Source organism: Hetaerina americana, unplaced genomic scaffold (assembly GCF_022747635.1).
Source record: "Hetaerina americana unplaced genomic scaffold, ioHetAmer1.1.p SCAF_1, whole genome shotgun sequence".
In the NCBI taxonomy this organism is placed as follows: domain Eukaryota; kingdom Metazoa; phylum Arthropoda; class Insecta; order Odonata; family Calopterygidae; genus Hetaerina; species Hetaerina americana.
The window spans coordinates 95532048-95633659 of NW_027286069.1; the positions used below are offsets into that span (position 1 = coordinate 95532048).

General features: G+C 39.5%; 3 protein-coding genes across 3 annotated transcripts; 2 read left to right on the plus strand and 1 right to left on the minus strand.

Moving 5' to 3' along the window:
- The first annotated feature begins 6635 nt into the window (after nucleotides 1–6635).
- LOC139692019 (homeobox protein GBX-2-like) lies at nucleotides 6636–53867 on the plus strand. Its single transcript, XM_071590064.1, has 2 exons — nucleotides 6636–7167; nucleotides 52915–53867. The coding sequence occupies exons 1-2, from the start codon at nucleotides 6636–6638 to the stop codon at nucleotides 53865–53867; spliced, it is 1485 nt and encodes a 494-aa protein (XP_071446165.1).
- Nucleotides 53868–58264: 4397 nt separating this feature from the next.
- On the plus strand, nucleotides 58265–62513 carry LOC139692107 (venom allergen 5-like). Its single transcript, XM_071590182.1, has 6 exons — nucleotides 58265–58412; nucleotides 58545–58715; nucleotides 58905–58995; nucleotides 60647–60779; nucleotides 61829–62058; nucleotides 62380–62513. Exons 1-6 carry the CDS (start codon nucleotides 58302–58304, stop codon nucleotides 62511–62513), a joined length of 870 nt encoding a protein of 289 aa, XP_071446283.1. The 5' UTR covers nucleotides 58265–58301.
- A 16537-nt stretch (nucleotides 62514–79050) lies between these two features.
- On the minus strand, nucleotides 79051–91801 carry LOC139692195 (probable chitinase 2). The gene is made up of 7 exons (XM_071590295.1): nucleotides 91747–91801; nucleotides 89220–89432; nucleotides 88135–88235; nucleotides 87898–88029; nucleotides 81028–81155; nucleotides 79854–79965; nucleotides 79051–79104 (listed from the first exon to the last, which is right to left on the minus strand). The coding sequence occupies exons 1-7, from the start codon at nucleotides 91799–91801 to the stop codon at nucleotides 79051–79053; spliced, it is 795 nt and encodes a 264-aa protein (XP_071446396.1).
- Nucleotides 91802–101612: the final 9811 nt, after the last annotated feature.

Consider the following 101612-nt stretch of genomic DNA (forward strand, 5'->3'; position numbering starts at 1 on the left):
CATCAGGCAAATCTATTCAACTTCAAAAATGAGACGCATTATTGACCCAAAGGACAAACGATTTATTAAGCAACCACGATTTTGGCTACCGCCTAGTGAACACTGTAAAGAAAACCTTTCGGTATATAGGGATGAATGCGATTTAAGGCGGATGGACTTGTGTATCCCGGTGATGAATGCTGAATACCGTAAGGGTGTACATCAATGTACGTACAACGCTCCCAACAACCCCTGTGACAACCTACGCCCTTACTAAAAAATCCGAAAGGACTTTCCAAAAATTCACCTTTAAGGACAGGGTTAACAGATGCTTTGACATTGAGACCTAGGTAATCGAAATATAGAAGTAATTTTGTCCAAAATACGGAACAATATATGAATGAATATTCGTATATCTTCATATATACCTAGAATACGTACAAGAACGCATACTTTTCATCGCAAAAAAAAGTTGCCGATAGTAATCAAAATTCGAAACGGAAGTTTACAAACGCGATCGCTTTAAAAAAAGGAACTATCTCGGAGAAAACCGGAGAACTGGTACCCTACTTGTAGAGAAATTCTCCCTTCCTTCGGCGTGACCCTTTCACCCCACCCAGCCGCTCCTTTGACCCGTTTACTTGAAGGACACCGACGCCATCCACGCGGTCGGTCGCCCCCGTTGCTCTTTGCGAATCGAGCGTTTGACGAGACGGAGATGGCGGGCGGTGCGTGCGCGTGAGGGACAACCACCAGAGACTGTGCTCGCGACAATGTATACGTGAGTCAGGGGTCTCCCACCGCCCCTCTCCCCTCCCCCTTCACAGCAGTCCCGTCACTCTTGTCCGGGGCCCTGAGGGGCTCCCGTCCCACCCTCCCCGAGGGGGCGGGAAAGGGGACGAGGGTGGGGTGCTTTCCCGAGGGTTGAATGGGCTTATGTGTGGGCCATAACGGTCCCCCGACCCTCCGGCCCAGCATCTGCCTTTCAGGGTTCAGACCTCCTCCCTCCTTTCCGTGAATAGCCTCCGGGGGCGAGAGAGAGAGGAGGGGAGCGTGAGTGGAGGGTGCAAAGCCCCCGTGGACATTAGCTCGGGATAATCCTGTTATTTGTGCCATTGAGAAGCTATAATGTAGGTATATATATTTTTTGCTCATCGGTCGTTGTGTTTTCGTTTATTTAACGTAGTCGGAGGCAGTAGGTAGTATTTTTTTTATCGGCCTAGGGTTCTATTTGGAATAGTCCTTGCCTCCATCATTTGCACTTGGCTTGGTCATTTGTAGATTACGAAGGCGATGCGTGAGTGAGATATCACTTTGATTGTTGCGATTCAGTTTTGAGGTCGAGGGTTGGCAAACACAAAGGCGTCATGCCACAGACCAAGGAATTTTCGGCACGATTCACGGCACTTCTAGTTGCTATTTTTTCCGACCTTGGTGGAATCCTACGGGTACAATATAATAAATGCTACATCTGTGCACGGCGTTCGTCCTAATGCCCGTTTTAGCTTGAGTAAATGAGTTTTTGTGCGGATCATGTTTTATCTTTCCCTGGCCTATTTCTATGATTATTTGTTTTATTACGAATGAGCTATAATATTGAATCTGCTCCTTTTTTTAACGTACTATGCCTGCTTACAATTTTTATCTTCGGCGTGCAGCATAAATGCCCCGAACGATTTAGAATAGCCAGCAACAAAGTGATAATAACTCGAGAAAAATGAGCGATAAGAGTATTTATTATCTGTATGCCTTTATTCTACTCTTATTCACTTCACCGAATTTTGGTAGGAAAACGAGAGAGTCATAGCTCACGTGCAACGCTGAATTTTACCTAGGCTTTTAAAACAGTTATCTTTAGCTTCTTTTTGCACTGCTGTGTTCTATTTTAAATGTTGACTAAACACCCTTTATTTTAATTTTATTCATTTTACCTCATATATTTAGCGTGTATCCCATTGTCTGTCAAATTCTTCTTAATAGGCGTAATTTTGGTAAGTTTTGGTGCATAAATCGCAGTTATTTTGCCCACAATAATAATAATACTGAAATGATCAGATCCAAATGAATAAATAATTACTCAATCAGTTTTTGTAACCCTTTTAGATGGATTATATAATGAGTTAATCCAACGGGCTATAGAATGATCAAACAAGGAATGTACTTAACCATAACATTTTATTTGCAATCAAAAAGTATGAAGTGTTCAAACTCTTAAATGGAAAGTAATCATTGCAACAGGTTTCGAGCTAATCCATGGTGTGGTGGTAACCTATGTGCCTCAATTATCTAATTGAAGCCGAAACGGGACATACCACGGTTACTGGAAAAAAATGAATTCAACATTCGCATTAAAGTGAAAGTAGGAAAGGCTATAAGCTATTGAATAAACCATCCATCCATTATAATTCCTATTTACATGGTAGTTTATTAATAAATGACTACGCTTTAAATTAAAAGATTTAAATAACTTTAAAAATAAAACAAAAAATTAATTAAATAAATGTTCATTAAATTAGTCTTAATTTAACTGCAAGACCTTTTATTCTAGTAGGAAAATAAGTATAAAACCTTGTCCATGAAATAACTCACACCTTCCGTCAGAAGTTTCCGCTGCACACTTCAGAAACGTAAAGAATCTCATATCGTACATATCAATGTTTTGTAATCGAGTGATGTGTCCTTTGCGCCTTCTGGTATCTTCTTCTTTGACAGTGCTAGGTATTCAATCTCTCCTTAGATTGGAATTGCTACTTGATATATTATTCTCTTCTTATCATAATTCTGTTCACGTAGGATTTGTGTTTAGGAATAACTTGAAGTAAAAAAGGCGGCTGCGCCATTAAGTAATGAACATTTATTTTGCTAAGTAAATGAGGGATTTTCTATCAAATGTTTATGATAGCTCTGGTATAATTTTATTTTTTTCAATTTGAAATCTGTATAACACCAGCTGAATATATGATGCTGCGTCCTTTAGATAAAAAATTCTGCATTGGAGTTACGCTTAATACCCTATTATCCGATATTCACGATCCTTATTATCTAACTAGCTGCTAAGATGAAGAATCATCATCGTTATGTGTCCTCTCCATTACTCAGGATGACTTTAATGGACTTCCTTGATGTTCTGTAGTAACTCCTTAATGATGTAGCAGTCCCCTTAGGCGACCCATTCTCTGATGCTATACAGCCACTCTGTTCTTAGTCTGCCTCTCCTCATTCTGTCCATCCACCCAAAACTGAAATAATCTTCCTTTGGTACTCACTATGCATGTCCTGCATATTCTGTCTACTTTTCACTGACGCAATAAGTGTCTCTAAACTGCTAAAAAATTGTATTTATTTGGACCGTGTTTTTCAATGTAAAATAATATTTGAAGAATAATAATTAATTTGGCGAACAATTATTATGAATAAAATTGGTGGAAATTTTTCGATATGACCACAATTCCCAATGATTAATTTATTTGTCACTTGGATGATGCTGGACCCTTCTAATTTCACCTGTTTAATCTCGAAAAGGAATGTGGATGTTCCGTTGAATTTCAATCTTTTGGTTTTCCTTGAAGCACGTCGGCAATGATAAACAACCTTAGTTACCTTAAAGAGAAACTCGAATTTTATCAACAGTAGATACTAGCCTACTAATACATTGAAGACAGTCAAATGTTAAACGATAGTTTTTGCGTGATGAAGTCAGGAGAACAGCGAAACTTAGGACGAGTTCCTAGGGAATTAAAATTTTTCCCGATCCCATAATAACGCAAGTGCGCATAAATTCGGAACAGACTTGACTTCGAACTCCCCCCTAGGACGTTTAGCAGGCGGGCGTGCAAACGAACCCGAAGAATTGGGATGCGTTTGCGAATAAATGTCGCCCTCTCCTCCCCTTCCCAAACACCACCATTCGAGTCTCTCTCCCATCGCTCAAACCCTCATTTACTTCCCGTATCTTTAGTGCGCTCACTCGGATTACCAGCCACGTCGGTCTCCTGTTTCTCTTTCTCTTTTTTTCTCACCATGCGGCGGTGGCAGCATTAACGAACGGGAGGTTGTGGGGGGGGGGCAATACCACACCACAATTACGCGTCTACGCATATACCCGCTACGCTCGTATTTTTTATTTCCTCGTCCTCTCCTCTCGCCCCACTAATCTGGGAAAATCGCCCACGATAAATATTGCGAGGCATTAATCATCCGCACTTGTATTTATATATGATTTAGTTCCTCCGTGGACTATTAGACCGAGATGAGAGAGGGAGGGAAGTGGGGAGGAGGGAGGGTGGAAGGGGTGGTTAATAGGAGTCTCGGTGCGTCTGTGTGCGTGCTTGGTTTTGGGAGGGAGAGGGTCGGCGTAAGGGGGAGGGGGAGAGTGGGGGAAGGGCGATAAATTTTCCTTTTGTGCGCTCGGAGGAAGCATAAAAAGATTGTCCAACCGCTTCCCTCCCTGCCTTCCCTTTTCTTCCGTGTACCCGCGGATACATAGAGGAGGTATATCTTCCCTCCTCTCCCCATGCTATATGTATCTACGCTCCCTTTCGAAACCGCAGCCTCCTCCTCCACCATTCCCTCCTTCCTTCCTGATTTTCTCGGTCGCGACCCCCTCTCCCTTCTCCCATTTTCCCTCATCCCTCCCGTCCACTTCGGGCCACGCCCACCAATCCCTCCCCATCCACCCTCCTCGCGCGGATTCATCTCTCCGTGCTTTGGTAATTGTTCCACCTCACCCCGCCCCCCCAGAAATCTCGGCCCAAACGACCAACCAACCTCCCTTCCCTTGGGTCCCCTGGACCCACACTTTCCTTCCCCACCGATACACATAAAATATCAAAAACCTCTCGACGGGGTGAGGAAAATCTCCGCCGCGGCGAGGAGGATGCAATCGCACGCGGTGGGTAAGAGCAAACGTATGTACTCACTACTCTACCGAAAACGGCATCAAAAGAGCGCAGAAGTCCTCACTTGACAACGTCGCACCCTCACCTTCCCCACTCCCTATCCAATACACCCCTTTGCCACCCCCTCGGCGTTGATTCGAACACTAAGTGCCGGCAAATTACTCTTCTTCTTCATCTCCTCTGTCTCTCCCTGCTTCCCCCTCCAATCACACCCAAACCCTCTGTGGACCCCTATGATCCCACCCCCACCCCATCCTGCCACATCTCAATGGGCGGGGCGTGAGTGGTATAAGGACAAGCGGGGGTTGGAGGGGAGGCGGGGAGGTATCCGTGGGTGTAAACGGGAAGGCAAAAAGGGTGTCGGCGGTGGTGGAGTAGTCCGGATTAGGCTCTGGAGTGGAGGGAAGGGTTGAATGACAAGAGGGGGAAGGGCGAAACGAGGGGGAGAGGACCTCGTGCGGGGATGGCCATGTGAAGAGGGGTAGTAGACGTGATGCTGCATATAATTTTACCCCTCGTCCAATCCGGTGAAGTGGTACTAATGAGGCCGCCCCCCGGTTGGACGGGCGGATCCCCGGCGAGCCAATGGCAGCGCTCAATCGACCCGGCGAAGGCGGCGCGGCGGGCGGCGTTCGGACGGGGTGTGCCATCCCCTCCCGGGGAGCGCGCGTCTTTTTTTTCTCCCCCCCCTTCCATTCCAAATGCAATGGGGGAGGGGGATGGTAATACGCCCCCTTGACTTCACCTCCCCCCTTCCCCTATAACCAACCTCTCCCCTCCCCTTCCTGTTGACATCCAAATTCCCCCCTCTACCTTCCGGATCCTTGCCACGCCAAAGGGGTCCACCCTCCCACTCCCCCATCTCAACGCCCGAGGACTCCCTGAACATCCCCCGTCGACTCATTCGCACGGAACCGAAGTCGCCAAGAGGATCGGCGTGGAAGTGCGTGAATGGTGACCGTCTGTGTGAGATGCTGACGGCGGGGACAGTCGGAAGGTACAGGCAACTGGGGTTTCTTCCGCGAGGACGACACATGGGCCCTCCACAGTGAGATTTTTCCGATCGCCCTTGTCTTTATTTGGAAATACCAGCCACATCTTGGGAAGACAAGAGTTTCGAGACGGATCATTTTGAGAGATTTTCTTGCAGAAGAAACAATAAGTGCGTGAATTTTTACGGGACGGTGTCAAGAGAGAGAGAGAGAAAAGTCTTGCCTCCATAGTAGCTCCGTTCTGAACAAAAGAGAAGAATATTACATAAAGAACACGCCTACGGATTCCTCAGGACATACTTCTGATAATTTTGGTGAGGGCTGAGTTCCATTAAAATGGCTGGTGATGGATGGTGATGACTGGTTGTAGAAAAGTTCACCTCATGTTGGCATCCGCTTGTGATTTTACATTGATTTTTCCCCGGGGGTCACGCAGAGTGAAAGAAAATTTGATGTGTACTGAGATTAACTTACGCATCTGAAGAGAAGAGTTAGTGGCTCGAGTCCCATTTTCACCCGTACTTATCCGACACCATGCTGGTTGATTTGGCACCACGCTCCTTATCACCCGAGGAAATCTAATTGGGAATTTGATGATTCTCCACACTCTTGGGAAGTCTTCACCACTCGTTCTTAGACTCGGAAAGTTCCGCCCCGCCGGGCTTCTAAATCTCCAGGGGGCCGGTTCCCTCCGCGTGGACACCGCGGGCGCGGCAGTTGGGACGGCCGGGAGGGCCGCGAACGAGATTCCCACTACCCAGTCACGATGATGGAAGCCTACCACCACCTCCTCCTCCTGCCCCCGGGGCCGACGCCGCCACCGCCCCCGCCGCCCCCCACCCAGGCATCCACTGCCCCGCCTTCCTCCTTCTCCATCGAGGCCCTCATCTCATCGACGACCACCCACTCCCAGGGGCAGCACCACCACCACCATTCGAGGAACGTCCCGCTCGGCGGCAGCGCCAACGCCGTCCACCGGGTGCCGGACTACCCCCCGCCCGTTTCCTCGTCCTCCTCGCCCCCTTCCCCCGGGGACGAGGTGGCCCTCGGGGGTCTCCTGGCGGCCGCCGCCGCTTACGCCCCTTTGCCCCTCCTCTACCACTCATGGCTCCACAGGCACCACTTCCCACGGCCCCCGCTTGCGGACGGCCTTCCCGAGGGGGCCCACGCCCTTTACTCGCCGGGAAGGGGTCTGGAGGATGCGGCGGGAATGGTGCCATCTCTGCCCCACCTAGGCCTTCCCCCGCTCGCCGCGAGGGACTACGCCCCCACGGACCTCTCGACGAATGTTACAGCAGGTCAGTGGCGATCCCAACTGCACACTTCCCATACCCAAATAAAATAGGTGATCCTTCACCAGTCTTTGTTGCAGGAATAGCGTGTTTGAATAGGCATTAATTTAATACCATTCATTTGAATTAAAAACTAGGCGAATTATCTGGCACAGCATTGGGTTGCTTTCAAAAGAAGTTGATTTCTGCCAGTTATATTTCTTCTCCCAAATTATCATTCATTTTGGAATTGCTGGATTTTTGTATCATACCTAAGTCCTATGTTGTCAGCAAGCACAATACTATCAAGTAATAAGTTATAATATACCTAAAGTATATGCAATTTGTCCTAAAGAATAAATTTTACCTCAATATACGTACATAATGAATTTTACATTTATTCATTATTGAATAGGTATACTGATATGGTGGAACGTGATTTGATGATACCACATTTGTAGACCTGATGGATAATTCTTCGTTCCTTTATCCTTCTCTATCTCGAAAGCTTTCCGCATAATTTCTTCGTTAATCATTAACAACTTGAAAAATTTGAGCTATTATGTGAAACGAAATAAAAAGTATTTGAGGCTCCATATCATATGAGGCAAGTATCATATGTCTGTGTAGTTCAGTGTTACATATTTCCCATGTAAGCTAACCCGATAGGCGCTATTCTCAGTTAGTTCCGAGCATACTTAAATATTCTGCAATCAGGTAGTGGATTTCATCGAAAAAATACGAAGCAGAGAATTTATATTCAGGTTTAAATCTATTTGCTGCAAATCCTGCATAAAATTCTTGCTTAATATGATTTCAAGATAATTAAACGCAATCTTTAGCAATTTTATCGTGACGAGTAAATTGAGATTAAAGGTACTCTTCCGAGAGGAAAATGTAGGAGGCAGTGAGCACATATTTGGAAGAGACTCAAAATCCAGGTGTATGCAAATTTAAAGTCATTGCAACATTGGTGTTCATTAATGGTAGATATTTATCTTGATCTTAATTCGTAGAAGTTAATGTTTACGGTGAACACCAGAGAATGAGGACACCATTGTGATCTTCTCTCTTTAAAAAATTTAATTTCGCATATTAATTCATAAAATTTACAATGGTCAATAACTTCCATAGTGGTAGTTATAGTTCAAAGTCGGGAAATGTGAAAAAAGGATAATGAAATTGGAAGTCTCAGTGAAATAAGGAAATCTGGATCGCCCTGTCGTGAATCGTTTACTGCCGTTGCAGTCATACCCCAGGGATATATGTACCTTCCCGCTTTTCCAGGCAAGAGTAATTCTGGAGATGCCGATGATATAGATTAAGAAATTCCTCAGAAATAGCTGGTTTCTGATAATTACCAGGTAATATTAATCTTGAAAAAATTGCATAAAATGACAACTTAAGTGAAATCGCTTCATTTGGATAACAATGCCGTTGATATTTGAAAAAGTAACTTCATTTCTTTTCGCTTAGTTCATATACCTTTGGCTTTACCCTTATATTTCAACTTATATTAAATTGCAAAAAAGCTGTATATCTTCATCAATCGTTTAATAAGGAATTAGAATTAGTGATGATCTAATGAACTCTCTAAACATATGAAGATGCTTAAAATTTAGTGGCAAGTTTTGTAATCGAGGTCAGTCAGGTAAATACAGTAATAATTCAGTGAATTACATTATTAATTTAAGTTTAAGATGCAAGATTGGGATGGCGATAACCATGAAGTTGTAAAAACAATTATATAGTGGCAAGGTTTACATGGTAAGTGGGATTTTGACGAAATTTGGAGTGGTGAAGAAGATTGATTTTAACTGAATCATAATTCAACGTTATGAGGAAATTTAGGATAGTAAATGATGACCGTGGAATTGATTGTTTTGTTGGTACATGCTTACAACACTTCATCTTTAAAGTAAAAAAAAAGATGTCAGGGTGGAAGCTTCAATAGTTTAAGGTATGGAGAAGCACAGAGATAATACCCACCAGAGGCAAGCACAAACGATTAACATACTAGTTACTGGGAGAGGAGAGCAAGTAGCTAAGGAACTAACGAAGGGGAAGGAGGAAAAATTTAGTGGCTATAGGTTATTGAAATTTGTGACTGAGGAGAGTGCGTTAGGTCTCATACAAGATAGATCATTATAATTGGTATTTTAAACATAATGAAATGGTAAGGGACACAAGGATCTAAAACCGGGGATGGTGTATTGCTACAAGTATTTTGGTTGCACGAAAATACCTGAAAATCGACATCATATTTGGATTTATTTTTGGTTTGACCTAAATAACATACCAATGGCATACTACCAATGATAATATCACCTCATGTCGTCATATCTACGCCAGCAAAAACTGTAATTCAACCTTGGAAACTCTTTAATTCATTGGGATGCATGTAGTCTAAATCGTCGTATCATCGCTAGGGTGATTTTGTGACAGGCAAAAGGGTGACTAATAATAATCAAACGTCGTTTTCTGATTGAATTCAGAGCCCGACTGAGAAAAATCTACCGGAAATCGACATGTTGCCATAGGTAATGCGGGAGAAAAACTAGTTCATTGAAAAATTTAATTCGACGATAAAAAATGTCCATGGATCGAGATCCATTGCGTCTGCACTGTCTAATGGATCCGTCTATGTGCACTGAGGCGATGACTTCTCCGGTCATGATTTTTGTCTCTTTTTTATTGCCTTGGCTTGGTATTCTGAGGGAAAAGATCGTTTGAAATTGACTCCTAGGGACGCCCGCCTGCCTCTGGGGTGTCCACTTCGAGCGGGGGGTCCGCTCGTTGCGCCCGTGGAATTAATGCGGCGATATAAGTGCCCATTGTTCCGCGGCGGAGGACAGAGGCGGTAGAGGCCACCGGTGCGCGGGAGAGACCTATGCATGTCTGTGTGTGTGTATATATATATATGCATTTTTATGTGTCCGTTTTATGTCGACGAATGCGTATTTTAGGAACGCTGCCTCTCTTCGGTTGGTGGGTAATGTCGCGGGACGGTGCTGATTCCTCATTCCGCGGCCGTGCTCCCAACCTCGTGTGGGGTTTCTGCATCATCCCCTTCGCGCGCCATTCCCCCCCTCCCCTTCGGCATCTGACGAGCTGAGGCTATCCCAGCTGTCAGCATAAAGGGTGGGCGAGATGATGTGCTGCCATGCACCCGGCGGAATTAAACATTAGATCACTTGCCACCCCCGGCGCGATCTCTCGTTTCATAATTCATGACGGGTCGTCGCTGTTATTGACAGAATCACGGCCGTTGAGATCTTCCGCCGGCATTCCCTTTCTATCGGTCCGAATGCCTTGTGGCGGTCGGTCCCAATCACCTGTTATGGTCGACGATTTTAATCTAGCACTCCGTGAGTGAAAGGATGTAACAAGTGTAAAATCCACAAGTTCTTCTATTAAATCCATCATCCAGATCATAAAACCCCTTTCATTCTAAAACGAATTGGAATTTATTTACTTCCCGGTCATTCTAAATGAAAAACTTGGATAAATGGCATTCGCAGATAAAGTTTAAATCCACTCAGTTCGGTATAAAATCATGAAATTTAACCCGCTGCTGACAATTATGACAATAACTTCTTACCAACCAGTAGCCGTATCCTCGTTCCAAAATGCAATATACAGTGATATCAATGGTATCAAACCATAAGAATTACACTCTTTAAAAATTAACGTCTTTAAAAATTTCCCAGGAGACTCACGATTAACCTTACAATATAGCGCATGATGACCCCACTCATTATTTATCACTGGAACTCTGATTTTGAATTGAATTGCCTAAATTTCAAACGACGTTGGGGATGATAAAATACTTATCCTTAGCCTCCTCGTGTGGTATTAACGCCGTTTGCGAGCACTTCACGTATTTTCATTCAACAAAAAAAACTTATTTTAAATGTTATGTATATCGTATGCATTATATGGGTGTGATACACGTATATTTTAGCTGTTTTACGGAATGGATATTCATGACCGAAATCATTACTAATTTAAATCAGGGATTTATTTTTGGGGAGCACCAGGTATAGTACCTAAGGAACTATATGTTTTTAGGAACTAGCCATAAGCTACAATAACTATTAAATAAATGATGTCTAATGATTTTCCCCATTTTCTCCGGACATGGTTTTTGGTCTCTTTTTATTGCCTTGACTTGGCATTCTGAGGGAAAGGATCGTTTGGAAATGACACTTAGAGACGCCCGCCTGCCTCCGGGGGAGTTCACTTCGAAATACTATATATTCTTGCTTCTTGAATTCTTTGATTTTCGGCTCAATTTGATGGAACATCATGATGAAAAGTGAATAATAACAACTTTTTAAGTACCACTAATTTTTAATATAAAAAAGGACCGGTTTCGTTGATTAGTCGACATCCTGAGGTGCGTCATCACCTGATGATGTCGACTAATCAACCAAACCGGTCGTTTTTTTAAATTAAAATCAGTGGAACTTAAAAAGTTTTTATTATTCACTTTTCTACTTGCTTCTTATCGATGCGCTTGTTTCAGATTTACCTAAACAGTGAGACTTTTCAAATTAAGTGCTTAACTATATTAAAATTACGTCAAATGAGATAGGCATTTTCATTTTTATATAAATTAAATTAGTTTAAAAAGGTACCTGTGCAGTTTTCAAACCTATTTGTAAGTACATAGTAGTACTTGTAAACTAGAAATTGACTATGGCATTCAGAAATGAATTAGAACAATACCATTCCCAAAAATACAGTGGATTGGGACTCACTCTAATCACCCGCCGATTCTCACTCGGTCTGGTAAATTTAAGACAGAAATGCGATAGTATTTGGGGTGGCTTTAAAATATACATGCGGAAAGACCACCTCATTAATAAACTGTACATCAATCATATTAATTTAAGTATCAAGACTGGCGATGAGAAATTCTACTATTGCTAGTGGAATTCTGTCATTTTGGCCTTACCAAAACTTTTATATCTTTAAGCCGCATCGTGTTACGACATTCAACGTAGTAATAGCTAACAATCCTGGTTTTCGGTGCCACTTTTGTATATTAACACAAATTTATCAAATATTTATTAAAATATTTCGTGAAAAATGGGCTGTGCATGAAGTATCAACTTCTTCAGAAATTAAAATACAGAAGTCAAGTCCATGCGATGTATATTTTATGTTGAAACAGTTGAATGTTTTATATATAAAAATTTATTAACTTTTATTACAATTACAGCTAACAGATAAGGTATAAATTGCTGAAAATTAGTTGTGATGTAGATAGTGGAACATTCTCTGATGAAAATACATGAACAGTATTTTAGTGAACTTTTTAATGTAATTTTGCATCTTATATCATGATCCCTTGTATAATGATTCTACTGATTCCTTGCAGAAAATAATACATTTAATTTCGATCAGTTCTTAAGATACGTTAGGAGCGTATCATATTTAACATTCGACTAGATGATATTTTTTATGATGCGCAATATATCTTATGGTTTTCACGATATTGAATTATTTATATGTAAATTTACTTGTCCATTGCTTTCAAATAGGAGAAATCCTGCTAATCAGTTGTCAGTAACAACACTCAAACGTATATACTAATAATAGCCGTAATTAAATTAATTATACTCAGTTCCTGAATTTATAACGGTATGCACCTAAGAATACAAAATTTAATTTCGCACTCTTAGCTGCCCATGTATTTGTTAATTCAAATAGAAGATTGTGTGTAACGTCTTAGATTGGAGGCTACTTAACTGAACTACAATGGACGTAGATTAGTTTTACTTTTGTTTTTCTACAGTTTAATTTATATTTAGGTTGATTCTTATTATATTTTAAGTTGATTCTTAAATTGAAAAGTTTTATCGACATCTATGGATTCCTTTGGATTGTTTTACCTTTTGCTAAATGAATAATTCCTGATATATTATCGGTTCATATCTATATTAGTAAAGTAGGAAAGTTATCACAAATTTAATACAAGTAACATAAAGTGATGACATCATTTGAGCATTGCTGTTTCGGGTACTTCCACCAAACCACGAATTTCGGTTCTAATCGCGAATTTTACGAGGAAAGGAATAGTGTTGAAACTATACATGCCGGAGTTTATTTTTGCTGTTTTATATTTGTCGGGGTCTTTCTCACTTTGGTGAATGAATGAGTTCGTTTTTCTGGCGATCGTGGAATTTTTGCACCATAGAAGTTTGATTATTTTTTGTCACAACGGTCCCTTTGACAGAGTTCCTTATAATAATATCATTCTCCCGCCTTCCCAGGTAGACTCAAGTGCCCCATGAATTTCACATTTCTCTTCATGTAATTAAGGACCCTCATCGTAGTTTTCCACTAACCTCGTCGTAACATGAACTTTCTTGCAGTAACATTTTTTGACACATACAGCCGCTCTTCTTTGGACTTTAGTTAATGTTTTACTTAACAAATACTTATGAGCATACAGAATACTTGCCGCATATTCCAAATGAGACTTTAGCAACATGAAATAACATGTCTATTTCACTTTTATGATACTGTTCCTCCATCCATCAAGGTAATGAAACAAGTTTTATATATATGGACCTCACATTTTTCTAATGTCTTCTTCCCCCGATATTGTAGATGTAAGAGAGGCACCAAACTGTTTGGCTTGTTACTAATTGCTTCGTTTGATGCTGCAGATTTCCTTTCTTGAATTGTTGTATTTCTTTTTTTTGCACCAAAACTTTTACCAATATTATATAGAATATAATTATTAACTGCAATAGAGCCGCCCACCACCAGCCAAAACCTTTTTTGCCCTGCATAGTATTTGCACGTAGCCAATCTAGTATTGCTGTGTAAATACTAAAAATAAAATGCCATTGTCCATACCTAAGAAGTTTTTTTTTATTTTTCTTCTTCCTCATATTCAGTCGCCAGCAAATTGTTCAGCCTTGTAGTTTAATGAATTGGTTAGGTTTTTTCCAACGAGTGCGGTATATATGCACCTAGAAAGGTGGTTATCTTTTGCCAATCATTTACCTATTGTGCAAAATACTTTACTGCGGGTAAATAGTAATTTCAGGGCTATTTAAAGCGTAAAATTAACTGCCAAGGTGAACGAGTCATACGGAAACCTATTCAGAAACTACGTTGTAGCGCATTCCCTATGTAAGTAAGTGAAGGCAGTCACTAATATGTACGTTGCGGATTGAACAAGTAGGAAATTCATTTGGTGAGGTAGTTTACTCGGTAAAAATTTCATTTAGTTTTAAGGGAAGAGAATATTCGGAAAGATAACTTATAATAGTTGTATAGTATTGTCATTGTTTGTAGACAGATAATCGTTACTTAGGAGGAGTGTCGTAGTTTCTGAGAACTTCAAATTGACTACACATACATTTTGAGTTAATTTAAGCCAAGTGCCAAAATATCGTGTAAATTTGTCTTTCTTCCTGGGGAACTATTTAATAACCAATATAAGTTCTCCCCAGCCTAGGAGGCGCGATGGAGTCTCCCTTCACTGGAGAATGCGTGATGGATCCGTCGAAATGCAAAAGAGATATTTTCTAACCTTTGCTTTAGAAAATAAGGCTGCTTTGAAATTTTTTATACTTTCTTCGCGAAGCAAAGGCTTTTACGCTGTCTTAAAATGAGAATGGATGGGTAAAATATGCTTTAATTGACGACGACAAATATGTTCTAATAAGGGATATTGGCAGTTTCAAATAATTTATTGACCAGACTACTCTTTTTTACTCCATTACAATAATCAAATACGAATACAATAAAATATATAAATGTAATCTTTCATAAAGCTCTTCGACTTTTTTCATTGATTTTGGTGCTCCATTTCTATTCTGTCGTGGTGGAACCTTTCTCCTTGTTCTCTTGAGAAGTCATCCATATTGCTTCTTAAGCTTTCAATATGAGAAACCTGCATATGCGTTTTGAGATACGTTTGACGTACACCTTGATCAAAATTGTTAACTAGCTCCTTGACAAGGGCCTGATAGTCTTACGGCATGTGGTTTCCGAGGAAGCTAACTGTCACGGCGGTGAAATTTCTCCAGGCTACTTTATCTATCTCATTGACTTTTTCTATGAACTCTTCAGACTTTATGATGTTTTGATTCACACCCTACTCCTGTCGCTCCCACTGAAACAAAGTTCGCATGATCCAAAAGACACCAAGAAGTGCAATCAAAGTTCTTAGTTATGATACCGGGGAAACGAAGCACTCCTAAGGATATGTGGCGTGGTCAAAATGCTATATCATATGTGCGCAAAATTCACTTATCACATTTAAAATATTATTAAGCGGTAATATGGCGCTATAATTCATATTTATGATACATTAGCATTTAGAATACATTAATATTTTTTATTTTTAATCTATTTCGCTCATCTATTCGCATTTTAAGATTGTCTTTGCTTCACGGACAAGTACACAAGAGCACAAATAACAGCCATTTAAAAATTAATAAGGTTATAAAAGTATTTTAGTCACTCCACGATGATTCTATCATGCACTATCTTTCTCGGCCCCCAGCTTTCTCCCATTTGTCGATCTCAGTTTTTCTCGAGGACTTTAAATGGTCGTCTGGAGCAAATTTGGGTAAAAATTAGAAAAAAATAAAAGCATAAAACTCTAATGGGCTGACCTTAAAAGTATGTCAGGACAATGTTATTATTAATTTTATTTCATTTTAGTGCAGAAGGAACCAGTTACACGCTGGGAGAACGAGTCACAAACAATGTATTCTGACGGGTGGAATATATCACCACGTTCTTCCGGCCTGATACTTCTAACTCTGAAAAGATTTCCCCACCAATTTTAGCCGTAGGAGTAAATTGCGGCGGTACCAATCAGTATATTAAACTTATATACAGAGAGGAGCAGGCATATATTATTTTGAAGAATACCGATACGAATCTTTTTCAGCAGCTTGTCAATGAATTGTTGTGTATTGATCAATGTTTAAGTGTACTGTCTGGCAAAATATTTTAATTTGAAGCAGAAATGCAATTCATAGAATTTCACTTTGAGCCACCCATGCAGATTAAGAATGACAGGAATGCTCTTAACAATGAAACAGACTTCATTTATATACGCAGAGCATCCATAAGGATCAATTTTGGAGTATCGAGCGTCAAAAATATGCGCGCAGACCGCAGGAATGGAATCGTAAAATAGTTTTCGATTTTTTTCTGTCATTTTCCTTAATGAACCACTAGAATGTGCGTGATTTGAAACTATAGACGAATATGAGCAAAATGTTTTGTATAGCGTTGAATTTTAAGCGGTTTTAAGGTAAATCGGCAGCCATTGTATTTTGACCTAGTACATATTTGTATAGAACGAGTAAGTTTCACAGAGCCTTCGAGGTGAATTCGTGATTTCTGTAAAAACCAATGAATGGTGTTGGTAGTTACTGTGCACACAACTAGCCGCCATTGGAAGAAAAAAAGAAATGTGCAAATCATATTGTCGACACCATTTGTCAATTGACATCACTCTGAAATCGAAAAACAACCCAAAATGTTCTCGTTGCTGTTTTGCTGTGATGATTAGACCAAGCCGAAGTTGACATCACTTCTACGGTATCCTGCTGTACTCAGCATTTTAAAATATTGTTGCCAAATTAGATACGCATATAACTGCTACATTCAACCAGATAATCATAAGAGCAAACCTTGGTTTCTTTATATCAGGGAAGATTTTTTCTCAGCGTGTAATTTGCATTCGAGTAACCCAATCATACATGCATTCCCACGAGAGCTCCCTGCGGACGACGATCTGTCGGCTTAAAACCCCATATTTGCTCAGGGCTCCCGGAAATGGCTCGAGCGGATATTGCCGAGGGATCTCGAGTATGGGACGGAGGTAAACCATCCACGCTGCCCAATTTGCAGTTCCTCCCTGCACTTCAAAAAAAAATTCACAGTTTTCCGCCGATGTTCCCCGATGATACCGATGCTCCCCAGTCTTAGCCACCGCACATGCGCGGGACTTCAAAAGCACACCGCCACCTCGGTCCCGTCCCCTCCCATTCGCCCCGGGTGTAATTTCGGGGGTCACAGAGGGAGGGCCCTGGCCTGTGTGTGTGTGTGTGTTTGAGTGTGCGGGGGAGGGACTCAGGAGAGTGAATACGTGGGTGGGCCCGGCGGGTTGGGCCGGAGGAGGTCTGGCGATCGGGACGGTTGCCCGCGGGCGCGTAGACGGAATCGTGTGGGGCTCGAACCGGGGCGTAGACGGAAGACCCGCCGGCGCGGTCTGCGCTAAGGAAACGGCGATGCCGTAATATGAGACGCGCCCGCGTGTGTGTGTGTGTGTGTCGGAGGTGGGGAAGGCTGAGGAGTGTTACTTTTCCTTGCGGGCACAACCTCCACAAACAAGCGGGCGTGATGGGGCCGTAATTGAGGCGACCGCGGGCGGTTGTTGAGCAAACAGGGGGTGACAAAAGAGGCGGGCGGGGGTTCCTCCCCACCGGGCCAATACGCCCACCATGCCGCGGCCCCCCTCGTCCCCCCCCCCTCAGTTTTACCGTCCACCTGTCCAGACGGACGCGAGGGAAAGTGTGGGAAGTCACGGGGGCGATGATGCAAGTCCGAGGCGAGGGAGTTGCGGCTCTACGTGTGCTCCTGACTCCCTTTGTGACGCCCGAAAGAGGTTTCAACGCCCCCCGTCTTGATGGCTGTCCCTCCTTTTTCCTCGTCCAAATTGCCTCCCCCTTCTCTCCTCCTTCCCCCCCCACGTCCCTTCATATCCATTCCCTTCGGATTCCCCCGACCTGGAGGCTCCCGCATGATTTCTCGTCTCCGCTCTTCTTCCCCGACGACAGCCTCCCGCCAAGAGGAATGGGTCCGATTACCGGGGATGTTGTTATGCATCGACTCCCTTGTCGGAGTGCGAAAGCGACCGTATTTTTGTAAATCGTTTCCGTCCACCTGGAGGGTGGCCGGCGTCGTGGTTGTGAGACCGATGCCCAAGCTCCACCTCATTCATAGATACAGAGGGGTTTCTGGTAGCCTCCTGAAAACTCTGACCCTCCATAAACCATGGTGATTGCTTGACACGATTGACAAAGGCTAAAAAGATAAACGAGGGCATTGCGAAGTGTCCACGCAGCTAAATTCTCGCGTGCCGTATGGAATTCCTTGTGAGCCATATAATAGCTTACAGCGATTTGCCCACCAATGCTGGGATGAGATAGCTGTTGATCACTTAGCCAACGTTTTACGAAATCATACAATAAATACAAAATTTTGCATTGATCAGTTTTGTGTTCACTCAACGTTTCAGTTCACTCAGCGATTAGATAGGAAAACTGCAATACGTTTTTAATTCTTCCGCTGGATATTATATACCTGTATAATCTATTGAGCATGTACTTTTGGGGAACTGTAATACCTAAAGTTTAAAGTAGTTTATTTTATAAATTTAGCCAATTATTACATATATTTTTTTAAATGTGTTAATGCAATTTCCGAGATACGGTTTGTTGCGAATACTTCACAGTTAAGTCTATTTTTATATCCTCTCTTTGATTTAAGGTATTCTTTACATTACGGTATATGTACACAAGGCCCCCTTTATAGCAACGGAATTGCAAAAAATAAGATCCTTACTACCTTGAGCTATGGTTATCCTTGTCGCAAAAAGAAAAACACTGGTCAAATGCGACTCTTGATTGTATGTTTAAGGTTTGGTTGTGCTTGCAGAGAAATACACTTGCAAAAACTACCTATCAGAGGAATTATAAAGTGAAAAATGTATGCCCTATAGAAGGGTTAACTGATATGCCTTCGGGAATAATTGCAATCTTCCAGGTTCTTCGATTCTCCCGGGCTCAATAAAAGCATTATGATTATTTTAGCACTATCACAATCTTAATTTAATGAGGATAAGCCCTATTTCTTTAGTGAATATTCACTCGAGTGTAGTGTTGTAGTTTTGCCAAATTCCGAAATTTTACTTCCCTATTTAGTTCTTAAATCGTTTTCTTCATTTAAAAAGGAAGGTAAATTAAACAAAAAACCTCAAAAAAAGATTATTCACACAGTTATATGAAATAATGAGTTCTAATGTAACTACAAGTACTATTATCTTTAAATTATAATTTTAAAACAAACACACGAGATCCTTTGTCTCATTAATCCGCACTACTCGTTTTGAAATAGCGTGGCTTTAACCCGTAGTCGAAATAACTGTCATCTCATTGTACCATTGTCATTAATGAAGAAACGAATGAGTAACTGAATATTTGAAGGGACAAATACTGTAATGTGTGCCATAATACTTGAAAATAACGTGTTAAATTGAGTAAAGAATCGCAATGCACCTTGAGAATTTTCAGCATACTTGTACACCTCTTGTGACTACCTCTTTTTATGATGTATAGCGCATATGCACGGAATAATATTACTCGAGAAAAAATAATTAAGAGAAATTGCTATTGATTCAGTAGATATATTTTTGCAGGGTTGCTTTAATATTATAAGTTTGATGATAGAATAATACATTCCCTAAGAAGGATATACCTGCATATTCCAGGTTCTTTTGATGTTTCTAGATACTGAATGACTAAATTCTCATATAGAATTGGATGGTTGGAGTCATCACTCTGCGAAAGCGATTCATACTGGAAAATAAAACCGTATGTGGAAGAACAAAGTATTTTCTTTTCCATTCTAAAACTATGGGGGCAATTTTTTGCCAAGTTATGATAATAAAACAGTTTATTCTAGATATTCCTTGAATTTCTGCCTGTATAAGATAACCAAAGAAGAGATGAAAAAAAACAAAGCCCATAAAAGTAATGATATATAATAAAACAAGAAAGCTATAACAATTCTAACTGAATTCAAAGAAAGAACTCTTCAATCAATAAAGTAAATTAAATCATTTAATCAAAAATAAATTCCTCATCTGGAGGTAAGGTGCATATTCGGAACTCAAATTGATTATAGATTTGAATTGACCAAAGTATCAGATCCTCTTTAAATTATCAAAAATTTTATATAGACCTATTAAACCTCAATGAACGGTGGTTATAAGAAAATTAGTCGCACTAAACTTCGTCAATACTGCTAAGTTTAATAAAACTCTTAAGGTATGTAATAGCGTTTGAAATATTTATTTTGCCTAAATTATCTGAAAATTCCTTAAGGTATCAACTGAATTCTATATCAATATGTCATTCTACTTCTTAAGTTCAATTGATCATTTAAGTATCAACTTATAATAGGATAAGGGAAATAATTATCAGTACTTGTTGATCTAGAATCAGTTGTCAACGTTAAATGTTAGTAAAACACAAAGATTGTCCAGCACAACCATAGTTTAATGAAGAAAACTAATTCAAATAAATTTTACTCCTGATGAAACTTTACTCTAATTTAATCTATGCATCAGCGTATGCAAAAATACTCAGCGATTCCGTTTCACATTTTGTCTTGAGACGTTTAAAATATTTTTTCCCGAATTATACTGTAAGGGAAGGTTACACGAAAGATTTTTCTTGATGCAGCCCCAAAGATATATTGAAACTCTTTTCGCCCAAGGGCAGCCGGCGAGCACCACAAAGTACCCCCCGCCACACGCCCTTGCGGCGGCTTGCGGGATATTATGTAGATTATGTAGATGCAAAGTAACGTTCTCCGAAGGATGAGAAAACAGTACTCCAACCGAAAAAATACCTTTCCCATCAATCAAACAAATTCAGGTTGGTACACCAAAACTCCCCCAGAGAGGTCGTCCGGCTTGCACTTGTACTCATACCAAGAAGTATACCTTCCATTACCATCCCCAAATTCCTGAGGAAAAATAAAACGAAGTCAAGGGTGGGATTTCACCAGACTACATGTCATGTTCACGTCCCTTTCGCATTTGACGTCTTTAGAAACGCACGCAAATCCGGAAGCGACCGCGATTCACACTTCGCCAGGAGTGGCTCTGGAGTTCGGTGATCTACCGCCCTCCCCCTGCGGAAAATCCATCGTCCCGGGGAAACGGAAAATCTGAAAGTGAAACGTTGAAGGGTAAATGCGGCGTGGGGGAGGGGAGTCACGATGATGGGTAGGGTAGGGGAAGAAGGGGATGAACATATAAACACGAGTGGGTGAGGAACGTGTACACGGGTGGAGGAGGAAAGGGCTCTGAAGGGGACGGGTGAAGGTTTTGACGGATTAGCCGTCCCCCTATTTTGCGACCTCCTCCCCACTTCTCCTATCCCCCAGCCCTATTCCGTCTGCCCTCTCCAGTGTCGCCGTGCCCGGATCCCGGTACGGTATAACTTCTCAGAAACGGAATCGCAGGGCACCACGCAAAATTTCCGGAGACAGCAGATTTTACACTGTAGACACGTTGAAAATATAAAACTAGACCCCGGCATTTGGTTGGAAATTAAGAATCCAGGAGTGAGAATTAAATTAATAGTCTTTTTTTATTTTATTTCAAGTTTATGAGTCCAAATAAAGAAGTGAATAAATTCAAACGGCAGGCGTTGTTAAGCGGTATACAAAGCAGCATATAGGCAAAGGGAAGTATTTGCCTGATAACTGCCGTTAAAAGGTTTAAATTCTACTCATTCATGTAGGAAATGGTCCGGAGTAAACTTTCCAGGGGGATCGAGATGTTGCGATGGGTAACTTACCGCCTTCCCACCGTTGGGCCCGGGTCGAAGTCCCGGTGGCGGCAGATATTTTTCATTGGTATCCCTACTTGAGGTGATTTGTGGAGAGAACTTTGAGTGAGTACGACGTCCGTCGGATGGGACGTTAAAATGGGGACCTCTTGGCGCCTTTCGACAAGAGTAGGCTAATGCCGACGTCAGGTCTCTCTCCATCCTTCCTTTCCCATCCATCCCCAATGGCGTAAATGACCTTAGCTGTCGATCGCATCCCCTAAAACTACTACTGCTTCGGAAACTTTCCATCCGTCTGACACAGGTTTTCTGTTTCAGAGGGGTTTACTTGAGACTGGGGCGAACTTTTATCATGAATTTTTCCGGATTTGGATTTCCGAGTGTCCACCTCATGTACATTCCACCTTTGATTGGTTTTTATATTTGGTATTGGTATTTGCTTCGAAAATACTAAGAAGATAATACGTTTTTTAGTTGCATTTATATCGATACCCGATTAACGTGGATTATATGCGATCTTCGGTGGCGTGTACGAAAATTGGGGCATTAATCCCGTCCTGCCGGCTCTTGAACACTCAAGAATTCATACGGAGGAAAAAGGGGTTGCATTTCTCCGGTGAAGTGAGCGTCCTCGTAATGACAAAATGGATGGGAACCTACCTATTAATTATATCCCTGATATTCATTCCTCGCGGTTATTGTTGTGCCTTATGTATATGCCACACCGATATATCTTAATGTGAGCGTTCGTTGGCGATATGGTACTGGAAAAATTGCTTAGCCCTACTCCCGAGAGTGGGAATCAGGGCAAGTGGTCTGACCGTCCTTCAGCCCACCGTAATGCCACACCCACTCGCTTTCACCATTCACTCCCGCCTGCATGTTTATTTTCTGTAGCGCTTCATCTTCGCTCCACGGCGTCCCACCCTCCCTCGGGGTAGCATAGCGTTTTGTGGAAAATGAGTAAATCGGTGTGGTTAGTGAAGATAAATAGAGAAAATATCTTCCGGTGGTCTCTTTTCTGGGTGGCCGTCGGTTCTGTTTTGCAAGCGAGACTAGTGACTTGCAGCCATGTGTTGCGTGGAAACGTGTTAAGGCAAATTATTTATGTTCTTTGAGAGCTTGAAACTATGATGGAGTGAACTAACTTAGAGTGGACGCCGTGCTTAGACACGGACCGACGCTCTGGATCTTGCCCATAGATCCCGACCAGACACTTTGCTGGACCCCGTCACGTCCGTATTCAAAGAGTACGCGTGTAACACCCTTCCTTGTTTTTCTATATCCTTAATATATTTAACGTTGCTAAATATTATTCTACGTTCAATGGATACTCCAGCGCATCCGATTCAATGGCTTGATTTATTAATTGAAAAGCGTTCTTATCCTTTTCCTTCATTTATGCCGTACATTTCGCCAAATACTGTTCTCTATGACCATCAACAATTATTTTCAAGTTCATATCTACTTTCGTTTAATTAATGGCGTCAAGATTGGCTTGGAGAAAAAAGTGAAATAGATAGAAAAGATGCTTATAATACTGAATATATGAGCGTAGGTTCCCTAAAGTATGAATGATTAGCTTTGAGTTTTTCGAAAACTTTTTTGATAGCCACATAACGCATTTGGCTCCCCTGTGTGACTGGCGCATCTTGTCAAAATATCTATCTAGTCTATTCAAAGAGAGTAATTTACGCAGTATGTAGCCAAAGGAAGAACGCACCGCATCTTCCGCACACCGTCACATGTCCTCTCCCTTTCCTTGAGCGTATGGATTGCTGCATCTGCACAATGGAAGATGTCTATGCTGCAGGACTGCTTCATGAAATCACCGTAATATTTGTGGAAAAATGTAGTTGCTTTCCACTCACAGGCTAATAAATATTTTTACAAAGCACATTTTCCAAGGAATAGGATGTTAATAGTCGAAGAAATGGCCTTATTCAATTATTTACATTTGGTTAAATGAGTGTCGCATTTGATGGAACATGAAATCATACGTATAGAATTTTGTTGCTATAAATTATCCTAAAAAATAAAAAGGAACTAATCACACTACACGTGCTAGAGAAGTTTTGCTCAAATTCGGCCAGTGTTGGAACTGCCACAAAATGATTTCCATGCAACCAACAGAATGTGTTTCCCGAAGAGGGAACTCGTAATCCTCTTTGGATTTCTTGACCCATTTTCATGATTTCTTAAGTATCTCCCCTTAGGTAATACTTGCCTAAATGCATAAAATGTTTTGTTTTATCATTTAAGAAGTACCTCAAATTGATTTTGATTTTAAGTTAGGGATTCGAGTTTTTATATTGTTTTCAAATGAAAAATTAGTAAAATGCCAACTGCCACACCTGGCCAACGTTAATTTTATCTGAAAGCCATTATGGAAATATATTTAAATCATACGTGCGTAGTCAAAAATCCCTGAGTGTGTTCTTAATTCTTATTTAAAAAGAACGTGTCTCAAGAAGATGCGCGCCATAAACCGATGCAAATACTCATTATAGTAAGAGACAAAAATTATATGTATTATGACAGCATTAATAAAAATGGCATTATAATATGAAGCAAATTGTAATTATGCAATGGCAAGATTAATGATGATACTTAACATTAACCTTTAACTTCAGTAACATGTGATGTCATACCCGCGATGGCCGTGAAATGGCCATTCGGATCAATTTCATAGCTCACTAGAGAGTCATTTGCACAAGGAAAATTCGCATTAACACTTAAGTATTCCCTCCTCTCCCCCCAAGCCTCCGTGGCCTGTTCTCCAGCATCCTCCTCCGCCCAAATCATGGTCTTCCCCTTCCCCCTCACGGCACCCACCTTTCCCTCCTGCTCCCTCGCATATCCCCCTCCACCTCCCCCCGCCGCCCTCGGGTAGGAGTCAAACCGCCTCCCGGGAAAAACACCATCCATTCCTAACCATTCGCCCGGCGAACACATGACTGCACCACGGTGAAGTAGCAGGGGGCGAAAATGCGAGCAGTGCCACTGGAAGAGGGAGGGGAGACCGTCGGTCGGTACATTGGAGGGCGGTGGGAGGAGGGGTTTGAACGAGAAAGGGGTGGCGCGGATGACGGGCAGGGGGAGGGTTGCAAGAAGCCGGGAGGAGGTTTTGCCGAGCCGGGCGGAACGGATCATAAAGTGAAGGCTGAGTCGGCGCAAAGGCATATAAAGAGGGTGTGTGTGTGAGAGAGAGAGAGAGAGAGAAAGAGAGAAGGGGTATTTAGGACCGCAGGGGTGTCAGGAGTTTAGGCGAGGGGTGAAAGAGCAGGCAGACTTCCGACCGGGCCGGAAGGGTGGGGAGTGGGTTTTCGGGGGGCGTGGGAGAGGTGGTATATCGGATGGGAGGGAAGGAGGAGGAGCCCATTGCATTGTGTGCAGGTTTATCGCTCTCCTCCCTTTGCTCCTTCCCTTTTTTACACCCCTGTGGTGCTGACTTCTCGCCTCCAAAGGTGTTGAGGCTTAGAGATGAGGCCCTCGTTTGCACCGCTCGTCTCCCAGACCCAATTGGAGGCCCGCAATTACGCCTCCTCCTCTTTCCTCCCTCCTTCCTACTCTGTCCCCCCACTGACTGCACCGCTTCTCTTGCCAGAGGTTTGAATCTTTCCATTTGGGCGAAGGTCTTTACGGATCGCCTTCAAGGGGCCACAGGGGTGGTGATATGCTTCATTTAATGTTAAATTACTATCCAGATAGCGTTCGTTGTTTATTTTTAAAATAATTAATTGGGTAATTGGTTTGTAAGCATCATAATCCAGGTTGTTAATAGCGTGTTGATTAACGTCCACAGGGTCATATTATCCAATAACTCTCCACTCATCTGACTTGACCTCAACAGTTATACACTATTGGTGACCAATATATAAACAGTGTTAACGCGTTCACCTATTTAGTAAGAAAATGAAAACTAGAGCAGGCCATATTGAATAACAGTGACTATAAACCTAGCGAAAAAACGGCCTTAACTTCTCCCGGGAATACTTACTATATATAGGGGTCAACCTGGTCGCTAATTGTCAGTTTTAATCTAGAGAACTCTATTTAGGGATCAATTAATTTGAGTTTGACAAATTTTAAAACCAAAAAATAATTATTTTTTTTTCTTTTTGTTTGGGTTGAGAGGTGTCCAAAAACTAAATTTTAATAAGCGTATTAGGTTTCAGCGTAAGAAACAACCAGAAATATTTTGTATATTTCACTCGGATATTTACGCTTCTAAAACGAACTACACTTGTTCTGAAGGAATACAAGATCAGATGTAAGCAATACGAATCACAAATGTTTGTCTAGTCTGGGACGTTAAATTACTCAGTGAGATACGTAGTTCGGAATGAATTAGATTTTCAACTACTTTAAGTAACTTTTTGTAAGTCTTGAGATAATATTTAGTACCAATTTTTTTTACTCACTGTCAGAAAAATGAAATGTTCTCAAAGACAGCAAATCAAAAAAAATATAAAATACACGTAGGATACCACCGGAATTTTGGAATAGTTGCTACGATAGTTTGATAAGTTGACAATAATTCAACCTCGCACATTAAATCGGATGCGTTCGGCAGCTGATTTCAATAAACAAAGTAGGAAAAATAAAAATTCTTGATGTTTCTTCATTATATTGTATTTTCCCATTATCGTAAAGGCTTTAAAACAGAAGCAATTAGAGGAGTCGACATTTATGATGTAGCAGTTGTTTTTATTTTATTAGATACATGTAACTCCTCGTTATTCCCTTTTTAATTATGAGTAGTTTACAAGAGAATAATAACTCATCAAAGCTTGGGCAATGTTCAACTCTCTCTCAACTCGTAATCATATGTTATGTCTCTAATCGGGTGAATTCCGTAATTACTTCTATTTTAGACTTGTGCTGTAATTCTTGTTAAAGTTAGATAGAATAATCAAAAATTAATTTTAGCGTGGGAAATTTTATATGATATATTGAATAATGTTTTGGAAAAGTAGTGAAGGGCCTCAAAAATAGCTCAACATCGGACATAATATCCTCGTATACTGGTATAGAAATGTACCACATATAGCGCAAAATAATTCCAATGAATAAATCCAGGATTCAGGTCCAGGTTTCAGGTTTAGTAACTTTAGGATTGATCATCGGCGAATTGATATCTTAATTATTAAGGTACGAGACTCGTATATGACGCATATGGCACAGACTTCATAATATAAAATTTGAATGCATGTTTGTTCCTCTTTTTTCAGTAAAGATTCGTATTTCTGTTTTAGAACATAAGTAATTGATCTTGTTACTACTGTTATTCGTTAAATTTTAATTTTATTCACAATTAAATTACGATAATTCCGCCGGCTCCGATAAAACGGCACGAAATTTGCGTTCCACCTTAAAAGTTATGGTTACAGAATTCCGTATATGGCCAAGTAATTTGAATTAAAGCGATTCTTAGATTAAAAGTGATTTTCTTTTTGAAATATATTTCAATTTGACGAAGTGATTTTTTTAAATTTTATAAATAAGAAGTTAAGTTGGCAAAAATAAACTATTTCCCTAAAACATTCTAACCAAGATGATATACAGGCTTCATTTTTCAAAGAGTATTTCTGATCACTGGAACCTCCTAATATTTGAAGCTATTAAGTTGTGCCAAGGTTGTAATACCTTAAAAAGGATGAGATTATTAATCCTTCCACCCTTGGGTTGATTACTGCGGTATTTATACTGTGCGAAAGGGAAAAATGACGCGTAATGGAAATGTCCTTAAAAAGAATAATAAAAATTATCTTCCGATGTTAGAACTTGGGATGAGTGAGTTAAATTTAAGGTCTTTAAATTTGATTCAAACAGTTCGAATAACGATAAATATTTTATGAAAATTTATGCTGTTGTGATGTATTCTAAGATTAATGTGTGTGTATAATTCAAATAACTTTTCAGTACTCAGTAGATTTCAATATTCTATTATTTCTTGCATAGCTCTAATTTCATTTGCTTTCCTATCTGCTAAGATAGGAGGTGCGTTTAATTTCTAACATCACTCGATTATTTTCTTGGGACCGGAAAGGGATAGAATAATGCGGCTGAGCTCAGAATACTTGGGTACTGCTCATCACACCAGTAAGTTCATAGCAGGCATTCTTCACACTGAAATGAAAGGACGCAGGTTGAATACTTTAGAGGAGTTGGAAATTTGGCAATCCCTTCAGTCTGACAGGTTTGGAATGGTCAATGAAACATTATACCTCTACCGTTCCCCCTCTTAAAATTCTCAAAAGACCAATATCTTTCAGCACGAACCCCCCCCCCCCCCCACCAAGGCAGTAATGATCATGGACCATCCCTTAATAAAGGTCAAACCATTGTAGACAAACACCCCCCTAATTAACCATAGAACACAATGTGTTTTTTTCCGCCGCTATTTTTAAGAACGGTGGAGTGTTACATTGTGTTCTTCATTTAATGATCATTTAATTAATATAAACTTTCACACATTTGAGCCAGTAACCATCCAATTCATACCCTCCTCCTCCTCTAGACCACTAATAGGTTGCTGTACCTAAACTCAACTTACCCCCTTTCCCTTACCCCCCCTACCATACCCCCTCTCCCTTAATCCCCCTACCATACCCCCTCTCCTCTACCTTACTCCCCTCTTGGGGCCAGACTGCATGAGTGGAAAAAATGTTGATGTATGTTACCTGATGATGATCCGCAGCATCGAAACCATGGTCGTGAAAAATTAAATCTTTATTATGGAAGTGTAAAGTTTCTTTTTTTACCCTCATAATGATGGAATTCCACAAAGTTAAACCTGAAACTGCTTTGTTTGGGTAGTGCTTGTAAATAAAAGCAACAGACAGTTGCACAATCAAGTGCATGACGTTTATGTAGCTTTCGGTAGAGTGAGAATTGTTTTCAACCCATACAATGACGTCGTTTAGTGTACAAAAACAGCGTGTAGCCATCCGTTTTCTCCACGTGCATGGGTTGTAACGCATTCAGTGAATCGCCATTTGAGTGAGACATTTGATAATGATGTTTTGGATATGAAAAATATTACGTATGTGGGTGCCAAAGTTCAAAGGTTGAGCATCGTAACGTGACAACGAGCCCAATCCATTGATTTGGACATAAAATAAAATGTCCCAAACGAGGGGACAGCTTCCCCTTGGAAGGAGTAGGCCACGCTCACATAGTCGACTTTAATTCCCTAAGCTAGTTGTGATAGACTACAAGAGAAAATCGTGACTTCCATCAACTAGTTATTCATAAATTCCAAGTATTTGCAGTTTATGCATTAAGGTTTATAGTTATCAATGTTATGGATTATTTCAATTTCGTTGTTATATTATTATACTCTGTAGTTATCGAGAACTGTAATGAACTTCAAGTCAAAATGGTGAGTTCTTACGATATTACGATCATTACGATAGGCCCTGATAAAAGAAGAAGATTCAAACCAATGGAAATGTGACACTAGGGAAGTATGATGAATATAAAATGTATGGGCCGAGAAAAAGGAAGTTGGATGAAGAGATAAATCTAAGGAACGAGCTTAAACGGTGATGAAAACAAATTGGACACCTAAGCAGGTACAGAAGACCATAATTGAAGGAACCCTAGAAGGAATGGCCTACAGATGAAGATCAAAGATGTATTACACGGAACAGTTGGTAGATTGCCTGACCGGTTCTACCAAGGGGAGAGTGAAGAATTAAATAATAGGAACACTTCGAAAGCTGCTGAAAATCAATCCTTGCACTGATAAACAAAAATGATCTCAAATAGCACGAAATAGTGATATATTTGTTACGAAGTTTTAGTATACTTCGTAGTAGTATTAGACAATCTACGTAAAACTAATGATATATTAATGACTAGTAATCATTTAAACGTCTCTTTGATATCTTTGGCGGCCGATTTACTACTTTCGACGCTATGAAGGTTAATCTTTTTCGAATCAGAAAGTCAATTTGAAGATCTGTAGAAATTCAAACCTTAAAAAAAACAGAAAGATAGAATTATTTTCATTCCATGATTTAAGTAATGATTTTTGAACGCTAGTTTGTTTCTGTTTGTAGTCTGTTTCTCCTGATGGCAAATTAGCGTCAGTTAGCGCACCCTTTCGACCAAAATTAGCTGGGTTTACGCCGCTGAATTAAAACAATGATTTCAAAGATTTTGATAATCAAAAAGGAAAAAAATGTTACCATGCAGTTATTGCTTACTAGAATGTGATGGGTTTTCAACATCGATGGCCATTCTGCAATTTCGGCTGTCGTACGACTAGTTGTTGACGGCCTCATCATTACATTCCATCTTTCTATCTTTTCATTTTTTATTCCTCTCAGTGATATAGTTTCTCCCATCCTTCGTCCTCTTCTCCTCCTCTGGGGTCCATTTCCCCCAACTTGCTCCACACCCCTTTCTCGCCAATTCTCCGGAATCCTCCCCGCACTATTATTGCCTATGGACGCTCCCCGACGAGGGGAGGCCTCTTGCAGGCTTTTTTTATCCGCCGTCGCCGTCTTAGTCAGCGCCAAAGGGTCGTGATTGTCCCATTGCAATTGCACCGACCCCACTTGGGAACTCCGTGGGAAGCAAGGGCTATTCATCGGGAACCGTGCTCATTGCGTGCCGAATCAACACCCAAAACCTAACGGCGACACCTTTTGCGAGAGTGACTGATGGTCACAACATATAAGGGGGAGGATTATAATTGACGGTTACGGATGTGGTTGCGGGGTCTGTCCTATTTTTCTCCAGTTTCAGTGGCAGAGAAATACAGACGGGGAATGAACGAATGAATTGTAGTACAGCGTAAAGTAAAATATACAATGCCATGAAGTCGTAAAATTCACTAGGGAAAACCAAAAGTTACCGGGCTGATTAGTTTATCCTTCTTTTTTCAGAATTAAATAATGAACTTTTATTGCTGCAAAGTACTGAGGTTTCAATGCTGCATATTCCTTGAATACAAACGAATCCTCAACTAATGCTTGTTATATATTTGTGCATATTATACAGGCATATAAGGCAATGCCTTAAGTGTAATTCACCAAATTCGCCAATGATAGCATTGATTTATGGCGAATTCAAGAATATCGTAATCTCGATTGATAAATTGATTTCATATTATAGCTAATATTTTAAGGCTCCTTATAACGGTGTTTAGAAGTATAATTTTCTGCATGAAATTTAAAATTCAAGTGCTCCTCAGCAATTGAATTTTAAATTGAGTTTTGCATAGTTGCTTTTCATTAATGACTCAAAAATATTTCACACGGTTCTTAAATTCTCTCATTCTCTGGGACAAGAATTGTAGAGTTCCAGTTAAAATGATGAAGCATGAATTTCATATTACGAAGGGACGAAGTTTCCGCGGAAGTTAAGCCTCATTTCGATGATATGGGCCACTTTCATCCAGTATGGGATCTTCATCATCAGTGCTTCAATCCTAATATTTCTTTACTGCAGCCCTCCATTCTTCTCTATCCAGTGTCAATTCTCTCAACCCCTGATGTCTCCTCTGTTTTACCTTCTGCTTAATATGTCCCATGTATTTGTATCTTGGTCTAATTCGCTGGATCTTCCCTCCAATTTTTCCATAAGTTATATTTTTAACTAATCCATTGTGCCTCAAGGTTTGCTCAATCCAGTCAATTCTCCGTATTATTCTTTCCTCCTTATACTCTTCTGTATACTTTATCATTCCTGTGTGTCCATTTAACCTTCAACATTTTCCTCCAAGTCCATTTTTCAAAAGTCTATTCTTTGGTGTTTTACTTTTCCCATATTCCTTCTCTCTGATGCGTAGAGTGTTTCATGCGAACGTTTTCACGAACTGCTTCTTTGATTGCAAAGTCAGATCTTTGGACATAGTGCTCGCCCCTTAATCATGAACGCCCTCTTAGTTTGAGCTGTTCTTCCCTTGTTGACTGTTGAACTTCTTTCATTCCAAGTTAAACTGCCGCCCAGATAGATCAAGAATGCCACTTGCTCAGGTTGCATTCCTCAAATTTTGATATCTGCCTCCAGCTTCTATCTTTTACAAAAAGAATTTCAGTCTTCTTCTTGTTGATGCTCGTACCATATTCCCGAAATATTTGGTCCACAGAATTCAAACTTGCTCGCAGGTCCATTCGCGTTTCTACTACTATTGCGATGCCATTTGAAAACCAAAACATGTTAATTCTTCGCCATTTATCATTACTCCCTAAATGCCCAATTCTTGTGCATCATTTACTGCCTCTTCTAGGTATAATAGTGCTGGCTAGGTTTCTATCCTTTTCGTTTTTTTCTATACCCTTTCCGTTTTTTACATACATATACATGGTTGTTACCTGATTCTTTCATGGGCAATGGATTCTGTCTATGTAGGCCATTCGAAGCTCTTGCAGTATCTTGAACATTTTATTCCATTTCATTTTGTCCAAGGTTTTCTCCAAGTTCACGAATGGTGCATAATATGATTGTTTCTATATATAATTAATTTTTTCGGCCAGTTTCCTCAACCTGAGTATTGCCTCTCTGTCCCCCGACTTTTAGTTTTCCTCAATAGTTTTCCGTCGTGGTAGCTATCTCTGATTATTCCAAAGGCTATCTTTTGCTTTTACCCCAAGTGTCTTGACTAATTTTCCGTAGGTTTTGTCAACTCCTGGTGCCCTTCAGGTCATTCACAGATCTGTCGAATTCGCTTCTAAGTATTTACGAACCCCGTTCGTCTTTTTCTATCTCGATTTCTTTCTAATTAAGTCACCTTCAAATGGTTTGGTTCCTTGGTAGAATCCTTTAATGTATTTCTTCCGTTATATACCAATGCCCTCATCTTATTTGTATTTCCATTAGTATCTCGGACGTTGTGGAATTTTGTTTTTATTTCCCCGAATACTTCATGAGCCCATTCCCATTTGTTTCCTTTCAGCAGCTTTATATCCACTCTTCCATAGACTTACTGCACTCTCGTTTAACTTGAGTTTGCAAATGTTCACAAAGGGTTTCCTCATTGTCATTTCTTGGATTCTCGTATATTCTTCTTGCCTCCACGTTTTTTCTTATTTGAACTGTTACAGCATAGGGTAGTTACGCGAAAAATGTAAATCAAATAATTTATTCTAATTGAATTTTAACCATTATCCAAATGACGCCCATTCAAAGATTTGCAGAGATCCACCAAGAACTCCCTTCAACTGTTCGAAGGCATTGTTCTGTTGCATAAAAATAATAAATAAGTGGTGATGGCATATAGAATAAGATACCAGAGCCTTCAGACTCGATGGAAAAATATCTAAAAAGGCCGGTTAAAATAGGCTAAAATGAAAGCAAAATTCTTAAATCCAGTAACCGATGATGCCAGGCGATAGCGTCAAGAATGCATCGTGTAATTGAGGTCACCCTTTGAGTATGTAGCCAAAATAAATTAAAACATACTCCACGTGCACTCTTTGCCAAGACAGGGCCTGTCTTTTGTAGAAGTCTTCGCTTCCTTGAATTTTAAAAGGAACGTCCGGGGATATATGGGGCACGGAAGTATTGATTTCTCTGAAATGAAGGGTATAATTACATACGATGGGCTAGAAATCCTCTCTTGCTCAATAGATGACATATTTAGTACCCTGAAAAATGAATCTCGGATCTTGCATTTATGACACCATATCCCGCGAAAAATCATGCGTGCTTTTCTGCCAGTTTTCTCTTTCCGACAGTTAGAAGAGCACTACCCCTCGCGAATTAATTTGTACGAATAAGATGGGGGAATCATATGCCTGATGTCTTGTTAACGTTCCACACCTGTGATAGCCTTCTTAGTACTAACCTTTGAAGTGTAAAACAGAAAATATTATGACACGTTTATGGAAATGGACTACCTCGTTTACATAGGTAAAACCGAATAGCCATTTTCCCCATGTTAAATAATATAGTAATTTTCGACTACATTTTATCTATCCATTTCTAATCGAATAGTATTGGGATGGTGCGGGGGCTAAGTGGGCGGGGGCGGGGGCGATCTAAGGGGGCGGGGGCTTCCCACCGACAGAGCCCGGGACGAAAAAAATATTTCAAAAATATGTGGAGACCACTTTGAGTTGAGTACGACGTCCGTCGGATGGGACGTTAAACTTCGAAACCCTTGGCGCCTTTCGAAAAGAGCAGGCTAATGACGACGCCGGGTTTCTTTCCACCTTTCCTTTCCCATCCATCCCTAATGGTGTAAATGACCTTAGCTGTCGGTCGCCTCCCATAAAAACTACTACTACTCTAATCGGATTAATATGTTTTTTTAATATTTACCATGAATTTCCACCAAAGATAGAAAAATATTATCGTAACTAGGTATCGACCTAAATGAACTTTCAAAAAACTTTTATGAATTTATTTTACTTTTATGAATTTCTCACGAAATTCATAAAAGTAAAATATTCATAAACGTAAAATAAAAAAGAGAACATAACAAAGAAATTTGCCTAGCTTTTATGGCAAAGCCTAATTTTTTTAGTTGCCAAAAAATCGCTGTAAATATATTGAAGATATTGCTTAAAAAAGTTGCCAACGATAATGATAATCATTTGTCACATCAAAATGTCCTTTAAAACATTAGATAAAATTGAACCATGGTTTACGCTTGTGCTCACGTTCTTTCACGCACAATTTATTTCCATCAAATCTACTTCCGCGATACTTGATCTAACGACAAATATCCCCCTCTCAACCGAGCCTAACCATAAAATTTCTTGTTCCGGTGCCTGAGGCGCGTAAAATGCTGCTTCACCAGAACCCATTCGCTCGCCGGAAATAGGTTTTCCGGTATGTCCATAAGAGACGTCGCCGAAGGGTTTATCTAATGCGCACTGTACCCATCGGACAACATAGAGGGTACAGATACTGCCATTGAAGTTGGAAGTTTGATTTCATGCGATGATTTATGATCAATGCAAATAACCAGGTGAAATGCAATAATTTCTCTGAAAAATTTTATTCAGCAACGTACTCAATTTTATCTTGCGAAAAAGAAAAACTTGCGTATTTTTTAGCATGGTGCAATGCTTAGAAACCAACCTTACCTTACGCCAAAGCACTATACATTTCAGAGCAGGTGCAAAGTATTTTTGAGAAAGTGTGCTGTTTTCTCATTACATTGCATGATTTTTTATCAGTCCATAAGGGATTAAAGAAGTGAAACATTGTACTATTCGATAGTATAATCAAGTCTGCAATCAAGCTCTGGTGCTTTCCCGGGATATTGGCTCGATGAAGTTTCCTCGGGTCTTCCTCTGGGTCAGGGGTTTCATAATGGCCGACGTTTCGATGCTCGACTCGGGCATCGTTTTCAGGTCAGATGAATCATCTACCAATCATCAACCCTGAGGACGATGAACGAGTCGAGCATCGAAACGTCGGCCAATATGGAACCCCTGACCTGATGGAAGACCCGAGAAAACTTCATTAAGTCTGCAATCATTTCGTTAAATTTAGTATATTCATGGATTTATATTACAAAAAAATAGCTACTCCACTCTGAACATCAACTAACATAACTCCCTGACAGCTCCCTATTCCTTTATCTCAATTAGACCGAAGTGTTTGCATTCCGTTTGTATGCTTTTATGTTTTCCTTCAGCGTTGATCCTAAAAGATTTTTACGTGTCCATTCCAATGTGTTTGTTTTTCGTTTCATACTAACTTCTGCTCCATCAATCGCTTCCTTTCTCGTTTCATTGGTCAACTAGATTTTCATCATTTGTCAAAAACCCCAATTTCCTCGAAATCGCTTTTTGAGATGCCCGTGTTCATGGTCCACGTGGATTCTTGTTAGCGTACTCACTACCAAAGATTTGTGGGTCGGATAATTTTTTCTACGCTTGAGATTTCCATCTTGCTCATTTATTATTTCATTCTATAGTAGTAGGACTAAGGATAAAAATGTCATCGTTCGATTCGGCGATCTAAAAAGTTTTAAATTTCATAGCGAAAACGATGGAATTACGAGAATTTAAAACTTTCTTAAAATTTTTAACGCTATATTTCCTTTCTCAATTTATTGGAAAGCAAATGCAATTCATGAAGTCATTAATGTCAAGAGTCGGCTAAAACTAAGAATTCAATTAAACGTAATTGGTAAATCCTCACTGGAATTCTACCCTAAATCTGAGTTTGTATATCTGAGCAATTATTGTAGATTTCTAGACTATCCTTTGGAGGAAAGTGCGATAAGATTCCTTTGGGGGTAAATGTGATCTAAGAGTAAGGAAGAGTTGTCAATATATTCCTCAGAATAGTAGCGTAAGTTCTTATTATTTACGGAGCCTGCGTAGGATTCGTGCTTCAATGCCATTAGATAAACTGGCATGGGATCCCGTCCAACATAGCAGGGAACCAATTAGTGTTAAAATCATACCAAGGTAGGTAAAGACAACCGGGTGATCTTTAAACTCATAAGCAGACGATTAAGCTACAAACGGCATAGGGCAAAAATAAAAATTTAACAAAAGCAAATTTCTGGAACGTAGAAATTTCTTTTCGGTCACATTTTCTTTCAGGCGTACTCAATTTTTCCTCACACAGATCATTAGGAATCTGTGAATCAGTTGAAACGATTCACTAGACCAGAGTAGAATTCCGCGTTACGTGCGATGCATACGTGTTTTAATATTAAATAAAAGTCTCTTACGCAACGGAAACGGTATCAGGAAACACATCGTTGAAGTCTTCTATTCTAGAATCGACTAAATGATATCGTAACCGGGGTATCGCTTATAGTTTTAGAACATCTGCGGAAAACAAGGTTTATTCCCTCAATTCCAATTCCTTCTCTCTGAAATTTTGACAGTAAGTATCAGATGTTCTGGTTCTTGAGCTCCTTCATTGGTCCTGCTTCTGACATTTCTTACCGGCTACAGGGTAGGAACATATTTCGAACAGGAACCGAATCACTTTGATTGTAGCACAGAAGACGATGTATCCCGCTGCGGTTATGAAATCGATAAACCAGCATAGCTGAAGGACCAAAACATTTACAACCTTCAACTAGCTGACTAAATGCATGATTCTTGAGGAGAAATTTCAACCTCTCCAATATTAAGAAATTGCACAATTTCGCCACATTTCTACGTATTGTTATGGAACTGAAGGAAGGGTATGTTTTAGATCATACCATACGCAAATGCTAAACAAAAGAAAACGCAGTTGTTTGGTTTTTTATTAAAAAGATATTTTTTTGTCCCTCTAAACCAAAAAATATTCCTGCGCATATTTGATTTAACACCAATTTGTTTGTCTGGATGATGTGTATTCGAGATTAGGAGGTAGCTGCCGAACAATAACACTAATCAAAATTAAATTCAGCGTTAATATGACAATTGTGGAAACCCATTGAGTGTGTGCTTGAAGTAGGGAGCAGATATCCTAACCTTATCGAATGTATCCCTATACTATCGCATAAGATATCCTTCTGCATCCGATTGGGACTCCGAGAAATGGAGATTAAGTATCAGTTCGACCGGGGTGTGGGAGAAATAAGGCGTTTCAGGCAGTTCGGTTGGGCATCTTCGGTATGTAGTCTGGGACACCCGTAAGGAATGACCGTCACAGAAATTTAAAAATTTAAACATGAAAACGGGTTGGCATATGGAATATGTTTAACAATAGGGCTTAAAATAAGCGTGGGTGAGCAACTAACATTCAAACTGAAATAAAGTTCGTATTTAAATGCGTCTACTAACTCTGGGATACTTTAGAGGTCTCCTACATTAACATTTCCGATGATTTTTGACGACAGATAGACTTTTTGTGACAGATGACACTTCAAAAACCACCCGCGGTTGCAATACCACATTGAGAGTTTTTATATCAGAGATTCCTCAGTCTTGAGAGGATTATAAATTTAAGTAGAGTACAAATTCAATTGGATAAGTATCCGAAATTAAAATTAAGTATTTTTAAAATGTAGCACACCCAGTGAAATCCATAAAGATATAATGTTATTTTATTTACCTACTGTGGCACTACTGTAATGTATGTACATTAGTAGGTATATACCTGTAGATGCATTCCTATCATGCCATTTACTTTCTGGGTGGGCGAGTCAGGACAAGCCTGATTTTAATTATATGTTACGGAAGTAAATTTACTTTGTCTTATTAATGTTCTTTATTCTGCCCTCTTTTTTTAATCATTCATATTCTTAATTGCATAGTATTCTCAGAATATCTTCGACCACATTCATCCAAGGCATCTCGATTTACCACTCACTTTCAAAGCGTTCATTCTTCTTCCAAATCACTGCCTGGAGATTCGGATCATCCGTTCCTACAACACAACCTAATTAGCATAGCACGCATATTTCATACTTTTCCTTTATTGGTGAGCATGATACACATTTTTCATGGCACATCGAGTCCTCGCCCTACCTCTCCTGTTCTTGCCATACATTTTTAAAGTACCCCATACCCTTCCATACTGTCGGAATTAATGCCTACCTGCCCGAGTTTCGTATCATGTAATAAGTGCAATTTTACACGCTGTAATTTTTGCTGCCATTTGGCATTTTTTATATTTATCCACATGCTACTGACTGCATTTCTGCCTGTATTCACATGCCTCCGGATATCTTCATATCTCCCAACGTCTATTACAAATATTGTTCCAAGGCATTAAAATTACGAGTATTTGACCCATTTTCGTCACTATTCAGTCATTCACACCATTTACCTCATCAATCAGAGCTGCTTTCGCTATGGATGCCTTTGCCCCCAACTTCATTCTCACCTTATCTCGCTGAAGCTGTTCAGGGCCCTCTGTATGTATTGGGAGCTCTCAGTTAGCAATACTGAATCATCGGTGTACAAATAAGGGAAAAATTTACATGCCTCGAAGAATTACACGAACCTCTTTACATAATTTTTAAACATTTCTATTATGTTTCGAGAAACGTATCTATATCTCTGATTATGGCGACACCTCACATTTAGAGTTATATCGCTCTTAATCGGAATACGAATTTTAAAAAAAAATGCGTTCACTATATTCAGTGTCCTCACGAAACGTCGACTTTTCCATTTTACCGTGCTCCACTTATGATTCAAAATACGCCAAACAAAATTTAACGCGGATCACGTAGGAGGATCTACTCTTTGGTCCGGTGCCATTCCACGCCTCTATCTTTTCCTACTACTGAGGTTATCAGTCCCTCTGGATGGATTGACGAGCCGTAACCAGCAGGCGTTTCCAGCGAGTCGCCAAGAATCCTTCAAAACCGATGATTGGGACGCGAAACTGTGCTCAGTGCGAGAAATCATCGTTGGCAGGAGGAGTTTAACGAAAGAGGCGGCGGAGGAGACGAATGAGAGAGGTTGCGACCGCCAAAGGAGATACATCCCTCTCACTCCCGTGCCTGTCCACCGCCAACGCCCGCCACGACCCCTCCTCTTTCCCCACCCCCACCGATCCGCTTTCAGCTCACGTCTTTTAACTAGCTCTTTTATAGCCTCCCCCTTTTGGTGACGACGTCGTGGAGAGGCGGCGCGGCTCGGGGATGTACTCGCTGCTGCCATCCGCCGTACCTCGAGCGGGGGTGTGTGCACCACACCCGCCCACACCCCACGTCGCAGCACCACACACATACACTCGTGCGCGTGGAAGAGGGGGGCGCGGGAAGAGGAGGGTGGGAGGGTTAGCGTGGGCGGAGGGAGGACATAGCGGAGGGATGAGTCGTTCTTAGCTCGCCTCCGCCGTCATGCGCACACGATTGCCGCGAAGGATTGCGCTGGAGAGTCGCGCGGGAGGGCGGGGGTGGTCAAGACTCTCCCCGCCTGAAACTATTGGCGGCCATGGAGAGGCCGTGGCGGATCCAAATGGGTGTGGGGGTGGGATCGAAGGATTGTGTTGGGGAGGGGGATGTTGGGGGGGTGTCCGGGAGAAGGTTTTGCTGCCCATGTCGCTCGCCAGCCATTGCTCTGACGACCTCATTGGGTGGATTGCTGGAACGGTGCTCGGTCGGCGTTCCTTGGAAGCTTCGCTTGAGCTTCGCAATCCGTTTCAGAACGGACGGGGGTCCCACCACGCACCCGTTCACGTATCAAGTTATTTAATGTCCATTTTCTTTTTAGAACCCAAATTGTTCCCGTGTTAAGCTTTCATTTAGACCTAACCATTTAGCAACCAAAAAACGCTCACCTGTAAATATTTCTATTAGGAAGATTCCTGTAAAATTTACTATACATTTCAAAACGGAATGCATTGACCTACTACCGTGTCGAGTTTCCTTGACCTTTTCCGGCGCATTCGAATATTGAGTATTCAAATTGGTCACCTTTGAACTGGAAAGTATATTTTCAAGCCTTTAAAAAAATTGCATTTCAAAAATTCGTCAATTTTAAACCGAACCTGCCCATTTCCAAATGGGTCAAACAGGGTCATTGCACTGGTATTTGTCCGTTTCAAGCACTTACATACAAACATGTACATGTACCACCCCTTAAAATGTCCTCCTGTAAACTGAAAGCAATTGGCTAAAGCACTCAACTAAACATAAAGGGATACAGGTTCGAACCCCAGTGAAGGGAAATGATTTTTACCCTGTGACATTGTTGCATGGTGATGTGCATTTATCAGATGAATCCATCAAAAGTTGCTGTCACAGCATCTCCTGCGGTTTTTGGAATTTGAAATGTTTATCTTTTAGCTGAGTGAATTATTCTGGGAGGTAGTTCGCTCCACCACCCTTGAGGGCATGAGTTTGCGCCCGGAGGGATTCTAGGATATTGCCTTTTCTCATAATTTTTTCTTAAGCTCAGGTAAATGTGAGCTGAGTCTCATGGGACATATCTTATTAACGTCTATAAAACTTTCATTAGTTGTATTGCTTAAATTAAATCATTTTCAAATTAAACTTGGTACGTTAATTCACAGCAGCGATCTGTAAACATTTTTCTGGTCGTGTGGAAAGAAACATATTTCCCCAAAACGTCCAAAATTGGAGATAGCTTATATTATTGTTGGTAATTCATCAGTCCTGGTGCGTTCATAAGATGCACTATGCTGAATGGGAATGTAATGTATTCCTACGTCATTCAGATGTCAGTCACACGTGGTTCTCTTTAATATCCTGGGAAAAAAATAAAAAACTCCCATCTCTCCATGAGTATAAAAACAAAATTACCTAATACTTTAAAAATAATTTCGTATTAACATAATTTAACGAAAAATAATTATTCTAATGAAATTGACATTTGATTCAATTAATACGTAATGGAAATTTGCAGTAATTGTATCAATACTAAGCAATGTATCAAATTGAGTCCCATTACCCGTAATAGCTTGTTTGAAATCTTATATGAAACGATGTCACCCTAGCCATGTTAAAGGGAAATGGGTGTGGTGTGTGGTCAAGGATGTCCCCATTTTCACGCCGTCAACGCCCCAAGTACGACAATGGAAATTTTTAATTGAGGGCCTAAGTAGTATTGAAGGAAGAATTAGAAGGCCTCGAGTGCCGGAAGGTGTTCAGTTTGTCGGATGACCAATGGAATGCGAATGCTTCTCTTGTGTTACAACTCTGAATCACGCCTTTCCTTTTGCCAGGATCGCCAACCTTTAAGAAAGAAGAAAATCCCCTGCCATTGAAAGACAAAAAAAAAATAAATTCACAATCACCTGGTATAGGTTTCAAATATCCATACTCATTCTTTAATTTAACTGGGAATTAAAATCATCAAATGAGATTTTTTAAATTGATAATAATATGTACGTTTACTCACGTTGCTTTGGAAGTAGCTTCTTACGATTTCTCTTCGCAAATGATTAGAAATATTCCAATCAACCGCAATTACATCTTGCATACAGCCAATACCGACGTCTATATCCAAACTGGAGCAAGTCTGTACGTGCAACGTCCAAACAAGTAGCCCGTCTGATTCGATGGCGAATATTGTGAATACTCCCAATTGCAGGTTTTTGATTATGGTTGAAGGTCGTGTGAACAGGGATTCACCCTTTCAGTCCCTGTTCTCATTGACTACTTTATCATTAAACACGTTTTTGCTGATATTACGTTAATAATCAAGTTAATGTAAGCTCGTTAGCCTGAAAATTCGAGTATTATTTTTTTTTGCAATAGTCATGACTGAGTACATAGAAAGTAATCGCCTTAGATACTTAAATTCTCACTTACTATATATTAACACCAATGATTCAGCTATTTGATTTTCTGAGTAATTTTCTTTTTCTTTGTAAAATTTTAGGAAAGTTCCATTTTTGGTTATACACATTTCTGTACTTGTCGCTTGGTAGAATTATTTCGCACTTCACTCTCGACTCCTTCGCCTTAATGGTAATAATGGAAATCATTAGAGGGAGGTGACCAATTCGTTTCGTTCGGGTCGGGATCAGATTTTATTTTTGCGATCGGAAGGGTTTGAAGGAGCGGAGGATGAGAAAGTATGCAGCGTCGGCATGATCATATCATAAATGAAAAGTTCCATTTGACTCTACAGCCCCATTAATTTGGAAGAAATACTCCACAAATTGAATGACTACCCCGTCAATTATGGATTTAAATTTCAATCCACACTCTCTCCAAGATTCGATCTTGGATCTTCGTCTTGGAAATTTAATACCCATACAAGCCACTGCTTGCATCCGATCCCTTACTTCATGTTGTGTTTCGCGTGCGTGAAGTCCTGAGGCAAGATGCAACGTTAACCAGAAGAATTAGTTTTCCTATCCTTCAAACCTCTGTTGGCAGCCATGTGTGCCTCTTAGTGCATGAGTGGGTGGGTGGGAGGATTGGGTGGGATGTTTGTCCAGGAGAGGAACCGGAGATAATAAAGGCGGTGCGTGCGCATTCGTCGCTCCTCGGAATCGTCCGTGCTGTGACTTGAGCACAATATAAAGGGCCGTGTGATTGATGTGCGGTGCAAGCCCGAAGGCGGGAGGGTCGGGGTACACAAAGGGGAAGGAGACTTCGGGTCGCCTTGGATCGCGGGGGGGGGGAAGGAGTGGGAGGGGACCGTAGGGGAGGGAAATTTGGAATCCTCATGTCCCGAGGGGCGCAGGAAGCAGTCGTCAAGACCCCACCCACACCCACTCCCCCTCCCCCGGCCAAACCCTCCATCCTCCAGTAGTCCGCCAATTAATGCTTAGGAAGGATGGAGGAAAGGGGAGGCGTGTTTTCTCAGAGACATAAGTTCAAGCGTAAAATGTACGCGCTAAATGAGCCTAAAGGAGAGCTCACTAATTGAACCATTGTCCCTTCAACCCGAATTTTATTTCGCCAAATCGTGATAGTGCGGCCTACCTGTTTTAACTCAACCAATTAATTTTTTGATATTCATTACAAACGTACGACTGGCAGAATGGTGATGCCTCATGACCAACCAACCAGGATAATGTGCCCTAATGTTGGAATTGATAGGAGGAGGTAGACCCTAGGTCGTATTAAACCATGAATCGTGCGATATTCACTCAATAAAATGAGTTAAACAAAACACACTTCACACTTCCCCGTGTGAATCATGACACACATATCGTGTACCTTTCACCCTAACTTTGAGCATTTATCTTTGATCTGTCTGTGACCTAAAACTTTCCAACGTGATAAGAAAATAATTTATTAATGTCTAGTTATTTCAGTATTTTCCATTAATGGACCGAGTATAAGAGTTTCCCAAAAGAGAAATACTCCGAAAACCCCTGATGGTTATGTGCTTATTCCTGTGTTGGTTCAAGTTTCCCACCAATAAGATATTTGTTGCCAACATAAGGGCACGTAGGCACACTGTGCTAAGGGTCTCGCCTCCATCTTTCGTCAACATAATCATGGTGGTGAAATATGAGGATTTTACTCCTCCTATGCGAAACGATTTCAGGACTTTCGCGGCGAACACAATTGTGTGTCCGCTGCCCAACGGGTTAACCAAGCGAGACAGAGGCGGATTAGGAAACGGAACACGGTTGGCGAGAAACTTAGAGTTGGCTTTAAACTTGCCAACATGCTCCCAGTGAAATACTAAAAGTAACTATATAGCTTGAAAATTTGAAGCATTATCCATAAAGTCGAGCCGAATACAAATAAGACAATAACTAGGTGTCGAACTCGAATAACTAACTTTTCAACCACTACACTGTCCATATTTACTCGTGAAAAATTTGAAACCGTCATGTTTTTTACGCTTGGCATTTCAAGTTTCTTTTGCCATAGGTTTATCTCCTGTTCATGGCAACTTCTCTTCTTATGGCATCTTGGCATGGCTCTAGGCAGAGATATGGGTCCACCCTTCCCTCACATCGTGGACTTTCTCACAAAGTGTCAACTTCTTACACCATTACATAACGCTTGTCCCTATACCCACATTTTCAAAACTAGTGGCCTCCATCAAATGTAAGGAGTCAGTTATCTCCTACCCCTACTAATGGGTTTGTTTGAACACCTTTCAAGTTAGTCTATAATCGTGACGAAGGTTCCTCTTGGTGCAATCATCTCTCTCACGAGCTCGTTTTCTGTATTTGAGCAATTAAATCAAATCTCAAGACTGTCGCCTTGGCCCGATTTAACTTCTTTGTCGAGTATTACAACGTATGAAGGTTGTGTAAAATTGAATGGTTCAATACATATTCAAAAGGTGTTTCAAAATTCTAAAAGCTCGCCTCCTGGTCTCGATTGCTACTTTTATGCTCTTGCTTCAATGATTCATAACCTCTTGAACGTAATTATCCCATCGCTAGTTTTCGTTAGAGGCACTTGCGATGTAAAGGACTCATGAATATTGTGAATAAAATTGATTCTGAATCGGTCATGATATTTTAGCTGGGACGAAATTCATAACATTTTGTAAATCGTTAATCAAAATCAACGCTCGGGTTGGTCACGTGAACAATATTGACACTCTTTGGAATTAGATTCATTGGCACAAAACAAAGAAGCAGTCTAATGGCATGTGCATAATTTTCTCTCACTTTTGGAGTACCGAATTTCCGCGATACCCGTGAATTTGCTTGAAAATTAATATATTAAATCCGACCTATTTTTTATAGTGAGTTCAGTGTTATCGTCGAAATTTTGATAAATTCATTGAAAATTAAATTTGCATAATTGAAAGTTTACTGATCAAATTGATCATCATTAAAAAGTCTTCTACGAATATAGAAAATGTATTCTATTGATGGTGATGTGACCACTTTGGTGAAAAGGAATAAAAATGTTGAGGTATTTCTTTGGTTCAGTAGGTAAGACAACTACACCTGAGGAATAGTATTGGTGTCCTTGGGATGAGAAATATTGGACCGCTTAAAATGACTTACATAATAAATTTCAAGCTCATTCAATTTTATACTGCCCTTATAATGCGGCCGCGTTGGCCTTCGTTTTAATAAAATCAATGGTCTCTTTAAAATAACATCATGAAATATCAGAAAACCTTCAGTGTGTCATCCGATTTGAATTTGCATGGGAATCAGAAGAGTTTTCTGTCAATACGAGAATTATTAAGTTAATTGGAGGATAGACACTTCAATATTAAGACTCTGTGGGAGATGCCGTGACAGTAGCTTTTAACAGAGTCATCCGCTAAATGTACATTACAATGCAAGAATTTCAGAGTGTAAAAATCATTCCGGTCAAGGCGAATGAATTTAACACTATGAAATTGTTGTACTTTTATATTCATTTGAAAATATAGTAACTAATAAACTATGTCAATGCATATTTCTTTTCAACAATAAAGAATAGCCACATATATCCAACACCTCTTCCCTATTCTTAAACAGGCGACTCCGCGTCTCCTTTGACTGGGACTTCCAGCTATTACCTACTATTTAAAAGTTGTTCTCCTCCACGTGGCAGCGAGAAGAGAAAGGTATTAAAGTAGACTTACCTTTTTCTCATGAATCTATGATCGTCTATTATAAAAACACGGTGTTAAGTAAAAGATTTACCAGAACTCTTCTGGAAATAAAAGTCTTTTTATTGAATCACGCCGAAATATACCCAATCTTGGACTTATTTTTTTTTCAATCGATATTTGCTGCGATAAAGCTTAGGTTCTCACGAGGATCAGCTCGAGCATGCTCCCGTTCCCTCCTGGGGAGTGTCTCCGCAAAGGGACTCATGCTTAACTGTGGAAGGATGCTCCATTTGCGGGGCACTAATCCCTGATATTAATCTTGCGAATCCAGTCCTTAACTCAGAAAAGATTGTCCGGAGACTAATGCCAATGAATATAATGCGTTGCTTTTATTACTGTTGGGACCGCAAACAGAGCCTCCGAACGGCGACATCGAAAAACAACCCCCATTGTTGCCCTCTTGACGTCCGCCCGATTTAATCCTTGACAAATGGGACCGCATCCTCCCCAAGGGGGCGCTCTCCCCATCCTCTTCTCCACCCCACACATCACCCTCCCCCAATGCACCCCAACTGCTGCACACCCTGCGGAAGCAATAGGATTCATTGACGGGTGGGGGGGGGCAGCGGACTCAACACGTGAGGTCGTGCAGATGCATATGAATTATGCAAATTGCGAGTAAATAAAAGGTTAACAAGGCTCGACAATTCCCCTAAAATATTCAACGCCTTAAAAAAAGGGGGGGAGGATTTACATTTGTGGTCGAAAATGAAAAAGAGTTTAATTCTTACATATATGCACGTAACCTGAGCCACATAATTCCTGTTGAATGACTCGCGGATGTATTATTTCTTCGTTTGTTTGCGATAACGATTGGTTTTGTTTCTGCACCCCTTCATTATAAGCCGCAAGTCAAATAATAAATAGTATTGACTTTATGCTTGTATTTTATTGTTAAATGTTTAAAATTGGTCTTGGGGTTTCCTTATGAATTAATAATTAAGAACTGCCCGAAGTAAAATAACTAATTACCGGCATGAATTGTGGTGACTTTTGATTCCTCAGTGTGTGTGCATTTTGATAAACATGTTTTAAGAGGAGACGTAGTAGTTCAGCAGGTAGAGCATTTAACTATAGAACAGAAGACCCTGGTTTGATTCTGGGTGAGGCTTCAAGGCACTGGAAATTTTTCGGGTATCAGACTTTTCTGGGAAATAATGGGTGGACAGGGATAGAAACTGGCCCCCCTACCCGGCCATGTGTTTGAATTTCGTACTTTGTACTAAGTGAGCTCTAGTCTCACCAATTACACAAACTTTCGGGTTAATAACTGTTCAAAAAGAAAAACCTTCAGCTTAAATAAACATGAGCCACTCAAATGAATGTATTTTGATGTTACAAACGCAATACATTTCGGCAAAATATGGAAAAATTCGAGGGTTGGAGTGGTTTTTCACTTTTTTGCGTTTCATCTTCATATTTTTCATACATTTCTGCTCGAATATTTGCCAGGTAAATTTGCCTAATTACAACTTAGTCTCCGCTTTGGATTCCTGTAAAACATTAAAAATAAATTTGATTACCTCTCCAGTACCATATCACTGGGATAAAAAATTTTGAGATTGGCGGCATCTAAGAGTCCAATTTCTTTCATGCGTGGTATATCCCAGTCGTGAATAAATGTTTGCCCATTTTAATTCAGCGTGGCAAAGGACAGGAGCCATTTCGAATATCTTACGGCTTTTGGACGTCAACCAAGAGAGAGAATCGGCAAATTTCACATTTTCCCTCATTTGCCATTCACCCGGCGCCGCGGACGCGTACCTCAAGGCAGACAGCCGTTTTACGTGCCCAACGGTGGGCGAGGTCTCATTCCAATTTGCACGGCGGAGAATCTGCTGTTTCCCCTGTAGCTTGGCATTCGCCAATCCATTGGCTCTGAAGGTTTCCAAAAAAACTAATCAAGGAATATCTTTCACATCACGATTGTGGATGGAAAAAAATTGCAGCTTATCTGGATAGTAACATTCAGTGGTTAATGGCAAAAAAAAACAAATCTGCGTCAATTATAATTATTATCTCCATGACATATTTTCTTATGATGATGACTATCATTATTATAGGTAATCTACCGGTTAAGGCAGGTTTTCGATGGACTGAAGCTGCTAAACGATGCAGCGACAATTCTTTTGAGATATTCTTCGGTTTATTTTTGCCGTTACTTAAAAATAATTTTCCATAAAGGTATTTATGCCATTGTTTTCATTTATTTAAATATTATGAGGAAAGAGTTAGATTAAATTTTGGGCCTATGCGGGCGTTGATCCCGTTCTTGATGAATATTTTTGTTCTAAGGAACATCAAAATGAATATTACTTATATACCCGGGACTACTTTTGAATGCCGACCTCATGTCACTGTAGGGTAAAGTAATTTGCTTCGGGGTGTGCTGGTGTTGCTCATTTAAGGTCATTATTTTCTAATTCACCTGTGCGAAATGAATTATAAAATTATTTTTGACGTACCCTACGTTCCTTAAATCATAGTTAGAAATTAAATGGAAAGTCTTCAATATTTTTCACCAGGAAATCGCTCCTTTCGTTATCCAACATCAAGGTTATTACTTTTAAATTGTAAAATGTGATTTTTTAGAAAGTAATTTAACTAATTAAAATGCTTCATCGATACTTTTCAAAATTGCTGTAAGTAGAATGTTTTAGTAATTAGTAGACAAACATTAATGCCAAAGAAGCTTCTGAATGGAAGAGTTCTTTATGGAAATACAAGATTGATTATCTGCGACAGTGATCAGGGGAGGGAATCGAATTTTTGCCTCGGGGCCTTAGAAATGTATCCGATAATCTGTACGGCGTTTAGGCATGGCTTTCGTGCCCCAAGCCAAAGGTGAGCTTGGAAGAATAATATTCCCTCCAGAAGTGTCGTCGGCGCCTATGCAGGGGCACGAATGTTATCACGGCAAACTGATAAATCTAGTCATGTGTCACGCGCGAGTGAGATAAACCGCCCGACTCGAAGGAGCGACGAGCCCTCGGAGTTGAGGGTTGGATGGGGGAAGGGATGGTCCCAAGTCCGGACACCTTCAACAAAACTGAGGAAGGCGTCGACGACATCTCGCCTGAAATCCCGCGTCGCCCCGTCAGCGTCCCGATGATAAACCCCCCTCCCCCTTGGGTGATCCTCCGTGAGCGCAATCGGGGATTCGGATCTCCTTCTCCAAGTGGGGGAAATTGTGGGCGCGGGGTCGGGGAAAATGGGAGGGGTGTGGTGTTGGGATAGGAGGAGGAGGCGAGGATAATGCGACACGCGGCTCGTTTACCATCCTCGAGTCTCCCGAGGAGGAGGAAGAAGTCTCGATGGAGAGGAACGACAAAGGACACTCCCGCGGTCGCCGCTCTGCCTCCTCACAATCGGTCCTAATCCTCTCTCCCTTCCCTCTCCTCTTCGGCCGACGGAGACAAAAGAAGACCGACTCGCACCTGCTCAGACACCCCTCCCCCACTATTCACACGGACCTCTCACCGAGGGCGCGGAAATTCCGATGAAACAAAACCAAGCGAGAGGAGAAACTATTAAGGAGCCCCAAAACTTTACGACGGGGTCCGAAGTGAAAAAGGGGGGAGGCTTAAATGTCCCTACGACCTTCCTTTCCGCCTAGCATACGCCCCCGCCTGACCCCTCCCCAAATGAATTATTCCCTTCTTCCGTCGAGTTTTTTTTCTTCGTTTCACTTCGAAAACAATCGAGACGCGGTTGAAATAAATACGCTTCCTAGCAGCGATCTCTCGGGACGCCGCGCGGTGGCTTATGTTTCCTTCCGCGGCACGGAGATTTCTTTCTCTCTCGAGGGGCTCCTTTCATAAATTTTCCTTTTCATTTTTGTCGTTCTGACCCCTCCCCACTTACAATCCCAACACCCACTCCACCTGCTCCCTCATTCCCTTCCTCCACACTCCCCACCCCCTCAAACTGTCCTCCGCCTCCTCCCCACGACATTTCTACTCCCTCCCCCACCCCCGCCCGCGCCCCTCCGCATCTTTCACTCTTCCATGAATCTGAATTAGCCAGCGTGGGTTGGAGGGGTAAGGGGAAGCTGTTTTGTTGGAGGAAGGGTTTCCTTACCCCTTTGCCCCTTTGGTGTGGCCGCCGAAGAGAGCGACGCCGCTCCAGGCCAAAGGGAAAACGGCCCCTCTAATGTTCGTGGCACGTACGCAAGCGGTGGGAATGCTGGGGAGATACAATAAACAATCCATTCCACCTCTAGACCCTTCCCTTTCAAACTCCCGATCCTCCTTCCCCCCCCTTAACTCTCCCCCGGTCCCCCTCTAACCCTTTCGGCCATCTCCTCCCCCCCCAAACACCAGGTTCACGCGTCGCGACGGCGTTTTTCAGTCTGAGAGTTCCCGCGGCTTTGATAGGTTATTAGAAGTGCAATGGAGCGTTAGCATTAAAACCTATTAGTTGGAGGAAGATGTCTGTTTCCTGTAGTCAATTGATTGGGTAATTTAAACGTGTAGAGGTGGAGGGATCCGCCGTCGGCATTAGTCACTCTACACGAAAGGGCCAAGGGTCAAAATCAAATCTTTCCATTTAGTATACGAAGAGTAAAGAACCTACTCCATTACTAAGGTTCTAATCCAGGAACTTGGATTTTGAAGTTACTGAAATAGAGATTTCGCTAATTTGTTTCTCATTGTATTAGAACCGGATGCCAAATTCATAGTTTCATGAATACTGTTACGAACTATTAGGACAAGCAGCAGCCACCGAGGACATATATATTTTAAATAAAAGAAAGGGTCTGAGTCGTCGGTGCTGTTCGAGATAAGTTGGGGACTGTGGTTCACCATGTTGGGTAATAGTTGAATCGTGGCTAGTTGCAATAATGTGAGTTCGGTGGTAAAGAAAGCTTCTGAGACATCTGCAGAAAGGAGTAATTTGGATGTTTTGAGTGAAATCTAGGTATAGGAGATGTTCAAGTTGACTTATGTGAGTCAAAGTGACAACTTCCACTAAATAAGACATGAAATGAATGATTTGTTGCATTGCCCTTTCGATGAAAGAAGTAGGCATGCGTGACATACGTGCTATTGTGTCCTGTGACACTCATTCCTCATTTTTGCCTGCTGCGCATATTGGTAAATAGGTAAAATTCAAGTGTCACTTTTAATTTTCATGACCCATAAATCAGCATAAGATTCCTTTGATTTATACTTAATACTAGATAAAAGTTTTCTAAAGTTATTACAGAACGATCAATCCTCTAAAACAACATTCAAACTTGCTTAAACATGACTTCCATTTAATTTGATGAATGTTCCTCTACCTTATAAGCATAACTTCGTGCGTTTTCCCATTCTCAGCGTGGGCTAAATAATGTCAGGTAACGGAAATTGTTAAGACAATAATACTCTCTCTCTCTTCAGGATTTGTGAATGTTAGAACGTATAGAATGTTGCAACGTATAAATTACAATGATTTGAGAGAAGAGTCTTTCATAGATATATCATGTATTAATGCAGTAAGTCGTATTTGATTTTGCCGACTATAATTCAAGACTCTGGTCACCAATGTTGAGAGACAATCATATACCCATGATTTATTGAACTAAATTGTGATTCAAGGTACGTGAACGAACCTTGAATCACAACAAATGCATAGGTAAATTTTGAGAATATTATTGCTTCAAATATGAGTAACTACAGTTCCCATTCAACTGCATTACGATAATAGCATTACACCTGTATATAAAATTTAAAAGGACCACATGAATTACAATTAGTACTGGACACTTAATTTAAATGGTAAAATCATTGATGACTATTAAATCGTCATCACGCCTTTTATCAAATCATATTCTCCAAATATTTTATCGTTTGGCGTGAAAGTGGAGCATTTAAAATATCGACTAAAGTGAAGAAACTGATCTGGTTAAGGCCAAAGGAATCTTCAAGATGTAATTAATGTTTGATATTATATCTTTATAATCCTTTATGTAGCCTCACCTTTTCCAGAAATAAGTGATTCATTTGCATGGTTTCAGGAATGTATCAATTATATGCTGAATTGAAGACGGGCTTATTGTGTTGTGGGGTTTTGTGGCTTGTTAGTCTAGGCTAAGCAATGTAGCGGTGTTAAGTTTGAGTCCACCCGAAACCGCCTTCTTTTAACTTAAACTGTAGGCTACCTAATAATAGTACACTAATTACATGCCGTTCGAGGTGGGACTTGGATGTATGGAATATTTTAGGACAACGGCCATCAACGTGATTAAGTCGGAAGTCGTGAATATGAGTATCAATTCCTCAGTAAAATTAAAGAAAGTGAAATTAGTTTAAAGATTTCGGTGTGCTTAACCTAAGTCCGGTTATATTGAGTGATAGCGCAAAGGAACGCCCATTCCTTGATTAAGTCAGTGTTGAAGACAATTAACATTATTTCATTTGTGTAGTTTGACCTTCCGAAGTTACGGGGGTGTAAATAGCTTCCTCGAAATCAAAAATAATCACCGGCGTCGTTCATCTTTCATGCAGCCATGACGTCGATTGAAACTCCGATCCTAGTTCTTCACGTAAATCCGTCACATTGCCTTCCTTTTATGTATAATTCTTGACGAATTTAAATGGGAAATGATACATTTCCCGTGTTCTAATAAGGTTCTCACAAGCCGTCTAAATGAAATCCAAGTTTCTTTAAGGTGGAACCCACGCATACTTTCAATACTTCACGTCCCTTGATAATTAGCCGCATCTAGACCCGTGAAATATGTCCTGACGAAGAAAGGTTCCCCCAAGTTTGATGGAAGCCAAATAAAATTTACGAGTAAGTCCGCGGTGTTCCGGCAAGGCGATTCAAGTGAAATTGACATATCTGCGAATTAAAATGCCTTATTGCCTCGAAGAACACTTGCGATCGTACTTTGTTTTTAGTAGTATCTTTGTTAGGCACAATTTTCTCTCCTCGTATTTTTTAAATATTCGTTAGTTTTGCTAAACTGATTTGATACCTTAATCAGCATTTTCACAGATAGACACTAATTGCATGCATACTCTAACATTGGTCCAAGTTTTGGGAAATTTCGCTTCCCTCCATCATTTTCATCACATTCATCTCTCATTATATAAATCCCTATTCCTTCAAGGCCGGTTCACACCTTCTTCTTTACATATAGTCAATGCCCTAATGCTTAGTAATTCATTGGTAGATGAACTGATAATATTTGAGATACTTTGTCTTCCCATTTCCTCCTTAGATGAAATTTGTACCCCGCGATTCAAGCCTAACTCCTCTTTTCTACACAGGATCGAACTCGAGCCGAGTACCCAACGGGCAGTCGGCGGAGGGCGGAGTGCGTAGGGCGGAGGACGAGGACGAGTGCGAGGGAGCAGCGGAGGTGGAGGACGAAGCGGAGGAAGACGAAGACGGGGCGGCCGAGGACGAGGACACGGAGGCCGAGGAGGAGCAGACGAGCGGCTCACGGAGCGAGGGCTCGGGGACGAGGTCCTGCGACGAGGAGGCCGACCCCGGCAAAAAGAAACCCTCTACGCCGTCCTCCAAGGGCTCGTCGGGCCGCGGCGGCGGGACGGGAAGCGGCGGCCCGGGAGGGAAGACGCGGCGGCGAAGGACCGCTTTCACTAGCGAGCAGCTCCTCGAGCTGGAGCGCGAGTTCCACGCCAAGAAGTACTTGAGCCTGACTGAGCGGTCTCAGATTGCCACGGCGCTGAGGCTCAGCGAGGTCCAGGTGAAGATCTGGTTCCAGAACCGCCGGGCTAAGTGGAAGCGGGTGAAAGCGGGGTTGACTTCCGCCTCGACCTCCTCGGGGGGGGCGTCGGGGGCTGGTCCCGGGCCCTCTTGCTCCGGCTCGGCCGGCCCTGGGTCTTCCCCGGGTGGTGCCGGCGGCGGAGGAGTGGGGAGATCGTCTAAGATCGTGGTGCCCATCCCGGTGCACGTGAACCGCTTCGCAGTCCGGAGCCGGCACCAGCAGATGGAGAAGGCGGCCGCGGCGGGGAGGCTGGCGGTGCCGCTGCTCCCCGTGCACCACCCCATGCATCATCCGGGACGGGCACACCTGGGACATCCGCCGCCCGGGTCGGTGACGCACCACGGGGTCCCCCTCCCGCCCCCTCACCACAACCTCTTCCTTCCCCCGGGGGCCAACTCCCTCAGGACTGGGCTGCAGGTCGGCTTCCGGCCGCCGCCGTCGGGGATCGGTTCGGCTTCTCCAGGGCTTCTGGATTTGGGTGGGCAGCGATGATGTTCCTCCAATTCCGTGGGAGTCCGTTGAAGGAATCCGAGAAGCCCTCCTGTTTTGGTCTTGTCCACTAGACGGGGCCATTCCGCGGGTCAGTTTAGGGAAACACTTTGGTTTTTGTGCCCGAGAGTGGGACAAAACCTAACAGCTCTTTCTTAGGGTTCATTGAAAGACAAGGAAGGAGTTCTACGTCTGCGGTTAAGTCATGGAGTGTTTTAAAACTGGGGTTTTTCGGGTTTTCGTAGTCCTTGGAAATCTCCCATCCGGACGGAAGTGATGTTCATGTGTTATTCATGGTCCACTTGAATAATAATTAAATTTTACTTCAAGTGTCTTTTAAAGAACATGATATGGGCAATGAAAAATTGTGGTGGTCGTGTACATAAAAAAATCCAGAAAATTGAATTTGTATTGTATATAAACATTAAATTGAGATAAAATTGGTCTGGTTTCCCTATTTAAACATAATCTGAGTATTTTTTGTTATGAAAAACATTATTCCTTCGTAATTATATAAGTATTTATCCATCGAAATTATTTTCCTCTGCGACTTAACTGTGCTAAATTATAATTGAATGTTAATAATTTGTTTTATCATTATATATTAATGTGTAACAACTCGAAACCTCATGAATTTCAAAAAAGAGAGATTTACTTGGGGCTTCACTTTCGGTGTTGTTTTTGTGCTAATGATAGCCAATAAATATTCTCATTTAGGAATAGAGTGACGTAGAGAGCAAGGAATTGATTCAGTGTTGTGAGAGACTTCAGATAATGTTACCTTCTACCGTGTAATATCCTTAAATTTTAAAGAAGCAGCGTAAGATTATGGTGTTTTGCTTTTGAGTACAATTACCGATTTAAGAATTGGTCGCTATATATAGCAGCTGAACGGCACAAACGTAGCACGCACACCAGGGTACAAAACACAGCGCAAAAAAAGAGACACACGAATATTTAAATTTGCAGTTGCACAATCATCTCTTCAGAGGGAGGAAGGAGAGTCCTGAGCAGGTGGGAGAGTAGAAGTTTGGGGAAGGGATTGTGGACAGAGAGAGGGAAGCCTTTGGTTGGATAATTAAAACAAGGGATGAAAATAAATATGTGCTTAATGAACATAATTGAGTGATAAGTACCATTATGCTTCACAATTCGATATGGAGACCCTCTATAAGGTTTCTACTCATAATTTGATTCAAGAGTTGATGGCTGAGGGTGAGGCAATGATTGAGACTTCGCAACAACTATCAAATGACGCGTTACGGAGGGAGGCATTTTTTAGGGTTGGGAGACCGAATTGTTTTGCAGGATTCGCGGTGAATATCGATGCGGATGTTATGTACATACATGCATGATACCCAGCAAGACCCCACTAGGGGGTGTGGCAGGGGATTACACACCAGAATCCTTTTGACCAAGATAATTTTCCCCGCTAATGCGTCCAGGCAACGTAATTCAGATCGCTGGAAAGATGGCACCATAAATCTATCTATTCTACACATAAACTCTAATTTTGTTAACATTATCTCTCCAACCGTAGTATGAAGGGGCTAATAATAGAGTTTCAGCATCATCGTCCCAGAGATATCCTTAAAAATGTATGCAAGAAATTTAATTTGTAAGTAAACCTTACCTCCGAGAGTGATTCAAATCTAGGTCTTCTCATGATTATGAGACGCTACTCAATTTATCATCTAACGTTTTACAAATCTATCTCATCTACACTGCACGCAACCTACTTGGACAATCAATGCAGATTCATTAGGATTCCATTTACTAGTTGCATGGGGCTACTAAATGAGGCCTGCCTTGCGAAAGATTGTATTTCTTCTTTTCGCCGGATTTCCCGAATACTCTTCTAATAAATCCTAATTTTCTCTTAGCTTTTCCACATTTTGCCCGCACGCAAGGGAGATCGTGAGGGAGGTTAACGGTTTTAATCGAGTCTACACTTTCTATTTTGGTACTCCTGATAGAGAAGACGTTCGGGAGGGAACTGCTCTTATTGCAAAAATTCATCCATACGCACTTTCCTAAATTTATGTCTCATTGCCAAGTTTCGCAGCAACTTTCAATAGCATTAAGAGCATCTGTTAAAGCTATTTTATCAAATCCACGCTCAATGACCTGACAACCCCCTATTCTTTGTGCTTCTACGCTTATTCAAGATTTATTTAAGCTGACAATAGTTAAGTAAGAGGACTGAGATATGTGGGCATTCAAAAGAATACAACGAATAATTCATTTCCTTGAAATGCTGAAGAACTCAGACGGAGACGCCTTAAATAAGGAAGGAGATGAAAGAGGAAGATTTTACCTTCAATGTGTTTTGATTGATTTGCACTTGCATTGATTAATTTGCATTTGCATTGATTGGCATGGAATGTTTTCAAGTCTTCTAGAAGCAGTGAGATTTATTGCTTCATGATTCATTCATACTGCTGTACGATTGGTGGACAGAAATAAGATCTCATTTCATTTTATTCATAGATTCACTGTTGATTATACTGAGACGGTTTTTAATTCAGACTAGGAGTCCAGGAAAAAGTCATTCCATGGGGTGAGACTATTACTAATTTAAGATAGTAATAGCCTTAGCCTCTTATACTTCAAACGTAAGTGGGAGTACCACTTTACCGCTGCGCAGAAGTTTGTATATTTTCAAATTCTATAACCTCTCTGATGCACATCAATATCCATCATTTTCGCCTTTAGCCATTACTTAATCCTTTTTCGAATTAATTTTTTATCAGTCCGTTTTCCTGACCTGTATTTAATCTGGCTATGAATCTTATATCACTCCAGCCCTTTTCCCCTTTCCTTCAGTAGAGTAGGAAAAATGTGCAACATTTGTTCTTCTATATGCAATCAAAGGTCTTTTACCTCATCTACAAAATAAAACCTCAAGGTTTTTCCTTTTTCAAAATAAACACTAACGGCGTCCTCAGCTACGAAATGAAACATCAAATCATAAAGATATGCTGGGGGATATCCCAAAAATATTATATAGAAGTAATAATAACAGCTATCAAATAGAGAACTTGCTCGATGAATAATCGAAATTCTGGTAGCCAAAAGTGATGCATAGATGTTATGGCTGATTTTAATAAAATTTTAGCTTGCATGAAAGCACACCTGAATTCAAAGCATTAAAAATTGTATTTGTTTTCCTAGACATCAATAAACATTTTTAAAACTTCGTAGTAACCATGGTGTCGACTTTCGCGTCGTCAAGTATTTATGTAAATATTGTGGAAATAAAAAAAACTGTTATTAGCACGTGAGTATTATTCACTCACTCTAAAAATATTGATTAAGTAATTTAATTACCGGATATTCCTTCTTGTCTTCTTGGCTAAAGTTGTCAGAATTAAATTCTTACGAAAGTTAAATTCCGACAATTTACAACTCTAGCTTATTTTTTACAGAGAACTCTAATTAAAGGTTGTTTTTAAATAAGTATGTAGACCTTACTTAATTGTAACAGAAAAAACAAACGGAATCTCATTAAAATTATTTCGTATTCTTTGTTCCGAGGGTGATTCTTAATTATACGCATTTATATCGGAATAATTGAAGAAGTCAATAGTATATTTTTGTCTACCGTCACATTTTATCCATCGTTCTTATGGAAATATTTCTCCTTTTTTGGCTATAGCGTTTAGAAGAAAATACATTTCAGGAGGTATTCTGGCACTCTATGTGGCTAGGTTTCGTGAATGTGGAATTTCAGATTATTAGGTCTCATGGGACTAGATAGTTAATGGAAGAGACAGAGTGCATGGGGACTGGTACATTAGCAGACACATGATTTAAGAATAGAAAGAAGAGTTAATGTATACAAATCAGGGATTTTAAATGTTTTTAGAAGGAAGGTGCTCATTAGTGCTAGCAATATTCATAATGAAATATTGTTTTCACCAATAGTATCTCCTGTGGGAATGATTATCAATTCGTATGTCTGCGGATTGAATCCGAAGATTTTTTCGCCTTTCTTTTTTATTACCAATTGAAAATTTACATCCTCAGCTACATTATTAGATACACTAGCCAACAAAAGTTTTCATTTTTCTCTTTTTAAATCTCACCTGGGTGGAATTATGGTTGGTGCCTTGCATTCCTTGAAAAGAAAAACACGTGTCACAGTTGACTTTCCGCCGGACACGCACGACCCCAGCTGAAGTTGGATAATCTTATCAGAGTGAAGAGGAAGTTGTGAACGTGCGTAGTTCAAAAAACTTTATTGAGAGCATTTTCGCATTCAAAAGTCTTACTCACTATGTATGTGAAAAGGCGTCTTCTAACACTAAGTAAATGTTTACCTCGAAAACCATGGTTACTGTTGTTGAAATTCGTGTTTTTATCATCAGTTTTATTCCAGAATGTTTCAACTTATAGGCATTCTATCTTGGTAAAACTCTTCCTTCAACACTTAGAATGATTACTCCTACAGTGTTAAGATTATTATTTGTGTTTATAATCCATGGATTTGTGGCTTCCAACGCCGATGACTGTGAATGCAAGGAGCACATATTTTGTCTCTACCCGGTGAGTATTGGCAATGGATCTACATTAAATTATTAAAGCTTTTCATCAAATATATCTTATATATTATAAATTAACGTATACTTTAGTTTTCGGTTGCGATTTGCAAATTAAGTATTAATGTTTTTTGTTCAGACATCTAAGCCAGGACCAGCTTGTGGTGACCTAAAAAATGGCGGTTTTAATGCAGAAGAAAAGAAGCTGGCTTTAGCTCGAATAAACGAATATAGAAACAAAGTAGCCTTAGGGAAAGAGACACAGGGTAATCCAGGACCACAGCCGCAGGCCGCCGATATGATGGAAGTGGTAATTTTACATGTTTTATTTAGCTATAAAAAGTTACTTCATACTTAAATTGCTTCCGAACGCACAGTTTTAACACAATTTAGCGTCGAATATTTTTCTTAGACCTATGAGAATATTTAATTAACATAATCACATGGTTGATAATAGATAAAAACTAATCCTAAATTTAACACCGGGCGTTTATTTCAGACCTGGGACGATTATTTAGAGTCGACTGCACAAAGATATGCTGAACAATGCATTAGCAATAAACACAGCTCTGGAGAGTGCCGAAAAACAGGTTTGTTTCAACACTTTTTCCATTATGTCAATTGAATAATGAATGGCATTGACTATTCTCTTTAATTTGAAGTAAATGATCGGATGTAATTCTAGCAAATTGATGAATATTTCGGCTTTACTTTAGGAGACAAGGGAATTCTTAGTCATTATATTAAATTGACACACATACACGCCAAAAGGTTTTTCTTTTTTAATTATCGTACTCCGAGTTTAAAAGTTTTCGAGTTCTCTTTTTGGAACGAGGGCCAATTTCTCCGGTTTCAAGGTTTCTAACTGAACATGTTTGCTTTTCTCCCATGTAACGCATGGAGTGAAAGGTGGCAGTTTTGCTGGTCAAAATGTGACTTTTTACATTTACCTCTGTAAGATTTTTTTAGGTTCCAAGACGTTTTTTTGCATTTCAGACATCTTCCCACGTGCAAAATTTTGAAGATAATTCGCGTGACATATTTTTCAATTTTTTCTAACTTAATTCAATCTAGCATGAAGTAGAAGTTTTGGTTAATTTTGATCGCCAAAATACATTTGCGATAATAGTTTGGGTATTTATCACGATAGGACTATTTATGTAAAATAATTACTGAAATTTTGAAAATAATTAAGTAAAGGAAGAAATGCACTTTCATGTTTACAGCTATTTTATCTATTCGTCTGCTGGTACGTAACTTTCACGTTTTTTATCCTCAAACGGCACCACTATCGTACAAACATGGATGCCGTCGGTAATGTATAAGTCTCCGTGGCACGCCTGACTGTTCGGTTTGCTCATCCTCATGTAATGTGATCCATTCAGATCTATTCCCTGAGTCTACTGCGACTACCAGAAGTGTGAAACACAAATCCACTAATTCCTACTCGGGACAGTGTTAAGATGGCGGACTGTGATAATGCAGCTAGGCCAGTTTAAAAGTGTGCTAGGTTGTATTGCCAATTATTTTCCAACTTTTATATTCCCCGCATACGGAGCGGAGCGTATTGTTAGAAATAAAATGATATGTCAACATATGTGGGTCGCGGTAGTCAAGGGGTTATATCGTTGGACTACTGACCGAAGGGTCCCGGGCTCGATTCCCAGTCAAGGCACTCTGGGCACCTGTAGCTCCACCCAAGCTATGTGATTTTTCGGGTCCCAGGTCTTCCTGGGAAACCATAACTGGCATAGGGAAAGGAACTGCCCCCCCTACCCTGTGTGGATTTCACACGCCGTCGGGCATAGTACTGGGTGCTAGTACATCACCTACTAAACCGACCGGGTTGATTACAGTGTTTGTGGTTTTTTATATCAACATATACCTTTCCAAAAAGTTTTTTTTTCCATCTCTTAGGTAGCATATGGGCACAGTATAGAAATTGTCCAAACATTGTTGAAATAATGAAATAATTGGCATACAAATAGATGGTTAGATACACATCTTCCCCTTCCTTCTTTTTATGAAATTTAGCAGCCGAGTTTTGGCGGAAGAGCAGGTCTTAATTTCCTAAACCCCTACCTGAAATATTGGGTTGGGTATACCTTGACCCAATATTTTATGTTGATCTTTGATAAAAAATATATCTATTTATTTGAGTTGCAACTGTTTCATTGATAATAAGAAATCCTGCATTGATTATAAAATAACTCTTAAATTCTAACATTTATTTTCTCACAGAAAAATATTCCTTTGGCGAAAATTTGGCGTGGGGTAAAGGACAAGATGCAAAAACGGCCTACCTAAGTCATATTGACGCATGGTACGGGGAAGTCAAAGATTTTCCATCCAACATAGTCGATTCATATGATCCGTAAGTGTATTTTCTTATTTATTTCTCGCTCATAAATACAGTATAATACTGAGGTAGTGATTTGATGCGATCAAATTAGAGAAGCCAAATTAAAGAAAGGATTATTCCTAGTATTGTTTGTCCTAATAACGTATTCAATATATATTTGGTATTCGATGTGTATTTTGAGAAGCTAGTTCGTTAGATAAAGGAGGGGATAAAAGATAGCGTACAGTTGTAGGGTGTAAGGGAAACATGCATTGATTTGTGATGACATAGTCATAATTACAGGGAAGAAGAAAGTCCTGGCAAAGATACTAGTTTGTGTGAGGAAGGGCTGATCATATACACCTACTGGTTAGGAATAAAATGAAGATATGTGTCCTCACTCAAATTGAGCAACGTAATCTCAATATAAAAACAGGAAAGAAACACTGGGACAATATGCAGAAAATTTGTAATTTTGGTAGTATGATAGTTATCAAATGGACAAGTAAGCGGGCATAAGAAGCAGAATAGGAATGGCGAAGGATTCGTCTGGTGGGTTATATCACGAGTCTAGGCATATGGAGGTGATTTATAAAAATGTATACATTGAGTAAAACTACACTTACTGCAGCTATGACATATGAGCGGTAAACAGGAAAAAGATTTGAGGAGATGGACATGTAGTGACACACATAAATGATTAAAAGAGCGAATAGAATAACGAATGATAAAACACATTGAAGAGCTGAAGCAAAGAGAAGGTTATGAAGACCATTTACAGGAAGTAGAAGGGAGCAACTGGGTATTCCCTGAGACAGAATAGTTTTTTAATACCATAATTATGGGAGCCGTAGAATAGAAGAGCTACAGAAGAAGGTCAAGGATGATTTACGAGAGTAAGTACGAAAGACAAGTGCAAGATACTTAAGAGTAAAGAAAAGGTGACCACGTCCCAGAATAGTTTTTAGAACTGATACTATCATATACTCTGACTGATTTCCCGAGTAATGGTGTAGTGAGGTAAGAATTATTATTATATGGAATGACATACAAGTTATTCATTTGGCACATATTTTTTCCAGGTCGGTTGTGGATAAAAGCAGTGGAATACAGATAGGTCACTACGCACAGTTAGTAAATGGTAAAACGTATGAAATTGGATGCGGAAAAACCGAATGGGGAGACGAAAATATGCTTGTTTGTCACTTCGGCCCAACTATCTACAGAGAAAAACCGTTGTATACACGTGGAGTTCCGGCTTCGCTGTGTGGAAATGATACTAAGTCTTCTTATGAAGGTTTATGTGGATTAGGTAATTACCCAGGAATGCATGTTTCAAATAACGAATTTACATATTATGATAACTATGCATATCTATTTGTAGGTGTTTCAATGGAATTCGATTGCGAAATACACTTAATGCCACCTCCTATACACTTCTGTGTACAGTGTTGTCACTACTAAAAAATTGTTACTCCGCAGGATGCATGCAAAGACATTCATGGTATTGCATTACGTCTAACACTTTCTTCAATACAACATTATTTTTAAATATAGTCACTCAAACGCGTATGTTTACACACATCTTAAAAGTCTACTCTGGTTTGGTGGCACTAAAAAGCATTGTTATTAGGAACCATAGGACTTGAACTGGAGGTTGTTTTTGGTTGTGAACAAGAGTCAGTGACAGAAGGACAGGCTTCCGGGACAAAGGCTGTGATAAATGTACCCATGCAGGATACCTGGGCATACTCTAACCCCATATGACCCCAAGACGTTACCCTCTTTTACAACCGTATTCTACAACTTTTTTGCGACATTTTCGTGAATCTATGGGGCCAAATACCTGCGATGAGTTGGAATTTCGTCTTTGTGGCTCTAAATGAACTGACCTGTGGACAAATCTATTCCCCCAATTGGACTATTTCTGCTTGCTAACATTGTGTTCACGTTTCAACATGTTTTGTCTAATATCCGAATACCAGTTGACTAATTCCCAATTACATCTCTGCTAATTTATTAGGCTGTAGATACATTTATAATTTTATTAACTTAAAATTTTACTCAAAGAATAGGAATCGAAATTATTAAATGGTGCATTCTTAGATTTTTCTCAGGGCTCCAAATACTGAAATAATATCCTACAACGTTTGAAATATATTATCAACAGACTTTCCTAGAAATAACTCAAGCTCAAAGAACTTAAATCAATAATCAGCCCCACTCAAATTTGTTTTCGCTCATAGTCTAAATTATTAGATTCTGATTTTGAGCGTGAACTATTAGGGTTTGTATTAGGAAGCATGGGTTTTTTGACATTTTTTCTCCTAAACTTCAAATCAATTTGACGTTGGTTGATCAAATCTCCAGCATCCTGAATATTCATCTTGGCTCTGTATGCCATCAGTATAATATTGTTCGTGGCACACGATTTCCTTTCCTGTTCTACTCTACCGCCATTTGATCCGTCCTTGGATGTTTTCACCAAGCAGGTATTTCATATATGTATTCATTTGTGAATTCTTCTACTGCGTGGTTTTCAACTGTTCTCAACATGTCCCCGTGGATTGATAAATAGCATTGCCTGAATCATGAGTCATCAAACTTTTCTCCCGCACATCCATAGCCTCTGCTCCAACGAACATATACCGCACCATTTCATTTCTTAATTTTCATATTCATTCAACTTAACAATATTGTCCAATTCAGTTACAAAATACTCGACTGAAGTCTAGGAGGCATGGATGTGAGCCGCTGATTCAGATTAAAAATACTCATCAAACTTATTCAGCACTATAATATAAGTATAGAATCTGCGCTCGTGATAGTTTATCACCATCGTTCAAACTGTTTTTTGAAGAAAACTGTCTTCTTTATCCTCCATTTTGGTCCAATGGCTTACTAGGTTTCCTTCGTAAACTATATCTCCAAGGAGCTTTCGTAAGGATGGTTCAATTACAATTCATTTACTGATTTTCCAATCACAGCCATGCGTGGGTATACAGCGTATTGCACACATGAGGAAAACCTCACACCACGTTAAGCTTAAGATCAAGCAGAGTAGCATTTATAATTTTATTTGTTTCAATCGACTCTAGTTGTGACACTACATCAATATTGCATGGCTACACAATGTGCCATGTGGGCACCACATCCTCCTGTCTTCCGTTTTGCAATTTTTTCTTCCTCCACAACATTGCTATACGACAGACCGGTTACACATACTACAGTACCCATGACAAGCAGGTTTAAATACAGGTTTGCATTTCAATGTCCCAAGGTAAGTTGTAGCATTAATTTTAACAATAATAGTTTAATCATGATTTTACGGAACGAGTCACAGGAATTAAATTGATTTTATCGTGAGTGAAAAATGAGAATGCTCAGAAATCCACTATAAATTTTGGAAATCCTGGTCCTGACACATCCTTAGGGGACAAAATAATTCCTTGGTTCGTTTTTATTTTGAGCGATAATCTCCGGCGCCGAAACCCAGGATAAATCTCGGGTATTTGCTGGTACCTAGATATATGTGAAGCACCTGCTTGTTGCTGGCATTATTTCAAGGTTGGTGCCGATGATAGCTATCCTAATCCTTTGTACATCTACTGGCGCTTTGGTATCTGCGCGAAGGATAATAGACGCAATGGCCTTGGGCAAAAATCCTTGGTGTTTACGGATACCTAGGTACCCCGATCAAACTTTATGAAAAGTAAAAAAGTGATTGAGTATTAGTACGTTTTCTTAATGCACCCCATTAGGATTCTGCAAGTAGTTATGTTGAGTTGTTACTGCGATCACTTAACTTCTAATGCATTCCAACAATATAGCCCGGTGGACGCTATTTGAATTAAGTGCTTAAAAATCGGATATCATGCTTTGTTCCAAGGAATGTTTACATTACTTCAAAATGTCGTTATTTTTGCACATTTGCCCTTTGATGATATCTCTTTGATGATTCATGTCAATGCAAATTCATGAACAATGCCGAGGGAATTCACTCTTGGCACAGGAAAAACTTAAATAGCATGCAGATTACGGTCTTATTGGTCTGAAAAGGGTTGGTAGTATTATATAGCATTGAAGTAAAATTAGCAGGCACAATGCAAATAGAGAGCATGTTCAGTTAATGATGAATGTTTAAGATACTTGGCTATTCTTGATATGGTTGTAAGAATATTGACATCTATAGGCTTTCTCATAATGATCTCTCATAATATATGTAGTATTGTATAGCATTCTAGTTAACAGTATTAACTAGAATTACTACTTTTAAGTTAATCACTTGACCACGGGCTGAGAACCCGCTGCTCCTATCGACACATAAGGAAAGTACATTAATAGTCTACCTCGTACGAGTATAACATCCTACTCCTGACTTCCCACCCCTAAACTGCTTTGCCATTTTTAATTCTGCATTTTATTTTTGTACAGGTTCCAGAGTCCGTATTTCCACAGTTTTAATGGGAATCATGTTCTACATGAGCTTTTCTCTTACCTCATGAGCAAATTGGGTGATATCCTTATTAATATTTATGCATATTGTTTAGTAAACATTTGTCTTGACTTGAATAAAAAATTGTAAAATATGTGACAAACAAATACAGCTAAGCCTAATGATAAAAGTTATTATTTGTCCCTCTATCTGGATATATGGGCAGTTATATCTATATGTACTTAACTAAAGGCGATATTTGAAAATATAAGCATAAAATTTACAAATTGTGAATTTTACGTGAAAATTTTCTCCCGAGGACTACAGGTATAACCTTGGCCAAATGATAGGGTACGCGGAATTCGTTGACTCCTATATGTAGCCGAATTGGCCGGGGCAGTTTTATTTAATCCTGATAAGAGCATCCAAACCAGGCATGTAGAAGGGAAGAAGCCAGGAGAAAGGTAGTCCACGCAGCGGCTGTTCCTCAGTGAGGCGCCTGAAAATAAGTGTGATCTCAAGAGGCGGACAACAAGGAACCCTCTCAATTATCATTCCCATGGTAAGCATTGACAGACGCAAAGAGAAAATGAGGCCTGACACTACGAGACTTCATCCACTGGGCCAGTTCTAGCGTGTCAAAGAGGAAGCAAGCCCTCGTCGACCGTCAATACATGAACTCCTTGAGCAAAAGATCTCAATGCAGTGGACAAGAAGGCTCAAAGAGAACGACAACGGTTGGGATAACTACATGGAATGTTACTAAAACGACAAGAATTGGAAAGATAGAGCAAATCAATAAAAAAATGGAGAATGGAAGTATAGGTACGTTAGGCTTGCACGAGGTGAGAAGGATATCGGATATAGTGCAGGTGAGTGAGAGAATTACATTGGTAATTGATTCATACATTACATTGGTGATAGAAGCAGGTCCAATCAATCTCTAATGGCACTCAAGATGTTCCTACCGACAAACAGTCCTGGAAAAACGCAAGCAGTCAGCACGATCAACTAGAAGAAATAATTGAGGACGTGCAAGCACATAATCGTAATGGGGAATGGAAACAGTTGTAGGCTCAGGAAGGGATGGGAGTGAAGGAGTACGGGTTGGGAACTAAAAGTGAACAAGGTGAGAGAACATTGTATTCCTGCAGGAGATAGCGTCAAATCATGACGAACACTTGGTTTAAACACAAAAATAGACGTGGGTGTACATTGAAAATGTCCGGAGATTTAGGAAGATAGAATATATCATTGTTAGGTATAGATTTAGGAATAGCGTGATTAATTCGCATATTTTCCTGGAAGCGGATGCGTTATTTAGTACTGATGAAGGCAATGTCAAATTCAAGAGGATTAAAAAGGGAAAACAGTAGGAGAAATGGAATGTAGAAGTACCAAATAGAATAGTACATAGGAAAAGAAAAGCGAAAATAAATATTGAAGTTATTGGAGTTCGTGCAATGGAATGTGAAACAGTTTACCTTTCTCGGAAGCGTTTTGTACCAATATGTTCAAAGTAATCGAGACAAATAAGTTGCAACAAAAACAATGCGATAGGTAAAGAAGCTTTCATAAAGGGGAGGGAATCGATGATAGGAGGAGGAACGCGGAGTTAGGATCTTATGAAAAGGCTCGTTTGAGATGGAGATTCGTTTTGTACGGCGCGGAAACGTGGTCGTTGAAATAATATGATTGTTAGAGGTTGAGAAGACTCTTGAAGTGTGGTTGTGGCTAAAGGTGGAACAGATGAAATGGACAGATGGCAAAACAAGCGAAAAAATGCTAGGCATGGTGGGAAGGAGAGAGCATTTGTGGCAGAAATCCGAAGGAGGAAGGAGAAATGAATGCAGAGCATTTGGATTGGCGATGGGAGGTGGAAGATTGTGATGCAGAGATCGTTTAGCAAGTGAAGAAAGGGTATTACAAATATGCTTGCTTAGGCATTTTAGACTAAATGAAGGGAGGTACAGTACATGCGGAGTTGAAAAACAGGTTACCATAGTCCGATGTTAGATTGTTTTGTTAGGAGACACACTAAAATTTATCGCTACTCATCGCTGCAAAATATATCAATCCCTGAGATATACTACTCCTTAATCCCATTTAAAAAATTTATGTATATATATATTTATTTATTAGTATAACAGTATATATATATATATATATATACTGCGAGTCTGAGTTTGACCTGAAGAAGGTCTCAGAGAGGGCCGAAAGCTGAAACAATCTACATTGTGTACTTTCACGTGTTATCTATTTTATTTTGTCTACTTTTGTGCTGTCCAAATGTTATACTTTATATATATGTATATGTTATTTATATGAAAACCACCCACAGTATATACACATAAACCATAAACACAGTAATCAACCCGAAGGTCGGTTTGGTAGGTGATGGTAGACTTCACCCAGTGCTAAGCCCGACGGCATGTAAAATTCACACATCAGGGTAGGGGGGCCAGTTCCGGTTATAGTTTCCCAGGAAGATCTGGTACCCGAAAAATCACATAGCTTGGGTGGAGCTGCAGGTGCCCAGAGTGCGTTGACGGGGAATGGAACCCGGGCCCCTCCGATCTGAAATCCAACGCTCTACCACCTGGACAACCGCGACCCACCGCTGTCTTCCATTCTCAGTTCTTCCGTATCTAACTTCGCCATTACCAAGTGAAAGATAAGCCGTTTTATTTAGGTGTCAAAATCTACGTTAGGAGGCATTATACATTGCAGACAAAGTTTAATTTTCATTTACAACCAAATGAAATAGTTTTGAAGTATATGTTTCTTTTCACTCGAAGCTTAAGGCTGCTGAGTCTCGTGAGGCAAATGATAACAACCTTCATGGTTTATATTTCGACTATTTTCTCTCATCAATTTCTCGTATTGCTCTACTCCAAAGCAGTTGAAACGTGGCTCAAAACTTCATTCCGCATGCGGGCTAAGAAATGTAGAGCCACTGATAAAAAGAAATGCCGTCGTTAATAAACTTAGATTTTCTGATACGAGTCCAAAATAAAATTTAGCTTCGTTTATATTTTTTTCATCAAAGCCACTCTTTGGAATTTCATTCCTGGACGCCGATTATTGTGAATCTGAGGAGCACATCATTTGCCGATATTCAATTATACCCACATTTTCTATACATTTAAAATCCTGCATACCATATGTGCATGAAATCTATGTCCATATTAATTTTGCATATGATCCAAAGAACTGTGGGTGATGCCGCGACGGTGACGTTTGACGAAGTCATCCGTTAATATGCATTAAAAAGGATCCGGATTCGAATCGCGGCCAAGGCGAATGATTTATACGTTTTAAAATTTCCGCCATTTAGCATTTGATCTTATACACGAACTGCATCTCAGGGAGAAGACGTATATTTATATTTCAATTTCTGCTAAACAAGCATTTTTTTCTATCAATTCTCAGAATTGATATGTAGTAAGCTCCAGCCATCCATTCATTGAAATGAGTTCAACTTCAAACATAAACAGTGGCAAACAATTACAAGGCAAAGACTTGCGCATATACGAAAATATTTACTACTTAATTTTAGAGACTTTGTAAAGCAACCGTCGGCGAGAGTCTGGAGAACTGTGAAGTTCGGTCTTTCGAATGGACGCTGGAAATTTAGACTAAAGGGGAAGGAGTGAAGGCTATTCACGTTGAGTCAACCCCACATATGTGCCTTAAACTCTGCCCAATCCATTTTAAAAGCGCACTTAACAGTGCTCCTTTCAATGCTGCCATCCTAATGCGCTCTCATACGAAAGTTCTCTCAGCCCCTCCTCTTTCCCATATTTCCTTGCAAGCTAGAATCCATATAAAGGACTAAAAATTTCAACAGTAACTCGGCAACTTCGATTCAGTAAAGTTCTTACAGGAGCGACGCGCATAGTGCCAGGAGAAGGAGCACATAATAAAGGATTAGCTGTAAATATGCGTTTTTTTAAAAGAGTAAGGTTGAGGTAGATGATTTGAATGACATAGTCCCGAGTGAGGAAGGAGAAGGTAATTTGACATATTTTCTTCTTCTAATTTTACCCTATTTTTAAAAGATTGACTTCGGAGTGATGGATTATATCCAGACCTGACAAGGCAATGAATGGACACGTCTGTGAATGGAAACAACTGCGCATCCCAGGTACAGCTCAGGCCAAAAAAGGTGAGTAATTCATTTTAATGAAATATTCTTTTCTGTTACCCTCGCGGCTCTTGGGAGTTTTTTACCGAATTAATTCATCAAGTCGCACCAGATCAAATATTTTTTTTGTACAATTTTGTCAAACGTACGATTTTTTTTCAGTATTGAGTAAATATTCTTGAGTCTAGAAGTATGGTCGTAGATGGAATATAGATGTAATATAATAATAGCGACAAGATTTGAAAGGTTGACAGTCAAATTAGGCATTATCAAAAATGTGCACAAATAACGAGCAATATATTTCCTCTCAGCTGGAATTTTCTTTCCCTTTCTTATGGTTGAAACCTTTCCGCACTCACTCGCTGCGACTTACGGTTAATTGTGTAAATTTAGATGGGAGAAAACTGGCGCGCGAAGTGAAGGAGAATGCCTTCCCAAAATTCACTTAACCGCATCCGCAATGAGTCGTTGGTCGACCACCATCCAACCACCCGAATACTGCGACCACCACGTTATCTCGGAATGTGTGCATTTATGTTTCCTCCGTTGGTTAAAATCTTGTCATAAATATAATTTAGAGAAATAATATTATTTCGCATGGTAAAATGAAATACGTCAATACCATTCAGCTTAGTAGACTCATTGAATCTGCAGAATTACTATGTCCAGGAAATGAGTATGCGAACTAGTTATTTGTAAAGTAGTGTTTTTTCATCCTTTTGTGAGATACTTTTTTCGTACTTTCGCTGAAATATTTATTCCTATGTAATGTTTTCGCCCTCTACATCTTCACTACCGGTTTTGCATCGAGGGAAAGTGCTTCAATATCTTTTCATTTTAGTACTAAAACCTTCGGTGTCCAGTTTATGAGTTATGGAATGAAGGTCAAAGAGCCTAATTCATTTGGTTAACAAAACCCTTCTACGATTCGGCTGAAAATAATTTCTGTCGAATTTTCCTATTCGCGGCTTCTACCACATCTGCTAGTCCTTTTATTTATGAGTTAGAAATAATGATAAGCCAGCCGCAATAAAATTATGAAAACTAAGACCGATTTATAGGGATGATGATGTACTCCGTAGTGCTGAACATTGAATCCTGTGTTTGTTTATACTGTATTATTTATTCACTCCCTAGCCGATTAGCCATACATTCTGCCCTGTCTCCTATCTCTCCTGTTTATATTCTTCATGTCATAAAATCTGCCAGCATTTTTCTCCATCCCCATTGGTATCAATTTTACTTTTACTGACTTATTATAGATGGCTTCAAGCATTCCTTAAGGAGGAACAAAGAGTCAGCATACGCGCTTTGTTGGAGTGCCCCAAAATATTGAGCTGGGGCTATAGTTCAACGAGCGGAGAATAGACCCAATTTTTCTGTGACACTCATTTCCGAGAGAACTAAAGAATTTAGAGTTGAATGTGGCGTGGACAGGCGAACCGAAGTAGAGAGGATTCGAAATGGTAGCCTTTTCGGTCGATGGGCTCACCTCAGTAGAATGTGTTTTGGTCGGTTTCTTTCCCCTTTTGGGTTAGTTTTTTAATATTCTCCCCAAATCTATTTTTTTCTTGCCCTGTTCTTTTAGTTTTACTTTATCTCCTGTATAATACAAGATGTTTTTCTTTGCATATGCATGTGTGTTGCTAAAGATTTTCAATTATTCTGATTTATACAGTGGAAAACTTTTAGTATTTGATTACCAACATGTTTTGGCATACATCCGACATTCAGGTATGCCGCTATGGTAGTGGCTATCGTATGCGCTGCCAATCACTATATGTATCCGTACTCAGTTACCATGAGTAGTTATGTGTGTTGAATCAGAGACCAGCGCGTTGAATGAAATTATAAGCGATGCATCCTCTAGTCTTCAATTAAGAGCACACTTTTGTATATTCCGTATTACTTTAAAAGCATTCTTCTTTTCCTTAGCTTTTATTTAACAACATTTCCCTTTTACTATTCATTATTCAAATGGATTTACCTGATAAGAGCGTACAAAATTTGGTAAAACTAGTTAGTACGGGAATTAATAAGTAATCAATGAACTGATTTATCTTGATCTTAATTTTCAACTACTACCATATATGCATTATTTCCGTAAAACTGCATTGATTGAGCATATTAGCTCCATATAATAGTATATTTTATTTATTATAGTCTTCTTTGAAGTGAGCCGTTCAAAATATTTACCATCGTTTTTATTGGAAATTAGTTTATAATCTTTCACTGGCAGAGCGTGAACATATTTCCACAATTAATTCTTGAGGTAGTTACTTCTTGAGCGAGAAGGATGTGTGAGCGCAAGATGAATTTCCACGGAATGAGTATGCGAACTAGTAATTTCTTAAGTATCGTACAAACCGGCAACCTTAGGTAATGTTATCGAACATGGCAACTAGCATTCTTCGAAAAGTAAGTGCCGTGCTTCAGATTTGGCGCCACGCTCTCTGTTTCAAGAGCTTTATCAATCCAACGATAGGCGGACGGAGAAGGCTGGAGCTTACTCTACTTAGCAGTAAAAGAACCTCGGAACTGCGGTTTGAACTGACTTACTATGTCTTCAATATATACATTATCTTTCGGCTTATAAGCAGTTGCAACATTGAAAAGATCCGGCTACGTCACTTATAGTTGACTCGAATTGAATAAAAACAAGTTAGCCGAATGATAATCCATTACGGATGTAATGGCAAACTGACAATAGAATTGAAAATTTGATGTTTTGCGATGGAATCGTTGCTGTGTGTCTTTTTTTGTTCACTTATTTTGTATTCGGGCGCTTGTCATGTTCGCGTCGAATTTAAGAAAAAAACATTGTATTAAAGTGCGTAAAGTAGTAGGGCATCGTTTTTATTTCGCTATAAAAATAACGTGTCGAAATTGTCGCCGAAACTCCCTCCCTTTTGTGACAATAACACACAGCCCACCTAGCAGCAGCTGGACGAAAGGCGATTCACGTAGGGCCACCGACTCCGAAAAATGTAATTTCCTTATGTGACCTCCTGAAAGTAGACCCTGATTTGCTGTGGACGAGCCATTGAACATCGGTAAGAACTGAGTTCACAAGTGTACGCGATTATTGAAAATTCCCATTTTTATTTATAGAGAATTTAAATTTATTGATTTGGGAAGTATAAGGACTTAAAAAATAATTTTAGACGGGTAACAAATAAAGCGAAAAGCGCACTGGCAGACGCAGTGCGACGATATGGAAAGTTCGCTGAGGAAGGGTGATATTGGTGCGCTGTACAAGAAGGTTAAAAAACCATCGGGAAATAAGAAGGGGAAATCTTTGTTAAAAATTAGAGATAAGTCCATAAAATTACAAATTGGACCAGGAAAAATTCGAGAGAGAAGGAAGGAATACATGTGAATAGGTGCGAGTGAGGGTGGAAAGTCCGGATGGTCAGTGTTTGGAAGAAGGGTGAGGCAGGGTTGTCCATTATAACCTGTGCTGTTCAATGTATATGTAGATGAATGATAAAAGAGGACTGGGATGTACTGGAGATAGGAATGAAAGTGGGCGTGGAATTTATAAAATCAGTTAGGTTTGCTGATGACCAAACTTCAGCTTTTCAGTCAGCCAAGAGTTTGCAAGCGTTGCTGAGTTAATTGGAAATTCAGTGCGATAGAAATGGAATGAGAATAAAAGCAAATAAAGTAAAGGTTATGCCGTTTTCTAGAAAGAGGAAGGCTGAGTTCAACGTTAAAATAGGAGGGCAAAAACTAGTGTTGTTGGAAGAGTGTAAGTATCTCGGAAGTGTTTTGGGTCAAAATAGTCAAAGTCGTAGGGGCATAAGGAGAATAATTGCGTTAGGCAAAGAAGCTTTCACGTGGAGGAGAGAATTTATGACAGGGACGTTGAGAAATGTTGTTAAGAAAAGGCATGTTAAAAATTTGTTGAAATGATGCTGTGAAGATGGGTGGAGACGGTGAAATGGACAGAAAGGAAAAAAATGAGGAAGTGATACGTAGGGTGGGGGATTGTTGGGAGAAATTATAAGGAGAGTAATTTGATTGGCAGTGGGATGTTGATGACTTTGATAGAGGGATAACTGTTTCCAAACGTGGATGGGCAGAAATAAGATATAAATATTGGATGCATTGAAGGGAGAAAGGAAGTATGCAGAGATGAAGAAGGGCTTGTTGGAGAGTAGGATGTTGGGATGTGTTTTGCTTGGAGAGACAAGGTAAATATTTGGTTGTTGTGTCTATCCAAAACCTACCGTAACCGGTAGATTACAGATAATAATAATAATTGAGATATAGCAGATGACATTCCCAGGAGTGAAAATAGCAGTTGTATGACAGGTTTGAGATGTAATATTGTCGTTGGGAGATATTTAGATTTCAGCTATTTTGAAAGGCAGTTTAGGATAAGGGGAAACAATGCAACTAGGTGTTGATAAGAATTTATCGCTCAAAGAGGTGATTTAGTGCGTAAGTTAGTGATGAAGTGGGATTCGGTGTCTTCTTGATGGTGATTCTGAGCATTTGAGAATCTAAAACGACATCAAAAAGTATACAAACGAGAAGTTCTTTTTAAAAACATTTTTGGATGATGACTATAGGGGCATATCATTTATACTGAAGAAATTATTGTTTTTGACGAGTGAAACAATTTTTGAATGGACACCTCGGTGAAGTGAAAGAAAATAGGAGGAAGTTGAGGGAATAAGAAAGTGACAATTGGAAATAAAAAGAAGGGGATGAATAAAATATAAAAGTGGGTAGTCGGTACCAGCAGCAATTGGGCAGGCGGAAGACATATGAAATCATCAAGTCTTTATATGCATGGATCCGAATTCGTTTTTCAATGGGTTTTCCACAATTTTTCCCTTCAGCTCTTCTTCATTTAACATTCCTTCATTATAGAATTCTTTTAACATGTTGCACGCATATGCTAGAAGATTCAATTTTCAGTTCCTCTTATCTTCCCATCATCGCTCTCTTTGGTATTTGAATCCTTTCACACTTCTCTAAGTCTCCCGTTAATCTTTCACTTCCGTAGCCGTCGATCATTGTTACAAACTGGCCTTTCCTGGATTTTTATCAAGGCGCTTGATAATTTATCTTCTCATTCCCGAGCGCCTTGCCTTTCTTTGGGTTTATCATGTTACCATGTCCGTATCTCATGGAACCGGCGTACACTGTGATGATTTTGCTATTTTTTTGAGATCAAGGCTAAGATTATTGTTTTTGTGATAACTCTGAACTATCATTTAAACATTTCTTCCGTCTAATAAATCAGTCAGTGTGTTTCTTTATAGCTCGTTTACCAACGAAAGACATATGAACCTTTAGTTTAAAAACAAATAAATTATGAAACTAGTCACAGCCGATCATTTTGGTTTATTTATTTATTGAATGCTGCAGACATCTTTTTAGGTGATTGTTTCTAACCATTTAGTTCTTCATACAAGGCTCGTACCAGTGGAAATGTGTCTCCTCCGTTTACCCCTCTGAAATCATCCACGTCAATTGTGAATATCATTCCACCGCCAAGGTTCTTCTCTTTTATGAATGCTGCCTGTAATTTATATTGAGAAAAGATTAGCAAGAGATTATTCAGTAGTTTAACAAGAAAAATCATGCATATTGTGCTACTTTGATCCAGATACATTCATTTAAATAATATTTTCATATATTGTGTAATAGCCGGTATGTTACTGTATTTTTTTAAATATTCAATGGCATCTAAGAGAATTAGTTTTTCTATTTCAACATAATTTTCGTAATAATTAGTGTTAAATGTCATTCAAAATTATATAAAACCGTATGTCTCGGTGTACTGGATATTGAATAATGAATAATGGAGTGACTGTTTTGTCACAAGAGTTACTCAGGTAATGACATTGATTGTAATATTTAGGTATATCCGACTTCACTCGTTTGAAAACATGTCTGTGATGCCATTTTATATTTTTATTTTTTTAGACTGAAAACACTTTTTAAGTAATTGGAGAAGAAGGTGAAGAAGCTTACTAATTCTTTTGGTCAATTTTATGGTTTTCAAACATCTAAATTCCTTAACATTTATAAAATCTCATTAATATACTCAATTGTTGTGCTGTTATTCCAGTGAAAATTTCCCTTGCCCATTTATTTATTTGAGTTATGTTTTTTATGCTAGCCCTATAAAATTATGGAGTAAAATATTCTGACGAGGCTGCCAATGAAGTCAAGAATTGAATCCTAGTCAAGGTGAATGATTTTTACACTCTTGAACTGTTGCATTGTAATGCATACTTAGCGGATGATTCCGTTAAAATTCACCGTTGCAGCATCTCCCGCAGTTTCTTGGAACCGAAATAACGTTTAATATGAGTTTAATCATTACTCATTTTTCTTTTGTGGATGTCACTATCAACCCTCGATATCGTGTCATTATTAATTTGATTGAACAAAGGATTTGCTCGAATTGAAAGAGAAGATTGTGATTTTTTCATTAATCATACCGCGTTATTTTAATAGTTAAATGTGACAATGAATGACTAGTATTTTAGCGGTTATCTTTCCAAATTCATCTGTCTTGTCAACCTTCATACTTAAATCTTTGGCTCAATCGCCTATGTGACCCTTTATTGAAAATATTTTACAGTTACGGTACAAGTATCAAACTGGCAAAGTGTACGGAGTTTATAACCACATAAGCTACACTTTTATGTAAGTAAGAAATTTTTTTTATTTGGTAATTTGGAATTCGAAAAATAAATTTATTCATATCGAATCCCGTCGGATTACCACAACTATACTCACTTGTATGTATCATTCTATGGACCTAAGCCATGTAATTAAGTTAATGCCTAGGAGAATGTATCGGGGATAGAATAAAGTGATTCATTATCAAAAGTTATTGGTAGTAAAGCATGGATATTCGTCCATGATAATTATACATCGTCTGGTAGGATTACGGTAGATCGAAAAGAAGGATTAGTAGTTGGCACATACCTAGTGCTGTGCAACAAAAGTCATTTGTAGAACGATTCTTCAGCACATATAATACCAAACCTTAGCAATATCACAGTATCAATCAATCCGGATGGTAGTTTCCATAGGTGAGGGTAGAGCTCAACCAAAATTAAACTCTTATGTCTATGACACGCTCTAACTAAGCCCTATTATTTGTGAAAAATTACCCTATCCGGGCAGAGAGTGACGGTTCCTTTCCCTGCGCCACCTCTCGACCTTCTACAAAGATCTTGCCTCAGGAAAATAAGACCGTTTTGTTTTTAGAAGGGGTCTTCCAAAGCATCAACCAAGATTTGGAACCTTGGGATTCTTACATTTGTAACCAAACACTCTTCCTTCGGGGTTGAATTAGTTGACGCATTTGCTAATTGACAGAAATAGTTTTTAATTTTACACGAGTCAACTTCTAAGGCTCTTTTCGTCGTCTTACCTAAGGTTCTATTTATAGAAAAAATAAATAACATCAATTTCATGGATTCGAGCTCAAAAATTGGGCGTAAATACATAAGCGTAACTTAGAGACTGAAAATTCCCCTTTCTTTAAAATTTAACTGCCAAATTGAACATGTAACTCACTCCACAAGGAGCAGTGTCGTAAATGAATAGCGTTAAGTTTCTTCACTAGTTCACAAAATAAACCTGCATTGACCGAAACAATTTAAACAGTAGTAAAGGGAATACAATTATTTCCCGTTGTCCATACCTTAGCTTTGATTGATGTGGGATCGTCATAAGATATCCATTCGACGTAGTTCACGGCATAAGGGGCACTGGAACCTTCGTCTCTCTGCATGGACCAGTCGCTAGGGCTTGCGGTATACGACTCCATTAGCTAGAAAAGTAAACGTTTGAGAGTATTAGAATAGTAAAGGTTGTCATGTAAATCATGGAGTAGCCAATATAACTTCTTCTGGCGGTAATAATCCCTTCGGTCCTACTGGGGTTTCTATCATCTTACCTCATTAAATCCCAGGAACCCGGGCTGCTGTGTGTAGCTTCCTGCACTTCCTGCTCCTGAGGTAGGCGCCCCAATACCTGAGTCTTCTGGGGAAGAGAGGGTATATGTCTGCGCAGACGCTGGGATTCCCATTACGATCTTGTCTGAGGGTACGCCCAGTTTGATGTACATTTCCATGGTATCAGTCTAAAAGGTTGGAAAGTTTGATTAAACCATCATATTCCGCTCATTAAATATTCGCATGAAAATGTAAGGACTGAGGGTCACGATCTATCTTACATGAAATTTTAGCTTTCAAGAGCTGTTTAAACGAAACATTGAATGAGGAAAATTTAGCGTAGTTATTTTTCTGTGACAATTTGAAAATATGTTTCCGTACAACATTTGCCCCAAGTAAGAAATTAATAATATTTAATTAAATCGATTCTAATAAAATGCGATTTGAAATTGCTCACTTAAGCGGATTGTAATTGAATCAAGATTATAGTGAAGTACTGTTACCACTCTTCCAAAATTATTGCTGAAATAGATTCAAAATATACTGCTTCATACGAAACGCCAATAAATGAGTTAGTGTAGTCCAAAGGTTTCCTGGTTTTAGAAAAGACTTATTCTATTAGCTAAGAGCACCAGAAAGGATATATATATATATATATATATATATATATATATATATATATATATATATATATATATATATATATATATAGTATTGCTAGAAAAGAAAGTAAATTTTTTAGCATCATAAATCAAGAAAAACACACTGAAGAAGGCCAAGAAAATAATATGTAATAAAAATTTGTCACCATATTAATGTAATATTATTTAAAAACCATTTTTAAATTCATCAGACATATTTTTTTCTAAGCAAATGTATATTAAAGCCTAACAGTAAGTAAGTTATTTTCGCTGAAGTAATGCCAGCTCAATTCTTGGAGTACACTTGACTTTATTACGGTGATGGTGGATTGGCTCAAAGGTTTATGCTTTGAGAAAAAAACAGGTGAAATTTTGACAATTCTAGTTTTTGCTAACAGTTTTATTCTCTTCCATAAACGCCTCTAGTTTATATCGTTTCATAATGAAGTTAATATTTCTCAAAACAAAAATGGCACGTTTTATTAGCAATGAAAAATGAGTCCGCTAATTTCAACCACAATGTCGACTAATTGGGATTTGGTATGTAACCATAACTGATTAAACATACGTTATGAGGATCAGCACCAAAAGAGATGGATATAAACTGCTAGGACCGTTTCTTACAGGAATACCAGAGAGAAAATCTCTGAATCAAGCACCACTAGTTACGTAATAAAGATCTGTCAGGCTGGAGGAGAATTAAAATGGGAAACGGAAGAATGGAAACTCACTCATAGACGATCGAAAGAACAATTTCTTTTTTAATCAGAAGTAAATATTTAGATGCAAATGCTCGTTTGTTCACCACTGGGAAAAAAAGTCACATGTGTCTAGGTACGGACTTGAGGAAGCTGAGGGGGGATCAGGAATTAAGAGAAACGATTGTTCTCACATTGATTCTCGAGAGAAATCAAGCAACATCATTCGTGAAGTGCAGCCGTACATTATGGATGCCCAGCATCCAGCTTGTTTACTTGAATTGTACCTCTTTGAGATTGGCTTTTGAGATTTTTTTAATTTTACTAGAGACTTCCAATTATAATATGCTCCATTTACAGCCGTGTCTCCAAGTGCAATATAATTATGCCCGATCCCTGACTATTGACTATTTATGTGGCTATAACTTTGACGCCACTTTGACTTTTTCTTATGCAGCTTTGATGTTTGTTCTCAGGATTAAAATAATGTTGCTAAGTTTCATCTGAATAAATAATATTCGACATAAATTTATTATCTTCCTGGCAGCAGTGGTTTTAATGTTTATATCCGTAAGAGTAGTTATTGGAACCCCGGGTTTACCTTCCTTTGAAATTGTCTCTCCTTATTAAACTTTTTGAAACATCTTATAACTGTGCTATAAGGAAGAACAGGTTCTCATTAAGCCTTTTTCAGCAATACATAATAAGCATACGCCCCACATGGCGTTTTTTTCTGGTGAAAGCAAATTTATAAAGTAGTGTATTGACCGTTGCGTGTTATTCGCGTGTACCATCGCCTCCGGCGAATTGAGCATGTTCAACTTGCAACGACTGTCGCTGATGTGATGCTGAAACCAAATCAATAAAGTTTGTGCTCATGTACCTTTTATATTACGCTTGCAATATAATAAATAAAATTAAAATGTTGCGCAATAAATCATGCAAATACATTAATTTTAATCACTCTTCATTTAGTCTCAGTTTAAGTTTTTATGTATAATGGAAATTGTTATTAAGTATTGAACCTTAAATATTAAACGAGAATTCTATAATTCGCTTTCAATTTCTTTCTCTTTTATAATTTTGAATAACCCAGATTCTATTGGGTGTAGAGTCTCTACAATACCGTAATTACAGCGTGGGAATACCATATTTTCTGGACTGATGTCAATTGCGTAATCGAGTAAAAATATAAATTACATTTCTGAAACAAACGAAGCAAACACTTCAAATTAGTAACTCTGGTACTTACCACGTCGGGGATTCCTTTATCACTCTTATAAACCAGAGGAGCAGCCAAGCCCGTGATTCCATCCCAACTTCCGCGGTAGTCGTAGGCAAGGACGTTGATGAAATCGAAATTCCTTTAGGAGCAATAAAATAGGGAAGTAAGTAAACTTTAATTTTATTCTTACTCATACATTCAAATCTGAAATAAAATTAATTTGTGGGAATAGAAATACATCTCCAATATAGTTTCATGTAGCACATGTAATAACCGTGTAGATTTTGGTGGCGACAATTGTTGTGCTTTGGAACGAAATAATTAAGATGGACGAAAAATTTCGATTTAGGAATTGCCCTAGTACGTGATTCCGTAGTAGTAATTTTAAGATTACCAGTTCAAGATTTCATTGTCGAGTAGTTGTCTTTATGGTCGGATTTCACTGATAATAATACGATCTGGTAAATGGGGAACTTGGCAGAAACAATTGCAGAATTAGTGAAAAGGATAGTCGTCCGGTGAATGAGTTGGGACGACCATATTAACCATCGAGGGTAAAAGTCGACCGGAAATTCAGGGTGACCAAATGTATACTACTACATTCAGTCTGCCACTTACCTTCGACTGCCAGTTTTATGGATATGATATTTGTTTTTTTTATGTCAAAAACTTTCGAAATGTATTAATTAGGTAAATTAAATGGACATCACGTATAACTTAATTTATTCTGAGGTAGAAACCATATATCAGCTGGAAGAATGTGTTTTGAAAAAATACCCTATTGTAGGAGATGTGGCATCATATTCGATTGATCGGTTTTTCAGTGAGTGTCTATCCTACAGAAATAACCCGTTTTTCATGAAATCATTTCAACCTAACTTCGGTACAGCCAAACAATTTTTCATTACTTTATTAGGTTTGAAAAGGCATTTGCAATCACTTAAGTCTTTTACAAAAAATTAGACCTATTCCCATGAAGGGGAAAATTCATCCTTGAGCTCCATGATTTGGAATGAAATAACTTGGTTTTTCCAGAACATATTTAGTGATCATTATTATGAAAGCCCTCAATTCGTTCGTGAAAATTCTACCAACAAAGCTTTTTTATAAAAATGAAGCGTTAAAATTAAGGGATTTCTGATTTGTTTCTAAATGAACTGGAAGGAGATATTTAAGTGGAAACTCTTGAGTGACAACTTACTTGGCTACTGCATCCATGTCGTAACCCACGTGTAAGAAAGTTTCCAGAGCAGGAAGAGTTCCACTAAGAATGAGGCCTTCCTTATCGAATTCTTGTCTCATTTCAGCAATAAGTATGGCGTAATTTTTCTGCAAGAAAAATACCAGGCACAAATTAAGCCAATTATTAAACACTAAATAACTGATCAAAGCACTTTTCCACTTGATAAAATTTTTATTTGACGACCGGGTTTCGATGTAATACATCATCATCAGGTCCACCTCATGTAATACATCGAAACCCAGTCTTAAAATAAAAATTTTATCGAGTGGAAAAGTGCTTCGATCAGTCATTCATTATGCTCGACTTCCACCACATCACTTCTGAAGCTACTCAATTTGTTATTAAACACTAATTTTATGTGCATGAATTGATTGATAACATCCTACACCCTAGGCATTATTTGCTGCTACCATATGCTATCAGGGAGGTAACAACTTGTCCTAGATAAATTAAGGCGTAATAATGCAACAATTTCAGAGCGTAAAAATCATTCGCCTTGACTGGGACTCGAACCCAGATCCCTCAATATCCGGTCGAGTGCTTTAGCCACTTAAGCTACCGAGGCGTCCTCTTAAACTCTGAAATTTTGGGGCTTTTAAAGGAACTAGATGTTATGACGAAATACCGTACATACAATGTCACATGCATTCGTAGTCGTGCGCGAGGCGCCACTGTCCACGAGGTTAAAAGCCAACTTTAAACACGTATGGTGTTTTCCCTTTGACAAATTCCAAAGAAACTGCGGGAGATGCCGCAACAGTAACTTTTAACGGAGTCATCCGCTAATGTGCATTTTAATGCAACAATTTCAGAGCGTAAAAATCATTCGCCTTGACTGGGACTCGAACCCAGATCCCTCAATATCCGGTCGAGTGCTTTAGCCACTTAAGCTACCGAGGCGTCCTCTTAAACTCTGAAATTTTGGGGCTTTTAAAGGAACTAGATGTTATGACGAAATACCGTACATACAATGTCACATGCATTCGTAGTCGTGCGCGAGGCGCCACTGTCCACGAGGTTAAAAGCCAACTTTAAACACGTATGGTGTTTTCCCTTTGACAAATTCCAAAGAAACTGCGGGAGATGCCGCAACAGTAACTTTTAACGGAGTCATCCGCTAATGTGCATTTTAATGCAACAATTTCAGAGCGTAAAAATCATTCGCCTTGACTGGGACTCGAACCCAGATCCCTCAATATCCGGTCGAGTGCTTTAGCCACTTAAGCTACCGAGGCGTCCTCTTAAACTCTGAAATTTTGGGGCTTTTAAAGGAACTAGATGTTATGACGAAATACCGTACATACAATGTCACATGCATTCGTAGTCGTGCGCGAGGCGCCACTGTCCACGAGGTTAAAAGCCAACTTTAAACACGTATGGTGTTTTCCCTTTGACAAATTCCAAAGAAACTGCGGGAGATGCCGCAACAGTAACTTTTAACGGAGTCATCCGCTAATGTGCATTTTAATGCAACAATTTCAGAGCGTAAAAATCATTCGCCTTGACTGGGACTCGAACCCAGATCCCTCAATATCCGGTCGAGTGCTTTAGCCACTTAAGCTACCGAGGCGTCCTCTTAAACTCTGAAATTTTGGGGCTTTTAAAGGAACTAGATGTTATGACGAAATACCGTACATACAATGTCACATGCATTCGTAGTCGTGCGCGAGGCGCCACTGTCCACGAGGTTAAAAGCCAACTTTAAACACGTATGGTGTTTTCCCTTTGACAAATTCCAAAGAAACTGCGGGAGATGCCGCAACAGTAACTTTTAACGGAGTCATCCGCTAATGTGCATTTTAATGCAACAATTTCAGAGCGTAAAAATCATTCGCCTTGACTGGGACTCGAACCCAGATCCCTCAATATCCGGTCGAGTGCTTTAGCCACTTAAGCTACCGAGGCGTCCTCTTAAACTCTGAAATTTTGGGGCTTTTAAAGGAACTAGATGTTATGACGAAATACCGTACATACAATGTCACATGCATTCGTAGTCGTGCGCGAGGCGCCACTGTCCACGAGGTTAAAAGCCAACTTTAAACACGTATGGTGTTTTCCCTTTGACAAATTCCAAAGAAACTGCGGGAGATGCCGCAACAGTAACTTTTAACGGAGTCATCCGCTAATGTGCATTTTAATGCAACAATTTCAGAGCGTAAAAATCATTCGCCTTGACTGGGACTCGAACCCAGATCCCTCAATATCCGGTCGAGTGCTTTAGCCACTTAAGCTACCGAGGCGTCCTCTTAAACTCTGAAATTTTGGGGCTTTTAAAGGAACTAGATGTTATGACGAAATACCGTACATACAATGTCACATGCATTCGTAGTCGTGCGCGAGGCGCCACTGTCCACGAGGTTAACATCTCCCGCAGTTTCTTTGGAATTTGTCAAAGGGAAAACACCATACGTGTTTAAAGTTGGCTTTTAACCTCGTGGACAGTGGCGCCTCGCGCACGACTACGAATGCATGTGACATTGTATGTACGGTATTTCGTCATAACATCTAGTTCCTTTAAAAGCCCCAAAATTTCAGAGTTTAAGAGGACGCCTCGGTAGCTTAAGTGGCTAAAGCACTCGACCGGATATTGAGGGATCTGGGTTCGAGTCCCAGTCAAGGCGAATGATTTTTACGCTCTGAAATTGTTGCATTAAAATGCACATTAGCGGATGACTCCGTTAAAAGTTACTGTTGCGGCATCTCCCGCAGTTTCTTTGGAATTTGTCAAAGGGAAAACACCATACGTGTTTAAAGTTGGCTTTTAACCTCGTGGACAGTGGCGCCTCGCGCACGACTACGAATGCATGTGACATTGTATGTACGGTATTTCGTCATAACATCTAGTTCCTTTAAAAGCCCCAAAATTTCAGAGTTTAAGAGGACGCCTCGGTAGCTTAAGTGGCTAAAGCACTCGACCGGATATTGAGGGATCTGGGTTCGAGTCCCAGTCAAGGCGAATGATTTTTACGCTCTGAAATTGTTGCATTAAAATGCACATTAGCGGATGACTCCGTTAAAAGTTACTGTTGCGGCATCTCCCGCAGTTTCTTTGGAATTTGTCAAAGGGAAAACACCATACGTGTTTAAAGTTGGCTTTTAACCTCGTGGACAGTGGCGCCTCGCGCACGACTACGAATGCATGTGACATTGTATGTACGGTATTTCGTCATAACATCTAGTTCCTTTAAAAGCCCCAAAATTTCAGAGTTTAAGAGGACGCCTCGGTAGCTTAAGTGGCTAAAGCACTCGACCGGATATTGAGGGATCTGGGTTCGAGTCCCAGTCAAGGCGAATGATTTTTACGCTCTGAAATTGTTGCATTAAAATGCACATTAGCGGATGACTCCGTTAAAAGTTACTGTTGCGGCATCTCCCGCAGTTTCTTTGGAATTTGTCAAAGGGAAAACACCATACGTGTTTAAAGTTGGCTTTTAACCTCGTGGACAGTGGCGCCTCGCGCACGACTACGAATGCATGTGACATTGTATGTACGGTATTTCGTCATAACATCTAGTTCCTTTAAAAGCCCCAAAATTTCAGAGTTTAAGAGGACGCCTCGGTAGCTTAAGTGGCTAAAGCACTCGACCGGATATTGAGGGATCTGGGTTCGAGTCCCAGTCAAGGCGAATGATTTTTACGCTCTGAAATTGTTGCATTAAAATGCACATTAGCGGATGACTCCGTTAAAAGTTACTGTTGCGGCATCTCCCGCAGTTTCTTTGGAATTTGTCAAAGGGAAAACACCATACGTGTTTAAAGTTGGCTTTTAACCTCGTGGACAGTGGCGCCTCGCGCACGACTACGAATGCATGTGACATTGTATGTACGGTATTTCGTCATAACATCTAGTTCCTTTAAAAGCCCCAAAATTTCAGAGTTTAAGAGGACGCCTCGGTAGCTTAAGTGGCTAAAGCACTCGACCGGATATTGAGGGATCTGGGTTCGAGTCCCAGTCAAGGCGAATGATTTTTACGCTCTGAAATTGTTGCATTAAAATGCACATTAGCGGATGACTCCGTTAAAAGTTACTGTTGCGGCATCTCCCGCAGTTTCTTTGGAATTTGTCAAAGGGAAAACACCATACGTGTTTAAAGTTGGCTTTTAACCTCGTGGACAGTGGCGCCTCGCGCACGACTACGAATGCATGTGACATTGTATGTACGGTATTTCGTCATAACATCTAGTTCCTTTAAAAGCCCCAAAATTTCAGAGTTTAAGAGGACGCCTCGGTAGCTTAAGTGGCTAAAGCACTCGACCGGATATTGAGGGATCTGGGTTCGAGTCCCAGTCAAGGCGAATGATTTTTACGCTCTGAAATTGTTGCATTAAAATGCACATTAGCGGATGACTCCGTTAAAAGTTACTGTTGCGGCATCTCCCGCAGTTTCTTTGGAATTTGTCAAAGGGAAAACACCATACGTGTTTAAAGTTGGCTTTTAACCTCGTGGACAGTGGCGCCTCGCGCACGACTACGAATGCATGTGACATTGTATGTACGGTATTTCGTCATAACATCTAGTTCCTTTAAAAGCCCCAAAATTTCAGAGTTTAAGAGGACGCCTCGGTAGCTTAAGTGGCTAAAGCACTCGACCGGATATTGAGGGATCTGGGTTCGAGTCCCAGTCAAGGCGAATGATTTTTACGCTCTGAAATTGTTGCATTAAAATGCACATTAGCGGATGACTCCGTTAAAAGTTACTGTTGCGGCATCTCCCGCAGTTTCTTTGGAATTTGTCAAAGGGAAAACACCATACGTGTTTAAAGTTGGCTTTTAACCTCGTGGACAGTGGCGCCTCGCGCACGACTACGAATGCATGTGACATTGTATGTACGGTATTTCGTCATAACATCTAGTTCCTTTAAAAGCCCCAAAATTTCAGAGTTTAAGAGGACGCCTCGGTAGCTTAAGTGGCTAAAGCACTCGACCGGATATTGAGGGATCTGGGTTCGAGTCCCAGTCAAGGCGAATGATTTTTACGCTCTGAAATTGTTGCATTAAAATGCACATTAGCGGATGACTCCGTTAAAAGTTACTGTTGCGGCATCTCCCGCAGTTTCTTTGGAATTTGTCAAAGGGAAAACACCATACGTGTTTAAAGTTGGCTTTTAACCTCGTGGACAGTGGCGCCTCGCGCACGACTACGAATGCATGTGACATTGTATGTACGGTATTTCGTCATAACATCTAGTTCCTTTAAAAGCCCCAAAATTTCAGAGTTTAAGAGGACGCCTCGGTAGCTTAAGTGGCTAAAGCACTCGACCGGATATTGAGGGATCTGGGTTCGAGTCCCAGTCAAGGCGAATGATTTTTACGCTCTGAAATTGTTGCATTAAAATGCACATTAGCGGATGACTCCGTTAAAAGTTACTGTTGCGGCATCTCCCGCAGTTTCTTTGGAATTTGTCAAAGGGAAAACACCATACGTGTTTAAAGTTGGCTTTTAACCTCGTGGACAGTGGCGCCTCGCGCACGACTACGAATGCATGTGACATTGTATGTACGGTATTTCGTCATAACATCTAGTTCCTTTAAAAGCCCCAAAATTTCAGAGTTTAAGAGGACGCCTCGGTAGCTTAAGTGGCTAAAGCACTCGACCGGATATTGAGGGATCTGGGTTCGAGTCCCAGTCAAGGCGAATGATTTTTACGCTCTGAAATTGTTGCATTAAAATGCACATTAGCGGATGACTCCGTTAAAAGTTACTGTTGCGGCATCTCCCGCAGTTTCTTTGGAATTTGTCAAAGGGAAAACACCATACGTGTTTAAAGTTGGCTTTTAACCTCGTGGACAGTGGCGCCTCGCGCACGACTACGAATGCATGTGACATTGTATGTACGGTATTTCGTCATAACATCTAGTTCCTTTAAAAGCCCCAAAATTTCAGAGTTTAAGAGGACGCCTCGGTAGCTTAAGTGGCTAAAGCACTCGACCGGATATTGAGGGATCTGGGTTCGAGTCCCAGTCAAGGCGAATGATTTTTACGCTCTGAAATTGTTGCATTAAAATGCACATTAGCGGATGACTCCGTTAAAAGTTACTGTTGCGGCATCTCCCGCAGTTTCTTTGGAATTTGTTTAAGGCGTAATATTCCACATGATCCAAATATTTCAATTCTTTTATTTTAAGCATTTCGATATGTATTGTTGAAGGATAATGAGTTACAAATTTTAAGGCTAACATTTTAAAACTACGTATGTAACTTTTAGGAGAGGTATTGTCTCAATGTGACAATTGTAATGTAACATACGTAATATTTCTCTTGAAGGGCTCCAATAGCATCTGTCAGCGTGAGAGGATAAGCATTAACGAGGCGTAATTATTTTATCTCGCCAAAGGCCAAAGTCCCAACCTTAATACCGTGTACTTCATCATCGTTTGGATCCCACTTCCTCACGTGGTCACCTTTCATTGAAATTTTGCTCACCATGTTGTATTTGTATGGAAACAACCTCTTAAGAAATAGATTGTGATTTTAAGTGAGTTCATTTTTATGCAAATACGTGAAAGGTACTTTGGCTTTATTATTTGTTACTTTCACAGCATTCATTGCCAAAATGAGGAGGCTTACCACCTAGAACGGAGGACCACATACACCTGTTTCTATAATTTCGTTCACTTCTCAAATGACGAATGAGTTCATAGTTTTTCGGTCTCGCTTCAGTTTGATACATCTTTTCCGGTTTTCTCTATCTTGAATATTCATAGGGGATGTGGGATAATCCCGCATTCCAGAAGCCTCTATTCACTTTCCACTAGAAAGGACCTCCTTCGCCAATGTTCTCAGAAAACTGATTTCAATCTCTCGCTTTTATGATTGAAAAAAATACCTTGTCTAATGCTGATCCACCCCTGGAGCCTGGGTAGAGCCATGCTAAATCCAATCCATCGAAATTGTGCTCCTGGAGGAGTGCCATCGCGCTCTTGATGAACCTCGATCGCCCCGTCGCGGACGACGCCATCTGAATGCAAAAAGAAACATTTTAATGTGCGGTCGAAAACGAAGGTTAACTACTATGTGCCCCGACTAGCGGCGCACGTATGATTCCAAGTGACGGAAAACTTACCACGGAGTACTTTGAAGATCCCTCGTTCCACCCACCAACACCAAGAAGGACTTTCAGATTTGGATTGCTCTTCTTGAGACCGACGAATCTGTTGTAGAAACCTGTGTTTAATAAGTAGAAATGTGTTTCACAATAAGGTTACAGAGGTTAAGGCCTAAACGTAATTTATATTTAACTGTGAGGCTTCTAATAATACTAAAACAGTATCCTTTCCAGTATCTCTCCTACCACTTATAGGAGATTAATTCGCTACACTACAAGCGAGTTTAAATAATTATTCAAAATGTCACTAAGTGGCTGTGTGTATGATGAGTTTTTAACTTAAATCCATTGATTTATCTGATCTAATAATGTAGATTTGGAGTTTGTGATATGAGGAAAGGTACTTATTTTCTTTATTTACAACAGTAACGGTTGACAGGTAGTACTGGTTATTAAGGCAGGTGATCGACAGCTTAGTCCATTTACGCCACTAGGGACTGATGTGGGTAATATTGCTGGGGTAGGATGTCCAGAGAATGTTGGAGGAAGAGTGAAGAGAGAAATACGGTGTCACAATTAGCTTTCTCTTCACGAAAGGCGCCAAGGGTTCACACAATGTAACGTCACATCCAACGGATGGCGTACTCCACTTGAACTGCTCTCCATATAGCACCAAATTAGGGATCACAATACCACTGAAAAAGCCTGCGACATAAGGGATTTGAACCCTCGTGGTTGGAAGAATGCCATAGCACCATCCCGATCCCCCATCCCATGGTGATTTTAAGAGTCCTAACTGGAAAAATTGCCACTGAATCCTTATTTTGGCCAACGCATTTCGGTTCAATCTTTACGTACAGCATTGACATATATTAATTAAATAGAATAAGTTTAAAACCTGATACATGTATGCGTTTTTCCTGAGCTAATAGTGAAGCTACTGCAATGACATTCAGGGATAAATTATAGAAGTGAAAGATAAAATATATTCAGAGGAAATCCTGCATTGAAAATTATAGTATATGAAAGCTATTGATTGGCATGCATTACTAAAATTTTCAAAATGAATTCTAGGTCGATAAAGGTAATTATTTTTCTTTTACCTTTTCCGCCGCCTTCAGACAGGTCGTTCCAGGCATCAAGAGGTATTAGGTGAGCAGTTGCTGCATCCAAACCAGCAAAAGCGTAGATTCCATGGGTACAAATGCTAGCGTCAGTGTCCTCTGGGGTAAAAGCTCCCAAACCATTGCGATATCCGGACCAGCTAGCAAAATAGCATACGACACGTTTTTCGTCTGCCTTTCCTGTCGCTTTTCCTGCGATCAGAAGAAATGATAAAAAATATTAGTTATAAATAGCAAACACACCTCAAATTTCGCATGTCTATTGGAAAATAAAATCGATTATTAATTTTTTAATATTAATCCTGCGGAAAAAAATTTGAAACCTAAAACTTAAATTACTTACTTCCCACTTATAGTTGCAAAGCCAAGTAATTTCCTCCAGATAAAGGCTTAAAGGCTTTGTAGCGATATGCAAATTTTCCTTGTTAAGTAACTAGTGACATTTTTATTTTCCAATTTTACCATTCATGAACACAATTTTAAATTATGTTATAATAGATGTACGAAACTAAGCACGTAGTAAATTGTATGGATATCAATGGATAAAAATATAATTCATTTCATGGGTAGCAAACCTATTGATAAATTATTCAACCACCAGCTTTTAAATATTTGCGATCATGTGATGGCATTAACTTCAACATCCCCTCGTTTTCCAAGTTTCAGACAGTAATATCTATGCATATTTAATTTATTGCTGCAAACATTTTTAATTTTTCAATTTCCGAGGGATGTTCAATAAAAGGGATATCATAAAATTGGTTCAAAAAGACACTGTGCAAGAATATTTAATATTATATCGTTCGAGCATATATGTACAAGTTTAATTGATTTGAATCCAATACTGCGTTATTGGCAGCCGTTGCAAGTTGAAAAACTCGCTCGCCTTCGGAAACAGTGGAAGCAGTATGTGGTGAGCATGCGCTGCATTGAACTTATGCTTGGTCACAAGAAATCGTTAGCCGAAGCCTATTTAATTTTTCAGTCTTATGGAGAGGTTAAGTCTTATGGAGAGTCTATTATCACCTACATCACTGGTAGGACATGGTTTTTAATGGTTAAAGAGGAAGACAAGAATTTCATGAGTAGGTGGGCCAGGAAATAAGTTACTGTTGCTACGGAAGTAGCGAGGCTGCTGTCCTTGTGATAAAAGATCGTCAATTAACGTAAAGATTAGTCTTAAATATTGTCGATTTGATCGGTTGCCATTCAAAAATTGTTGGCAGAAAATTTACTCATGGTACGTGTATGTGTTCGAGACTGCTCATACCCGAATAGTAGGACGTTCGAGTGCAGATTTGTTCGCATTTAAAGCTGATGTTAAATGAAGATGAGGAATTTCTTTCGAGGGAATTTACAGTAGATGAATTTTGTTCATTATAATCCTATAAGCAAACAGCAAAGTTTTGAGTAGAGATCTCCAGCATCAGAAAAAGCAAAAATGGTGTCAAAGTTACCGTCACATCGTTTTTCTTTGTTCCTAGAATGGTGCACGAGAATGTCATATCAGCACACGCACCTGTAAATGGCGCATACATTCAGGCCCGCCATACGCCTCTATGCTCGTAATGGAAATTCTCCAAGGCCAAGTCGACCGCAAATGGTTGAATTGCAAGGTAATAACTCACTGCTCACAAAAATAAATGCGAAGTGCGTTCCTCATCCTCAGAACTGAATAACTTAATATGACGTTATAACTGAATATGACGTTTGCCTGTTTCCCTATGTGAAGAAACACCTTCGTGGCAAGCATTTTTCGTCATCCTAAGAAGGCTTGGGAGACCTGAACATCGGCTGGCCTGAAGCAGTACTCATAGCACATTGATGAAATTTGTTTCACTGATACATTTACACATTTAGCTAAAAATAGAACGCAGAATAAAGTTTCGAACTTAGAATAATGCGGATTAAAATAACGTATGACGACTCCATATAATAATTCAAGTAGCTATTTATGCTCGTATTCATACTTAGCTACTACTGCTATAGCTATTTTTCATATTATTATTCTCATTTTTACTCTCTTCCTCTTCTTATATGTGCACCTTTACATAACAAAGTCGTTATAGAGGCGTTATTTTGTGCTATTCGTCATACCAGAGAATTATTAAGTTTTTCTTGCATACAGAACTTTCTATCACTGGCTCATTTTGTCAGTTTAAGAAATATCATTAATTGGGTACATTTTGTAAAATTAATATTTGATAGCAAAGATGGTACTATTGCCTTAAAAAAACTACATATGTATGATTCTCAATGAGTATAGCTAATATTAAAATCTGTTTGTCTTCATGAATTAGTTCGTGACGCCGTTAAAATTTCAAATCACTGAATAAAGGAGAGTGTATCCTGACTACGGTATTATTGCAGAAAACTATCTATTCGAAGATGGGTGATAAAGAAGTACTCCCTTAATTCACATATTTTCACTCTTAGGCTTCATAACATCCCAAACAAATCTGACTTACAATTAGTCTTTCATATAATTATGCTAAGTAGCACTCACCTTCAATGGAAAAGCACAGTATGAGACCGAAAAGGAGACTTAGTAGTAGCTTCATGGTTCCGGAGGAGACTGTATGGGTAGAAATTTAAATACTATTGAGTTAATGTCTTCGATTTGTTACACTGGAAGAAATTAACCTTAGAATATCCATTAAAATAAAAATAATTAGTTCATTAGCACCTTGTCATGTATCTTTTGGAAAATAATATTTTGGTAAGACTAAAGTCCTTGACGAGTAAGGGAAGGTTAATCAACATCGGTCGCCGATATTTTATCTCTGATCTCAATTTTCAAATAAATCTCGTATTTCCACATCTACCAGTAAACTCATTTCAATGATTTAAGGAATTTATTTGTTTACTTGGATTCATATACACATTAAATCTCCAGAAAACTTCATGATACGTTTACAAAATATCTGTGTTCACTAGCTTTATACTTCGAGCTCATTTTGATTGATATATCTTTTCAGTTTCTCTAATAGATTGGCGCAAATTAGAATGGCCAACCTTTAACTGTGTTCTGTAACTCAAAATCATGGCAATTTTAAAATCGCTTTCAATTAATAAATTATTATTCCTTGTATTTTCACCATATTAATTTCATATCTTATTTACATTGCTCTGTTATCTATTTAATGTTATTTTTTATAATTATTAGTAATGATTATCTTTTAGATTGATTATGTAAAAAATATTTTGCGTAATATCAAACACCGCAGGTCTATAGAATTCAATTATCTTTACGGATTGTTAATAAAAATACCATACTTTAGTACTAATGCTACAATGATCCCTTGCTCTTTGTTAACCACTAAGAGAATAAAATCGGAACACTTCTTTACCTTTATCGTTTGCCCCAACTGTCTGCAAAGTGTGGATAGAAATCGGGGTTTATATATCATCTCAAGGAGAATTATCACCTGGAACGATGTAATCTGTATATCTGCTATATGAAACTTTCCCATATCACAACACTATCGTTATGACGCTAAAAGTTACCATTTTTTTAAGAAATATCCGTGTTACGTTCCAAGAATACTACCTTGATCAAAAATTTCCCGGAATTTATTCAGAAAATTAAAAATACAAGTTTATTCATCTAAATCTATATTGTCCCCTTCAAAGTAATGCCCATCGACTGCAACACACTTATGCCAGCGCTTGATCCAATCCTCGAAACATTTTTTATATTCGGTTTTCGGTAGGTCCATCAGTGCTTCCTGCGATTTTTCCATTACTTCCTCTCGGCTGCTAAAACGCGTTCCCCGTAATGGTTTTTTAACTCGATTGAACAGAAAGAAGTCACAGGGAGCCAAATCAGGTGAATTCGGTGGCTGTTGGATGGTATTTGTTGCATTTTTCGTCAAAAAATTACGAATAATGATAGCACTGTGCGACGGTGCGTTATCATGGTGCAAAATCCACGAGTTTTCTGCCCACATTTCTGGTCTCTTTCGGCGAATTGCTTCACGCAAACGTCTCATAACGCCCAAATAATACTCTTTGTTTACTGTCTGGCCTTCTGGCAAAAATTCATGATGCACTACACCGTTGTAATCCATGAAAACCGTCAGCATTGCCTTCTTTTTTGACTGAAAACGACGTGGTTTTTTGGTCTCGGCTCATTTGGTGAACGCCATTCACTTGCCTGATGTCTGGATTGCGTGTCGTACTCATAAACCCACGTCTCGTCTCCAGTAATGATCCTTTTGATGAATGTGGGATCGGATTCAGCCTCGCAAATCATGTCTTTTGCGACGTCAACACGGTCTCTTTTTTGCATGAAATTGAGGTCTTTTGGCACCAACTTTGCTGCTACACGACGGAAACCCAAATCATTAACCACAATGTCTTGGGCGGATCCATAGGCAATGTTCAAGTCCTCCGCTATTTCTCTGATGGTTAATTTGCGGTTATTGACCAACATTTCTTTTACTTTATCAATTTTTTCACCGACTTTCGATGTCGATGGTCTGCCACTGCGTTCATCATCTTCGATTGACTCACGACCACTTCTGAACCGCTCGTGCCACTGGTAAACGACCGTTTTTTTTAGAGAATCGTTGCCGAAACACTTTTCCAACATTTCCAACGTCCGTGCGCCACTAAATCCGTTTTTTACGCAAAATTTAATACAAGTTCGTTGTTGCAAATTTAAATCCATTTCTGAAATTGTAAAAAATCGCCAACACACACAGAGAGAGATTTACTCTTGGCTACGTAACTTTTGCAAATGTCAAGTTATGACACTAAGATTTAAAGGGAATATCAACAACAGATGTACCAATTTAACAAAAAAAACAGAACTCAAATCGGAACGATGGGAGCGCCACACGGTGGTTATTCCGGGAACTTTTTGATCAAGGTAGTATACTTGAATCATTTAGTACTGCATTTCTGGGAATTATTTGTTTCCTAAATGTTTCCAGATGATTCCATTATAAATGTGTTCTGATATTTCGTGCTATAATTCTTAAAAATTTCAGCTAGCTAGAATAACGATTTCTGCCAAAATAGTAAATCTTTTGAGTTACTCAATTCGTGTAATTCCTTTGCAGTCATGCCATTGATATTGCTAAAGCCTTTTCCATCGCAGTTACGGGCGTATTTTCTAATACCATCCCACAGAATTTCTCGTGGAACTTCGATTCGTATTAAACTTTACTCAGACTACGTAATCCTTAAAACGCTTCCAGACTCAAGCATGAATTTAATTTATATTATATGTAATTTAAATCTTTACACCATTTAATACAGCACATAGTTCCCCGAAAAAATTCAAGCTGCATGCAATTAGGTATTTGTTTTAATATAATCTATAAATACTCTGGCTTGTTCTGAAATAGGAATATGGAAGCCATTATTTTTGGACTGCATTGTACCTCAACATTTCAACGATCTCATTGGAGCAACATTTCAAAAGTAATTGCTGTCTATTCTATTTTGAATACAAATCTCGAATTAACTCACTTATGTTCCTCGTATTGCACGTTTCAGGCTGATAAATTCATTCTAGAAGGATTCATAAACTACACCGCGATGGTAGCATTTGTTTCACGTACTTTGAGCTTAGGTTTCCGGGAGAAAAATTCTAAATATTTGGGTGCATATTTAGCTTGACATGTCAAAATTAGTTCCAACATTAGAATTTCAATCATTGAATGAATAATACCTGTCTGAAGTAAGATGCATTCATTTAACAAAGTATTAATCACTGCCATAGTTAGCTATACACACTGTAACAGAAAATTCAATACAAAAATGCTTCAGTCAAAGTTCAAAATCAATGAAATGCATCAGTGGTGAAGTTCGAATAGGAGTACTTCGGCCCCAAGGTGGTCCTCTTCAGAGCACTCAAGGAAGAACAGCAAGCTATGGCGACAGATTTCATCCATTCAGTTTGCCGATTTGGACCACCTTGTGGCTGTAGTACATATATTCGAACTTCAGCGCACTTGATTATTATACATTTTTATGAGCAACCATAGATATTTTAATATTGTTTGTGCTTTTAAAGTTATTTGTGTATTTCTCAAGACGTTTTTTCCGGAATCTTGAACGTCCTCTTCGAGGAATACAATGTGAATCGGTTAGTCGGTCGCTTATTAGGTATTAACTTCCCCAAAATACTGTACCCGAGTGTGTGTTTCCTTGAATAGGTCCTCCTATCAGGACCCAGATTAGTACCCGAATTGTTAAGGTCGTATGAACGTGTCTGGTGTTGCCCCTAACGTGGAGATGATTTCACGTAATCAGCCATAGGACGAGTAGGTGTTCTTAGGCTATGCCACAACTGTACTCGTAGCATTTTTGCTGTGTAGTGGTAATTGCTTTCAGCCTAAGCAGGTTTTTCCTTGCATTTTTTCAACTCCATTACCGGTGAGTTTTCGTAAACCTCGTTTGAAGGAGTTTGCCTTACAAAATAGTTTCTTGGCGTAAACTTGTGCGCAAATCCGTGACGAAAAGAGACTTAAAAACAAGAAAAAACAGTAGAATCCTCTGCTAAATAAGCCAATACATATCACATGAATAAATGAAGCTTAAACGATAGATTTGTAGTGGAATAGATTGTTAACGCTTGGCCAAGTCTTTGGTCGATTAGTGTGTACATTTAATGTTACCACGGATGAGCGGATTCGTTGGCTTCTTCGAAATTTCCCTGAATAGTACTCCACGGTTTTTGTGAAATAGTTTAAAGAAAGATTCGAAAGATGTAATAATTATCCCTCAGATTTTTGAGGCGCTAGTATCCTCCCAACTGCTGGAAAGTAGCGGACGAAAATTATTGGTTTATAATTAAATTAGCATAAAGTTTGAAGTACTCTGCATTGTCGGGTTTCACCGCGTCGTTGTTTGATTCAGACAACAGTTTCGCCGAAGTTGCATTCGGCGTCTTCAGGTCGAAGATGAAGGACTCGGAATTTTGCCACCCTTATATAGGTGGTCCCGTCTAGTGGCTGCTCCCTGATTGGTCCGTTCCCGGAGAACTCTCTTCCACGCGTTGTGGAGATGGTAGCCTTCATCCCTGTTGATGTTCTCCGGGTTTTTTGTGATCTCAATTGCTTCCCTAATTAAACGCGGGTAGTATCTACTCTCCTTGGCTATGATGTTTGCTTTTTGGAATGAAATCTCGTGACCGGGTTCACTCCATTGGTGTTCTGAAATGGCCGACAGGTGAAACTGCTTTTTTGTGGTTGCCCGGAGGTGTTCCTTTATCAGAACTTTCCATGAGCGGCATGTTTCCCCGATGTAGGCTTTCCCACATGAACAGGGTACTTGGTAGACCCCTTCATATAAGTCAGTCATAAACTGTTGTCTGAATCAAACAACGACGCGGTGAAACCCGGCAATGCAGAGTACTTCAAACCACCGCCGCGAAAACCTACGCAGCCATATAGCATAAAGTTTAATTACAATTTTTGACATACTTATAACAATCTTATACATACATGTAGTTGTAGGGTGTGCCAATTCATTTAAAACCCGCAATGATTTGAGGCGCATTTTTTCTATATTTAGGTGATTTACGAGAACACTACTGCGCTATGGACAAGATTGTGTATAACACAACTGCCGCACTTACCTAGTTTGACTTTGAATTGATGTAATGAAATATATACCGTAGATTTCAGATTATGTGCATGAAAACAAGGTTCATATTTACCCTTTATGATTTAGAATAGATATCGGACTTATTTGAGTCCATTGAGCCACACTACGTTACACTTATATTGAAAAAACCAATTTAATACGCATCAGCATTTCCGCAATGATTATTTTGGAAAATAATCATCGTAAAAATAAAGCATATTGCATGAAAATAAATATCAAGGACATTTTAGCTACTCAGCACAGCATAACTTCTATAACAGCAAAATATTAATTCACCAAAAATAAAGATAATTCAAATGCCTAGTTGGTGAGTATTACTTCATCTTCAAATTTTCTTGCAATACATTACTTTTTTCCAATATTTCCACTCATACTTAATGGTTTCCTATTTTTTTTTTACTTTGAAGTTAGTTGTTTTACGAAACCTCCCTTGCATGATAAAATGAGTTTATTAATTCTTTGGCATATGAATGCTCAAATGTATTTGAATTCAAAACTCGTGAAGAAACTATCATTGTAAATGATCTAATATACTTTTGGGAGGATGACTACAACCAGAGGGGCTATGATGCTTTCAATAAAAATGTAGAACCAAACTGATTTTATAAGTTTCATGTACTATGTTTTTTGTGGTTATCAAACAAAAGGAGTATTAGGTACTTTGCTTGGTTTTAAGACAAACATACGATTTTTATTCAAGAGAAGAATTGAGATTAATGTCTTTGATGTTTACGTATTTTCAAATGAATATCCGTTAAAATCTTCTGTGAACGTATTTTGCTATCTGCAGTAATTCTGTTGCTGTAGCTCTTCACTACCCTTCTAACCAAAAGGCTTCCGTTCGTTTTCCCAAGTCCACGATTCTATTTTCCACGCGTTGACGATCATTTACTTTTGTAATTTAGTTTACCCCAATCGAGCTTAAATTATTATATTTCTGGATTGCCTGTATTATCTCCTTCGATTAAAGCCTCTGAGACTCCATGACTCATGGCAAGATAAACAATTATTTTTTTCTTTTCTTCCACGAAGATTTAGAAAAGCTATTCCCTTTTTTAATGATAATTACGATGCTGAGTGAGAAACCAAGTTTCTTGCGTATATAGGAAGGTTTCACCGAGTTTTCTCTTAGAAAAGTTGTTGTCAGTCAGAAAATGTCAGATACTTACTGTATATCATTACAGTGAGATCATGCTAAAGATTCTCGAGTAATCTCTTTCCTTGAGTTTCAATTCCTTAAAATATTGAGATAAATGTCATTTTCTTAAATTACCCGACCGGATTTTTGTGTTTCCCTTGATTTTATTAATTGTCTTTTCTGCTTACATGTACCTTCCAGTTCAGTGCAGTGTTCTTGATCTTTCAGATGGATTTTAAAAAAGGAAGGTAAATGAGGCTTTCCGAATGGAACTAAGCCCCATGTGCTTGTTATTGCGAACAATGTGATAATCGGAACAAAATATAAGAAAATCACCTGCTTAGTTGCAACACTGCTCAAAACCAGTATTTCCTTCGTACGCTTTAAGAAGTCATAAAAATCGATTAAAAGCGAGGTTATCAGCACTCACTGTCTGGAAGGCTGATATTTTATCATTTTCACAGCTAATCATTTTAGGAAATCAACAGGACGATAGTCACATGATTAACCACTCGAGATTATTCCTTGCCATTCTAGAACAAGAGGTAGAAGATATCATAAAACAGTTAGCACTCGACTGACTACGAATTAAGTGTGATGTGGAAATATAATCTAGTCTTTAAATAACCTACTCTTCACGTCTAATTTGGCTGGAATTGTGTCCTCGGCGCTCTGCTTCCAAAATCGACCGCTAGTTGGCGTAGTCCTTGTTTTGATACTCTAAAACAACAATAAGTTTGACTTAGAGCACAGCTAAAATGGTAAGTAATTAGGATCATCAATAACAGGATGGAAAGTAGAGCAATTGTAGAGAAATTATGATTACTTAGGAGAGAATCAGTATGGTTTCAGGAAGGGGAAAGTTACGCGTGATGCAATAGCAGTAATGAGGTGATTAATAGAGAGGAGCATAAAACTGGGATATATTTTTTGTTCTTAGATATCAAGAACACGTTTGGTAGAGTAAATTGTGTTGAATTAATGATTTTTTTACCGACAATAAGATTAGATTGAAGGCATAGGCTATTTATTAGCGAGCCGTAAATGTCGCTGACTGCTCAGGTGCGATAGGTGGATGAAGAAGTGGGATGGGCAATACTAGAAAGAGGGGTTGGACAGGAGGGTTCATTTGTGAGTGCGTTGCTTTTCAACGTATATATGGAGGAAATATTTAAAGGGGCATAGGAAAGGCTGCAGATAGGAATGAATGTCAGCGGAAGATTCATAAACTCAGTTAAGTTGGCGGGTGATCAAGTTTTAGTTTTCCAGTCAGTCAACGGGTTGAAATAATTACTGAGCGCGTTGAAAAGACATTGCAATCGTATGTGACGAGAAGAAAAATAATCTCAACGTAGGTGAGAACATTTTCGAGAAATGGCAAAACAAAGGTAAATATTAAAACAGGAATTCATTAGTTAGAGCAGGTGAAACAATTTACATATCACGAAAGTATTCTGAACCAAAATGGTCTGTGTATGCAGTAGGGGCATAAGAAGAGGAATTGCATTAGGCAAAGAATTTTCACAAGGAGGAGGGAAAAATGGCAGGGATATTAAGTAAAGTTCTTCACAAAAGTCTCGTCAAAACCTTGAAATGAAGCGTGTTTTTTCGACGCGGAGACATGGTGGTTAAAGCAAGATGGTAGGCGTAGGTTGAAGGCTTTTAAAGCACGGGTGTGGAGAAGGATGGAAAAAGTGAAATGGATGGAAAGGAAAACAAACACAGAGGTACATGGAAAGTGAAGAATGAGAGAGGATTATTGGAGAAGTTAAAAAGAGTCAGGAAAGCGGTTGTGGAGAATGTTTATCGGCGACGGAACTTTGAGGTCTGTGATGGAGAAGAGGACTTAAGGAGGGCACGGAAGGGGCAGGAAGAGGGTAAACATGTTGGGTGGAGTGACAGGAATAGTTATGTGGAATTTAAGAAGAATTTATTTTAGTTTCGGATGTCAGGTTGTATTTTGTTTGGAAAGGTAAAGAAATGTATCATTGGAGCGTTGCTCAGCCTTTGTCCATCTCGAACGGCAGAATAGCCAAATAATGATGTTATCAGAATGGGAATGTTTCACCGATATTTTAATCTCATTTTATTTATTATTAATGTTTATATGGTGCAAAAGTGTAGTAGAAACAATATATAATGGCTGAAAATTCTCTGAAAACTCTCTGAAACTCTGAAAAAAAAAGTAGAAATATATTTCAAAGTAGTTGTAACGGTGGGCATCATAGCTGATATAACGTTTAATTCTCCTGATTTTTTCAAGAGCCTAATTTTATTTTACTCTGTTCCTGTCCATTTACAATTATTTCTTCTACTGTGGCGTTACTTTTTTAAAAAAATGAGAATTTTAAAGTCTCTCAGAGAATTGAAGAACAAGATCTCTGGATCCCACTAGCACCGTAGGTATGTTTAAATGGTACGCTGGAGTTAAAAATTGACAGAAAATGCAATGTATACACTGGAATGATGACAAGGTTAGATTGAATACGCTGAAAAGGTGAGGCATTAGAAAAGAACTGGTGATCTTTAAGAAAGTAAAGAGTTAAGTGAAGGGGTAACTGTATATTTAAGTGAAATAAGGTGTATATTAACTTAGCAGAAGTTACGAAGAAAAAGAAGCAAGACAGCAAAAAATGTACAATGCCATTTGCACCTAATTCAACAATAACCTCTGTTATGCGAGCACTTATGTATTGGCGAGAGTGAGCATAGAGGTTTTGAAGGTGGACCCTTGAAAAATATATATAATTTCTGAACAAAATTTTTGAGTGAGTAGATGTACGATGATTAATATATAATGAATGCTAGCATCAACATAATAGAGCTTATTCCAACTAAAAACATATAGCTGCAGATTTTCATAAGCAATATCTTTGGGCTCCTGTTTAAATGAATTTACTTGCTTTGTTTCTTTAACTATTTTAAAATTAAATGGAAATGGAAAATATTTCATAATTTCTCAAAGTTTGAATGAGCAGTACATGCTTCAGCGTGAGCAATACACCGTGATTAATTCTTCACTTCAACGTGAGTAATATAATGTCCCGTTTCTGTCGTTAAATAAATGGTTGGCCAAAACAATTGCGAGGCTAATCCACTTGAAATATGGTGAACTCCTGATTCGCGGAAGGGTTCACTCATTCAGGTTACTTTCTAAGAATGTTATTAATTATTTAATAACTGAGTTTGGATGGCTGAACTTCATACAAATAGAACTTCAGTGCTAATTACAATGTAAATGTGTTTAATCCCCTTTATGTTCAAGGTCTCATTATGTATTTAATCACTCAAAACACGGACGCTGTTTGTATTCTGCATTAATCTTTTCGTGCTGAAGCGCCTGATAAGCATACCTATCATGTCTTATAATGATCATCTTTCGGATGGTAAATATTGGTCCCCTATCGTTGTTTTTTACCCCTTTGTTGTATATTTTCGTTGAATTTCTTTTGTTATTAGTTGTGATTGCATTTTATTTCCACCATGGAACTTTCTAGAGAGATACATAAATGAATAGCAACAAATAAATTGTAGGCTTTTGTCAGAATGTCCGCACAGTAGGTAATTGTTTGCCACGTTAACAAGTGATTTTTCCTGAGGACACCGTAAAATAC

Bases quoted from the DNA above. Each gene is read 5' to 3' on its own strand.
- LOC139692019 (XM_071590064.1), top strand. From the start codon at position 6,636: ATGATGGAAGCCTACCACCACCTCCTCCTCCTGCCCCCGGGGCCGACG. The intron at 7,168-52,914 runs GTCAGTGGCGAT...TTTTCTACACAG, and splicing joins CTCGACGAATGTTACAGCAG to GATCGAACTCGAGCCGAGTA.
- LOC139692195 (XM_071590295.1), bottom strand. From the start codon at position 91,801: ATGAAGCTACTACTAAGTCTCCTTTTCGGTCTCATACTGTGCTTTTCC. The intron at 89,433-91,746 runs GTGAGTGCTACT...TTCTGATCGCAG, and splicing joins ACTGTGCTTTTCCATTGAAG to GAAAAGCGACAGGAAAGGCA. The intron at 79,105-79,853 runs GTAAGTACCAGA...TTATTTATTCAG, and splicing joins ATAAAGGAATCCCCGACGTG to ATGAAACTTAGCAACATTAT.
- LOC139692107 (XM_071590182.1), top strand. From the start codon at position 58,302: ATGATTACTCCTACAGTGTTAAGATTATTATTTGTGTTTATAATCCAT. The intron at 58,413-58,544 runs GTGAGTATTGGC...TTTTTTGTTCAG, and splicing joins ACATATTTTGTCTCTACCCG to ACATCTAAGCCAGGACCAGC. The intron at 60,780-61,828 runs GTAAGTGTATTT...TATTTTTTCCAG, and splicing joins ATAGTCGATTCATATGATCC to GTCGGTTGTGGATAAAAGCA.